At 41.9% G+C, this 144,179-nt stretch overlaps 1 protein-coding gene across 4 annotated transcripts; it reads left to right on the top strand.

The window, feature by feature from the left end:
• Positions 1-33,032: 33,032 nt before the first annotated feature.
• C1QTNF7 (C1q and TNF related 7) lies at positions 33,033-137,271 on the top strand. Of its 4 annotated transcripts, none has more exons than XM_058300785.2 (3): positions 33,033-33,241; positions 127,960-128,205; positions 133,661-137,271. In XM_058300785.2, exons 1-3 carry the CDS (start codon positions 33,229-33,231, stop codon positions 134,290-134,292), a joined length of 891 nt encoding a protein of 296 aa, XP_058156768.1. In that variant the 5' UTR covers positions 33,033-33,228; the 3' UTR covers positions 134,293-137,271. The 4 variants fall into 4 exon arrangements, with proteins under 4 accessions (XP_058156768.1, XP_071073313.1, XP_058156779.1 ...); XM_071217212.1 differs by lacking the exon at positions 33,033-33,241 and adding an exon at positions 68,806-69,018 and having other exon boundaries at positions 133,661-134,430; XM_058300796.2 differs by lacking the exon at positions 33,033-33,241 and adding an exon at positions 69,341-69,478 and having other exon boundaries at positions 133,661-134,430.
• The last annotated feature ends 6,908 nt before the right edge of the window (positions 137,272-144,179 follow it).

Here is a 144,179-nt window from a genome sequence, read left to right as displayed (position 1 = left end):
GTGGATGCCTGCCTTCCCAGCTCTGGGCAAATCTCTGCATCTCCAGGGAATCTCAGTGAAGGTTGACTGAATACATGAATAATAGTAATAATAATAGCTAATGTTTATTGCATGTTCATTATATGCCTGATCTTCTTTTCCTTCTTCATATAAAAATGGATGGATGGATAGACGGACAGAGAAAAATAGAGACAAACAGGAGAGATGGCTACGTGGATGGTTGAATGCTCAGACAGGAGAATATATCTTAATATCTACAGGACTTTTTCACAAAATACTGAACCTGGTTGCCATTTCTCTCTCTTTCTGTAATTGAAAGCACAATTCAGCTGAGCACAAAAGATGGAAATGCTCTCTGAATAGTCTTCATCCAGTCAGTCTGGGAATTACTTTCTTACTCAGTAAGTGCTTTAAAAAGTACAGTTACAAGGAAGTTTTGTGAAGAAAGAACTACAGAATTGCTGGAATATATCATAGTATATATTCTCTTTTATAGGAAGTTTTCATTTTTTTAGTTCAGCTTTTCAGTTTTTTTAAAAAAGTTTATTTTTAAGTTAACTGTTCTGCACAATAGCTTTAAGCAAGTAGATTATAAGGACAATATTTTGTGTATTTCTTTCTTTTTCCACAGTGAAAAATAATATCTGAAATCTTACAGATTCTTATGAAAGGTTGAATGAGTCTGAGCGATGTCAGAACACATATGAACATTAAAATTTTATGTATCTGTCATTTCAACAAATATTAGTTAAAAGCCTGCTGTCCCCAAATCCCTGCCTGGTCACCGTGAAGGACAAAAAATACTACTCTGGAGGCAGACACAACTTCACATTGGCTGCATGTGGGGAAACCATGAAAAAATGTTGGAAATATAGTTTTGTTCACTGAACAAATATCCGTTGGTCATCAACAACACGCCAGCATGTTGTTGCGACTTTGTGAAAAGCCTTGAATACCAGGCTAGGGATTTTAGATCTTATGCCAGTATTTTCTCCCACAAATGTTTAGCTATGTTTGTCTCTGTTGAGTTCTGTTTTGTTTTTTAAATCTCAGACATAAAAACCCTGTATAGTAATTCAGCATAGTGGGGGAGAATAGGAGCTTTAATGTCAAACTGGCCTGGTTTTCAGTCTTGGCTCTGCCTCTTAGTAGGAATATGATCTTGGACAAAAAAGGGTCTCTCTGGGCTTCAGTATCCATATCTGCAGAATGGGGGAAATAATAGAACCACTCGTATAGAATTCCCATGAGAATTAAACAAGGTAATAAATATAAAACACTTAGTTCAACTCTTGGCACATGGTAACCAGTCAATGAATACCAGGAAACCACAGTGTGGCCTATGTTGGGACAGACAGGGCTAGACCATTATTGTGCCCCTAATTTGAGGCAGGTGCTAGATGTTGAAGCCTGAATTTATCTGATAAGTAATTAGACCTCTATTGTGCACTGGGCACTATTCTAGGCGGTGGGAATACAGTGGTAAACAAATGAGACAAAAGTGCTTGCCCTCAGGGAACTTCCAGGCTAGTGACACTGTTTATTCTTCACCCTGTGCCTCAGTTTCTTCATCTATGAGATAAGTATGAGACTGGGTTGTAAGAGGGATTCAACTATTAAATGTAAAGTGCTATGTAAGCATTTGCTGTTAAAGTAATAGTTGTTTGTTGTTGTTGTTATTATTATGGTAGAGAGTATTCTTTTTCTTTTACAAAGGGATTGAGTAATTTTATTAAAATCACATATTTTGTAAAGGTAGAGCCAGCATTTAAGCAAAATCTGTCTCCACACTTGACCCTCTTACTGGCTGCAAACAATTCCCAGATCTCTTTCCACCTGTCCTGGAGAAAAATTTCTTTTATGTACACTAACTAGTATAAACAATTATATCATATGCTCCCTTTCCAAGAGTCATTTAAGTTCCTAATAAATGGGTTTTCCCTATTTTGCAGTGATGAATGAGAAAGAATTAGCAGTGCCTTTGGATTTTTTTACTCCCAGGCTGACCTCACTAGCCCTGTTTTATGCCAGAAAGGCCAGACAAGGTCCTTTTCTGTAAAACAAGGAAGGAAGGTCTTATAGGACAGGCAGCTTGCTTTGATTACCCATTTTTGGAGCATGGAGATCCGTCCAGTAGTGATTTTTACTAAATGTTTTATATGAACCAGTAAGACAACTTTCGAGTTGTGAAGTACAGTCAGGGATGTTTTTCTTTGAAAAGTAATTTTTGCAAATCTGCAAATCTGCTGTTCTTCCTTTCTTCCAGTAATGAATATTCTATACCTTTTCTCTAAAGACAATTTGAAATCCCCTTCAATCTACAGAGCAACACCTAATTGGAAGTTACAATTCTTTCTCTGATAAAGAAGGTGCATATAAGACAAAGATCAATCTTGTGTGTGGTTGTGTTTCCCAAAGAGTTAAATTCAAAGTTAAAGCTGAAAAGTTTAGGAGGAAAATATGCAAGATATAAGAGAGAAAAGTTGAAAGATAAAGAAGAAAAAAAAATGGATTAATAAAATCCAGGCCAGAGCAGGAAATCAACCTAGACATATTTTATTTAAAGCCTCCTGACTTTCTGTTTGGGTTGAATTTCAATGGCTTTGAACTTTTTTTTTTTAAACATCTAAAGGTATTTCTTCCAGAAGAAGGAAGCTTGGTGTGAATACAGGAATTCAGTGATATCCATTAATTATCTCAGCTACTGAAGTCCTTGTTAAAGTGCCTGGATTCTTCTAGTGAATTAGACTTGTCTGCTGCTTAGAATGCATTTGAAAAGCTTATTAAAACTATAGGTTCCTAGACCATTGCTGAACTCTACTGAATTAGAAGCCCAGGTAGGCGGGTGGGGGTGGGGAGGTACTCACATTTTTTAACAAGACTGTGGCAACTCTGGAGTAGTACAGGACACTGTATTCACTCTTTCCTTGCTGGCCTAGTAACCTACCAAGCCCTCCTCCCTCATGGTGTAGATGGGAAAACAAAACCAAAAAAGGGTAAGTAGCTTTCTCCTTAATTTTGATACTTGCCCATCTTGGACAAAATATCATCTTGGACATGATATTTGACTTAGAAATCTTTGTCCTCTCTTCCCCATCACAGGGTTGCCAGATTTAGCAAATAAATATATAGAAAGTCCAGTTAAATTTGAATTTCAGATAAACAACATACAAATTTAGAGTATATATCCTATGTAATATTTGAGACATACTTACATGAAAAATTATCCATTGTTTATCTGAAATTCAAATTCAACTGTATTTCATCAGCCCTACAGTTCTCATTCCCTAAAACCTTAAATAAAGAGAGTCCAGTCTACCTGGACTTTGAGTTGCCAGAATTTGTCTTTGAAACTTATGTTAATCAAGATGAATATAAAGTAAGCAAAAGCACAGCAATTGCCAGCAACGTTTTGCATACTTCTCTGATTCAAGAGCATTGTCTGGCACAGCTCATCCTCCCCTCATTCCTGCCATCTTCATCTACATTTTCTCAATGAAGAAACCACAGCACAAAAAGATCACATGGGTTTTTCAAGTTCACACAGATAGTAAAGGAAGAGGTGAGCCTCACATTCAAGACTCCCAAATTTCAAATTCATTAAAAAAATTTTTTTCTCTTTAAAGACTAGAAACAAGGTAGAAAAAATTGTAATTCCCTAAGTAATTTAAACACAGTAAATTATTTTTTATTAAGCAAATAACAGAATCTCAATCATTAGGCACATAATTATTGCCCCAAATGCTTCATGCAACTAACTGAGTCAAGGAAAGAAAACATCCTGATGTTTGGGTGATTTGGAGCTCAACAGTTGAGAGCTCCTTGGTACTGATTCCCTTCTCTCCTACTATGCTGTCCATTTCTTCAAGGCATTCATCACCACCTGGTATGTTTTCTTATTTATTTATTTATTTATTTATTTATTTATTCATCATATTTTGTCAAATCTAAAATTGCCTTGCTTATAAGATCCATCATTATGTTTCTCAAAATTTAAAAATGCTGCTAATTAAACTTTCACTCACCACCAATATGAAAATACCTCCCAATATCAAAGATGTGAAAAAAGTGCATCTAGCAACTTGCAGAGATATCAAAATGGCCTTTACACAAATGAAACAATGGCCAATTACACTGATAGCAAGAGACATGCAAGTGAAAACTACACTGAGATACTATTTCTCACCTATCACAATGACAAAAATTTCAAAGCCCGATAATACATTGTTGGCAAGACTGTGGGGAAATAGGCACTCTCATACATTGCTGGTGGGAATGCAAAATGATGCAACCCCTGTAGAGGGAGATTTGGGAATACCTAACAAAACAACCTAATGCATTTGTGGCAGATTAAGATTATTTTATAAATCCCAAGAAGATAAAGATTATGTTTGTACACTAATCTATTCCTCTGGATATGAAACCCTTTGACTGCATTAAATTCAGCTGAGCACACTTTGATTAGATTAGCTGTTACAATTGCTATAGGGCTTTTTATTGGACTACGTTAGTGAGGCAGACTCAGGTTGAGTTCCCACCCACTTGCTGGGGCAGATATAAATGGACTCATATAGGTGGACAGAAGGGAAAAAAGGGAACTGCCCTGTGAGAGAAGAGACTCCAGTTTTGCCCACAGCTGAGCTGCAAGGACAGAAGCCTTAAGGGACAAGCCCTGTGCCAGGAGAAAGGACTACAGGACTGCTTAAGCACGAAGATCCAGGAGGCTGGGCCCAAGGAGCAACTCAAAAGGAAACGGTGAGCTCCGAGGAGAAGCCTGAAACCTTGCAGAGATCTGTGGCCATCTTGCTTCACCATGTGGAACACACCAGGATCAACAGAAGCTGCCTTTGGTGAAGTGTGGATGTGCGCCCATCATAAGTAGGATCTTTTGTTAAGTAGGATCTTAAGTTAAGATGCAACCCACCTCATTCAGGATGGTTCTTCATCTTCTTACTGGACTCCTTTATAAGAGAATGAAAATCAGAGGAGAGAGAAAGCCATGGAAGGAGGAGGATGGAAGCAACTATACCTAGAAGAGAAGGGAGATGCCAGCATATGGCACCATGTAACTTGCCATGTGATAGGATCATTGCAGCTGGTCTTTAGGAAGAATATATAGTCTTGATGATGCCTTGCTTTGGACATTTTCAAGGCCTCAGAAATATAAACGTGTAAGCTAATAAATCCCCACTGTAAAATCCAACCCATTTCTGATATATTGCTTTTGGCAGCCTAGCAAACTAGAACAGTTATTCATAGCTTTATTTATCATTGAAACTGTTGGAATCTATTTACATGTCCAACATAGGTGTTGGGGATTAAATTATATCCCCCATAAAAGGCAAATTGAAAATCCCTGGTCCTGTGGGTGTGAACTCATTGGTAAATAGGACCTTGGGAAGATGTTTTTAGTTAAGGTGTGTCCAAACTGAATAAGGGCAGGCTTTAATCCAAGATTGTCAAAGTCTTTGTAGCAAAGGGCATTGGACACAGCAAGAAGCCACAGAGAACAGCCAGAAGCTGGAAGTCAAGGGAACCTGGAAAGGCAAGTAGTAGAGGCTGCGATATGCATTGCCATGTGACAGAAAAGCCAAGGAACCCCAAAGATTGCCAGCCTGCCCCCAGAATGCCACAGTCCCTGAGGGGAAAGCATCGCCCTGCTGCTGCCTGGATTATGGACTTCTCTTAGCCTTGGAACCATGAGCCAGGGCATCCTTAAGTGATAAAAGCAAAGCGTTAAACGGAATATATAGTACGTTAGCTGTTGTGTACAAAAAGAAGAGAAAGAACAAAAACAAATATATTTATCTGCCTATCTTCACTAAAGGAAAACACAGGCAGGAGAAAGAAGGAAACACTGAAGTTGGAGAAAGAAGGAAACACTGAAGTTGGGGGAGGGAGAGGAGGGAGAAAGGAATGCAGGAGTGAATGACACTTCTCCCAGTCTAACTTTTTGTATATTATAGATTTGACTTTTGGGAGTAGGTTTATGTTCCACATAATAAAAATTAAAACTAAATCCAGGGAAGCAGATTTGGCTCAATGGATAGAGTGTCTGCCTACCACATGGGAGGTCCAGGGTTCAAACCCAGGGCCTCCTGACCTGTGTGTGGCCCATGTGCAGTGCTGTTGAGTGCAAAGAGTGCCATGCCACGCAGGGGTGTGCCCCACATAGGGGAGCCCCACGCGCAAGGAGTGCATCCCCTAAGGGAAGCTGCCCAGCACAAAAAAAGTGCAGCCTGCCCAAGATGGCGCCATACACACACAGAGCTGACGCAGCAGGATGCCACAACAAAAAGAAACACAGATTCCTGGTGCCGCTGACAAGAATACAAGCGGACACAGAAGCACATACAGCGAATGGACACAGAAAGCAGACAACTGGCGGTGGGGGGCGGGGCAGGGGCAGGGAAGGGGAGAGAAATAAATAATTAAAAAATAATAAAAATGTTTTTAAAAAAAGCCCTAAATCCAAAGGATGAGAAGGTGAAAGAAAATATGAAACTGAAAACAAATACAAATAAACCCAAATACATTTAAAACAAAAACAAAAACCCCCCTGAGGAGAGGGGAGAACTCATCCCAGTATTTCATAATAGATGACTTGAGTGAGGATGAGGGGTCTTGAATGAGGCAGGGTGGGGAGGGGAGACCAAACTCCTTTGTTTGGTTTATTTTTGTAGATTTGCTTTTCATAGTGATACAGAGAAAGCAATTTTTAAAGTACTTTATATGGACAGATACAGAAAGATGAATTATTAGAGAAGAAGGGAAGGCTCTTGCTTAAAGGAGGGGGCTGCATGCTAACTAGTAAATGTGGAGAGCAGGCTCAAGTTGGGAAAATGTATTTTAGCAAACACCATAGATTGGTTGCAACAAGACTCACCAATGGATGCTGAATCCAGGGGGAACTATTAATAAGGAAAGGATATAATTGCAGGGTCTTGGAGAATCTCTGTATGGATTGCTTATTAATTACAGAGGATAAAATAGTAACTACACAGAAGAGAAATAAGACAATATCTTCACTCTGGTCAAAATTGGCATCCTCAGTAAGAGTTAGATGAACAAACATGTGCCTTCAGGTGTGAAACCACAAAGGATGAAACATTGCTTACGTTGCATACTAGCACTAAGAATGCATAACCTAAATCTAATCCTGAGAAGGCAATAGGAAAAAAGAGTTCTATTTTTTTGAAGGGCTATCGTCTTCAAAAATATCCATGTCATAAAAGACAAAGAAAGTCTGTGAATTATATTCCAGATTGAAGGAGACTAAAGAGTCTCCTTCATGTCTAAATGCAACCTGATCATAAATTCAATACTACAAGATGGGGAGGAAATGCTATCAAGGATGTTCTTGGGTCAGCTGGCAAAATTGAAATAGGGAAGATAAATCAGATAAGATAAAATATTGTATCAATGGTAAACGTACTGATATTGATCACTGTATTGGGTGATGTAAATGCTTATCTCCATTCTTAGTCAATTTACAGTCAAGTATTTTGGGATAAAGAGCCATGATATATGAACCTCACTCTCAAATATTTCAGGGGAAAAAAAAACGCACAAACATATAGGCTTTTGTATTATTCTTATTAGAGCAACTCTTCTGTAAGTTTGAAATTATTACCAAATAAATTTTAAAACTGCACATGCAAGAATTGGTGGACTGTGGTCTTTGTTTACGTCTCATTTATAGTCAACCTCTGCCCTCTGGAATGTCCCCCTCTGGAAGAGCAGATCCTTGTCTTTCGCATGCACCACTGCATCTAGTGCCTAGAATAGAGCCTGGCACGAGGTATTCAATAGCTACTTACCAAATGAAAGAACAGACAGAAGATGAAGACTCGTTCTCAATTCAAAGTTCAAAGGGGTCACTCATTTATTATAGTTTATGTCAGGATGCACCAACCAAAACTGCCAAACTTCTGGCCACATGCACTCATGATCAACATCTAGGCTGGGGGCTCCTCAAATCCCTCTCCATCATCACTGTTCAAGGGGCCGTGTTCATCACTGCCACATCCCAGAACAGCTCCTGGCATGTAGTAGCCCCTCTATTCATGAAAATGCCATTTCTTCCAGCAGTTCTTCTCAGAAAATGGACTTAAGCCTTGTCCCTTTTTCATCAGTACTCCAGGACCCCCATCAGCACTTACCTGTGCAACCAGCCTCCCTTAATCAACATCATTGTAGCTTCAGATTAATCAGAGGGAAGTTACTTTCAGAAAAAAAATAAGGGAGCTGAGATTGCACAAGAAAATGAGCACCTCTTTCCCACTCCAGAAGGTCCCAGGATCAGTTCCTGGCACCACCTAAAGAGAAGACAAGAAGACACAGAAGAACATAACAGCGAATCAACACAGAGGACAGACAACAAGAGGGGAAAAATAAATAAGTCTTTAAAAAAAATTTTTTAAAAATCAGGATGGAGGAATAAAATATGGATTAGAGTGGACTTACTGGTATTCTACTATAAAATTATTGTGACTCTAGCAATGGAAGAAATTATATCACTGATGTGGAGACAGTGGCCACAGGAGTTGCTGAAGGCAAGGAGAGGGAAAAAGAGGTATGATATGGGGGCATTTTCAGGACTAGACGTTGTCCTGAATGATATTGAGGGACAGATGCAGGACATTATATATCCTGCCATAACCCGCTGAATATACTGGGGAAGAGTGTAAACTACAATCCATGCAGCACAACAGGGCTCCAAGATGTATTCACCAAATGCAATGAAATTACCACACTAATGAAAGAAGTTGTTGATGTGGGGAAAGGGGGTGGTGTGGGGAATGGGGTGTATGGGAACCTTTTATGTTTTTTAATGTAACATTTTGTGTGATATATGTATCTTTTAAAAAAAAGAACTAAAAATGGAAAAAAAAAAAACAAGAAAAATAAATAAATATGTAATAAAGGTTGTAAACCCAAGTGTTCAAACCCAGTCAGTGATATCTTTGAAATCAAAGAGATTATTTATTGAAAAAAATAACAATTGGCCACAGGGCAAGCCCCCTTGGGAACTAGCCGGTGGGGAGCGGTGATCCAGGATGTCCACTCTGTGATGCTATGGCCCAGAGTCTGCTTAGGGATCCTGAGTTCAGCCTTTTCTGGATGTGGGTTCTATGTCAAACCTGCAGAACATGAAAGTCTATTCAATTCAAGCAAGTTCCCTCCCATTTCAGGATGGCTCTATCCTCCAGTTGGCTCCTGCTTTTTCCTTTTGCAAATCTTCAAAATCCCACATTCTTTCCCAGCAGCCTGAAGACATTGTCTACTGCCTAGAGCCTGAACGAGTTCCTTTTTGAGAGGGGTCCCAAACATCACATTCTTGAACACTGTCACTGCACTGGGAGAGGACTCTAGGGCCAAGAAAAGATGAGCATGGCCAATGTCCTTTGCAAGTTAACAACAGAGCTCCACCAGAGTGGGACCAGAGACACAAAGGAGCAGAAATAAGGTTGATTTTTCTGCTGTTTCTTAGCACAATCAGCCCAGCCTCTGTCTTTTCTGTCATGTGGGGATGTCACCAGCTGGTTCTAGGAAGGAGAGCGTTTAATAACACTATTGAGCACTGCTTAGAAGGTGTTACCAGTATTGACTTGTTTAATTCTCACAACAGCCCTATGCATTAGCCATGAATTATGCAAATATTTCCAGCACTCCACCTTTCAGGCTCTTCCTGGACCCCTGTAGTTGGACAGGGTCATGTGACTACTTCTGACCAATGAGTTGTAAAGTGATGGGATGTGCCATCCAGAGAGAGTTTTTGATGGTCAGTGAGATGCTCCAGAGCTCCCTTTTCCCTCAGCCAGAGGTGCCAGCGACGTTCAGATGCAGACTGCTCCATGAAGAAGCAGTTTCGCACACATCCTATCCTTGCGCAATCCTGCAAGACAGTCTTCATTTTTGTGATGAGGAAATAGGTTTGGAGAGACCAGGTGTGTTTCCCAAGGTTACATGGATGGTAGAAGTTAGAGCTTGGGTTCAATTCCATGTTTTGTTTTGCTTTGTTTGAACTTTACTGCATGTAAACTAGAGACAATTGTTACAGTAAACTTCCTGACAATGCAGAGAGAATCCCCAGTCAATAGCAATGAAGGCAGAGTGTGAGAAAAATATAAACCACAGCTTTGTTAACCTTTTAGGATTTCGGGGTTGTTTGTTACAGTGGCATAACCTGACTTCTCCTGACTCATTCAATGGGGCAGGTGCTATTATTGTCCTCCTTTTGCAGATGAGGAAACTGAAGCACAATGATATCAAGTAACTTGCCCAAAGCCATGCAGCTAGTAAGCCTGTAACTGAGGGATAAGAATTAACAAATAATTATGATTACTAAATCAATATATAGGTACCTTTATATCATAATGTAGCCAAAGGTTAATATCTGGAATGACTGAAACTAGCTAGACTTAGCTTAGACTTGTTACTGTGATGGTAATTCTAGATTCTTTGTTTGTGGTTATTGCAAAACCAGGCATACCCTTGTGTGTGCTGACTATCATGACGGTAACCACTCCACCCTCTTCTGTTTAATATCTGCATGAAAAACCTTGTAACTCACCTTTGTTCTCTGTACCCCTACCCCAGATCCTTGTGACCTACCCTGGTTCGGTACCCACCCGCATCCTGTTCAGCCCCTTAATGTTTATTAATGAAGAAACCTGTGCTCCATCATTAGCATCCTGATGTTATAAAACATCAGACCCAGGAGACAGTGTTTGGGGCCACAAGGTCCCTGACCGCCTTTGCTCACGCAAACCCCAGTGTCTCAGGAATTGGTCTTTAAAGCATATCAGGCAGGAAAGAACCCATATTTGCTCGGTATCAAGCCAGCATTGGAACCCAGATGGTTGGGGGGAAAGCATCTTACTGCTCTTTTGGCAGGTTTCTCAGCCAGCAGGTGCTGCTTCCTACCATCCAGGAGTCCCCAGAGAGGGGCTGCTGCCTGTGCTTTTGGTGGAGGACGACATGTTGAACACCTTCTTAGAACAAGGCCTCCACAGCTGAGTAACACTGGGCCAAGAAAGGTTGAAACTCCAAAACAGCTCATATAACCACTTCAGAATAATCCAGAGTGGGAGATCAGAGATGAGAGAGTAGCTAAATGGAGGGGAAGAAGAAAGAATGTGCTGCATCCTTGGCCCGGGCGAGCCACTTCACTCATTGGTATCACACAGCTGACCAAGACTGCCCTCCTTTCTCTTGACCAAGCTGCCAGCCTTACTCCTCGTGCACCCCTCCCTGCTCCCTTCTCCCTGCTGACTACCTTGGAACTGATCTTGCAACTGTGGGACTGCAGAGAAAGCAACTCAGACTGCAGGGAATAAAGGGAAAAAAGACGACTTCAGGCCCTAACTGTTCTAAATATCAATCTCACCTCCAGGTCCATCCCCACCGCTCCTAAGAGGCCCTACATGGGTAGTTCCTATCGTCCTCTCTCCCAGCCAGTACAGACTGCAGGTGGCCAGATTACCACAAAGGAAGACACTGAGAACCGAGGAGTCCTAACTGCAACCTCAATAAATCCCTCACCCATCCCAGTGAGCAACACCCTTTACTATCTTCCAGTGCTTCTCCCAGCCCTTCAAAGGTTGGTTGTCCTTTTGTTTCACTGGAGTTGAATTCTATTTTCTCTCCCCTGCTATAGCAGCCCCTTGTTTGATGTTGTCCCATGCAGTTTTTCCTTTAACACCGCCTAGAACTCGGTCCCCTTGGTCCTTTCTTGTGTTGGGCAAAATTTCTTAGCAGTGGGCAGCCACTCCAAGTCACAGGCTTGTCTCACTTTCCCACTCAAGGGGAAGAGCTGGCCTCCAGCTTCCAGTCTTCCAGTATCCCCAGTAAGAAAGACCATGAGCTGGTACCGAAAGGCTGGGGAGGAAATAGTGTCACTGGAGGATGTAAATGTTTCATCCTAGAGATAGTGATAGGAAACGAGTGACCTTAGGAACTCAGCCTATAGATGTGCTATTTGGCCAGACTCACCAGTTCTCCAAAGTAACCTTGATGCTCCACCCTCCTATACCCAGCCAACAAACTCATTTATCTTCTTTTCCTGGCCCCTAAAGACCTTGGCATTTGAGCCTCTCCCAGGATATATAAAATCAAACTCACCTCACTACCAAGAGAATTAATTTCTTTCTGAAAATTCTTGTCTGGTCTACATTAAAAATTCATATTCCTCCTCTTAACACAGCTGACCTCATTTCTTGATCACTAGTAATCTTCACCTTCTTATGCATTTACAGTCCCCATTCTCCTTGCCAACCCACCACTCTCTACTTCCTGCCCTGAGTCCTATTACAATGCCTCCCACAATAAAGGGACCCCCTGCCCTTTATCAGTAGATTTCTCCAATCATGGAAGGGAAGATCAAAGAAGAGTTTCAGTCACTCCTTGACACTAATGATTTTGGCAGCCTGCTGGAATGCACTGAGAGCATCATGAGATTTCCTCTATGATAGCATGGAGAAAAAGGATCTGTTCCTAAAACCAGACAGACCCAGACTCATTCTAGGCTCTGCATTCGGCTTGCTGAGTAAACATGCACAGAGAAACCCAAAGACTTGGTGTCTCGATGCCCTCAAATATAAAAGGGCATAGCAATGCTCTACTTGTAAGTTAGATGAGATAACGGAAGTGAAATCACTTCTTACACTGCAAGAACCAAAATACAAATACATTGCCACATAAATACATGAGATTGCTGCTATTTTCAATCCATTCACCTCCAGGGTCCTTCTGCATGAAGTGATTCTTCTGCATACATCCAGAACAACTGAACCAAGCCTGTGAAAGCTGCTGATAAGCCAATTGGAAGACAGATGTGGACGATTAGAGACAATGACTTCAAAGGGGGACACCAGCACTGTCATCATTGTGATGACTGATGCTGTTTCAGAAGAGTTACTTCCTTCCTGCCCATCCCAACAATTACTTTCAGACACCCTTCACAAAATGATTATAACTTGATCCCCAATTTGGCTGCCTATGTCAAAGATAATCATCTCCTTCATCTGTAATTATTGAAACTTGCTCAATCTCCATCCCCACCTCTTTGAATGAGGAGAAAATTAAGTACATATCTAGCAGATGTGACCAACTGAGTGGCTTAAAATACTGGAATCCTCAAGGAACTCTTTTTGTCATGTATTCCTTTATCTATTTTACTGTGTTGTGCAGAGATACTAATTGAAAATAGCAATGAACATTTATTAACAGTTCCAATGTACCATTATATCTTTTCATCTCTGTGAGGAATGCTTTAGGAGGCCCATTTGTGTAGAGGAACTAAGGCTCCTGGATATTAGATGGTTTATCCAAGGCCACATGGTTAGTGAAAAGAGGAGATAGACAATGTCTCCACATGTGGTTCCTGGACCAGCAGCAGCAGTCTCACCTGGGAGCTTGTTAAAAATGCAGACTCTCAGGCTCCACCATCGACCTTCTGAATCAAAGTCAGCCTTTCCACAAGATCCTCAAACGTATTCACTTTCTATTGCTGTTTAACAAATAACCATATGCTTAGCAATGGGAAACAACACCCATTTATTAGCTCAGAGTGCTGTAAGTCAGAAGTCCCAGACGGCTCACCTGGATTCTACTCTCAGAGTTACAAGCCCTGCATCAAGTTATTGGCCGGGCTGGGCTCTTGTCTAGAGGCCATGAAGAAGAATCTGCCTCAAGCTCATTCAGGTTGTTAGCAGAATTCATTCCTTGCGGTTGAAGGACTGAGGTCCATGTTTCCTTGCTGGCTATGAGATTCCTAGAGGCTGCCCACATTCCTTCTCAAGTGGCAAAGCAGCAATGGTATATCGAATCTTTCTCATGAATCTCTCTGACTTCCTCTTCTGCCATCAGAAGCCCTCTGCTTGTAAGGGCGCATGTGATCAGATCAGACCCACCCAGATAATCTCCATACCTCAGGGTCAGCCATGTCATATTACAAATCATTATCCCTGGAGTGATACCTTGTCACCATCTGGAGATTGGAGTGGGCCATCTTTGGGAAGTCATCTTCAAATTCTGTCTCCCACACTGGGTGATTGCCATGCACTTCGAAGCTTGAGAAGCACTTTTGGAAATTTAGAATAGGGATTCACACTGTCAGTTCTTAAAACGTACAGCACAAGAGACCTGCATGATTCAGTTAACAAGTATAGCTCATTTCAGACTGTACTTAGAAATGCATTCTCTCATTTCATTCTCCAGACAGCTTTAATGTGGTAGGGGATGCTTCTGCTCTAAGGATGCAGAAATGGAGATTCAGAGAGCCTCAGTGTCCTGTCCAAGGTTACATAGCCAGTACACAGAACAGCTGGTATTTGAAACTGAACTCCTACTTTAAAATCAGGCATGTTTCCCCCAAGTAACACTCCCATACCCTTACAGAGCCTGATTGAGATAGGTTATTAGAAAAGCAGCTGTCACATTGTTTATTTTTACTGAAGCACAAAAGGCAGATAGAACAACTAATAAATTAATTCATTAAGTACTTAGTGAGTAAGGCTGCTCCTGTATGATAGGCTTGTTCAGTAGTAGACAAAACCCACTCAATCCCTGTCTTCATTCTGGGCACTCGGGGAGTTAATTGCCAAGGATGAAGGTGAGGGTCATAACCTGGTCTAGAAGACTCCGGAAATGATTCCAGTGTTATTTTCAAATTACAGAATTAAACCCAAAGAAAAGGCATACAAATAGCATTTTCGAGGAGATAATTTTGGATCAGAGGACTTATCTCTGAAATTCATTAAATCACACCTTCGGGATGATAGAGGTACAATGCTGAATCTGTGTGAGGCACAGAGCATTTACCCTGGAGACAGGAAACATGAGCTCGAGACCTGGCATTGGTAGCCAGCGATACTTGGGTACATCACCCACTAGCTCTGAGACTCAGTTTTTTAAATACCACTGTTGAAGCAAAATATCTCTATGATCCTTCTGTTGCAGGGTGCTTCCCTAGAGACAGAGGTGAGGTGTAAGGGGAAACTTATCAGATGAGAGGCTAGATACATGGAAACCATCTCTTGGAAACCATCTCCGAAGCTTGACTATCAATCTACAGGTCTGGGTGAAAACTGGATCTAAGGACAAAGGCAAGGAAGCTGGTGGCATCAGAGTGGGCCAAGAAAAAGGGGCCTGGAGGGACTCTGTTGTTGGCAACTTTCTATGCCATCCCACTTCCAACTCTAAGGGCAGGCTGGGTTCAGTATCGACATGGACCCTTCCAGCTAGGGGACCTGTGTCCTGCTGAAAACACTACTCCAAATCCCTGAATGTCCACCATCAGCCACTTTCTCTTTTGACATTTTAGCAGCACAAATGGAAAACTCTCAGGCACCCCAGGTTCTGAATCATGGTGAGTCATGTCATCAAGTTAAATGATGCCACCTGCCTACTTTGTTTCATCTGGAAAGCTTTTAAAGTCTATCTTTTTAACAGGATCTGAACAGCTGGCCACCAGATGCCAGTCTCCACCCCTTGAATTGTGCTGGCAGCTTATAGGTGGGATAATTGAACTACCAATCCTTACTGAAGTTGGGGCTCAGTTACTTCCAGGCTGGGCTTTTACTGTTATGTGGCATTTAAGTCCAGGGCTATGGAAGGCTTAATGAAAAGAGAATCTCCAAAGACAGGGTGGCTAGGGCCAACAAAAGCTTTAGAATTTTTCATTTAGATCCTTGTAGCTAGAGAAAAGAACAAATTAAGATAAATATATAAAATAAAGCCAGCTTAGAGGTAGAAATTGTTTTAAAAACTCTCAAATCAAAATACATTTCAAGACTTTTTAACATTTATCAGACATATTTTTGTGGTACTATTGACTGAGGACAATACAACGTGTGTTTGGACATCAACAGCCATCATTTTTGCCCAATACCACAGCATTTAATCTTCTGAAGAGGGTATTTAAGCTGAAAGGAAGAGTCAAGATAATTGTAGAAAATATTTCCAAGAAATGGGTTTTTATTTCTTTCATTTCCTTTTAAGCCAACTTTATTTACAATTAGATATAATAAAATTTTAAAAATTTAATTGTATAGTTCAATGAGTTGTGACAAATGTCTACCATTGTAACCACCCCTGCAATCAATCAAGATATAGGACATTCCCATAATCCCCAAAATGTTGCCTGGAGCCCCTTCACTTTCAGGTCTCATTCCCATTTCCAGCCCCAGGATTTCTGACACTATAAGTTGGTTTTTCCATGTTCTAGAATTTCATAAATGGAATCATACAACACATTCTCACTTGTATCTGGTTCCTTCAGCTTAGTAAAATGTTTTTGAGATTTATCTATATTGTGACATATATCCAGCCATTCGTGCTTTTTAAACTTTGTTAGTTTTGGCTAAATAGTCTTCCATTGTATGGATTTACTACAATCTATTTATTATTCAACTATTGATGGGCAGACATTTGGGTTGTTTCCAGTTCTATTGCTGAGTAGTGTTCTATTGTATGGCTCTACCACCTATTGTTTATCCACTCACCAAGAGTTGGATATTTCTGTTGTTTCCAATTTGAGCCTGTTATGAATTGGGTGCTATGAATATTTTTGTACTAACTTTTTTTAAATATATATTTATTTATTTCTCTCCCCTTCCCCCTCCACTCCGGTTATCTGTTCTCTCTGTCTATTTGTTGCATCTTCTTTGTCCGCTTCTGTTGTTGACATGGGAATCTGTGTTTCTTTTTGTTGCGTCATCTTGTCGTGTCAGCTCTCTGTGTGTGCGGCGCCATTCCTGGGCAGGCTGCACATTCTTTCGCACTGGGTGGCTCTCCTTAGGAGGCGCACGCCTTGCACGTGGGGCTCCCCTACGCAGGGGACACCCCTGCATGGCAGGGCACTCCTTGCACGCTTCAGCACTGCACATGGGCCAGCTGCACGCGGGTCAAGGAGGCCCGGGGTTTGAACCACGGACCTCCCATGTGGCAGATGGATGCCCTAATTACTGGGCCAAGTCCACCGCCTGTACTAACTTTTTGTTAGTACATTTATCTTGGATAAATAACCTAGGAGTGGAATTGCTGGGTTTCATGGTAACAGTTTATTTAGCTTTATACAAAAGTGCCAAATGATTCTCTAAAGTGGTGTTCCATTTTATACTCTCACCATCACTGTGTGAGAATTCCAATTGCTCCACATACTTTACAACTCTCAACATTGTCAGTCTTTCAAATTTTAGCCATTATAATGGGTATGTAGTGGTATATTATTACATTTTTAACTTGTGTTTCTTTACTGGCATGAGTATGTAAGAGACTTTAAGGGAGGAAGAAAGAGAGGAGACCTGGACTCAGAGCAAAGAGGGAGGGCTAATGGGAAGAGCAAACATCTATTCCAGCGTGCCTGGGTTGGTCCTGCCTTACACCCAGTTTTCTGGTGTAATTATCAATAGTACCCCACTAATGGCAAATTTGGTCTAAGTTTTGCTGTTTAGTATGTGCTATAATTTTCTCCTTTATCTCACAAAACCTTTAGTAAATCCACATTTCTTGTCAATACATTTGGGGTTGAATTTGTGTTTGTAAGTCAGTTCTCAAAAGCAGAAGTTACCCAAAGAGACACCAATAAATTCATGCTACAATTATTATGAACTTGGATAACATCAGAACACACAGTATCATGTGTCTCAAATTATTGAATGCTAGCTTTCTTCCTAATCCTGCCTAGTATTTTAGTTTGAAGATTGAAGCTTTTACCATAAAGCATGCTGCAAATGTAAAGAACCACTATTTTCAATGAAAATATATTATTTCAAGTTTTGGCCAATTCTAAAATAAATTTGAAGATTTATCTCTAGCAGATTTGTATAACATTTCATTTTGACCTTTTGCTAATTGAAAGAATTACACTCCACATTCAGGTATAAGTTTATCCATGAAGGCAAAATAAAAGTTGAGCCAGGGATTCTGTATTTCCCTGAAACCAAATCCAAGCAAAAATGTTTTCCTGACTTCCTTCCCATTTTCCTCTTTCATTCTGGCAGGGAACTCAGGATCAGACTGAAATCATTTCTATTTCACATGGTCTATCTCTTTTCTTGTTAGGATTCACAATATGATAATATCCACTCCCAAGCTTTGTATCTGGTAGCACTCAATGACTTTGAAAAATGGGTGAAGGCATGCATGCATATGTTAAATTTGCTTCATAACTCTGAACACATTTTCACAACTTTACCTTTCAAATGGTTTCACCCTTATGTGGTTTCATTTGGCAATATATTTTAGTATGTACATAGACCTGAGTATTATATGAGGCACTATAGATAACAAAAAGTTACAAAAACATTTAAGACATGGTTTCAGCCCTTGAGAAATGTATACTCTCATTTGGGAGGAAAAAAGGCACACACATAAAGAACTAAGATATAAAACAGAAAGTGGTAAGTACCCTGTGGGTGAGATAAATGACTGCAGCCTCAAAGCATTGAGTATCCTTGTAGAAAGGGCTATACCTTGCCAAGAAAACTACATGTACAAGAATTAGTAGCCAAGTGAGGAATAATATGATGTTTTTACTTATAGCTGGGCAAATGCCCATTCATACCATGTTGGAGAGGAGAAAAGCTGCTCTTCCCTGATGCTTATTGTTGAAACACAAGGCTTAGACTTCTAAATTGACATGAACATTGCTACTCACAGCCCCTCCACTGCCAAATCTGCAAAGCCAATCCTGAATCCACTTTCTTGATGAACTCTATGGACCACAATTCGAAAATAGAGTAACAGAATGGTGGGCCCAACCTGTGGGGAGATGATTTGCCTATTCCTAAAAAGGAAAAAGAAATTGGAAATCACCCATGTCACCTGGGCACAGGAAATAAAAGAGTGGACCAGAGGACAATCCCTGTCTACTCTGAGAAGACAGATCATTTCAGGAATCAGAAAAGAGCTCAGCCAGAGAAGACACAAGCTTTAAACACTTTGTCCCCATTCATTAGTGAAATGCGTTCAGTCTCTGATTCAGTACATTACAACTTCTTTTCTGTTAGATAAAAACTATTAAGAAAAGAAGATGGTAGAAAGAAGAGACAGTAGTATTATCTCTTTCTCCCTTGTGGGTTGAAGATGAGAAGTAAGAAGAGGTACAAGAATTTGCTCCTTCTCCCTGTAAATGTCATTACCTTAGAACCACTCCCTGAATGTGTTTTGCATGATATTTGTGTCATAATGTGCTCCTCAAAATTTGCATTCTTTAAATCAAGTATTTCTTTGGAAAACATGGCAAAGTACATTAGTGGAAGATTGATTGCACGCATAGCACCAATTTTTCATGCCTTCCTATATCTATAAGTCTTTTAGTAAACTCTCACACTGACTCTGGGTTTGGCCATGTCACTTGTTGTGGAAAATGGGTGAGTAGCAAATTAATGCAAGTAAAGACTGGAGAAAGCATTTACATAGTTCCACTTCTCTTGGACTCTTGCAATCGCCTGAGGACATGTCCAGACAAGCCTGCTGGAGGGTGACACACACGGAGCAGAGTCAATTGTCCCAGCCAATGTCATCCTAGATCAGGGAAAAGCCAGGAGACCACCAGACATGTGAATGAGCCCCAACCAAGACCAGAAGAACTTTACAATCAAGATCAGCAGAATGGACCAGCCAACCTACACAGTCGTAAGGAATAATAAATAGTCGCTGTTTTAAGCCATTAAAATTTTTTGTTTTTAATATAGCAATAGCTAGGTGATGCACCCTTCCTGGAGATCCCCAAATATACTAGCATCACCCAAACTTATTTTACCATGCCACTCTTTTCTCTAGGACATATCAGAGTACTATTCCACAGACAGTCCACTAAGAAAATTGGGATAAATAAATGGTAATAAAAAAGGTGCCTAATGGAGGCCAGATTTTAGTGATATAATAAACAAACAGGACAACTGGGATTTGATGGTGGAAAGTTTTGGGGATGTAGAAGAGGTGGTTAAAAAAAATGGCATGTGCATCTGGGAGGATTGTGGTATTAGTGGCAGAATTAGGGAATTTAGGAAGAAGAATGGGTTTGAGGGAAAATAATTTTTCTTTAGAGGTAATAAACTGCTAGGGAAATTACCCTCTCTAGCAAGTGAGATCCAGCAGGCATTAAGAGAAAGGTTAAGATTGGCCCTATGGATTCTAAATGCTGATTGATCAAATCATGAAGGAGATCTTGCAGAGGGAGGAGAGTCAACTGCCATGTGTGGCCCCACAAAATACTGTGACAGAAACAGCCATGTAAACAGGGATCATGAGTGAGAAAATAACTTCAGGTCTGTCTTAGTTTGCTAAAAGCTGCCAAAAGCAATATATCAGAAATAGTTTGGCTTTTACAGTGGGGATTTATTAACTTAAAAGGCTTTGGTTCTGAGGACGTAGAAATGTCCAGATCAAGGCTTCATCAGGCTATGTCTTTCTTCCCGAGACTGGCTGCTGGCAATCCTGGACTCCTCTCTCACATGGCAAGGCATGTGGTCCCGTCTGCTGGAGCTCTCTCTCAGATTCCCACTTAGTGACTTTCTCTCTGCTTCTGTGTTCTGTTGATTTCAGCTCCTGGCTTCTGGGGCTTTCTTTCTCAGCCTTTGGGGGGTTTTCTCTGTGTCTCTCTTCATATTCATCCCATTTTTAAAGGACTCCAGTAGATTAAGCCCGACCCTTGGTCACACCCTACTGAAGTAATCTATCCAAAAGATCCTACCTGCAGTAGGTTCACACCCACAGAAATGGATTCGCTTAAAGGATATGATCTTTCCTGGGGTTCATAAAAGCCTCAGACTACTACATGGTCAATAGCAGAGCTGAAACTGTAACACAAACTGTTCATTTCTTGGTCACTGCACCACAATGCTCTTAAGTCATTTACCATTAATGAGACATTGAACCACTGGAAGTCAACCAAGATGGCAACCTCACTGAAATTATGTTGCATGAAGAACAGTTAAAAGAGTGAGAATATTTGAACTTGAATGAAGTTGTGGGGGGAAGGGAGGATGAAAGTGTCCTACCAATAGTTGAAAGGTTCTTAATTTGGAAAAGAGCAGCATTAACCACTATTGTTCAGAGAATTATTTTATGCCTTGTGAAGTCATGGTCCCCATTTCCCTGGGAGATAGTCAAACAGCAGTAGAGTAGCCACCTGCTAAGATGTGCAGAGGAAGCATGAATAGGGTGAAAGAATGAATTAGAACATTCTCAAGTCTTCCATCAAATCTTTGCTCCTATGGGCTATGAATAGATCGTCTCCTTTTCTAGCCTCGACCATCTGTAACAAGCTGATCTGCCAAGTGATATCTACCAAAAAAAATAAAAAGAAATCTTCAGGTTTGCTCACTGTAACCAAAAACTCTGCAAGGTGTGTCAGAGACTACAAACTCGAAGAAATGACTTCTGCCCCTTCTGTGTCTCCAATAAACAATAGCGAAGAGCACTCAGTAGGCACCCATGCATCATCTGATAATTTGGAGGAGGGTCAGCACCTTCTGAGTGGTTTTCCTTGAAGTCTGGAATGGATCATTTCCTACCACTGGCAATAAAGAACATTTCATTTGACCTCTAACCTTCAATCTTTAATAATGTCTTCCAAGAGGAAGATGAAGTTTTCCCAACAAGGTTCATTTCTCTTTTGGCCTCTTCCTCAATGTCTTCACATTTTTGATAGACCTCAGAAATGTTTTATTATAAATTCTGGATGAAGCCACCTGGGTTTCAGGGTATAATTTGAAACTTGGCTGCTGCTTGCAAGAAACGGAGAAGAAATAAAGTTAACTCTAAGAGCACAAAGTTTAATATATGAAAAATGTTCACATTTTATAATTATTCTCAGATAGGGAAGTGCATGCTTTCCAAGAATAACAACCTGCTGCCTCTAAGAATTTAGAGCAGCTTTCAGAAGTAATCTGCACTCATCATAAATACAACAGATGCCGGGAAATATGTGTTTTAAGCGTATTCTCCTCATTTGACATGGAGAATGTGTTTTAACCAGCATTTAAGAATTTGGGCTCTGGAACCAGACAGCCTACATTCAAATCCAGGCTACTCACTGACTGTGTGACCTTGAGTTAGTCACTTAACCTCTGTGTGCTTTAGGTTCTCTATGTCTACAATGGTGAAAATATTAGTATCTACCTCATAAGATTGTTGGGAGGATAAAAATGGGTTAAAACATTTATAGAGTGTATGGAACATTGCCTAGTTCATACTTAGGGCTCAATGAATTTTGTAATTATGGTCACTGTTGCTTTAAAATGGTAGACAAGAAAGACTGACCCCTTTACATGGGTTTGTAGAATAAAAGAAGTCATATTTCTAGTGGGAAGTGATACAAATAATTGAGGTAGAAACAAACATATGAACTGGGGCCTTCTGTCACTCTGTGAATAGCAGTTCAAAGTCAGTTCCGACATGTAGCCTGAGTGGAGGACAATTTTCAAAATGGTTCCTTCTTACCTGGGACATTAAACCCATTGCCATTGAGGAGCAGCCTGAAACAGTCAAAGGATGTTGGCTTTGTTCTGCACACAAATACTTGGGTAAGTGGAGTTTATAACAATCAAATACTAAGAATACTTAACTTGCAACTTGGAGTTTATAACTTACTTTGTCCCCTACTTTGAAGTTCGCTTATGAAACATCATGGTAATTCATTGAACTCTTTTGTTAATAAAGACCTATTTTTTTAACTGGGAGTGAATTTTGTTTTTAATATCTACTTCTCTTACTTATCTTTCCCAGAGGAAATGTACTCACATAGTCTACACTAATGAGTTTGCAGTTCATGTCAAGGCTTCTCTCTGAAATTCAGTGTCAATGTCTAGGAGAACATAATAAAATAATAATAACAACTAACAATGGCTTGGGGTCTTCTCTGACCAGGCACTATTCTAGGTAGTCTCTATTAATTCATTCAATCTCACAACTTCCCTGTATAAAGGGCAGTGTAGCACTCAGAGTTCTGCAGAGAAAGAACCAACAGAATGTTTGTGTATATGTGTGTGCGTGTAACACAAAAAGAGACTTACCTTAAAGAATTGGCTCACACAATTGTGGGAGCTGGCAAGTCCGAATTCTGCAGCACAGGCTGGAAATTTAGGAAGAGCTGATTGTGAAGACTTGAGCCTGAAAGTGATAGGGCAGACTGGTGGCCTGGACAGTCAGAAAAGTGTTGACGGTATATTTCTTGAGGCAGAATTTTCTCTTCCACAGGAAGCCTGTTTTATGCTTTTAAGGCCTTCAACTAACAGGATGAGACCCACCCTCATTATCAAGGGTAATCTCCTTTATTGAATATTAACCAATTGCAGATGCCAGTCTCATTTCCAAAATACCTCCACGGCAACATCTAGACTAGGGTTTGGCCAAACCAGACGCCATAATCCAGCCAAGTTGATACATAAAATCAGGCATCACACAAAAAATTGTTAAAAAAAAAAAAAGTGAACAAAATGAAAAAAATTTTCAACCATCATAGGTCAGCGTTCTTATTACCTTCATTTTATAGAGAGCAGGAATGTGAAACACGGGGAGGTGCATCATTTGCTCACAATCACTAAGCTAGGAGAGACGGAACTGGATTCAAATGCAGACAGTTCAACTTTAAGTTCACGCATTTAACCACTCTGTCACACTCTCTTCCCTTAATGCCAAGGGAAAACAAAACTTATCTTGCAGAGTGGCTATGAGAACTCAGTGAAATAGCTAATGAACACTCTTAGCACCTTGTCTGGGCTCAATAAATACTAACTATTATTGTTATCCATTGGACTAGATTGGTGCCATTTAATCTATAAAGAAGAAAAGATTCATCAAGGCAACAGAAGAAATTGTCTAAGCAATGGTATTTACCAAGCAATGCAGCCCTTTTCATTCATAGCTGGGGTGTTCACACTTAGATCCTGACAGTTGGTATGGTAAAATACATTTTTAGAGTACTTACAAAAGTTTCTTTAGAAACACATATATAATCTCAAACATTGCTTATGGTTTAGGGCTGGAACACAGCCTCAGCTGCCATTCATTCACCCAAACACCCATTCAATAACTGCTTCTTGGTGCCTGTTATGAAACACAGTATGGTAACCCCTAACAATACCATGGAATCATCTAAAATAAATTAAATTCATTCCCAGTCTGAGATGTGGGTAATGATATCTTCCCAGGCAATCCAACCAACCATGAACTCTTGTTCTTCAGCAGCTCTTAGATTATCGGGTCCTTCTGACCTCTTTGGTTTATTTTAATTCATTGTTAAAGATGTGAAAATGAAGACTTACAGTGGGGAATTTCAAAAATTAGGGGCAATTGATGTGTTGATAGAGGGGTGCTATATGGGAATTCTGCACATGTACATGATGTTTTGTACGTTTATAACTTCTGTCATAAAAATATATTTAAAAAATAATATAGGGTGGGTTGGGGGAAAATACACCAAATGTAAGACAAGGACTATAGTTAGTAGTAAGATTTTGACAATATTCTTTCATAATTTGTAACAAATATCTCACAACAATGCAAGATGTTGGTGGTGGGTTGATGTATGACACCCCTGTATGATGTTGTGCATGTTTACTTTGTAAGTTCACAACTTTTACTGTACACTTATTGTTTATGTATGTTCATGTATAAATGATATAGTAATAATAATAATAATAATGGGCTGGGTTGGGGGAAAAATACACCAAATGTAAGGCACTTTGGTTAGTAGTAATATTTTGAAGATGTTCTTTAATCATTAGTTAAAAATGTTTCACAACAATGCAAGTTATTGGTGGTAAGGTGAGGTATGAGAGTCCTGTATGATGTTATATATGTTTGTTTTGTAAGTTCGCAACTATTACTATACACTTATAGTTTATGTATGTTTATGTATAAGCGATATACTTCAATAAACTTTTTAAAACTTAGGGGCATTAATTAGTATGTAAGCATGTTTTCTAATATACTCAGCCCACTAGCATACAATTTATACACCTTAAATTTATACAAGTACAACTGGCGTTTAGCCAGACTAGCTTTACAAGCTCAAGAAAGAGGGGTTTAAGGTTAATATAAAAATAGATATCATCTATTGAGCACTTATTATTATGTCTGGCCCTGTTTTCATTCTTTAAATATATGATTTCACTTAATCTTCCAAGAATCTTTCAAGGTAGCTGTATTATTTAGGGTAACTGATGCTAGCCAACTTTGGCAAATAAATCCCAAACTCAGGAGAGAAGCACAATAAAAGTTCTTTTTTATTATACAATAGCATCTGACTCAGATCAGAAATCTCCTCTCAAAGAGATGCCTCTGGGTTTGGGGTTCCTCCTATTATGGGGCACCACCACCGCAGTCTTTTGCTTATTAACTCATGGACATGAGATAGAGAAAAAGCATGTAGTAGGTACACCAGCTCTTTCCTCCCTCATGTTACTTCTGCTCACATTCCTTTGATGAGAAATCAATCACAAGGTCAACCACCTGGGAAATACAAAGGAATATGTGGGCATCTTTAAGAACTAAAAGTATTTGCATTTGTCACCAACTATCTATATTCTTCCCTCTTTCCAAACACAACACACTCACCCCTCCCTAAAGGAAACAATCCCAAATCCTGTCTAGTCACTGCATCCAGCTCAAAGTCCAGGACCTCCGGGTTATGCGAAGTTTTCTTCAAAAGCCTGGATGAGATGTTTCTGATCCAGTAGCCTATGAACTAAAAAGTAAGTGGATCTATTAACCAAAAAGACCACGTCATCTGCCAGACATACACACACACACACACACACACACACACACACTATACAAATGGTTTAACAGTGATAGGATAACCACAAAAAAATTCCCATTCCAAAACTGGAAGAATGGTGACATACAGCAACCAATATATGCCTGGACAGGCAGACAGAGTGAAGGCCCCCCATCTTGAGACGGACGAGGTCCTTGGCGTGACCCTGATTCTGCTCACTAGGGGAAACTCTGTTGTCCATTATTCTCTATGGCCTCCAGTCCTTCCCTCTGAGAGGTTCCCCTTGCCTATTTTCCTCTTTGGCCATCTCTGAGGCGAGTTTTAGGGAAACAGGCCATTCATGCCTATCTACCACCTTCACCCTGCTGGTAGAAGACTGGGGGCCCAAGAAATGTTTCCCATCTTGAAAGACATTTTAGTATAGTTTCTTTAACAATATAATCTCCTCACATATTAGTAGGCATCTGCAATCCATCAAATGAATGTACTCTCCCTTTATTCCTTTTTAATTCTGCTTATAAACTAGCCATTTCTCTCCTGAGATTATCTCATTTTGAAACACCTTGCCAAATGTAGTCAACACACACAACTAATTTTTTCCCCAACCTCTTCCCCTACAGCTACAAGGCAAAGATTGACTTTTTTTTTTAATCTCTCCCCCCCACCCCAGTTGTCTGTTCTCTGTGTCTATTTGCTGCGTGTTCTTTGTGCGCTTCTGTTGTTGTCAGCAGCACGGGAGTCTGTGTTTTCTTTTTGTTGCATCATCTTGTTGTGTCAGCTCTCCATGTGTGCAGCATCATTCTTGGGCAGGCTGCACTTTCTTTCGCGCTGGGCGGCTCTCCTTACCAGGCACACTCCTTGCGTGTGGTGCTCCCCTACGCGGGGGGCACCCCTGCGTGGCATGCCCCTGCATGGCATGACACTCCTTGCGTGCATCAGCACTGCGCATGGGCCAGTTCCACACGGGTCAAGGAGGCCCAGGGTTTGAACCACGGACCTCCCATGTGGTAGACGGACGCCCTAACCACTGGGCCAAGTTCGCTTCCCAAGATTGCCTTTTAAGTTGTCATAGTTGTAGATTTCACCTTTTCAGTTCCTGGTATCAGTGCTCCCACTCCACCCCACCACCAAGTAGGGCTGTACCACTGAGTTTAGGTTGTTGTTAGAACAGCCTGCCATATCCATTATCAGTTTTGCTATTAGTCAGAAAAAGTAATGCTAGCTGCCATGACAAACATCCCTAAATTTCAGTGACTCATAAATAGTCTTTCTCAGTATCTGATACACAGTGTGGTACTGAATTAATATTTGTTGAATGGATGCAGACTATGTATATTCATGCAAATAACTTGTTTTGATATATTTGCATTTAGTCTTTCAGAGTTAAGGAAGCCAAAGTTTAAATAAATTAAATAACACATTCAAGGTTTTTTAACTGGTATATGGTGGGTTCAGAATCTGGGTCCAGGTGTATGACGCTATGTGTCAGAGCGAAAATCTATTCTACCTTTTTCTCTGCATTCATAGTCCTAAAACCTGATTATTTCCCTGTTTTTAGATCCTTTCTCTTTTTGCACCATTTAAATCAGAGGTATTAGCCTCTGTCCATTGCATAATAGTTACTTTAGGAGACTCAGAAAAGTACATGAAGAACAATTCATAGTTTAAATAATGAATGAGGTTTTTGTCATGAAAATTGTTTGCATAAGTTTACACACTGTGCATACTTAAAAGATTGTGTCTTTGTCATCATTTCTATTCTTCCCTGAAAGGTTTATTTATTCAACCAATGGTTTCTATATTCATTTAGGGGAATTTATTATATCATAACAATCCATTAACTCTGGGAAAGGCACACATTTTTTATAAGCATTGAGATGTTAACTATTTCTAATGGGAATATATATACACAAACCGAAAATGTCAAAACACTGGATTGGTCTGAACATATGCAATAGTTCATTCAGTAAGTATTTATTGAGCATTTACTCATTTCATGTACTGAGCAAGATCTGTTTTGAGATATATTATAAATATTTTTAAAATCACCATTTTCAATTGACCACAGTTTAAGTTGTTTCTGATTTGAATTCACAAATGCTCTTTGTGTATCTATATGTGTGTGTTTAATGGCAGTTGGTGAAGGGTAGTGGAAATAGTAAATTTTGTACCATTGGTTACAAATAAATGTCAAAAGATATATTCAACCATATAGATCTTGTAGAACAAACATCCTTCCTAGAGTTTATGATTCACACTCGGGGTGAAGATTAAAATAAAACCAGTGTAAATGAAATCATTTTAGGTATTTCCCCTTTATGAAAGCACAACGTATAATAATTTTAAATTTCAAACAAGTAAATTAAGGAAGAATTGTGTGCATGGAAATAACTCTTAGCAAATGTATGGTTTAAACACCATTTCTCTAATTGAGTTCTATAAATTAGGGCATAAACTTTCATGTGTGCTTTATTGTCTCTAGTGAAGTGCTATCATTTATTTATTTTTTTGTTTTGTTTTGTTTTTATTATCTAAGTTGTGGGTTTACGTAGAAATCATACACAAAATACAGGGTTCCCATATACCACCCTCTTATTAACACCTTGCATTCATGTGGTACATTTGTTACAACTGAAGAAAACACATTTTTATGACTGTACTACTATTGTCCAAGGTTTAACTTACAGTTCACTGGTTGCGCTGTGCAGTTCCGTGGATCACTTTAAAATTATTAAAATTTAACCACATTCAAATACACATCCAGCGCTATTAATTACATTCACCATGTTTTGCTACCATCACCACCATCTCTTACCAGAACTTCTTCCATTGTGCCAAATAGAAATTCTGTACCTTTTAATCCTTAACTTCCTATTCCCCACTACCATCCCATTCTCTGGAATCTCTAGATTCTCAGTCTATGAATTTGCTATACTAATTTTTTCATATCAGCGAGTTCATACAATATTTGTCCTTTTGTTTCTGGCTTACTTCAGTTAACATGATGTCTTCACGTTTCATTCATGTTGTGGCATGTATCAGAACTTCATTTCTTTTTTGTGGCTGAATAATATTCCATTGTGTGTATATACCACATTTTATTTATCCATATATCGGTTGATGGACCCTTAGGTTGTTTCCAACTTTTGGCAATTGTGAATCATGCCACTAAGAACATTGGTGTGCAAATGTCTGTTTAAGTCCCTGCTTTCAATTCTTTGGGGCATATATCTTGAAGAGGGATTGCCAGATAATATGGTATTTCTATACTTAACTTTATGAGGAACTGTCCAACTGCTTTCCAGAGAGGCTGCATCATTTTACATTCCCACCAGCAATGAATGAGTACTCTTATTTCTCTGCATCCTTTCCAACATTTGTATTTTCCATTTTTAAAATAGTAACCATTTCAGTGGATGTGAAATGGAATCTCATTGTGGTTTTGATTTGCATTTTCTTAATGGCAAATAATGATGTTGAGCATCTTTTCAAGTAATTTTTGACCATTGTATATCTTCTTTGGAAAAATGTCTGAGTCTTTTGCCCATTTTTAAATTGAGGTTTATTTTGTTGTTGTTGAATTGAAGAATATCTTTATATATTCTGGATATTAAACCCTTAATTGATATATGGCTTATAAATATTTCCTCACATTGCATAGGGAAAATTTTACTTTCATTGTAAAGTTTTTTGAAGCACAGGTTTTTGTGTATTTGTTTTATTTTGATAAAGTCCTATTTTGTTGTTGTTGCTTGTGCTTTAGATATAAAGTCTGAGAAACCATTGCCTAACACAAGATCATGAAGCTGTTTCCCTATACTTTCTTCTAGGAGTTTTACAGTTCTGTTTCATATATTTAGGCCTTTGATCCATTCTGAGTTGAATTTTATATACATTGTGAGATAGGCGGCCACTTTTTTCTTTTGCAAGTGGAGACCCAGTTATCCTAGCACCATTTGTTGAAGAGTCTATTTTCTCCCAATTGAGTAGTCTTTGTACCCCTGTCAAAATTAATTTGGCCATAAATGTAAGGGTTTATCTCTGAATTCTCAATTTAAGGCCCATGAAAGAGAAAACCCTATGCCTGGTTGCTCACAGCTGAGCTTCAAGAGAAGGTAGATTCTGGAGGGGAAGGCAGAGCCTTCTGCAGAGATTGGCCGCCATCTTGCTTCACCACATGGCAACAACACCAGGATCAACAGTAGCTGATTCTGGTGAGAAAGTATCCCTGCAAATGTTTCCATGGGACAGTTCATGGCTTTGGAACTGTAGGTTTTTGCCCCAAATAAATGTCCATTATAAAAGCCAACAGATTTCTGGTACTTTGTATTGGCAGCCTTTTGGGAAACTAAAATAGGTAGTACTGACATCTTAACAATATTTAGTCTTCCAATCCATGAAAATAGGATGTCCTTCCATTTATTTAGGTATTCTTTTATTTCATTTAGCAATATTTGTAGTTTTCTGTGTACAGGTCCTTTATATACTTAAATTTATTCCTAGACATTTGATTCATTTAGTTGCTATTGTAAATGGAATTTTTTTCCTGATTTCTTCTTCTGATTGCTCATTACTAGAGTATATAAACACTACTGATTTTCAGGTGTTGATCTTGTAACCTGCCACTTTGCTTAATTCATATATTAGTTCTAAGAGTTTTGTCATGGATTTTTCAGGATTTTTTGTATACAATATTTCTGTGTATAGGGAAAGTTTTACTTCTTCCTTTTCAATTTGGATGCCTTTTATTTCTTTCTCTTCCCTAATTCCTCTGGCTAGAATGTCCACTACAATTCTGAATAACAGTGATGACAATGGGCATCATTGTCTTGTTCCTGATCTTAGAAAGCTCTGTCTCTCAAAATTAAATTTGTTAGCGATAGGTTTTTCATATATATCCTTTATCATGTTGAGGAATATTCCTTCTAGTCCTAGTTTCCTAAATGTTTGTTTCAAGAAGCGGTGCTGGATTTTGACAAATGCCTTTTCTGCATCACTTGAGATGGTAGTGTGTTTTTTCTTCCTTCAGTCTGTGAATGTTGTATATTACATTAATTGGTTTTCTTATGTTGAACCACCCTTGAATACCTGGATTAAATCCCACTTGATCATGCTCTTGGATTTGGTTTGCTAGTATTTTGTTGAGGATTTTTGCATCTATATTCATAAGAGATATTGGCCCGTGGTTTTCTTTTCTTGTTGTATCTTTATCTGATTTTGGTATAAGGGTGATATTGACTTCACAGAATGAATCAGGGAGTGTTCTCTCCTCTTTTTTGGTAGAGTTTGAGCAGGATTTGGAAGAGTTAGAGCAGGATTCATGTCAATTCTTCCTAGGAAGTTTGATAAAATTCCCCTGTGAAGCCATCTGGTCCTGGTCTTTTCTTTCTTGAGAGGTTTTTGATTACGGATTCATTCTTGTTACTACTTATTCATTTGTTGAGATCTTCTATTTCTTCTTGAGAAGTACACAGATTGTGTGTTTCTTGGAATTTGTCCATTTCATCTAGGTTACCTAATTTGTTTGTATATAGTTGTTCATAGTATCCGTATCTACTCCTTTTATTTCAGGTTGGCACTAACGTCCCCTTTTTCATTTTTAATTTTAATTATTTGGGTCCTCTCTCTTTTTTTCTTCATGATTCTAGCTAAAGGTTTGTCAATTTTATTGATCTTTTCAAAGAACCAAACTTTTGGTTTTGTTAATTCTATGTTTTTTAAATTTCTATTTCATTTGCCTCCACTCAAATCTTTATTATTTCCCTCCTTCTGCTCACTTTGATTTAGTTTGCTTTTCTTTTACTATTTCTTCTAGTTTTGAGATTAGGTCTCTGTTTGAAATCTTTCTTCTTTTTTAATGTAAGTATTTAGAGCTATACATTTCCCTCTCAGCACTGCCTCTGCTGCATTCCATAAGTTTTAGTATATTGTATTTTATTTCATTTGCCTCAAGATATTTCCTAATTTCCCTTGTGATTTCTTCCATTACCCATTATTTAAGAGTAATTATATAATTTATATGTATTTTTAAATTTTCCATTTCTCCTTCAGTTATTGATTTCTAACTTCATTCCATTGTCAGAGAAGATATATTGCATGATTTCAATATTCTTCAAATATTTACAATATTTTAAAATTTGTTTTGTGATCTAAGATATGGTTAGTCCTGGAGAATGATCCATGTGCACTTGAGAAGAATGTGTATTCTGCTGCTTTGGGGTGAAATGTTCTCTATATGTCTGTTAGGTCTAGTTACTTTAGAGTATCATTTAAGTCTTGTATTTTCTTATTGATCTTCTTTCTAGATGTTATATCCATTATTGAAAGTGATTTATTTATAATCATGTATTTACCCCTTCAAATCTGTCAGTACTAGCTTCATGTATTTTGAAGCTCTGCTTTTAGGTGCATATTGTAAATCATTCATCTTCTTATTGTGTTGACCCATTTATCACTATATAATGGCCTTCTGTGTCCGTTGTAATTGTTTTGGACTCCAAGTTTATTTTATCTGATATTAGTGTAGTTATTCCAGCTCTCTTTCAATTACTACTTGCATGGCATATTTTTCCATCCTTTCACATTCAACCTACTTAGTCTTTGTATTTAAGGTGAGTCTCTTGTCAACATTTTTATCCATTCTGCCAATCTCTGCCTTTTGACTAGAGAGTTTAATCCATTTACATTTAAATCACTACTGATAATTAGTAGCTGTCAGTACTTTCTTCTGCCATTTTGCTCTTTGGCCTTTATAAGTCTCATACCTTTTTTGTCTCTTAATACTTCCAAGAATGCCTATTTTCATACTTATTTGATTTTTTTATATTGAACCTTAATGAATCTCTTCTCATTTCTACCTGGATATATTTTTCATATTTTTTCCTTGGGGTTACCGTGGAGTTAAAACTTAACATCCTAAATATATAATAATCATATTTGATTTGATACCAACTTGATTTCAATAGCACACACATAATACCTTTTGTTTTTAAGGCATCACTTTAAAAGGCAAAAGTAACTTGAAGTAACATGGTAAGAATGGCAATGGACTAAAGAGAGAAAAAGAACTGTTTAGATACCTGTGACCCTTGCTTTTGATATGCCTTAGTCTGGGTTTTGCAGAATATTACCCACCCTAACTCATTCCTAACTAGTGTATATATTAAGCTCTTTGAAATGTGAGTATTATGGGAAGGATCGCAGTTGCTTTAAATTATAGAAGTTGGCAAGTGCCTGGGAGAAGGAGTGGGAGGTTGTTTAAACTGAGAAAGACAGTTGCAAAACTTCGTACAACAGCATGAGCTCCAAGCTTCAAAAGCATTCTCATACTCAGACGAGTACTTTATTTTTCATCAAGTTATTTTTTGCATTGTTTTGAAGCAGCTTCAAATAATAAACACATATTTCTGCTTTAAATTTTAATGGTTTCTAAATTCATGGGACAACCAAAAGAAGAAAGCCTCATGTTTTGGAGAAAAGTTTGATTATCCGGAATGCCTGGAAAAGGTAAGTTACCATTTTCATTGTGGTTTTCTCTTTTTTCCTCCTGTTTGGATTTTGTCAAATACATTTATTGGAAGAAGTTAAGACAGCTACTTGTAAGGAAATGAGGAATTTGTAGAAAGTACGTCAACAAATGATAAATCAGAGGTTGAAAAGCTTCAGCAGTAGTGCTTTCTCCTACTTTCTATTCTGCTTGACGCATGAACCTCTGTGAAATATCTTTGACAATATGAAAAATGCAATTTTTCTTAGAAGATGTGTGTGGGGAGTGGGGAGGGATGCTTCTCAAAATATCCAACCTAATAAACCCAACACTTGCCAGTGTCCTGATTGGCTAATTTATTGTCAAGATCATAGTATTTACGTTTTCTTATCCCTTTGTATGTAATTCACCTTTTGGAGCTATGATCTCTCAACTCAGACATCTTTCCCATGGAAGATTTTAATACCATTCCAAAAATTCTCATAAGCGCTGTTACTATGACTTCTTATAAACTTGTTTTGCAGATTATGCTTTCGAATGTTAAATAAATCATTTGACTTTTCCTTTGTAACTATACTGGAGGATGTTATAGATACTATATATTCTCTAGGGGAAAAAAGGTTCAACTGAATGTTGTTAATTCAAGCAGCAATTGGTCAACAAGTTGTTCTCTAATTAAGGTGGGTTTGCATTCTCAGTTGTGCCTCGTAAACAGGTAGGAAGGAGAAGGCTAGGCTATTTCCTGGTTTTCTATGCATCAGTCATACAAGAGGTATCTTGTGGTTTTGGTGGAGAAGCATGGAAATATTTCCCTGAGAAAGTCCCTGTTATCAGCCTTCTCATCTTTCTGAGGCAGAATTCCAGGTGCAAAAAAAAAACAGATATCCGCAGAGATCTGCAAATTCTTCAGCAGGCTAGGATTTTCACAGTGCCCCACATTCATTTTTCCACGCACACATACGTACTCACAGCCAGAGGTTAAAAAACCTTGAGGGCTCAGTGGAGCCTCAGGGGTTTGGGACATCCTAGGTGACCTCAGCCTGCAAAACCCACGTGTACAGAAACAGGCGCAAATCAGCCCACTAGAGCTGGGGGAGAAGTGTGGGGCGCGGGAGAGGGAAGGCGGCTCCCAGGCCAACCAGGGCTCTACCTTCCTTGCTGTACCAGCTGTTTTTCTGCTTCCAGAATAATATTTCCTTCTGTTGTCAATTCTAGTAGCATAAAGTGGATCACAGCAGACGCCTCTGGCTTTTTTGCTCTTTGTGAAAGGGGAAGGATGAAGGTCAGAGGAAAGAGGTTGTTAGGGAAAAGCAAGGAGGCAGCTCCATCAGATCGTTGCAAGGTGGTGGAGAAAAACACAGCTGCCTTTCTCCATCCACAACTGTCAGGGGAAGAAGCGAGGGGCCCGTGACTGCCAATTCCTCGTCCTGCCCGTGTCTCCTCTTTTCTCCCTTTTGCCCTCCATTTCTAACGGCGCTGGCCCAGCGAACACAGAAGGAGAGGGTTGGACTGACAAAGTTTTTTCCATCCCCTCCTTCTTGTCCTCTCGCTGTCCCCAGGGCCGGTGGGGGAGCCCCCACCCTATCTGGAGGGGGGTCCTCCAGGGCCCCACCCCATGACCTCATCGCAGGCAGCCGGAGCAGGGGGGACGGCCAGTCGCATGGCGCCGGAGCGCGCCCTGGGGACGGGTGTGGCCGGGAAACGCGCCGCCGTGTGGCAGGACGTGATTGCTGGGGGCGGGGGCGGCCTTCCCGCCTCGGGCTGCCATGGAGGCTGGCGCCACCGCCGGTCGCCAGGCCCGGCCAGGCCCCTCCCCTGGGCCAGAGGAGGCCCCGAAGAGGACAAACACACGGAAAGGCAATCCGGGTTGCGAAGGAGGCCGCCAAGCCCGCTGACTCACCCGAGGCGCGGTCTCTCGGGGGGCTTGGCACTCGGACGCGACCCTGGAGAGGACAGGTCGGGGTTGACCCCGGAAGGACACCGATGGGAGGCCCAAAGGGACCAGATGGCGCCTCCTCACCTCGGAGAGGCTGACGGAGAGGCAGCATCTGCGGGGAGGGGAGAGGGAGAGTGTTAACTAATGAACTGCTGGCAAGGAGGGCAGCCTGGGGTGGGAGCCACTCAGAACCCAGGCTGTGGGGCACCCTAGCAGGCCCCGGCACGGTAGACCAGGATCTGAAAAGCCCCGGGTCAGGAATCGATGCCCTGAGGGCTGAATGAACAAAATACCACAGACCGGGGGGCTTCAAACCACAGAGATTTATTGTCTCACAGCTCTGGAGGCAGAAGTCTGAAGTCAAGGCGTCAGCCCGGCTAGCTCCCTCCCAAGGCTGGAGGGAAGAATTTGTCTTCTGTCTCCGGCCGTGGCTCCCAGGCAAGCCCAGCGGCCTCTCCTGCCACAGGGTGCTCTCCCCTGGTCTCTGTGTCCGGGTCTCCCGTTCCTAGGAGGACACCAGTCCTATTGAATTAGGGCCAGCCTAATCCAGTTTGACCTCCTCTGAACTAAGAATAGCTTCAGTGACCCTCTTTCCAAATAAGGCCACATTCACAGGACCAGGGGTGAGGACTGGAACCTGTCATTTTGGGGAACACGATTCCACCTAGCGCAGGAGGCTAGGAGAGAGATGTCATTGTCCCCTCTGCCCCCGTGTCTTTACTAAGACCCAAACCAGGGTCCTTGACATAGACAGACCAAACATAAACAAGCAAAATCTGCATAAATCACAGACCAAATATAAACGTCCGTGTAGAAAGGTTGGAGAAAAGGTAAGGAGGCACTTTGCAAAGCTGCCTGCTGAAATCAAAGCAAGCTTCCCAGGAGAGGTAACACTTGAGCCAGACCTTGGAAGACGAGTGGGGCATCAAGGGTACCCAGGCAGCAGTTGGTGAGCAAAGGTATGGAGGTGTGAAGAGCACAGCTGCTCACATAAACCGAGCAGCTTGGAGGTGCTAGGTTCTGTTTCCCATAGTGCATGCCAAGAAACACCAGTCTCATGGGGATATTAATAAGAGAATAATCAAGTTTCCCCTGGTTCAGACAAATTTGGGAATGTGAAAAGCTGGGCACCCCCGTGGACCATAGCTCAAGCTCTGTAGTCACAAACATCTGATGTCAAATTCCAGCTCCACCCTTTAACTGCTATGTGAATTTGTACCCATTTAAGCATCAGTTTCTTTGTCTGTTAAATAATGATTATGATTATATCCAATTTATGGGTTTCTCTTCTGAGGATTAAATTAGAAAATTCTTGTAAAAGGGCCTACTATTAAAGTGCCTGGCATATAAAAATGATAGTTAACATAGCCTGTGCATGAATTCAAACTTATCTAATTCTGTATCCAAATGTGCCTAGTTTCTAGACAGCCAATTAAGTGATATAGGCCCTATAGGCTTTAAATATTCAGAAAGGATGTAGACTGAATGTGTATTCAAAGTTACATCCAGAGGAATGTGGGTGATATGTTAATTCAAGTTTAACTGGAAAGTGGGCAATATGTTAATTCAAGCTTACCTGGAATGTAGCAATATGCTAATTCAAGCTTAGCTGGTATTCAAACAAATGGCTACACCCTAAAAAACTAACAAAGAAAGTCTTTTGACCCCTAAACCTCTCCTGGCCCCACCACGTTGTCTCTTGTATAAAAATAACCCAAAGCTCCTATTCCGGGCTCTACTTTTTGGACAGGAATCCACCAGGCTGGGCTGGTCGTAATAAATCTTCTTCTCAGAGAATTCCTGTGTCCTAGCCTTCAATACGTGATCACTGAATCCTCTTGCTTCCACTACACAGCGATTCTTATTAGCTGCTTAATGCTGGTTTCTTTATCACAGGACTTCTTTTAGTTTTTAGTTTAATTGCCCTATGACTTTACATGAGTGGGTCCTTAGATTCTGATGTTTCCCAAATTCATTTGACGGTGAAACACATTTTTCCCCAAGGAATATCAAACAAATCATGGAATGCTTGCTGCAAAATGGTGAGGTTGAGTTGGTCACATTGAGCTGAGGCCAAATGACCTTCAAGCACTAGAAGTTTCCCAAGATTTAATTGGAATTTCCCAGTTTCCACTGGCAACTTCACGAATTTTCTTCCATAGCCCAAAGAAACAGAAGCCCAACAACTGGGGTTCTCATATCTGAGAAAATTAACTTTTTTTTCTTTTAATTATTGTCTACTTTTAGAAAAAAAAGAGGAGAATGAAAACAGAGAAATTTCTTGTCAGTAATTTCACCCTTGAAAAGCCAGCCTTTCTTTTTTAAGATTTTTCTTTTTTTTTTTAAAGATTTTTCTTTTTTTTTTTTTATTTATTTCTCCCCTTCCCCCGCCATCTGCTCTCTGTGTCCATTTGCTGTGTGTTTTTCTGTGTCTACTTACATCTTTGTCAGCGGCCCCAGGCATCTGTGTCTCTTTTTGTTGTGTCATCTTGCTGTGTCAGTTCTCTGTGTGTGGCGCCACTTCTGGGCAGGCTGCACTTTTTTCGCATGGGGTGGCTCTCCTTGAGGGGTGCACTCCTTGTGCATGGGGACACCCCATGTGGCACAGCACTCCTTGTGCGCATCAGCATTGCATATGGGCCAGCTCACCACAAGGATCAGGAGGCTCTGGGTTTGAACCCTGAACCTCCTGTGTGGTAGATGAATGCTCTATCAGTTGAGCCAAATCCACTTCCTGAAAAGCCAGCCTTTGATTAATGTTTGAGGGCCCAATGTGTACCGGACAATGTAAAGGATATAAGCTAAATAAAACATGATCCTACTTTCCAAGAGTTTGTAATCTAATGGGGAAAACAAAACATGCATTCCAACAACTAAAATGCAAAGTTAGCTGTTACAAGGCAGAATATGAGAGAGGCTCAAATTGTTTCATAATTCAGAGATGAGGAGGACACAGGCATCTGTGCTAATCAGAGTACCAGGTACAAGGAACTGTGCCAAGTACTTTACAATATAGTCAATCCATTTGTTCCTAACAATCAAAGGACAAGGTGGATGTTGATTTACCCATTTCACAGATGAGAACACTGAGTCTCAGAAATTCAGTAACCTGCCTGGACCGTTACAAGAAGTGAGTGACAGAGGAGGAACTTGAACTCAGATGCATGGGATGCTCCCAATCCTTCACCCAGAGAACGCTCCACAGAGCAGATGCGGTGCCTTCTGTCCTTGCAGGGTGAATACAGATGGGTGGGCTTGACATTCCAGGCAGTGAGAAAAACATTAGAAAAGCTCAGCAGAAGAGACCAGTATGGGCAGCAGTGGTGAAGCCACGTTGGCAAAGCAAAGTGCATGCAGGCAAAGCAGGGGAAGATGAGCCCAAAACCCTTGGCTGGAATCAGATCATAGAAAGCCTTAAATACCAAACCACAAAGTTTGGATATTTGGTTTAATGGGGTAATCGTTAAAAGTTAGTAAACAAGAAAATAACATGATGAGGACAATGACTCAGGAAGATTCCTCAGTGCTCAGGAGGGTCAGAGATTAAACCTCCAGATAGGAAGCTAAATTTGTCCAGGCAACAGAGAACTGTTGCTCACACAACTGCTTCCACAGCAGAAAAGGGGTGGAGGTGCCCATTTAGCCCAGTCTCCTAAACCTGCTATACTGAGGACTTGACCAGCCCTGAGGTTTCCCAAATCCACCTTCGCCCCTGTAAAATGGGAAGGGGCAGGGAATGGGAGGGGCAAGGAGGTGTTTGTTAGCCTTGAGGATCCTCCCAGCTCTCACATTCCATGAAGATAAAAATGTAAGTATTTTTATGGAAATCATTTACTATACTGTTCCCTGTTGAGTCACCAGAATCCAGACCTCTCCTTTATATCAAGCAGGTTTATTTTTGAAAGAACTTCAGGGTCTATGAAAGTTTCCTGGGTTTACGAATACAGCAATTATATAATGGTGATACTGGCATGCAGACGTTGGGGAAGGGTGGATTTTAATACATCCCTTCAGGAGAAACAGCCATCCATCCTCCTGGCTATCTGCCTCTTGCAACATTCAGCCGTCTACCTCTTGCGACTGGGAATTCTTACTGCAGTGCGTATCACGCCAGGATTTCACGCTGCTTTCAGTGACGTTTATCTTTGTATGTGTCTTACATCCACCAGCCCTCCAAATAGGTGGCTAGCTTCTTGAAGACAGAGACCAGTTCATCTTTAGATTGCCCAATGTTTTACAACTACAGCAAGACTGAATTTTATTCTACAAACACAGTCTACAAGAAATATCAGGATGCTTTCTTTTCTTTAACTCAACTTGAATCTGACACTAGAATCCATGCTAGCAAGAACTTCAATTTCAGAAATTATTTGGGCTTCTACCCCACCACCTCTAATAGCTAGGTCAGGCGAAAATCCTGGAAGTTCTCCCTTCACATCACCTATGTTCACTCTCAGAAATGCCAGTTCCTTTGATGTCCGAGGATGCGGATTCCAAACACTGCCTGGGGGCTGCAAAACATTGTCACATCCATCTGGGAAGCTGCTGTTGGGCTGTACAAGGCAGCCTTCCCCTCCTAGGAGTGGCTACACCAACATCTAGTCCTTATGAAACCTGGAGAAATTTCTCCTTTCACCCCACTCTCCACCCTGGCATATGCTCTTACGCTTGGACTTATAGAAAAGAAAGGAAAAGGAGTTGTTTTTGAGAAAAATCAAGTATTTCTGCAAACTCTGAAATAAGGAAATACATTCTGCAAACAAGGTAACATTAATGGAATGATAAGCGGGGAAGGGGGGAGAACAACATATAAATTAATATTTCAGTAAATTATTCCATCACACACCCAATCAGCAATCAATAATTGTTGGTGAAATGCATGTCCCAGGAAATGATGATGTGGCTTCTCCAAAGTTACTCAGTATGCTACCAAAAGGAGATATGCATTATGATCAGATTAATAATACATCTTTGTTAAGTGCCTACTCTGCGCCAATACTTTTCAAATATTTTCTCCATGTCCCCCATTTTTATTTTATTTTATTTTTTTAAAGATTTATTTATTTATTTATTTCTCTCCCCTTCCCCCCTGCCCCAGTTGTCTGTTCTCTGTGTCTATTTGCTGCGTCTTCTTTGTACACTTCTGTTGTTGTCAGCGGCACGGGAATCTGTGTTTCTTTTTGTTGCATCATCTTGCTGTGTCAGCTCTCCGTGTGTGCGGCACCGTTCCTGGGCAGGCTGCACTTTCTTTCGTGCTGGGCGGCTCTCCTTACGGGGCGCACTTCTTGCACATGGGGCTCCCCTACACGGGGAACATCCCTGCATGGCAGGGCACTCCTTGCACGCATCAGCACTGCGCATGGACCAGCTCCACACAGGTCAAGGAGGCCCAGGGTTTGAACCACGGACCTCCCATGTGGTAGATGGATGCCCTAACCACTGGGCCAAGTCCACTGCCCTGTCCCCCATTTTTAGATAAGGAGAGGTGAGTACCTAAATTCTGCACATACCAAGAGATAAAGCAGTTACATAAAATCAAGTTGTGTCCAGGACCCATTTCCCTTCCACACTGACACCCAGAATAGATTCCTTGTTTTCTGTTTTGCAGGTCTGGAGCTCTGCTCTTGACTAAAACTTCTGTAACCACTTGTAATTAAAATGTATTTTAAATGGAGATTTTTTTTTCTACATCAACATAGTATGACTCTGTTTGATATAATAATAGTCCCACATGCCTACAGAATGCTTTGTCACCTCACCTCAGTCTCATCTGTGAGGAGACAGGGAGGCAGCTTTTATCCTTTATGAGAGATGAGAGCAAATTTAAGTGACTTTTCCAAGACAACGTAGCTAGAAGAGAGCTCGGATTCCAACACATTTGTCCGTCTTCGTCTCCAGGTTAAGGGGAAAGAATAAGTCCTAGTTAATGAAAGCCTAATTATAGATCAGTATTCAGTATTTCACGTTTTAGGGCCTTAGTGTACTATCAGTAACATAAAGCAACGGTTAATAACAGTTTCCTTAAAATGCATCCCACTAGATGTTCTCTGGCAATATTTAAGAGCTGTTAACACAGTAACTATTGGGTTTGCCGATTGTTAACATCTCCCAATTTATTCTCTTAAATTGGTGTGTGATTTTTAAAGTTTCTTCCTGGCACCATTAATTTATCTACAAAAGGCATTTTTATATAGTAATGTTTTCAATCCCATTTCTATCTAGTCTAATTCAACATCAAGTGTACACTCAATTGACAGATTCTTTGAACACAGCAAAATTACCAACCCATTTTATCATGGTGTCCATTATCAATTTCCAAAACCATTAGCATCTTCTCTTTTTCTTCACCATAAAGACCACAGGCCTTGGCATGACCTTAAAAGACCTCTGGGGAAACGGACTTGGCCCAGTGGTTAGGGCGTCCGTCTACCACATGGGAGGTCTGCGGTTCAAACCCCGGGCCTCCTTGACCCGTGTGGAGCTGGCCCATGCACAGTGCTGATGAGTGCAGGGAGTGCCGCGCCACTGCAGGGGTGTCCCCCGCGTGGGGGAGCCCCACGCGCAAGGAGTGCACCCATAAGGAGAGCCGCCCAGCGCGAAAGAAAGTGCAGCCTGCCCAGGAATGGCGCCGCCCACACTTCCGTGCCACTAGCGAGAACAGAAGCGGACAAAGAAACAAGACACAGCAAATAGACACAGAGAATAGACAACCGGGGGAGGGGGGGAATTAAATAAATAAATAAATCTTAAAAAAAAAAAAAAGACCTCTGACTTCCCAACCTATGCACATCACCACTGGTATTTCCTGCCATTCTCTGCTATGTACTTATACTTACACACAGTCAACTTTTCAATCTCCCAGGCAGCCCTCTTCTCTATGTAGCATAGACCTAAAGGATCCAAGTCCCTTCCCTTGTCTCTGAATGAATTACATCTAACCATATATTATTGCTGACATTCAACAATTTTTTTTATCTTCGAAAAAAATGGCAATTTGGTACAGTTCGATGGAGATTTAAAGAGAAATCCCATTTCTCAGGACAATTCATGGTCAGGCTCTTAAGTCTCAATGAAATGGAAGGAGTGTCCTCCAGTTTGTGCCTAGCGCTGAGATGGAATGGTATCCAGATTTTTAGAATTTATCCTCATACAGGTCTCACTGTTAGCTTCAATGCTGGTAGTAGCAAAAAATTCATACTTAAGACATTTCCTTCCAATAAAAAACGACTGGTCACCAGAAAATTCTTCAGTATGCCAAAATCTGTTCCTTTTAAAAGTCTTTCAATTGGTCCTTGTTACGCCTTTAAAAGTAGCAAGGACCAGTCCACCCCTTTCCCCTGGGCATTTTAAAGACTTGAAGGCTGTCATCAGTGTGGAAATGGGCCTCGAGGGTCTCCTGGGTCTCCTCGCACCTGAGGGAGAGCGTTCCCCTGGACACCTGGGGTTCATCTGTGATGTCCATTCCCCTCTTGAAGCAGACATCTGAGCATCAGATTCCAGATAAATTTCACATTTCAGGCCAACTCCATATCAACCTCCCAGGATTGGATAGCGACTGGCTGCGGTCCTGGATCAAGAAATACTAGTTGGAGGACAGCTGGAAGATAATATAGGGAATGTCTAACAGTGATTTTGGCTGTAGATGAGGATTGTGGTTAAAAATAGATATTCAGGAATGTTCTTCTACTACAAGGTGTTAAGAATATGGTGTTACATGGGAAATATATAACCAATATAAGTTATAGACTATAGTTAACAATAATAGTAATGGAAAAAAGACTCTAAACCCAACCTGGAGTTAACAGGAAAAAGGGTAGAATTCAATTAGTGATATCTAAGGGACAATCAGATTTTTGCCAGGCTACTGTCTGATAGTCCAAAGTAGAGAGAAACTATTGTTCCTTCTGATTTAAATATTCTATTTTCTTTAATGCTAAATTGGCATCAGCTTTGCTTATAAGCCCATCGTAAAAAGGGTAACTCAGATACTCACTATTTTTGATCCTTAATTACGGCCAAGTCAATTCTTACCCAGGCTATGCCTCTATTTTTCTTCAGAGTGAACTAAAAAGAACGAAGAATCTGGAGTTATGATCTCTCTGAGTGTCAGTTTCCACCCTAACTCTTCCCGGCTATGTGAATGTTATTTGAACTCTCTGAGCCTCTGTTGCCTCGTCACTGGAAATGTGAATAATAGATACCTTCTCTATTGGACTCATTTGATGTATTAAATGAGATAATATGTAAGAAAAGGTATGTAAACAAGAAGGCAAAATACAAATGCCAGTTGTTAGGAGCCTGGTACTGTTGGCCAGCTAATCTTTCTCTCAGCCTCTTTGTTTTGGGGAAATTGTGCTGTCTAGACAAACTGACACCCATTGGAGAATTAAAAACAAAAGTGAGAGCAGGAGGAATGAACAAGCACCAGCTGTTGAGTGAATGGACATGCATGTGAGGGTAAACATACATCAAGGGGGAGAATGTCAGCTGAGATGAGCGTGTTTCCTAGAAGCTGTCAAAGCAGAGTGACAAGCAAAATCCAGACGGGCTTTCCTTGGCTCACTGTGATTTTTTTAGGCCTGGAATATTTGGTCTGAGATGATTTGCCCTTGCCATTTGCTCATACAGTTGTGCATTGCTGCTCCCTCTGCCCTGAGCTGCAAAAGAAAATATACCCATTTCCCAAGGACAGCTGTCAGGCAAAACATTAGCATAGCTCTAGGTCATCTGGTAAATCAGAGGCCACAACTCTGTCTATAGGGGCCAAGCAGGAAATGCACATGAGTGAATAGGATCTCACCCCTCCATCTGAGGGCAGCAGGGGCCAGTGTGGCCCGATTTTGTCAGATCTTCAGATTTTTTTCAAGAAAATTCATATATGCTGATGTTTCTGCGAAATGTTCCTATTTCTAAAAATCACTTGTGGTTGTTTTTGCTTTTTTTTAACCTCTAGACAAAGAAATTTCATTTAGCTCAACCCAATATAATCTAGAAATACAAAAAGAGCTCCCATTTTCTTGCAGTGTGGGAAACCTCAAGAGGCTTTCCCATGCAACAAATATTTCCTGGAAAAAACATGCTTATACACACACATACTAATCGTAATAGCTAACAGCTCACTCAGCACCTGGCAGGTACAGTATAGGTAAGCCCTCACCTAATCCTCCCAACAACCCTGTGAGGTTGATGCTATTTTTAATCCTAGTTTACGTAAAGCCTCACCATCAGTAGAAGGGACACAAACATACATGTCTCCCACCTCTTCCTCCTTTTCTCCTCTTCCCACCCAGCCCACTTCCTGCAGCCATTTCCTCCTTCCACCCCACTCTTTGTGGGGTGCATTTCCTTCTTTTTCCACAGTCTCCCTTTTCTCACTTTCCACAATCCCCTCCTTTTCATCCCTCTTCTTTTTCTCCCTCTGCTATTTCTACCCACTTCTTTCATTCCCATCATCCCCTTCTCCAGAGTCCTTCCCTCTCTCTTCATTTTTTCTTGCCCTCTTCTCCACGCCTCCACCTCAAGTCTCATTTCTTTCTTGGTTTGTTTGTATTTATGCTTTATACCCTGCAGTATATATGCTCCCAGATAATTAAAACACCCTGTGCAGTGCCTGGTGCATGACATAGTCTTGGTTAATGTCAGTCTGCTCCTTCTACACAATTTAAAAGAAATGTGGAAAGTCAAGCCGTTTAAATGGAAATAGAAAACCGAAGCCACGAGAAGGAGGAGGAGGAAAACATGTGAACCACAAGGGCCAATCTCTGGTTACTGTGATTGAGCGTGAAATTTCGCTTCCTGGTGGCAAAGCCCAGAATCTGTTCAGACTTAGTGACCCCTGTCTTCTCCGGTGTGCTCTGGGTGAAGGGCCAGAGGAGAGGAAATTAATTCCCTTTCTTTGCCCTGACCCACATCCTGCCTGGAAACAATTGATCCCCCCCCCCCCACTCCCCCATCTCAGCTTTCTTTTGGCAATCCTTGCTCTCTCACTGGACAGCCAGAGCTGTACTGTGTTAAAATCTCACTCCCACCCTATTTAGATGTTGTTTTGTGTAGTAAGGAGGCAAGTCTTACGATGAAGGTAATTAGTAATTAGACTTGTTGTGAGGGTGTTGCGAGGGGATTTCTTCAATGCTTGGTTAACCAAAAAGCTTCTGAGGGTAGGTTCAAGCTACAGCTAGAGGGCTATGGAAGAATATTAGAAAAGAAAGATGATGGAAGGAAAGAAGGGAGGGAGGGAGAGAGGGATATTTTTCTGAATCTCCTATATTTTCCTAAATTCCTTATCTATCATCATCATCTTCCCTCTGAGTCCTAAAGATGAATCCATATCTCCCTTTCCAGCCACTCTCTTTAAAAGCTAGTCTTTTATATCCAGCACTATCTCGTGCACCTATAGAAATCTGTGTGCACAAATCTACTATTTCATTACTGACCAAACTGTCCTCCAAACACAAAGCAGTAACTTGGGGGTCCTTTAGACTGTCTGTGCTACATTGGCTGTGGACACCACATGTTAATAGTGCCATTGTGAACTGGACTAGAGAAGGCGCCAGTAATCAAGAGGTCAGAGGTTAAAAAAAAATCTTGAGAAGAACAATTGTGGGACATCAGTGTGGTGGCCCCAGAGAAGGGAAAGTTAACAGATTCCAAGACTGACTTTAGATATTTGCATAGCTCTCTCAAGTCAGACTTCTGAAATAATTCCCCAAGATTTGGTGTCAATTAATTAGGACACCTTCTAATTGAGATGGGCAGCAAAGTGTAGGCTGACTCTGAAGTCAGAATAAACCTGAATTCAAATCCAGCTCTGTCTTGGTCTAGGCTTGTGTTTGGGCAATGAACATCGCTCACCTCAATTTCCTTGCTGTAAAAAATGATAATAGTAGTTCCATCTCATTAAAGTTATTATGAAAAATATGTGAGCTAATATAGCACTCAAGCAATTGTAGCTAATACTAATATTCCAGTTTCTTCTATGGGAATGCAACAGAAGAGGAAGCTTCGATAAGCTGGACTATTGTATTGTTTGGATCACAAGGATCATAAGGTTTTCTTCATTCTTCTTCATTTTTCTTTAGTTCCTTCTTTTGTTCATTCATTCTTCCCCCTCTCTTATTCCCTCCCTTCTTCCCTTCTTCCTTCCCTCCTATGTTAGTCAGCCAAAGGGGTGCTGATGTAAAATACCAGAAATTAGTTGGTTTTTATAAAGGGTATTTATTTGGGGTAGGAGCTTATAGATACCAGGCCATAAAGCATACGTTACTTCCCTCATCAAAGTCTATTTTCATGTGGTGGAGCAAGATGGCTGCCGACAGCTGCAAGGGTTCAGGCTTCCTGGGTTCCTCCCTTCCAGGGTCTTACTTCTCTCTGGGTTCAATGTTCCTTTTCTCCCAGGGCTTGCTTCTCATTCCTCTGTGTACTTACTTCCTGGGGCTCCAGCTTAAGACTTTAGTATCAAACTCCAGCAGCAAAACTCCAATATTAAGAACCCTCAACTTGAGGAAATGGAAAGGACAAATGATTTTATATGGCTATGAGTCTCCAAAAAAGAGCCGAGAGTTCATCAGAGGGGTTGCCCTTACACACACCTCAGCAGAGTTCCAGAGACAGCTAAAGTAGATACAACCCCAGGTATTGGTTCTTCTGAGGACTACAGAGACCCCAGGTTCTATGGTCATGGCAGATGGACTTCAGTGCCATGTCAGTTGGCCCTACTTTGGAGTTTGTGGTCCTGAGTATGATGGATTTGGACTCAGGTGTGATCTTTGTTCACAAGCCTCTCCTGTCACTTTTACCGGACCTGTGGTTGGTGCTAGGGTTTAGTGTATACTCAGGAGACCTGAATCTCTGGACTCTCCATGTGATAGCCAGGCCCTGAGCGTCAACAGACTTGCAACTCCTACACTCTGGTTTATTGGACTTACCCTAGCCAGCTAACAGGGGCATGAAGAAGGTCAACCACCACACCAGGGAGCCAAGAGTGCCTACAATTGCAAACAGGAGAATTGAATCCATCATCCAAGTGGAATTGAAGCACCCTCTTGATACAGAAGTGGAGTGGACCTAACCATCCCAGGGTCCACAGAATGGAGAAATAGAGTATAGATTAGAGTGGACTTACTGATACTCTATTCTGGAACTAATGTGATTAGTAATGGAAGTAAATGTAGCACTGAGATAGAGAAAGTGGCCATGGTAGCTGCTGAGGGTAGGGAGTGGGAAGAAGAGATGTGATGTGGGGGCATTTTCAGGACTTGAAGGTATCCTGAATGGTACTGCAGGGACAGTTACTAGACATTGTATGTCCTCCCATGGCCCACTGGGTGGACTGGGGGAGAGTGTAAACTGTAATGTGGACCATTGATCATGTGGTGCAGCAGTGCTCAGAGATGTATTCACCAAGAGCAATGAATGTCCCATGATGATGGAGGAGGTTGTGGTTATGGGAAGAGTGGGGTGAGGGGTGAGGTGGGGTGGTATATGGGGACCTCATATTTTTTTAATGTAAGATAAAAAATTAATTAGTTAATTAATTTTTTAAATAAAGAACCCTCAACTCTGTCCTTTGCCACACCTTTTATCTGTGAGTCCCCACCCACCAAGAAGCGGGGACTCAACACCCTAATGAAGTGTCCCAATCAAAGCCCTAATTATAACTCAATCACGTCCAGGCACAGACCAGATTACAAACATAGTCCAAAATCTATTTTTGGAATTCATAACCATATCAAACTGCTACACTTCCTTCCTTTTCTGTTCCCCCATAACCATCCAGCTACAGCTTGAAACTGTATTCTGTAAACTTTCTAATTAACCAAGAGCTACAGATTTCCTTTAGCAACACATTAGCAACAGTTCCAAATTGCCTTCATTATAAGAGGTGCCTCCTTCCTTATTCAAAAATGAAAAAATTCTAAACAGGATTTGAATGAGATTCTGAAAGTGACTCAGAAGTGTTTGGGAAGGAGAAGAAAGGGTACTTTGCAATAGTATATGAAGAAAGGAGAGGGAAAGCACCAAGACTAATTATATCAGAATCTCTGAGGGTGGGACCAGATGGTAATAGTCATTAAAACGCCTCCAGGAGATTCCCATGTGCAGCCAAGGGGGAGAGTCACTGTTTTAGGAGAGGGACAATCAACGGGGTGGAAAGCTGCAGAGCTCATGAGGTTGCACGCTCTACTGCAGTGTGAGAATGTGGATAACTTTCTAGACTAGACAGTATAGAATGTGGATAGCTTTCTAGACAGCAAAGCTGTGGAAGTAGAGGTCAGGCTGTGAAATGAAGACATGTGTGGCTAGAAAGAGCCCACATGTGGGTGTGGCTTAACCCTTCAACAAATATGGTGGAACCTGGAATGGAAGAGTGGAGAGAACAGCTGAGAAGTGAGTCAAAGCAGTACAATTTCTTCTATTCTACTTTTTTGCTTCTGAAAACAAGTTTTATTTAAAGAAGAGTTGAAATGCATTACATCACATTAAAACTGAAGGATGAGGGGACCCAAAACCAGTTTTGGTACGTCACATGGCAGTGGGTAGCTATTCCTAAAAAATGCAAGCTCTACAGCTCACTATGGGACCAATTCATCAGTTTGAAATGTGCCCCCTTATCAAAAGTTTAACTCTGATAGAAGGTTGGCCTCACATTCTGGTGGCTCTTCATGTGGAGAAACTAACTAAAAGATTACGTCTGGTCAAAGGCCTTGGTGGCATCACCTCACTGGAGGGAAGGTGGCCTCTAAGCTCTGCTCACCTGCTCAGCTTCGAGATACCTGGGGCTCTCTCTTTTGCTACCCAAAGGCTTCCTTCTCTTGGTACCCCTGCTGTGCCTGCCTCACCCCATCTTTTCTCAGCTCCACCCAGGGCTGGTTAGGTGGTGACATTCTTTCAGGACAGGGAACTCTGCAGAGGGAGGGCCAAGGAGCCTCTGGCCAAACCTCGCCATCTGTGATTTTGAGGCTCTGGGTGTGATGGAAATATCACGTTATTGCTTTGTTTCAGGCTGGACACTGCCAGGCACCTGCTGCTTGAGCTCTGCTTAAATGAGGGACTTCAAGACTGGACAGCATGGCTGTCTTCAGTTTATTGCATGAAACTAGTCCAAGTTCAAAGCAGACCCCAAATGGGTACATTATATAAGCCGTGAGGTTTTGAAACTTGTGACAAGGGTGAGAAGGGAAATTTTCAACTGCTTGTAAGGAAGACCTCACTTAATCTTCAGGAGCCACAAGCTCTTAAAACCCATGAGCCTATAGCTGGTCGTTCTTAGCTAGCACAGTCTCTACGAGGAGCTGGCCAATGTGCCTTCACTTGATCACCTTGCTGCTGAATCATTTCTCCACATCCTTGATGCTCCAGTGCGATACCAGTGCAAGCTAATTTCTTCTTAAACGCCTTCACTTGTTTCTTGTTGTTGTCCTCATCAGCAATCCCTTGGGCACTGGTAAGGGTTTCCTGCCATTTCTTTGTGGAATTAAAAAATGGATTAATCCTCCATCCCAGCAAGAAGCAGGCATCACCCTTCCTTGCTTCAACAAAGGGGTCAAAAGAGAGGAGGTTCTGGAGAGCGACCTACCAAAAGATTCCTTTTTGGGAGCCAGGAAACATCAGGAAGCCAGAGGGCTCGAAGGGAAGGCTACTGAGTTGCTGGGGCCTATTAGAACATAGTTTATTTTTAGAATATGGGAGACAAGCATCTTTGAACCAAAAACAAATCCACCTTATCTTGTAAATTTGCCATTTAAATCATTGCAAACGATGACAAATGTTTATATTCATCCAGTAGATTTCCTCTTGGTGACTTCAGGCCCATCTGGTGATCTTACTACTAAAGATCCATCAAGATCTGCCTGATGATTTACTACTCATTTCATTTTCATTGCCATTTATCAAGTTTCCTGCTTGTGTGTCAAATAAGTCATTGAATGACCTACCTTAACCCTCACACAGACCCATAAAAGGGTTGCCTCCCATTTTAGAGATGAGGATGTTTTATGGGTTAGGAAATGAACTTCACAGAGATCCCATAGTTTGCCCAGGCTCACTAAGTGGTAAAGCCAGCATTCAAACGCGAGTCTGTAGAATTCCAAATCCCATGCTCTTTTCACACTGCCCCTGCTTCCAGGTAAAGCATAAATTAAATCCCTAAAGAGCTGCTAGCAGCCTTTGAAAGCTGCAAGATGACAAAACTGATGCCCTGAAAGTAATGGTATCCTGGCCTCTGGTATGGGCAAAATGAATGACAAAGAGAAACTATATCAGGGAAGCAGACTTGGCCCAGTGGATAGGGCATCCGTCTACCACATGGGAGGTTCGCGGTTCAAACCCCGGGCCTCCTTGACCCATGTGGAGCTGGCCCACATGCAGTGCTGATGCGCGCAAGGCGTGCCCTGCCACACAGGGGTGTCCCTCGCATAGGGGAGCCCCATGCACAAGGACTGTGCCCTGTAAGGAGAGCCGCCCAGCGCGAAAGAAAGTGCAGGCTCCCCAGGAATGGCACCACACACACAGAGAATTGACGCAGCAAGATGACGCAACAAAAAAAAACACAGATTCCTGTGCTGCTGACAACAACAGAAGTGGACAAAAAGAAGAACACACAGCAAATGAACACAGAGAACAGACAACTGGGTGGGGCAGAGAAATAAATAAAATAAATCTTTAAAAAAAAAAAAAGAAACTGTATCAGAGGCTGCAGCTTCTACTTCAGGTGGCAGAGGGGCTTGAGCAAGACACGAAGCGTTTCAGAGGGATGGCTTGGGGTCATTGCCCAGGAAGGTAGTAGAGAGAAAGCCAGAATCCAATTGCCCATAAGTGAGCAAATCTGAAAATGCAGCATAGCATTTTAAGCTGCAAGTGGTTGGGATTGGACAGGGTCGACCACTTTCAACACTTGTCCCTCTCCACTAGCTGCTTGCTCCTCTTTCCTTTCCTGGATGCCTGACCCTTGCTGACTTCTTCCTGCCAAATCATCTGACACGTGCCAGCTCATGTGGCCATCTTCTCTTGCTGCAACCAAATCTCCACCTTCCTGGATTAGTCCAGAAAACTAATTAGTGTCCATTTGCAAGCAATACTTTTCTCCTAGTATATCCAGATTTATTTATGATCCAGAGGGCTGCTTTAATTTTATTAGCTTAGAGGAGAATGGAATCTAATAAATACATAATATCAGTTTCAAATTGCAGCATAATCTATGCCAAAGAGATGATTTCCATTTGGCCTGAAGTCTGTGCTATTAGTATTTGTTATTAGTTATTACTTGCACTGAGATGGGGGAGTGAGCAAAATATTGCCCTCCCCTCCAATGGAAAGGCCTCACATCCTGGGACTTGCTGATGCAATGCCCACACAAAAAAGCTAGTGACATGTCATGTAGCCTTTAAAAAAATTATTATATTTTCAAAGAGACTGGCCAGAAAGGTCATCCCGGGACAAGTTTTAGATTCTTTGAGAATAAAGTTGGGTAAGACCAAAACAGAGACTGTTTAGCTTGGACAGACTAATTGCCAAAATGCCCATAAAAGGGTGGATCAGCTGAGCATTTTATTTTGGGCTCATATTTTCAGATTTTCTTCAAAAGTTAGTCTAACAGAAATTTGAGAAAAGCTGTGTGACACAATCCATAGAATAAAAATGCCACAAATAGAGCTTATGTCTCAGACCAAATTGGTCCAGGCAGTTTGTGAAGATATGGACATGTTGCTGTTTATGAGGTCCCTTATTTATCCCAAAAGTCAATGGGAGAAAGGTAGTGTAGGGCATTTGCTGAGTGCCCACTGTGTGCCTGGCCCTGTGTCCTAGATCCTAACTAAACATTATCTCATTCTCTCCTCTCAGCTTGTCATGAGTTTTATATTATTCCCATTTAACCAAGAAAGAAACAGAAATTGGGAGAAATGAAAGACCAGGAAATTGTGGCAAGTGCATGGGGAAGAAAGGATTTGGGAAAGGAGACTGAAACTAATATGTGGCCAATGAGTGTTTGAATTGATGGATAAATGAACCTTGGTCACCAGATAAGAAATGTATTATGCAGTGTATCTGTAGGCCCTGAATCCATTCCAACACCTGGAAATTGGATGCTTTTGGGAGACTAAAGTTTCAGTCAAGGCATAATACAATGTTCAGGGACCCCTGGGAAGAATCATCACCATCTCCTCCTCATCTCCTCTAGTCATTTCCTCTGAGCCTCCTCAGTGTAGGTTCTAGGTCTCAAGGAAGCAGAGAAGAAACCAAATGCCACAAGAACCAGGGGAGGCTTGTAATACTGCTAGGGTGGACTGGAGGCAGCCTCTTCTGTGGAAGGCTGGTTATGCGCACTAACTCCTCATTGGAACCCACTTTCCAGGTAGGGTAAATGAGACTCGGAGGTCTCAAATCTCAGAGGAGAGGACATTTGAAGAATTGCAAAGCCCCACATATCCATTCAAGAACAGGAAAGGAAAGACCTCCTTGAAGGCCAAGAAGACACATTTGGTCAGGGAAGAATGTTCTAGAAGGAGAATAGTAAGATGCAAGTTGGATGAGGATTGGATAAGAGTTCAAACTGTGAAGGACTTGAAATTCCAGGAGAGGTAATTTTGACTTTATTCTGAGGAGAGTGGGAACCCATCAAAGGTTTTTGAATGAGGGAGAGATCTGTGGGAAGCAGATCTTAGAAAGATTAAGCAGGCTGTGATGGTTTGAAGCTGTATGTACCCCAAAAAAACATGCTCTTAAATCTAATCCATTCCTGCAGGTGTAAACCCACTGTAAGTAGGACCTTTTGATGAGGCTACTTCAGTTAAGGTGTGACCCACTTCAGATGGGTCTTAATCCTGTTACTGGAGTTCTTTATATAAATGGAATGAATAAAGAGAGAGAGAGAGAGAAAGCCTCTGAGGCAAGAAGCTGAAATCAACAGAACCCAGAAGAGAAGGGAGAGACCAGCAGACTCAGCCAGGTGCCTTGCAATGTGACAGAGGAACCGAGGATCTGTGGCCTCCCGGCTGCAGGAAGAAAGCGTTGCCTTGATGATGCCTTGATTTGGGACTTTTCAGGCCTCAAAACCATAAGCTTGCAAGCTAATCAATTCCCATTGTTCAAGTGGAAACATTTCACAGTATCTGCTTTAAGCAGCCTAGGAAACTAAAACCCAGGTTATGGTATGCAGGGTGGGACTGGAAATGGGAAAGCCAGATGGGGGCTCTTCTCAGAAGAATTCCATGATCTCTGAAAGCCCTGGCTGTTCTGAGACTCTGTGTCACTTGAGCCTTGCTGCATTATGTCTTGGGTGACTGAAGCAGTCTTCCTAGGCTGCTTAAACTCAGTCTGAGGTAGCTTCACAATGACTGGACCAACCCTATGGCCTTGGATGGGAAATGTCATCCTGGCAGTGAGCAAATTCCAGAAACTCTTCCAGGAGAGAACACATGCTAAAAAAGGAGCCTGCACATTACACATGAGTTGACCTCAGGAAGCAGGGAGCTAGTGGTGAGGGGGGAAACCACAGAGGGAAAACAATGTGCTTACCTCTCAGAATTTTTTCCACTTCTGCAGGACATAAATTTAAACTATGGGCCCCCCAACAGAAACCTGAGAATATGAAGGGCTCACTTGAAATCGGTCAACACTTAAGCTTTTCCAGAGAAGTTGCCTGAGCCCCGCGCCTACTCACACATGCACTGCCTCCCCAGATTGCTTTAATCAGTGCAATCCAGGAATCAATACACCAGGAAAACCCTAGCCCAGCCCTTGCTTTTTTTTTTTTAAGATTTATTTATTTTATTTATTTCTCTCCCCTTCCCTCCTCCCAGCCCAGTCGTCTGTTCTCTGTGTCTATTTGCTGCGTGTTCTTCTTTGTCCACTTCTGTTGTTGTCAGCGGCACAGGAATCTGTGTTTCTTTTTGTTGCGTCATCTTGTTGTGTCAGCTCTCCATGTGGGTGGCGCCATTCCTGGGCAGGCTGCACTTTCTTTCACCCTGGGCGGCTCTCCTTACGGGGCGCACTCTTTGCACGTGGGGCTCCCCTACGCGGGGGACACCCCTGCATGGCACGGCACTCCTTGCGTGCATCAGCACTGTGCATGGGCCAGCTCCACATGGGTCAAGGAGGCCCAGGGTTTGAAGTGCGGACCTCCCATGTGGTAGACGGACGTCCTAACCCCTGGGCCAAGTCCACTTCCCCAGCCCTTGCTTTTTGAGGAGTGTGTACTCATCTTTTTACGAGAGGTTAAAAATCGAGATGTCAGTGTGGAGGGCAGTGCAGGAGAACTGGTTTGAATCTCAATTCTGCTACTAGCCCTGTAACCTTGGGCAAGCTCACTCAGCTGCAAAGCACTCATAAAAATATGAGGAACAGAGGAAATCCTGCCTCTGGTGGCATCTTCCACTGAGTAAGGAGCTGACACCCCTGTTGACCAGGGGTCATGGGTCAGTGCCTACAGGGCCAGGCAGGAGATGCCAGTGAGTAAAATGACTGAGAAGCCAGAAATAGGCAGATTTCAGTGAAATTTCCCAAGTTTTCAATAACAGCAACTAATTCAGATTGTGTTTAAACCCCAAACAAAGCAGTGGACCTCATGTGTCTGCCAGTGTGCAAGCAAGAACTGGCAATTTGTAAATTGTCCTAGATATTGAGCCATGGCAAAGTAAAGCCATCAGACCGACCTGGGTCCACATCCTGCATTTTTCCAACTACTAGTTGATGTCCTTGAGCAAGTTCCATGCCTTCTCTAAAGTTTGCTTTTCTAAGAGAAGAAATGTAGATAATAAGGACAGCCCATAAAGCCCTACTGAGGATTACCTGAGATCAAAAGGGCAGGGGCCCGGAGCAGTTGTAGCTCAGTGGTTGAACTCCTGCTTCCCATGTGCCAGGTCTTAGGTTCAATTGCCCCACTCCACTGCCTAAAAAAAAAAGGTGCAGAGGCCTGACCAGTCAGAATGAGCCTGCAGCAGTCTCCAGAAGCACCTGCTGGGCCAGACATTAACTCTTCAGTTGCTGGGCTGCAGGGAGGTCCTCTGGGGTTCCGGGAAGAGCTGGAGTATGGATGAGAGGCTGGTGCCACAGCTTTTACTGAAGCTCTTAGCCCAGCTCCCAGGCCCTGGGAATATTCCTATACCCTCTTCTTACCATCCAGAATGGGTTTTCTGCCACTTGGGACTGTGCTCTGTGTTAAGGGGGATAAAATACCAAGAAAGACTCGTCCTACTCTTAGGAGACATGTGGCATTTTTAAACGTCATCACGGGCCAAGGCACTGTGTAAGTGCCTCCTCCCAAGGGTGCAGAGGAGAGGAAGAGGACCAGGAATTGATGGACTGGAGGCCCCGGGCATCGAGACCGGGCAGAAGAGGGGCAGGCAGGACCACGACTCTGCAGCGCAGCAGCGTAGGGCCCCGGGCTCACCAGCGGCCCACACGTGGGGCTGAACGCCCATTGGTCGCCACCTTGAAATTCTCATTTTATCTTTGAATTTTTGTTTTGTAAATGAATTGTGAGGGGACCCCAGAGCCTGTGCTGGGACCTCCCGCTGCCTCCTCGGGACAGGTTCCTGCGCAGGGCCCCCTGCTGCCGGCCCCACGGGTCAGCACGTGCCTGTGAGTCGCATGGCAGTGCCCAGCGCCTGTCACTGCACTCACTGGCCCAATGAGGGGGCAAAAGAAGTGACAGAGGGAGAAAGAATGTGGAAGTACAAAAATCTGGAATTGAGAACCTCTCCACACCAGGGGGCCCTCTCTGGGAAAGCCCTGCTGGGATACACAACCCAGTGAGCAGCCCCTGGCCGCTCTTGTCAAGGACAGGCTGATTTCCAGTTCCAGGGGTGGATGAGTGCTTTCTCTTCTGAAAAATGGCTCATTCCCCAGATACTCAACTTCATGGCACATGCTAGCACTGATTCTTCCTCCTGGCCTCCCCAGACTCAGTGAGGAAGCAAAGGAGACACTCCACTCAGAGAAGGGTGACAGGCCCCGGCCCCTCCCCACCTCCAAACAGGCTTAGGCCCCAGGCTGGCAGTGGAAGCCGGGACGGGGAGGCATCCGTGCTCAGCCTGGGGGCCCCCACGTGAATAAACAGTGGACAGTCCTCTGAGCGTCCAGGCTTTGGGATGGGGAAGGGTGACTCCTACGGGTAAAAATAATCCACCAACAGCCTTAAAACACCATCTAAACATCAGTTGCACACACATCAATATCAAACCCAACAATTGTACTTACGCCTGGCCTGGCAGGGTTCCAATCAAGGCATTATCAGCTAGCTTTACACCTAAGACCTCCAAGTATTAACTAGCCTACAGGACACCCTGGAGTAAAAGGGAGAAAATGTCCCATTGTTAAGTTGGTGTTTTTCCTTAAAGTGGCAGTCTCCAAATAGGATTATCCCTGAGATATCTGTCCAAGAAAATAAATAATCCATTTGCATATTTTAGAGTTAAATTGATAGAAAGTTCTACCTATTGAGGCAGACTTTTCCTTTCTGTAGCTTCTATGAATTGATCCTAGTTCTGTTCTCGAGAACAAGGTCTACCCTCCTCCCACATGGTGGTCTTTCCAATACTTGGGACCCCACTTGTTCTCCCTTCCGAGATGGCCATGCCTCACATCCAGGAGCCACAGTCTCTCGACTGTTCCTCTCAACTTCCACAGCTCCACCATCTTTGTCTCCTTCTGGGCTTATTCTCCATCTGTCAGAAATTAACTGCCCTTCCCTGCTTTGACTCTACAACGAAACCATTACCCTCAAACCCTGCTGGTAGGAGAGCTAATTTACACAAACTTTCTGGGGAGGATTTTGGCAATACATATCAAATTCATTAAAATAAGCATATCTGTCCATGTCTTAGAATTTATCCTAAGGAAATAATCATGGATATGTGCAAAAAATTAGTTACAAGGATGTTCATTACAGGGGTCTTTATTATTCTAACATACAGAAACGATTTAAACATCCAATAATAGAACAATGTTAAATAAATTATGGTGTATTCACGTTAAATACTAAGCAACCACTAAAATGATAATTCAAGCACATCTATACAGACTTATATGAGCATTTTTAGAATCATGATGGAAAAGCAGATTATGAAAGAGTGGGTACAATCTGATTACATTTTTATTAAAACATCCATCTGCTATATATACAAACTTTCCCATGAGGTTATCTGTAGCTCTCTAGTGTTGATGCGATTGAAAGTGTTTCTCTTTCCTATCTAGTTTCTGCAATGGGCTATTCCATTTGTGATAAGGAAAAATAACTGTTGAAATGTTAGAAGGATTAAAATTAGAACAACTCTTCCGCAGTTGCCTTGTGCTATTAGGATAAGATCCAAATACCCGGGCTTGGAACACAAAACCTGTTGGACTTCAGTGTTTGATTTCTTGTAAGAGTCCTCACTATCACTGTCCATTTCAGCCAGAACCAGCCACCTAAAATTCCCCAAATTTATTTCCTTGCTTTCCATCTTACACCTTCTGCTTAAAACGTATTCTAGGTTTAGAAAATGGCTCAGGGAGCTTGCCCCAAATTACACGGCTAATAAAATGGCAAAGCCAGCCCACACTGTCCGTCTACAAAGCCCATGGTGACTTCCCAGCATCATAATGAAAATCTAAGAAGGTCAAGGTGATTGTTTTCTAATTCTCTCTGCGCTGTATATAATCTCAGCATAGGCAAGGTAATCACTTAAACTGTTTACAACATTATCTAGGGGTTGAGAAAAACCTGAAATATGGTCCTTTCCACTGCCATATATACAGAGCCAAAATGATTCAAAAAATATGCTCATCGCTTTAGAGAGGAATGGTTCAGGGCATTTGGAGCAATAATTTAGCTAGACGTTGAAGCCCAGTTTGCAAACACATGCCCTGTGTAGTCAAATTTCGCTAATGTGGTCTACTCTGACTTCTTTGTCTCTTTCATTAGAAGAATTTAATATTGAATTTCAAAACCCAAATGCCATAAATAAATTCCAGATGTCTTCCCAAATCTCAAAATCTCACATTAGTAAAAGGAGAGACATTGCTACATATGAAATCGATGGTTACATTTCAATTCACTGAAATGCCAGAAGAATCTTTGGACAGTTCTTCAGCCTTTTTCCTCCATGAAAATACACGAACTCTTTTGAGATTCTTCAGCATCTGGGTCCTAAAACTTTGCAAACCACATGTCTGACATATGCTCTTCTGCTTTCTTTCTCCCCACGAGGGACAAACAGCGTCGTGGTGAAATGCAACTCACCAGCAGCCAGGCTGCCTGGGTTCCCAGCAGGATGCAATGTCTTTGGACAAGTTACTTAACCTCTTTCTTCCTCATATATTTTTTTAATCTGTTAATTGGGGCTATCACAGTACCTCCTTCACAGGGTTGTTGCAGAGGTTAAATCTATTTAAAGTGTTTAGCATAGTGCCAGCCACACAATGAAAGATTCAATAAGTGGTCCAAAAAATGATTATTTATTTTCTCCCTTCTCCCACCCGCACTAAGGATTGGCAATTATGTTTGCAGGAAATACTTCATTTTAACCGTGAAAGGCCTTTATTGTTAACCCTTAGCCAAGCATTGGGGATCCATATATATTCCAGCATCTTAATTTCACACCCCCATGCCATGCACTGGGGCCAGTTGGCAACCAGACAAGCTTGACACTATTTCACACTTGGCTTATCTTTTCACCACCCAATGGTAACAAAAGCTTGCATCATATTTTATTTTTTACAAAGTCCATTCACATATGTCGCCTTACTTACCCTTCATGTCAACTCTGTAAGGAAGTATTATTATTATCGTGATTTGGCAGTGTGGGAAATGAAAGCCTAGACAGATGAAAAGACTTGCCCAAAATTATGCAGCTAGTAAGTGACTCAGCAGGGGTTTGAATCTAGAGTCCCTGCCTTGAAATTCCGTGTTTTTTTTCCTAGCAAACCACACTGCTAAGATTATAGGCTTAAAGGATAAAAACCTTAAAAGAAGTCTCATTAATTTTTTGATTGTCTCTCTTCCATTGGGTGTTACCGTTTATATTAAGTTTTAATTTTCCTGTTTTGTCTGAAGTTGCCATGGTTGGCAGGACTGAGCTCAGCAGTCAAGCTGCCAGATTGAAGCTGTTGCTATATGATTGTGTGTTGGGTGGTTAGTTTTCTTTTTTAAAAGATATGCATAATTGGTGTTTTCTTTGAAGCAGAATTTTATGTTACATTGTAGCCAACCGATGCCTCATCTAAAAAGAAAAATGAACTATTCCAGAAAATTTGTTTGAGAAGAAGCCACTTGGTTTGCAAAGAGGAAGTGTTACACTAATCTAAAGTCATCCCTAATGGAGGGAAATATGGAGCAGAGGTGTATCAGTTAAGGAATGTATCTGGCTTCATGACACAGACACCTAAGGTCAGTGGCCAGGCCAAACAGGGCCTCTCTTTTCTCACCTATAAAGATGCTTGGAGGCATGCAGTCCAGAGTAATGTGATGACATCACAATGTCATCGAGGACCTAAGTTCCTTCTAGTAATACCTTTCTGCTCCTCCATCTTAGTATGATAGTCTCTTTATCACCATCACAAGACGTCAACTCTACCTCAATGTCATGACTGCATTCTGACCAGGAGGAATGACAAGAGACAAAAATACAAAACTGATAAGTGACACCAATTGAGTCTTTCCTCTTTAGGAAACTTTCCTAGCAACCTCTTCCGTCAATCTCTGCTTATGTATCAAGGTCCCAACCGGGTGCGTCACATGTCCTTCCCAATAGAGTGACTTCCCTCTACTCGGCTTCCCTACAAGGGAATCTGGGAAGATGGGTACTATAGCTGGTCCCATTGCCTCCCCAGACAAATGAGGCTGTTAGTGAAGAAGGGTAAGATGGACATTGGGAAGCGATTGACAGAATCTGCCAGGAAAACTTGCACCTGTAAAGTACTAGGCCTAAAACTAAAACAATGCTTAAAACAGAAGAAAGAAAGAATAGTAACCTTGCATTAGCCAAAAAAAGTGATACCCAGAAAGATGTAAAATATGAAACAGGATGCACTTTCCTCAGAGGGTGGCAATGTAGATTTTTCACAGGTAACAATGCCTGGCTCAGAGTAGACACTCAAAAATAGCTTCCAAATGATTCCCTTCTCTTTGTCCTCGCCCTCAAATAAACTTTGATGCAACGAACATGGTGTTAGATGCAACACCAGTGGGAATGCCTTTATTTATATTTGTGTTGTCTAATTGATCTGATTGTGATGTGATTACAGCTACCGTTCTGGCCAGGGCTGGCCATATCTTCCCTGTCATCCCCTTCTCTTGACAAACTTAGCCACCCCTGCCTTTATCAGATGGTGTCAAATCCTTCCTGTTTATGTTCTCTCCTTTGGGTTGGCTCTTCAAAGCTGTGAAGATACTGTTTTCACCTTTAGCATCATCACCTAAGGCATAAATAGTCTTCAGCTGGGTGGGTTATTAGCCTCTTCTGGGGGCTGGGTACTGAAGAGAAGCCCAATCGTGTCTGTGGAATGAATGAATCCCAGCTTCATCATTTACCTGTGTGGTCTTGGGTAATTTTCATAACTTCTTAACTTCCTATGAGTGAGAAAAAGTAAATAAATGTTTGTGGTTGCAAGCCATTGAGATCTGGGAGTTGTTTATTATGTTGCAGCATGATGGCAGCAATAGCTGACAACTACAGCCTGCCTCCAGGTAGCTGGGGGAGGGAAGTTCCTGGAAAAAGGATGCTCAGTAGCTAATGCTAAAGGTATTTACTATAGAATGCTATCCAGGCTGTAACAAGATACATTGTTTCTCTAGCATTAGTTAAAGTTAACAATCTTGAATTTTAGTGACCTCACATGTAATAAAAGTTAGTAAATGACACATGAACTTCCATGTCTTGAACACCAACATGGAAAAGAAATATTTCTTAGGCAAGCATTATTCAGTTGCCTCAGTGGGCAAGCACATGGGATGCCGATGATAAAAGAAAACACCCAGAATGCTTATCTCACTGACACAGCTGCATAATAAATGTGTTGGGTTTGAGTTATGGGAGACAATTAAACCGCCTCTGTGCATAGAGAGTAGAACAGATGATTTTTGACTCCTTGTGAGGCAAAAATAGCATCCCTTGCTTGTCAGTGAAAACCAAAGCTGGAGTAAATTTGGAATTCTGAGGTGCAATCGCCCCAGCACTTTGCTTCTATTAAAATGGAAATACACATCAGAGCAGAACATGACTTTCCATCTTGTTAACATGCTCATGTATATGACTTCTCTTCATGAGACAGCCAGTGAAACAAGGATTTTGGAAGCAAGGAAACAGGTGTTTTTCACACATATGGTATGTTCAACATGTAGGGTGTAAGTCACAACATAGTGTCTTTTCAAGGCATTTGTCAAATAGGAAAGGATATCGTTCAAGAGATTTATTTTTTTCAGGCAGCATAAACAACTGGAAATAAACTTGTGTACCTTAGGCTCAGACCTGGGTTTAATTCCCAAATCTGCCATCTATTACCTGAACAACCTTGGACATATTATTTATCACTACTGAGTTTTTTTTTCATCAGCTGGAAAATGAGGAAATTGTTCCATTATTTTCAAATGGAAATAATATTACTTAAGTTGAACCAAAAGAAATTGCCATATTTGGAGGTTAACAGTAATTGAATATTGGCAATATTCTATGGTTCAACCTAAACCCATCTTATTGAACTGAGTCAAGAACAGAAGAGCTCTTATATGTCTATTAGTCATAACTCTTTTGGCTTCACATGACAGGCAACTCAAACTACCTTAAGAGAAAAAGAAATGCATTAACTCATGTAATTTGGTAAAAGTGAAATGGTGGGACCAAAGGGTTCAAACAGCATTCTAGATTCTCTCTCCCCTCCCCTCCACTTCCCTATCCATCTCTGATGCCCTACTTCCTTGTATGTGTTGACTTTGTCTCGCATGATGGAGAAGATGACCAATGATAACCTTCACTAGAAGAAAAAGGGACTTCTCTTTCTCAAAGGCTCTCTTTTTTGGGTTACATGCTTACACCTTGAATAATCACCGATTCCAGACTTGTCACATGGCCCAGCTCATTGTGTTTAGTCCAGGCTGTTTAGTTGCCCACCTCTGGGAAGGGGAGAGAAGTTAAGGGCAGTATAGATGATAGCCTCACTAGAGCCACATAAAATACAAAAGAAGTTCCCGAAGAATATAGGAGTGCTGGGAAGACAGAAAAAAGGTAGCTACCACAGTGTGTACAAAATTAACAGAGAAGCTGGCACATACAGTGCTCTGAAATTAACTAAAGAGTTTCTGACACACTATTCAAAGACTTTAGAGGTATGATTTACTGTTTCACCCAACTTGGTGCTCACTTTGTTCCAGTTTGCTTGGGACTTTCTTGGTTTTAAGATAGAAAGTCCCATGTCTTGGGAAACTCCTCAGGCGTAGGTAAACAAGGACAACTGGTCACCCTACCTACAGATGGCACTTGTAAGTGTAAATCTCAACTACATTTGAGGTCTTTGCTAAGTCAAGTTATTAGTTGCAAGCATCTGTGAAAGAATGGTATAGTATGGTACAAAGTCATGGATAATCCCATGGAAAAATGCAAAGATCATATCTATTTTATTTGGGTTTACAAGATCTATCCCTCTACTTTGCATTCCCCCTCTACTTTCTTTCATTTGATGTAACTTTCTTTCTCTTTCCTCCCCTTCTTTTCTTCCCCTCTTTTTCCTTCCTACTTCTTTTCCTTCCTTCCTTCTTTTCTTCCTTCTGTCCTTCCTTCTCTCCCTTATTTTCTTGTTTCTCTTTTACTTTTCTTTTTGGCAACATATTTATCTTTCAAATTACAGGTCATTTAGATTTAATTTGCAATCTCCAAAGGACCTGATACGTGTTATTTGACTAAAACAAGCTGGTCTCAATTAATACATTTATCCTGGATAATCTGCCAAGTGGAAAACTTCATTGTTGATAAAGATAAGAAGTCAATGTTTATATATTGTGGGTTTTCTAAGACAGCATGGTCATGATGCTGAGCATAAATAGTGGAAAATTTGGGGAAAAAACAGTAGATGGCAAAAAATATGAAATGAGGAAATTAGGTTGTAGAAGGGATTGAGGTTGGGTTTTTTTTTTAGGGATTTTTAAACTTGTTTCAACTGTTTACATAGGGGATACATATATTAATAATAGAAAGTACTGAGATTTGGGAGCTCTTTCTTCTTTTGAATCGATATTATCATTAATTAAACAATGTAAACTAGGACATGCTTCTTGGCTACAAACTATGCTTTGAAGCCAGGCCTGCATTTGAGTGTTTGCAATTAAAATCTTAAAATAAGATTAGAAAGAAGGCAATTTCCTGTCTTCAAAGGACAGCTTTTGTAGGGGAGACTCTTTGGAATTATGCTTTTGAGAGTGATATGATTTTGGAATTGAGTAAGGGCTTAGAGCCTCACCACCTAGTCCTTATCTTTGTTCTACTTCTTGGTAGCCATGAGATTTTGTGTAAGTGATTTAAATTTTCTACCCATACAGTTGTGAGAATTAACTTAATGCCTATAAAGAATCTTTGGACAGTGCTAGCACATAATAAACGTTAGCTGTGATTGTGTTCTTAGTTCCATTGGCCAAATGAGGGAAAACTTGAATGGTTCTTTAGAGTGGATGGTTTATTTTTTCTGGGGAAGCAAAATAAATGGCAGATGCAATGCAAACATCACCATTTGAGAGTGGAGATGTTGTTTCAAGTTGTTGCACTACCTCAGGAGGAATAATGTAAAAATTCTTTAAATTGGAACCAGAGGCCATTTATACAGACTAGGGTTCTTAGGGAGGAAATGCATCTTATCTAGGAAGGGGGAAAGGGAGTGGCATGGTGTTCATTTCTAACCCGACTTCCCCTTTATAAAGTTTTGATCATTTGTCATTACTGAGTCAGAGGTAAGAGCCAGAGAAAGGAAAAAAAAAAAATCTATGTTCCCAAGATATTATGTCTCTGCACAGGAGAAGAACTGATTAAAGGCCCAAGTGAGAAAACCCAGCTCAGAATTGGGGAGAGGTTAGTCTTTCCTTCTGCAGAGAAGCTAGCACCATTCTGTAATCCCAAGGATTTTAGATTTTTAACATTCTCTTTTCTATCTGATTATTTTTATTATATAGGAAGGCAATTTGGGGGTATTTATTTTGTATCTGGCAATCTTATTCAACTTATATTTTTTTCTAAGAGTCTTTTTTTTCTTAGGAGGTACTGGGGATTGGACCCAGGACCTCATACATGGGAAGCAGGTACTCAACCACTGTTCCCCATAATATCTTTTTAAATTTGCTTGCATTGGTTAGGTGTGCAATTTTATTCGCTGCTAATAACAATTATTTTGCCTCCTCCAATCCAATAATTATACCTCTTACTTTTGTTTCCTGCTTTATCATCTACAAATTATTTTACCATTATTTAGGCATTTTTGAGCCATGATGGTAAGGATCACTCTGAGAAAATAGCAGCGCAAATCCCAACAAGTAGCTAAAAATCCATTGCAGTAATTTAGATGTGATCTGATGATGCCATGTACAAAGATAATGGGTAAAGAAGTAGCTGAGAAGAGATATCAATGAACAATATTTTAGTCAAATAAATTAATGAATGTAATGAACTATAAACAACAAACTTGAATGCAAAACTTAAACTGTGAAGTAAAAGCAAGAAATTATTGATCTTATTATTCAGGACTAATTAAGAAGCAAGTTCTTCAACAGCAATTGAAACGACTGTAGAGAATCTATACATGAGATCAAATTGCATAGAACTATACAGGCGCACAACAGAATCCATGTAAAAACTGGTGAAACTGAGTAAGATCTGTACTTAATTAATATTAGTGTACCAATAGCAGTTTCTAGTTTTGATTTTGTATGGTGGTGATATGTCACCATTGAAGGGTGCTAAGTTTATTTGTTCATTTGTTTTTGCAACTTCCTGTGAATCTATAATTATTCAAAATAAAAAGGTTGGTTTGTTTTGTTTTTTATAGGGGGGTGGTGGAACCAACAGATGGTAGAGAAACTTGCTGTGTTACTGGCAACCCAGAAGTGCAGGATAGCTGGGAAGCCACTTTGGTGATTCCAGGAGCTCACCTAGAAGTTACTACAAATCTCCCATCAGCTACCCATCCTCAGTTTGTCTGCCATACCACCAGAGAATAATGGCCTCTCATTCTTTTCTAGCCTCTCACATCCCTTTAGTACCCTCATTGGTCAATTTAACCTGGAAATCTGCCTTCCAGGAATTCTGGGAAATGTAGCTCTGGGCTCCTACTTCCTGCTCTACAGGGGGGAGAATGGAAAGTTCCAGGGACGGTGCTAACTTGAAAACATATATTCCAGCTCACTCATATTTAACAGACACTGAAAACTTACAATTTAGTCTTTGCACAAGAGATTAAAAGGAAATTAATCAAAATTTTCAGTTTATAAATAAAAGAAATTCATAAATATTTTAATTTCCTGGCAGTCCCTTGGTCTAATATTCTAGCTATCTTCATCCAAAAGAATTTATAGTAAGCAAATTTTCATAAGAATTTTCCAGTTTATAAAACAATTCCACATGTACTCACTCACCGGCCCTCCACACAATGCTGAGAAAGAAATAATAATAAAAACATTTAATACTTACCTAGCACCTTTCTATTGTTGAAGTGCTTTCATTTATATTATCTCATTTGCTTGTGATCTGCCAACAAAAATGTGCTCCTTGTAGTTCTCTAAACACAACATTCTGTCTTTCCATGTCTTTGCATAAGTAGTTCTTTCAGCTAAGAATGTCTTTCCCTGTAGGAATTACATCTGGAAATCTCCTTTTCTTTTTCAAACCCTGTTCCATCAGGGTCCTGCTTCATCCCTTTCCTGAAAGAGAAGGAAGCTGGTGGAATATGAACAGGCTGCCCCTTCATTCAAAGGGCAAGGCTGTTACCCCTGCCTGATCCCAGGGGTTGACCAGCAGGCGTGGCCCAAGGTCCATTCCTCAGCAGCCTCTTCACTCCAAGAATTTCATTCTTGCTTAGCCAAACCTACTAAAATCATGCAGAACAGAAAGAATATGCAGGGTGTTACTCAAAAGAATTCCACAAAGGGGCCCTGTGAGACTCTGCTCTCAGCATATGTTTGCCAGTCCCATTGCTACAGGTGAATCTTGTAGAGCCGTCCAACTACTTTTTTTTTTTCCCCCTGATTCACCTTCCCTGCTCCTCCCTCCCATCCCTGCAGATTCTCATGTTAAGGTTAGGAAAGAGAGAGGCAAGATGTTCAGTTGACAGATTCATGCCTACTAATTTATTTAGCATTTCTTATCCAACCTACTACAAACCAGGAAATCAGGCACTCTTCTAAGGGCTATAGATAGCTAGTGAGCAAAATATCCTTATCATCAGGGAGCTTACAACCAGTGAGAGAGACAGACAGATATGCAAATTATCTTATAACTACCATTAGAACTGCTCACAGCTACGAACAACTTTTATAAAGTTTTGTAGAAAGGAGGAAAATCAATGAGAGAGAAGTTTAAGACACTATTGCAGGGTGGGTGAGGGGTCGATCAGAAAGGCTTCCGCAAAGAAGGAACACATGCCTTGAGTTTGAACCATGAGTAAAATCCATCAATATAAAGGAGACCGTCAGGGAAGCAGGAGAAGAGCAATTCTGGGCAGAGTCTCCACAACCATCCCCCGAAACTCAGCGGGAACCTGGGGGAACACACACAGCTTCCCTCTACCCCCCTCCTTCCCCCGAGTGACTCAGGTCAACTGAATTAGGAATTAGCAGGGAGGAGTATGGAGGGTCAAGGTCAGAGGCTGGGAGAAAAGAAGAGTTGGAGGCAGAATGCATTGTGGAGGCAGGGTTCTAATCATCAGAGTTTATATTCAGACACTGCCACTTACTAGCTTTGTGACCTTGAGAGAGTCACCACCGAACTTTCAAGATAGTGATGAGGATTCAGAGAAAAAAGAAATAAATAGGGCCTCATACCTGGCAAGGACTCAAAAAAACGTTAACTCTCTTTTCTCACGGTCTCCAGGCTCGATTAGAAAGTTGCTTTTACAGGTAGAATACAAATCATAACGGCAGTGACATTTAAAGAACGAATTTATGAAAGGGCAGAGGAAGCAAAAGAAATAATTAAAAATGGGTTGGATCAGGGCTTGGACATTTTGGAAGATGAGGCCGATCGCGATTCATTTGATGTTCAGTCATGCCTACTTCCACAGTGGATTTATTCACAATTCTGTGGAGACTGTCCTATTTGATTGGGCAAAATAGTCTCTCCTTGTTTTTCATTCTTACGGCTGCATTAGGAAAAAAGAACAACTTGAACTCTAAGAAAGAAAGCCAATAGTGGCAAGCATGGGGAATCAGGTACAGGGAGGTTGGGTCACAGGAGAAGAATGGTGAAATATGCTCCTTAAAAGGAGAAGGAAAGCAGCACAGGCAGCACTTGGGAGCCCTGCACTAAGTGGGGGTGGTGCTCCAATTCCGTGAAAGTGATGAGAAGTGGTAGTGGCATCAGCCCATCAACCAAGTTTTCTGTGCGAGATACCATTCCAGGTACTGGAAGATGCTACCTTACAATTTCAAAGCTTGTAGATGTTACAAAGCACTTTCTCAATCAATATTTCATTTGATCCTCACCACCACAAAAGGAGGCAAGCACAGCAGCCCAGAGGTTATTCCATCAGTGAGGAAACTGTGGCTTGGAACGTTGCAACCTCTACAGGTCTCCCTTGGCCAGTCAGTACTAGAGGCAGTTGCCAAACCATGATTTTGATTCCAGATCCTGCATTCTTTCTGTGGCAAATGTCAGGGCCCAATATACCCTTTCAACTGAGCATGATCTGGGTTCCCACGATCAAAAGTTTCCCCCATGTTCTACTCTACTTCCTGACCAATTTGCCATGCAAAATTCACTAGATGGCTTCTTCCAGCACAAAAATAACAGTGAGTCAGATATGAGAATGGAACGGAGAAGAGTAGCCTGCAGATGGGGCCAGCTTGACAATATTCCACAGTGGGTCATCCTTGCCTTTCTCCTTGACAAGCCACTTCTACAGCAAACACCAAACCAGTTGACCAAGCAAGGACCTGCTCTTAGGATTCCTGTTTTGCAGCTGTGGGTACCAAGACTTGGTGCATTAAAGGCCCCATCCCAGGACACATATCCTAAAGCTAAAGAGCCAGATAGCAGCCCCTGTGTCTGGCTCTACCTCCCTGTGGTGGGCAGAGCATGGGGTGGACAATCAGAAGGCTGTTTCCTTCCACTAACCTGCTGTGGGACTCTGACCAGGGCTCCTAAGCCCTCAGCTTCATTGCCTTTGACAGTAGACTGAAGGGGCAGGACAGCGCACCCTCTAAAACCATTCTCTAAAATGGCTGTTCAGAAAGCAAGCACAATATGCCCTGAAGACCAGTCAGAGGTGGCCTGAGCTCCTCCAGCAGGAGCAACCAGAAAGCGTTTAACTTAAAGTACTACACTTTCAGAACAAATATCGTCCAGACTCTGTGCCGTTGCCCAAATATGATTCAGAGAGTAAGCCAACAGATAGAGTAGGATATTTATTTTTGTTCGCAAGGTCGGCAAATACTTCTTTGGGGCTGGATCAAGCAAGCAGGAGGTTTGCGCAGACCGCAGCGTTACTGCATGTCGGGGGCCTAGCGTCCTCCCTCTTTCTCTGCCACTGCTTGAAGCCTGCGAGAACTCTTCTGAAAGCAAATCAGGAAATTACTTATCAGTCTGGAGCCCCAAAGAGTTATGAATACTCCGCACTGCCAAAGGGAAGGGGATTTCAAGCAGAAGCTCCACATCTGCACTTGCTAGAGTTCAGCTGTTAGAAGGTCTTGCGAGCAACGTAAGTAAACAGCCCTCCCTGCCTCGGCAAGCAGGCTTCTCCAGGCTTTCCTTCTCCTAGAGATGAGTCCTTTGGCTTATGCTGGTGTTCCTTCTTTTCCTTTCTTCTAAGATGTTTTGGGGGTGTTTGCTAACTGGAGCTTAATCAAATAAAATATCTCCTCTGGGGGATGCTTCTGCTGAACAGAAGGGGGAAAGCGAAAGTTGTCAGGCTTGACTTTGGGAAGGGCTAGTTTTGAAAACAACTCTTGTCTTGCCAATTAGGCCCCTTAATAGCTATAGATCTGTACAAGGACCGCGGGGTTGACAGACACTGGTGGAAGGAGGCAAGCAGAAGTGGTTCCTCAGCTTCCTCCTGAGAAACAGGATTGTCACTGAGTCTGTGCCTATGTAATTCAAGTTGAAGGTGCTTCCTTCATTTTGACAGACTGTAGGATGTAATTGGAGGGGAAAAGAAAACGGTAAGACATAAATACGTAAATTCCTTGTAATATCCTGCATTTCCGTTTATTTTTGGTTACGCATGCTAGTTTATTTACTGTTTATTTTATCAGACAAACTTGCTTGTCACCCTCTTGGGGGATAATGAAATCATTACAATATATGCACAGAAACATGCTGTGTTGGTGAAATTGTGGGGTTCGTGCTAATAATAATTATATGAATGGATTGTGTAATTTCATAAATAATGCATTGTACTAGGGCACATTCCTCTATAGATGTTTTAATCAGATAGTGGTTTAGGATCGGGAGGTAATCAGGGGAATAAAACTGATGTGAAAGAAATGGTTTTGTTTTGCTCAACCTTTCACTGCCTCTGTTCCAAGAGACCCTACAGCTTATCCAGGAACCCACGTAAACATTTCCTGGGTCCCTTGTCATAAGCCATATTGCTACACGATTAGAATAGGCCTAGGCTGTGCTCCTCTCATTCCCTTGAAAGCTCCAGAATAACGAGACTAATTGCACTTAACCCGGGTTGATATTTGACTTCCTTTCTTCTCCATCCTGTGATGCTAAGATCGATCTCTTTCCTAATGCATGAGTAACTGCCAGCACTCGCTTAGGGCGCTGTGAAGGTCGGGAGGTTCCAAGGGGGCTGGATTTTAGTTGTTGGGAATTTACAACAGTCTATTTCCTATACGGCCCTGATTAAGCAACGAGCAACTATTTGGAGGGTGAGTTGCTCTCTAACCTCTCCCCTTTCCTTAATGAATATATATTACATGTCTAATGCGCTGAAAGCAATGAAAACCAAACGCAAGGCAGTCCTCCCCTTCTCGTATTAATATAAACATGTTTGTTGTTTCTGTAGCCTGAGTACGCTTTCATTTTCATGGGCAACAGCTAGATAAAGGTGGACCCTGACTGTTTGCGATGTGTGGTATCATTGACCATAAAACAGAGCTATGTGCGTTTGGAGACGTGAAAGATTGTTATTTAAAGATCGTGAGATATTTGCTGAGCACTTACCACGTGCAGGTTCCTAGTGTTTTATGTATTCTTTGGAGGAGGGGGTGATTAGGAACAGAGACCCTGATTCCAGAGCAGCTGGGGACATGTTCCAAATTAGTTGCTGTGTGATCCCGGGTTGGTTACTTGACACCCCTGTGCCTCAGTTTCCTCACTACAAAATAAAGGTTATCATAGCAGGGTTTAGGTGAAGATTAATCGTTAATATAAATATTGTTTTTGTCTCTTTCCCACATGTGAGAAAATTGAGACCAGCAAGGTAAAGTAAGTGGCCACTGCCACACAGCTAATGGCTAGCAGAGCTGGGGTTTGAAAGTAAATTATCTAGCTCCTTCAACAGCCACATTTGCAACCACTGCCTCCTTTCCTTTCAATGTTGACTTCTTTCCCATATATTCTCTTATCCAGCCCTCACGAGGGTTTTGTAAGTAAATGTTATCAATCACGACGTTTCATTCAAGGAAACTGAAGTTCAAGGACATGAAGTAACTCACTCAAAGCCACGCACCCAGGAAAGAGCGGGGCTGGAGTCTGACCGCAGGTGTTCACGGTCCAAGCCCTGAGCCCTTTCCGCGACCCCACACTCTCTCCTTCTCTTGCTAATCTAAGACTAGCTCAGACCCATGCTTGCCCCAGGCGAGCGTGTACTGTAACTGAAAATCATGGCCACTGTCTATTAGACCCTTCCCTGCGCCAGGCTCAATGGCTCATTAATTAAAGCAGATACCTGGCCCCTTTATTAATAAAGTTCTGGTGATTCTGATGTGCACCAAAGTTTGACAATCAACTACCCTCAAGTCCAGTGTGAAAGAGAAAAATTCTGTTAGGGATGAGAGATTTGGCAGGTTCCCCCCTCACATTGGTGGCTTATCCTGTTGTCGCAGGATTTCTGGGTTACCAACTGTTCCTTTCATATCCCCAGCTTTCTTTTTCTTTTGGCACACATCACCTTCTAGCCCCTGTGACTGTCTGAATTTTGTGCCATCAGTCCCTCTGATTGTATCAGGTGTCAGTGATCAGCAGATGGGTAGATTTATTTAACTTTGTAGGCTTTTATTGCAAACTAGTGCAACTCTTTGGAATTCCTCAAGATCTTAGAATAAAGTGAGCTGTATTAGCTATAATATGAGAAACTTACTCCGTAAATGTTGCACAGAGAAACCAGCAACCTATGGTATTTACTGTACTGAATCAGGAAATATTTAGGTCAACTTCTCTGAAGACAAGTGTTGCATAGATAGATATAAGCCAAATAAGAGGAAGTCAAAAGGCATAATGGGAGCACTGGGAACTTAGATGCTTCTGGAAGAAGTTGTAGAGGGCAGGGGTGGAGTGTGAACCACTGAACTTAGGAAGTAATTTCCTGTGGTGACAAACATCAGGCTTAGAGTTCTGGTTTTACCACCTGCTAACTGTCAGACTCATGTAATAGACCTAAACAACTTAGCAAAAGCACCTGGCATAACAGATGCCCCACAGGCAGAACTTTCTTTTCTCTTACACCCTGGCTCATTCAATCAGCAAATACTTATTGAGCACCTATTTGCCAAGCATTCTTACAGATGCTGAGGATAAAGCCGTGAACAAGAGTCAAAGTCCCTGCCTTCCTGGAGCTTGCACTTTAGAGGAGGAGACAGACGATAGATTCATATACCAAAATATAACTTAGAGATATTTAGTGCTGTGAAGAGAATAAAACATGACTAGCAGGTGCCAGAGAGGAGGTCCTACTTCAGCCTCCTCATTAAGGAAGTGGCATTTGGGCACAGACTTTACCCCAAGAAACAAAGTGACACAAGTCATAGTTAAGCCTCTAACAAACCATATAACACTAGACAAGCCATCAAAAGTCTTTAGGCCTCAGATTCATCACCTATAAATTGCAAAGCTGAAATAAATCTACAAGACTTCTTTCAGCCCAGAAATTGTTCTGTTATTTTCTCTTTTTTAGTATCATATGCCATGAGTAATTGTAGGAAAAGAAATCTCCAAACCAAACCATTGTTCAACGGTTTTTTAATTCTATCATTCCATTTCCCAGATGTTTTCAAAATATTCTTCCACACCAAAGATTAATTAGTGACTCCTAAGTGAATGGAGATTAGTTGATGACTTTTTAAAAGCTCAAATCATCACAATTCCTAGGGATTACATTGCTGGAAGAAACAAGAACCACCACATGGTAAACTCTGAGGAATGGATTGAGCGGCTTCACAATTACTTAATGTGTGGCTTCAAGTCTGACATCGTACATATGTTTGTGGAGCCAACGTGCAAAGCTGCCAGAGCCAGCTGATCCAAAACTCTATTACCCAAGAGTCATATGTATGGCTTATAACAATAGTTCACGGTCTGAAACATTTCCTTTCTGACAATGGAGCAGCAGACCTCACTGGGGTCTGAGACAGTGTCTATCCAAAGTGAAGGTCATGATGCAGTTTACTAGTACAGAGGAGTCTTTGTCTTTCAATTAACCAAATGATTGTGGCAAGAATATTCTTGGCTGTCATTATCCAGATGATTGTCTCATTACTCCCTTTTGCCTTTGTGGCCATTATGAAACCTAAATTAGGGGTCCACAACCTAAAACAAGAATTATGAGTGCATGACCACACAGAAGAGGGAAAAATTGCTTATTATTCTGACTCAGTAGTAAATGTATAGGGGAATGTTTGCAATTCTTGACTACCAATATTTTTGCTTAATTTATAAAAAAACAATTTTTATTTTAAACATTATTTTGAAAACAACATCCAAAGTTAAGATTCAAGAACTGAAAAACAAGAGCAAAGAGGATCAGCTTGGGAAATTGGAATGAATTTACCCCTAGGAGAGAAAGGTACAGAGTAAATCCTCTAAGTGATTTCAACCAGAGCATGAAATGAGTTGCTCTCCAATTGGGAGAGGCAGGGGAAAGGGAAATGAGCACTTACTTTGTGACAAATAATATTCCCAGCTTTTTACATGCATCAGCAACTCACCGAGACCTTAGGGAATATAGCGTAGCTATTGCTCTGCTTATTTTACAGGCCAGAAACTAAGGCTCCATGAAGTTAAGTAACGTGGAAGCTCACCAGCTAGTTAGTGAGCAGAACTAAAACTAGCACCCAGGACCCATCCAACTCCACAGCCCACTAACGTCCCACTCTACCATGCTGCTTTAGGAAAATAAAGGGATTTCCTTTTTCCAAATACAATAAAGATTCTCTTTAAGCAGAAGACAAATTTCACTGCAAGCTTTAAATGTGGAAATGCACTCCTGAGGGAAGGAGGCTAAGGAATTGTCTTCATTGGAGGTCTATTAAAACCAGATCAGTTACCCTATATGTTTGGATGACTTCAGTGTGGTCCTTCCCCAGGAAGAGACAAAATGATTCCTCAAGTTCCTTTCTAGGATTTCTAGTCAAAGGTCAAGTCTATTCAGAAAGCAAAATGGTGGTGATGTTCCAAGTCCAGCCATCCTACTCTGTGCCGTCCCCCATGCCAATGGCCTGGGCTGAAGTGATTTCCAGAGTGTCTCAAAGGGCCACAGTAACTCTGATCACAAACTGTGATCCAACCAACACTGTTCCAGTTTGTACCCAACAGGATGTGCACCATTCCAATCAATCTATTGTCTCATTTGATGGCTGTACTTTCAAAAATTCATAACTAAAAACTGGGACAAAAATGGCATGAAAATGGAACAATGTTAAAACATAGGAATGTCTTTTTTTTTTTTAACTGGTATTTGGGATTGAACCCAAGGTTTGGTACATGAAAAGCAGGCACTCAAACCACTGAGCTACATCTGCTCCCCAGAAATGTCTTTTAAATTTCTGGCTGTTACACATTTTGTTTAGGGTTATATTTGTCTGTGAGAATCAGAAAACCCAGTTTCTTTATCAGGTAAGGGGTTTATTTTCCTCACATTACAAGAAGTTCAGAGGTAGGTAGTCCAGGGATGGTATAACTATTCAAGGATGCCATCAAGAAACTAGGCTCCTTCTAAATTCCTGCTCCACCATCATTTTATCCTCATGGTGGCAAGAAGTCTGCTGCATCTCCAGGTGTTGAGTTCATATTCCAAAGGTAGGGAAAAGTCTATACCTTGTCAAGCTTTGCCTTCTTGTCTGAACCTTACTGGCCCACACAGTTTGTGTTAGTTTGCCAGGACTGTTATAACAAGTGCCACAGACTGGATGGCTTTAACAACAGGAATTTCTTGTCTCACAGTTCTGGTGCCCAGAAGCCCAAAGTCACAGTATTGGTAAGCTATGCTTTCCCCAAAACATGGAGTGTTCTGTTGGTGTCCCAGTCTCTGCCTCTATCACATGGCGATCTGTCTCCTTTCATCTCTTCCTCTGGTTTCTACTTCTATGTCCAGATTTCCTTTGTTTAAAAGGACTCCAGTCATATCGGATTAAGGCCCACTCTAATTCTGTTCGGTCTCATCTTTGAAGATTCTATTTAAAAATATGTTCACACTCACCAGACCGGGGATTAAGACTTGAACACGTCTTGTAGGGGCATGATTTAATCCCCAACATTTGTCACATGGCCACCCCTAGCTGCAAGGAAATCTGGAAGTTTTCATAGGCCTGCATTCCAGTCTTTAATATAAAACATGGCAGATAGAAGTAGATTGGAATGGGTTTTGAGTATGTCAACCTTCAATACTTGTCATACTATGTTACAAATTGCAATAAATTTTCGATCTGATATACAAATAGTATTACATTACATAAATATTTGGTAAGTTCACCTTTTTTAATGTTAAACAATTATTGTGAACATGAAAACATTTTCACAGCAAGTAATGAGGGCAAGGTAAGGACAGCATTCTACCTGAAGCATTACAGAGTAGTGGAAAGAATATGGATTTGGGCATCAGATCAAGGTTTGAATTCCAACTCTTTACCTAAATAAGTGTCAGATATCTCAGGGCCTCAGTTACTTTATATCTAAAATGGAGGTAATAAAAGTTACCCATTGCTCTGTCTTAGAATTAAATAACTATACATTTTTATGTATAGGCGTGCAGGAAATGGCAGCGCTCTTCTCTTGTGATTCACACCTTTTATCCAGCAAATACCTAAACCTTTTTGAACCCAGCTCACCCAGGGCTGACAGTTGAAGAATCAACTCTTTGACTGCAAGAAATTAGAACAGATCCACTGAATGGTGTAGTCTTTATCAGTGTATGCCAAGATGCTTTCCTTTTGGGCTTCCTCACATTATCTTAGCAAACCAGACAAAAATGTCTAAGTGATTTTGTTTTCCAAACTGCATCATATGCTTCAAAGTGCCATCTGTTTGTGACTTGTTACAAAACTGAGTCAACAGAGCCATTTGGTGACATTTTAAAAAGTGATTTCAGTGTGTGTTACTGAGGGATATAATTCCTAGAATTTGTGCAATTTGTTCTGTGTTGTTAGGACATGAAATAAAGCCTTCATAAAGGCTCTCGGCTGTTTCAATATATTATCCTCATCTTAACCCATGAAGCCAGATTTTAAATTGGATTTCTTTCCATTTTAATTATCTCCCCATGTCACTCCAACCTTTCCAGTCAAAGATGGATGTTTAAAGCTTATCACCTCAAAGTCACTATTGCAAAATTGAAAAGAGGAAATAAAACGAACCAAAAAGAACCCATAGATTTGCACAGTCAAAATCTATTCATCAGCTAAAATTTCATTTCTGCACTATGGATTGTTCTTTTAAAAATGCTAGAACTCAACTCAAAGCCATGGCTTCTTGTTCCTGGATGAATTCTGTGACCTTTAGCATTTAACCTTTGTCCTGTTTCCTCACCTGGGAAAAAGGAATGAACATACCCACCCCATCTATCTCACCTGGTTGATATGGAAATCATTGAGATAATGTACTGAAAGTGCTATTCAAAAACAATGCATGATATACTCAAGCCTCTCTTTATTTTTTTAGGTACTAGGGCTGGGGTTCAATTCCCAAACCTTGCCTGTAGGAAGCTGGCACTCAACCACTGAATCACATTGGCTCCCCTGAGCTGGATTTTTTTTTTTATTTGTTTGTTTGCTTGTTGTTTATTTGTTTGTTTTTTAGAAGGCACGGGGGACCAAACCCAAGACTTCCCAGTGGGAAGCAGACACTCAACTGCTTAAGCCTCATCTGCTCTCCTCAGGCCTCTTTTGATATTTACTGTCTATTATAGTACAGTTGAACCATGTTGTAACACATAATGAATCCCATAACCTTCTCAAACGCCCATCTGAATTCTCACCTTATTTTTATAGCCAGAATTTCTTAAGAAGACATCATTTTTTTCCTTCTTCCACATATATACCCAGGACTCTCTCTCTGTCTTCCATGCTCCATGCTTCCATGCTCTATGGGTTTTTTTCCCCTGGGTTCTATTTAATTCCAGCTATGCAGAATAAATATCGCTCTCTGCAGGTTGACTGATTTTTCCTGGCCCAAATGCAGCTAAATTCATCTCATGTTCATTAGATATACATTTATCAGTTCCTACCAAATTAGGTGTGATCAAAACAGACAAAAATCCCTAACTCATACAGACTGCATTGTATCCCGCTGGCCTTGCCAGCATGAGCCTACTGCTAAAGACATATAAATGTCAACAATGTGCTCTCCCTGCTTGCTGAGGGCTCAGCCCTCACTGAGCTCCTTCCCCCAAGTGTTTCTTGGTGTCTGCTTGCTGTGCCCACATGTGATTATGAATTCCTATGCAACAGTCACTACATAAATCAGCATGGCCCCCTCTACCTCAAATGGTGTACATCTTGAGAACAGTAATATTCTTTGAAGATGGTTGCAATCACCCATCTTTCCCAAAGTTGGTAATCCTTGGATTGCTGTCAGATGTAGCTAAGTTCTAGGCAGATGTGGAGAGAAAACCACGTCCCCAAATTGAGTCACCTGGTCTCCAAGGCAGTTGAGCTTGTACCCAGAGATTCAAGTCTTTCCTAGAAATGTCTCTCTGAAAAGTTTTCCTGGAAACATTCCCTTCAGCATCTGACATTAGCATCTCTCTCCTTGATGCCTCAAAACCAGTTACTGGTCAAAGAACAGAAATAATTTATACCTCCATTGTCCTTATATATCCCTTTTCTCATTCAGGTACATATACATCCCCTATACCTCTCACACTTAATGGTCAGTCTCCAATTCCTAGTTAGTCTGAGGTGGAGCATCCTAGGAACAAACGAAATGTGGGAAATCTATCTTTATCCCCTCAAATTGCTATGGTTTGGATGTAGTCATTACCTCCTATTCCCAAGCACAGAAAAGCCAGGAATATCTAAATGTGTTTAGGTAGTCTTTGCTGGGTCATTGGAAAGAGCTGATTTGCTTTCTTTACTCCTTACTGGTCCTGTGAGTTGCCCTTAACCTCTCAGTTCCATCTTCCTTGGAAGGACAGAGGCTCATGGTAGTTGGAAGGAGGTCAAGGGAACCACTTCAAGACAAGGTCATTTCAGGATGGGAGAGACTTGAACATGTGTACAGATTAAAGGCAATCAGCCAGTGATAGAAGCTAAAGATGCCCGAAAATGAGAGCAGATGACCAGACCAGGTAACCTAGGAGAGGCTGGAGGAGGGCTAGACACAACCACCTGGGTAGAGGGCGTGGTCATGAACAAGCATGGGTCCTAATACATGTGTCCACTGAGAGATGAAGCAAGCAAGAGAGGATGGTGTAGAAGACAGTAGGGAAGTAGAGGGGCTCATGAAGATGCTCTCTTTTTTTTTTTTCTGTGAAGTTGGAGGTGGGACCATTGCTGGATGAGGACAGTGTGCTGAGAGCATCCAGCGCAGTGCTTCCTATTGAACAGGCAGTAGGACAGTTATATTCACTTCTTTGCCCATGACTGATTGAAATTTATAGCAAACGTTTGTCTCCAAAATACCTCGCATAAAAATAGCCACCGTGACACTACTGTATATTTTGTGTTTTAAGGGAAACACATGAGCTTTCCTGAAAATTTTATTTTAGACCCTGAACTATAATGACCTCTCTAAACTCATCTCCGTTTTGGAAACGACTTTGACCCAAGTGCATTTCATCAGAGAGTCCTCTGACCACACATATCTCTTTCCATGACCCACGAGCCTGGAGAATGTTCTGGAACCTTGCCAGCAAAGAGGTGTGTGCAGGAAGAAAACTAAACTCCAGAGCTTTTGGGTTCGGTGTTGTAAAAATGGTTCCAGACATGACAAATGGGAGGGAGGTAATCTAAAACATGGACCATTAGCCATGTTCTGCCTTTGAAGATTTTAATAAGTATCAACTTTCCTGGGCCAATTTTAGTTCTTGGCTTCCAAATGTTTCAGATTTACACTCTCTTCCTTTGATTATTTGAAATCAAAAAGGCTGGTTTGGGGAAGTTTCATGCTCAGCCTTGAGGGCAGCTGGCAGACAGACCATACTAGGTAATGGCCTTGCGGAGCGCTTGGGATTTTCATTCTCCTTGTCTTACCGCCTCTCGCCCTACCACCCCTGGCCTCCTCACCCTATCACTCCTCACCCTCCCACCTTTCACCCACACCAGTAGATGGAGGAGCACAAGTGGGATTGGACTGGGCTGATTCAGCAAGTGTTTCATTACTTAGAAGTAAACTTGTACTAGCAAGTACAAGGGTTAGGACCTTGGGATTCCTTGAGCCTTGGCTCATGCTTGCTCTCTCTCTCCCCCCCCCCCCCTTCCCTCCAACCTCTTATAAGTGAGTACTAGCCCCTTTGGCTTGTCTTTTAGGAATTCTGGTCACCCACGAAACTGGAGCAATAAGAGGGAGCCAGGATTAAGTGTTTACAAAGTGCCTGACACTATTCTAGCACGGGGGGTATGGCTGTGACCAAAGCAGACCAACCCCCTGCCCTCCTGGTCCTTATATTCCAGCTAGGGGTAGACAGACAAACAAGAAACAAAGACAAGAAGGACAGGGGGAGATGAGGTCCATGAAGAAGGATGGAGAGGGCAAGGCACCGCCTTACAGAGCGGGGTCAGAGAAGGCTCGAGAACATTGAAAGCCAACATTTTTTTGCAGAACCTGAAGGCAGAGAGGCAGGAGCCATAATAGAATACAGGAGAAGAGCTTTCTCTGCTGGGGAGTAACAAGCAGGAGAGAAGGCAGGCTCCGCTGTGCTTGGCACATTCCAGGAACAGCAAGGATGCCAGGGTGGCTGCAGTGGAGTGGGGGGAAGAGAGACATGAGGTCAGAAGGGAGCAGGGAGCCAGCTCAGCTAAAGCCGTTCAAGGGCTTTGGGCTTTACCCTGAGGAGACGGGACTCTGTGGCCAGGTATTGAGCAGGCGAGTGACTGGCAGCTTCTGACTTAGACTCTGGATGCAGCTTAGAACACGCACTGTTGACAGGCAAGGCAAGGTGGATTGTATCATTCTCTCTCTAGTCCCCAGCAGACTTGCCAAGAGATTTCGACAATAGCGAGCACGCTGGATAAAGAATGTCTCAGCTAAAATGAAATGGGCATCCATAAAAAGTTTGACGACAATCCTATGTTACAGTTTATATCTTACATTAGGTTGCTCTATTTGAGGTCGGACAAATCATACCGTGGCACAGTAATAAAAGGTAATTAATTTGACTAAGGACAGTCCTATTTGTGGCATTGTATTTCCCCAGCCAGAAAGCTCAAGTACCAGACTGCTCAGGTCAAAACCAGACCTGGAAGTCCTAAGAGAAAACTGTCAGTTTGCCCTTTTCCTTGGCCTCGCCTTTCCTGGCAATCACAGTGACAGCCCCCAGGAGCAGGGAGGATGGCTACGGTCCAGCCCGGCTCACCAGGCATTTGTAGCCAAAGCTCCAGCTGGGACAAGATGCTGCTTTGCCTGGCTTTGTCTCTTGTGCCTGGGGTTCAAGGGTCTGTGTGGAGAGGGGTTAATTCAGAAACTAGTGAACTGAAGGCTTAGGTGGGAGATGTCATGGATCCCAACCAAATGTCATCTCAGCGTATCTAGCAGTCAATCAATGATTTCATTCAAACAAATGCCTGTTCCTAAATGGACCAAACCCTGTTTAGACGCTCAGGATGAAGTCAGCAACAAAAAACGCAGACAAAAATACCTGCCCCCGTGGAGCTTTTTTTAAAGATTTATTTAGTTATTTACTTCTCTCCCCTCGCCCCCCAACCCCAGTTGTCTGTTCTCTATCTGCTGCATGTTCTTCTTTGTCCGCTTCTGTTGTTGTCAGTGGAATGCGAATCTGTGTTTCTTTTTGTTGCGTCATCTTGTGTCAGCTCTCTGTGTGGGTGGCACCATTCTTGGGCAGGCTGCACTTTCTTTCGCGCTGGGCGGCTCTCCTTATGGGGCACACTCCTTGTGCGTGGGGCTCCCCTACACGGGGGACACCCCTGCGTGGCATAGCACTCCTTGCGTGCATCAGCACTGCACATGGGCCAGCTCCACACAGGACAAGGAGGCCCGGGGTTTGAACTGTGGACCTCCCATGTGGTAGACGGACACCCTAACCACTGGGCCAAGTCCGTTTCCCCCATGGAGCTTTCAAGAGAAGAAAAACAATACTACAGTAAATAAGTAAAATATATAGATGTCAGATAATGGAGAAAAGAAAGCAGGGAAAGGGGTATCAGTGTGGTCAGAGTTGAAAGTTTAAGATGAGTGGTCAGAAAAGGGCTCAGGGAGAGAGTGAAATTTAAGGGCCAACCTGAAGGAGGTGACGGAGTGAGATGATGGTAGATGACAATGTCGATGATGTAGATGTTGCTATTACTAGATATGGACACAGGAGTAGGCAAAGATGCAGATTTCGATATAGAGACACACACATATGCATATCTGAGGAAAGAACTTTCTAGGCAGGAAGATCAGCATATGCAAGTGCCCTGTGCCAAGAACTTGCCTGGCATGCTGGAGGAGCAGCCGAGAGATGGCGTGATCGGAGTTAGTGAGCAAGAGAGAGACACGTAGAATATGAGGTAAGAAAAGCAACGTGGAGGAGCATGGCAGGCCAGGAAGGCCTGTGGCTCACTCTAAGCCTTTAGCTTTTTCTCTGACAAGAAGGGAAGCCCACAGGGGGTCCCAACAGGATGGCTGTGCCTGCCGGGCATCTCCTCTGGGGGAGGAGTGTGGAGACTTTTGCAATATTTCAGGCAGGAGATGATGCTGAAGGCAATTGAGGTGATAGCAGCAGAGATGGAAAAATAAGGTGAGATATTTGAAACCATGTTTAAAGGCTGTGGGAATGTGGGGTTCGAGGGAAAGGGGAGAATTTGGTCTGGGCATCTGAAAGAATCTGATGCCAGTCATTGAGATGAGGAAGGGTGTGGGCAACAGGTGGGCCCCACAAGATTAGTCCAGATTCACCGGCAGGCCTGAGCCAGTGTCAGGCTTGGACTGAGAGGGGCTGCTGGCAGTGCCCCCAAATGGGAGGGACAGGGCAGACATGGTCTGATGTAGCAGAGCACAACTCCATGGAGCAGGGACGGAGAGGTCCACTTGGAAGTCAAAAGGATTAGCATGATCATGCACTGACTCTTCTCCAAGCGCCCAGTGTTGATTGGGATCCTGGGAGGAGTTGAGTAGATCTCATAGATTCTGCCAGCTTTACTGAGCACCAATTATGTACACAACACAGAGTATCATACATACCTGCCCACCTAATGAAGGTCCACCCACAGCCAGGGAGTTTCATTAATAAAAGCCTATTAAAATCTCTCACTTGATGCTGGGGACTAAAGAGTTCTAGAATGCCCAAATCCTCCAAACAGCTTTTGAAGTTGCCAGAGCCCCCTGCCCACCTACAGAGCTCACCCTCAACCAGAAGAGCAGATGAGCTCTCCACAAACATGGGCCTTTTCGCTTTTGTCTCCACCTTAGCTACTACTGTTGATCTTATTCTTTCACTTACTCACTCACTCAGCCAACAATTTTATTGAGTGCTAGCTTTGGGTCAGCTGCTATGTTTGCATCCATCAATACAAACATGAATGAAACATGGCCCTAGGAGAGAAGAAACTCACTGGCCATAAGAGCTTCTAGTTTTATTCTTCCACATCCATCTGGTCATTTTTAAAGCATCTTGGGTTACTAAGAGTTCAAGTGAATACTAGCTAGAATCCATTTACCAAACTCTAAGGATAAAACTAATCCCATTAGTCTCATGTTTAACATCTATCATTGGCCTCTCACGCATCTGCAAGCTCCCCTATTCGACATCTAAATTTCATAACCCAACACCTGCTTAGTATTCAAACCTTGTCCTCCAACATAGACCCTCATGGCCCCTTTGCTTCCATCATGAAGTATTTGCAGTTTCCTTTGTACCTGTTTGGCATCCACCTGTGCACCTGATCAGGTCTCCTCCATCTAATAGGTCACCCCTGACTCAAACCTCAGGGCTGAGCTTAGGCACTCCCCTCTCCCTGAAATGTCTTCCTGGACCACCCATCCTGATGGAGCAGGCTGCTTGCAGCACCCATGGATGTCTCTAGAGGTGCCATGGATAGTGGTTAAGCACATGTGCTCTAAGTCATCCTGACTGCAGTGCCCAGTCCAGCTCTCCTGCTCTATGACCCTGGGCCAGTTCTTTCATATCTCTAAGCCTCGGTTTCCTCCTCTCTACAATGGGGATAATAATAATGGCACATAGGGTTGTTGTGTGGATCAAATGAGATGGCCCATGTCAATACCTAACCCTGTGCTTGATCACACAGTAAGCATGCAAATATTAACAATTATAATCTCAGAATTTGTATAACACTTTAATTGCTATCTTAAAACTATCACCTCCTTACCTATGTCTTCTGTAACTATAAATCCAGGGGTTCCACAGAGGACCTAGAAAGGTGTTGAACATGAATGAATGAACTGGTATGCTACTTATGAAAATCACAAGACGCTTTCAAATTATATGTAGCTAAAGCTTTCTTGGGACCAGGCACTGTGCCAGGGGCTTTCTCATATACCAGTTCACTTACCCTTCTTCTGTGGGATTAAACTGTTTACTGTTATGATAGCATTTTCACAGAGCAGAAAATAAGCTCAGAAAGTTTATGTGATTTTTTCAAGGCCTTGCCATTGGTAAAATGTCAAGGGAGGGCTTTAAACTTAGGTCTCCTGCTTCTGAAGAAAAGGCATCCAAGCCGGTTCTTACATGAATGCTTGAATTTAGGGAAATGAGACTGGAGCTAAGACATCTTCAATGGTCACTAGGTTTGCTTCAGCCCACCAACAATTCAGAGATGCAAACTTTGATTATTAGAAAATTTGGGGGGTTGTACACACATTTTTTAATTGTAGAGAGGAGAAATAACTTGATCGAAAAAAAGAAAAGGAAAAATGCTTATAGTCTCTAAGTTGCAACAAAACCTGAAGGCAGTGGCTCTCAGTGCTCTTTAAAGGATAAGTGATCAGTGTCACCTATCATAAATTAGCTGAGTTTGCTCAGATGTGGTAATTAATACTGTCAAAAGCACTCAATTTTGTGCATGAGAAGATATATTTGTATGGAAGGAAACAGAGAAACAGAAAAGGATTCGATTCCATTTTTTTGTTTTGTTTTTGTTTTTTTAGATTTATTTATTTATTTATTTCTCTCCCCTTCCCTCCCACCCCGGTTGTCTGTTCTCTGTGTCTATTTGCTGCGTTGTCTTCTTTGTCCGCTTCTGTTGTTGTCAGCGGCATGGGAATCTGTGTTTCTTTTTGTTACATCATCTTGTTGTATCAGCTCTCCATGTGTGCAGCACCATTCCTGGGCAGGCTGCACTTTCTTTCACGCTGGGTGTCTCTCCTTAGAGGGCACACTCCTTGTGCGTGGGGCTCCCCTACGCGGGGGACACCCCTGCATTGCACGGCACTCCTTGCGTGCATCAGCACTGTGCATGGGCCAGCTCCACATGGGTCAAGGAGGTCCAGGGTTTGAACCGCGGACCTCCCATGTGGTAGATGGATGCCCTAACCACTGGGCCAAGTCTGCCACATCCATTGTTTTATTTTCTGGTGAACACAAGAAATCTGGAAACCTCTCAAGAAATAAAACCTAACTTTGGAGATTCTACAAAATATCCCCACCAACCATTAAGGAAACATAGTCAGTTGTCATGGACAGACTATCGGTAGTCTGTTCTGATCTACTCCTTCCAGCAGCCTTTTGATGTCCAAGCTTCCTAATGTTTGGCACAGAAATTGTTGACTTCTCCTGACCTATGTTAGTCAGAAAGACTATAAAAGCCCAGCATGGGGTGACAGGGTCTCTGTTCATTGAGGGCACTCAGGGACCCACCCAACTTGACCATTTCTGATGCCCCCATCATCACACCAGGCTTCAGAACCCACCATGGGGAGGAAAGCGAGCACAGAAATGACCCATTACTTCCGTTCACATTTTACTACTCCAGCTGGCCATGCCTAGCTTCAGGATGTGAGGAAGGGTGATCACACCACGCGTCTCAGAAGAGGAGAGTACCATAATTACTAGTGGACACCAGTAACGCCTACCACAAGCCCCTCCCACACCACCTCTGTGAACCTCAAGGGCCCAGGCTGGAGTCAGACAGACCCTGTTAGAATTCTCACTGCTGGTTTTTGATCCTCCACTTAGTCATCTTCTATCTGGAAATGGGAGCAGTCTTCAAGTTGTCATGAGGGTTGACAGGTTAATGCATGTGGATGCACCTAGCAGCATATGAGGCACACAGTAGGTCTGTACTCAAAGGGATCCACTCTGGTAACAGAGTCGTGATGAGAGGAAAAGGCCAAAACTACGGGCAGGAAGGAAGACCTGTTGTGGGTTGGTGAGGGCCGATTTGGCCTGAAATGCAGTCCCTATCTTCTGGACCCCAGCAGAAAAAAGGTACTGATGAAAGGTTGAAGTAAGTGTAAGGAAAGAGGGGTAAATTTGGTGATGGGGGGATTGGACCTAAACTATGGAATCAAGGAAGGGCTGGAGGAACTGATTTAACTAGACAGTGGGGTGGGAGCGGGGCAAGGGAGGCAGAGGGGGGAGGCAGAGCAGATAGCACCTGCCAAGATCCAGAGCAGAGAGCACCTGTGAAGCGAGTGTAGCACATTCAAGAACCTGAAAGAAGGCTGCCTTGTTCATTTTCTGTTGGTGAGTCACAAGCAACCACAGTGTAGTAGCTTAAAGAGACACACATTTATTAACTCACAGTTCTGTGGGTCGGAAACCCGAGAGATTCAACTGGGTTCTCTGCGTAGGATCTCACAAGACTAATGACAAGGTGTTGGCCAGCCTGGGCTCGTCTCTGTTTCCAAGCCCATTAAGGCTGCCAGCCAAGTTCAGTTCCTTGTGGCTGTACAAGTGAGGTTCCCACTTCTTTGCTGGCTATCAATCAGGGGCCTCTCAATTTCGAAAGGCCACCTGCATTTCGTCTCACCTAACTTCCTTCGTCATTAAGGCAGCCACAGCATGTGGAATCCCCTAGTGCTTCTAATCTCTCTGACTTCCTCTTCTGTACCCAGCCTGCAGAAGATCTTGGCTTTTAAAGACTCACGTGATACCATTGATCTTACCTGGATAATCCATCACCTCCCTCAAGGTCAACTGTGCTGTACAAGGAACCAAAATCATGAGAGCGATATATTTGCAGGTTCCAGAGACTAGGGCAGAATACCTCTGGAGGGCTATATTAGAAATTCTGCCTATCACAGCTGTCATGGTTTACCTTGGAATTCTGCTGTCCGCCCTGAAGCTCTGTGTTCATTCAATCGCTCACCCTGTATTTATGAAGCCAATACAGTCATCATAGTTTCAGGCATTGGGTAAGATGTGGGCCTGGCCCTCAGAAAGCTGGCCCAGGAGTGGGAAAGTATATACAGCCAGGTGCAAGTCAGTACAGTTGGCGTCTAGTGAGTGGTGTGCAATGAGCTGTGGGAGAAGCGATGGTTAGTAAAAGAGAAATGAAGGTAAACTGACTTCGCTATCTTCCCTAAAACCCACACCAAAAAAAAAAAGTGATATTTTTAAGGAAGATTATAACCTTCATCTTCAAAGAAGCAAATGCACACTGATAGCTGAAAACCAGGAAATATAAACCAAACTATGGAAGAATGCTGAGAAGAGGTACAAACCCTCCTTGCCCTCGGCAGCTAGAGAATCATGTCTTGGTCCCAAAGGTTTACCCATCATCAGTCCTTGACTGTGCAAAGAGATCTGGGGAGCCTGAATGGGTTGTAGCAGAAGCCAGGAATATTCCCATACAAATCTCTTTTGGGGGAACAGATTTGGCTCAGTGGTTGAGTACCTGCTTCCCATGTACAAGGTCCTAGGGTCAAGCCCTGGTACCTCCTTTAAAAAAAAGTCTATTTTCTACATGGCAGATTAGTGGGGTGGGGGAGGGGCAAATGAATGAGAAATGGGGAGGAGCCGGGAAGAGACTCCATTCTTGTTGTTCAGGAAAAGCCTCGGCTTGGGGGCATCCCTGGGGTGACGATGGATGAAGAGGTGTGGGGAAGAGCAGTTCTCGAGTCACAGCATCAGCTGTACTTTCAGGAGCTTGGTTAGGAGCCACACTGACCTCCAAAACCTGGGAGAGATTTCACCAGGTGGGATGAGTAGGATGCAGGGGAGATGACCCTCCAACCTTGGACCAGGTCCTCCATGCCCCTTGGTGTACGATTCTTCCTCAAATGGCTGGATGCACAGTTTTCATTTGCAAAGAAAACCTAGCAAGAAAGCAGGCGAGGGGCCAGGCATGGGTGTGGCAAGAAGGGGAAACAGGAAGCGAAAAACAAATGCGAATGGCAGAAAGAAAAATAGACATCAAAAAGATAAAGCTGTGAACATGAAAGAAAAAATATAGACATCAAAAACACTCCACCCCAGAGAACAAAGTGTTTGGTTCCCTTAAATCTTAGATAAATTGACAACATTGTTTCTCAGAAAAGAAAGTTCAAAGAAGAAAAAGAAATGATCAAAACAATAAGAAGAAGAAGAAAATTGAGAAGCAAACCAGCAGAGCTCAGGAAATAAATGGAAGATAAAAGAAAGCAATTATAGAGATGAAAGTCAACTTAGAAGCAACAGAAAATAGATAAAGCTTATTGAAAGCAGAGGACAAGCATAAGGAAATCACAATAAATGGAAAAGGGAAGAACAATGAGATTAAAATGATTATATACAGCATGAAGCAAACTGAAGAAAATGGAGGCTGGCCTACACAAATTGATATTCTGCACAGAAAAAAAAAAGACTCAAAGACAATCAAAAAAGTTTCTTGAAGTAAAGAAAGTTAGAAAACTCTTATTGTAAAGGGCACCCTGCATCCCAGGAAAAATTAATAAAATTGGCACCATCAAGATATATAGTGTGGTGGGAGAGATAGAGAGCAGGACATATGGGAATCCCCTATATTTTGTATGTAACATTTATGTAATCTAAGTATCTTTTTAAAAAGAAAAAAAAATTATTAAAAAAAAAAAGAAAGATATATACTGTGAAGATAATTTGAGAGAAGACGTCTATATATGCTGAGGCAGAGAACAGAAATCAGAATGAGGGACTGGCAGTCTCACCTTGGCCTTCACTATAACAGTCAGCACTAGAAGATGAGAGCAACGACTCCCAAAGTCTAGGGAATGAAAGTGTGACCCATGAGTTTTCTACTCAACCAAGTTGTATTTGACTGTAAAAGAAACAAACAGGAATTCTTAAACCTGCAGGAGTTCAAGAATTATATTTAAAAAGTCCTTCCTGAAAAATATTTGCAGATCAAGTCCAGCATAGCAAGAGAGGAATCTAAAGGATACACCCAGTAATGAGAATCTACTATAAAAGGACTGCTGAATCCATTTAAACATAGAACCAAGGCTAAACAACAGTGGGGATTAGCTGACAGGACAGAATGTAAATGTTGTAATTCCAGGCCCTCCAAAAATTATAACACAACTAACAAAAATTGGGAAGCTGGGCATGAAAAGGAAGAGGACATGCCCAATAATTCTCTTCCATAACAGAAAGTCAATAAATATAATAGAGTTGAAATTTACATGGCTTTTTAAAAAACAAATTAGTAAATATAGTTTAAGTTGAATCATATCAGGTTTTTAAAAGTAAAATGATATAAAACCATTAATATTTTTTCATAAGTATCTTTTAACCATAGAAATCTCTTTCAGAGACTATTATCTCTTATCACGAACAAATATTTGTCTAAAGTTCAGCACTTCCTTCAAATCGACTCCAGTTTATTTTTCTTTGGGTAAATTCAAGTAGACTTACATTTACTAATTTTATAAAAATAGCATGCATAGTAAGAATCTGTTTCTGTAAAGTTATTTATATCTAACAAGCTTCTGACTAAATATATGCCTAAAGAGAAGTTGGGAAGGGTGGTCATCAAATGTTGGCAAAGTGGTTTCTGAGAGATGGAAGTTTTGTTTTGCTTTGCTCTTGTCTGAAGTCTGTGTAGTTTTTATAGTACACAGCTACCATTTTCACAAACATAAACTATTCTTTTAATGACCACAGTCTTACCCAACCAAGCACACTCCTACAGATGATATCACTTCCCTTGGTCCTTGAAAATCTGCCAATCCCTGAACTCCACGCTTCCCCCAAACGCTCTACAGAAAGAGCCTGAGCAACACAATGTTCCCTTCCTCTAGTAGGCAATAAATTCAGCTCTGGATTTCCCCATTCAAACAAAACTTTCATTTTCATCCTGTCTTAGCCTCTAAGACTAGTAATGTCATATTAGCAGCCTAGCACTGCCATGAACAATTATCACAAGCTTGGTGGCATGAAACAACAGAAACTCAATCTCTCACGGTTCTAGAGGCTGGAAGTCCAAAATCAAGGTGTTGACAGAGTGGATCCTTCTAGAGGCTCTCAGGCAAAGGATGCACTGTGGAAATCGTCCTTGGATTATGCGACCATGTAACATCATATCCTGGTAGCATCTGAGATGACCAGCTCGACTTCACAATACACAGTCTTCGTGAGTTGGGTTTGGTAGTTGTTTTTATTTTAATACCTAATTGAGATATTTGGAATTTCAGTGATTTGTACAATAGTCCATGGAATGACGTAATAGAGTCAGTTTTTTCTCTTTTTTTCATGATGAGAGTATCAGTTAAGAATGTTTTGGCTACAAAAAACAGAATACCTGAATAACTGTGGCTTAAACTAGTTAAGGATTTTTATTGTTACCCAACGAGAAGTCAGGGGGCCATCGGCATTGGTTCAGCTGCTCGGTAGAGCCATTAGGAACCAGCTGCTGCTTTCTCCCCATTATTTCATCCTGATATTATCTCTCGTCTTCATGGTTGTCGACAAGTGATAGCAAGATGGCACTGCTGCTTGAGACCTCACATCTGTGGTAGAAGCACAGAGAGGAGAAAGGGCTGTGCCTTTTCAACAGGAAAGCAGAAGCCTCTTCAGAATTACCACAGGACATCTGCTGATGCCTGAGGCTGGAATTGTGTCACAGAACCCCAACCCCACCTGCAAAGGAGGCTGAGAAGTGAGGATCTGGCAGGGTGTATTGCTACCACACACAATCAAAGGGCGAGGGGGAAATGGACACCTTCTCAGAGATCTAGAAAGTGCAGAAAACAAAATTGTAAATAAAACGCTGTAGCTTCCTCCTAGCCAAAGGATGGTGAAGGGTTATTACTCACTCTCCCCACTAAGGGCTTTATAATCTGGATAATTTCCTTTACAGGGTAAAATTTTCACCAAAGTGATCTTTTAAAGAAGTGAAAGCAGATCATGTCACTCACCTGCTTCCTTCAGGACCTTCCCATTTAACTTCTGATAAAATCTAAACTCCCTGTGGCCTTCAAGGCCCTGGATAATTAGTCCCTATCCTAGTTTGCTACAGGGCTGCCCATGCAAAGTACCAGAAATGGGGTGGCTATCGGGAATTTTATTTAGGGTAAAAGCCCACAGTTCCAAGGCTGTGCAATGTCCAAATCAAGGCACCATCAGAGATGCAGCTCACCAATGTCAGCTGCCTGTGACCCAGTGCCATATGGTAAATAGGAGATCTCTGCAGGGTCTCTGCCTTCCCCTCCCTTCTCACTCTTGCCTAAGCTTTGGCTGCTAGCGATCTTCGAGTCCTCTCTCAAACGTCAGGATCAAAAATGACAGAGCTCTCACTTCCTGTGGCTCTGTGTGTCTCTGTTTATGTAAGACCAGGCAAGAGGGTGGAGACCCAACCTGGGCCACGCCTCACTGACATAGGCCAATCAAAAGGGCCTCACACCCACAGGAATGGATTAGTTCAAGAACATAATCTTTCTCTTTTTGGATTCACCAAATTCAAACTGTCACACCCTCCATTACTCTCCTGCCCCCTCGCTCTCCCTCCTGCCTCCTGAACCAGCCCAGCTGCTTCCTGCTGCAATGCCCTCAGTTTCTTCTGCCTTTGCATCATCCCACCTTTACTGCCCCTCTTTTTCGTCATTCAGATCACTACTCACAGATGACTTGATGACTTTGAGAGAAATCGCCTCTGTTCTCTGCTAAACTAACCACCCTTTTCCACTCCAAGATTCCCCATCCTCCCTAACTGCTTTCTAACCAGGTAGCACTTAAGTCTATGTCGCTGCCTTTGTTCCCTTGTTTCATGTCCTCCTACCACTCTTTGATGTCCCTCCCTGAGGGCAGGACTCTTTTCTATTTACTGCTGCTTGCCTCATGCCTAGATCTGCCCTTTGTTCTCAAGAGCTGCTTGAAAGTTCTTTAATGAATGAGCGATGGTACTGACCAGAGTCAAGATCCAGATGTCAAATGTCCAAGCAGAACCAGCAACCGGGATTCAAGCTCAGGGTAAAGAGCTGAGGTTAGAAACACACTGAGGGGCCTCCCTAAGTAGTGGGGAGAAGTAAAGATGAATTACATGTGATCGCTGCCCTCAACAGAGCATAAAGTACACTGAGAAAGATACCAGACTCACGTACACAACACAAGGGTGTGAGAAATGGGAAGTGATACTGGGTGTGTGCTATGACAGCTACAAGCTTCAACTTTCAAAATGGAAAACTGCACCAAGATTTCACTGCAGAGATGCTTATTATGATGTTATTGGCAAAAGTAAAAATCAAAAACAATCAATCCATCCACCCATAGGGAATTAGTTAAGACAATTTCAATACAACCTTATAATGCAGCATTCTACACATATTTTTTAAAATGATGTGCCAGAGTTATATTTTATTATATGGAAATAAGATCACAATATAACCAGAGACAATAAGAAACTCAAAAAGTATTGCTTAGAATAGTGCAACTTTGAAAAGGGGAGAGAGAGCGATACAGAGACAGAAACAGAGAGAGAATATATATTCTTCCAGATGTTGATCCCAAAATGATAAGAGGGTTATTTCTGGGTGGTCCAACTGATGATTGTTTTCTTCCCTTTATTTATCCATTTATAGCCCAGCTTTTCCATAATTAACGTGTATTAATTGTGTAATCCTTTTCCAATCTGGAACAAATGAATTATGGTACATTTTTTAAATCCCATCTCAACAGTATGATCAAAATGCTAGATATCAGATGCTCTGCTGTGGAGTGGGAGAGCAGGCTGCTCTTAGCTACCATTCCAGGCCCACGCAAATGTTTCAGAGGCTGTGCTGGGCGCTGGACAAGAGAGCTGGGAGGGTGGACAGCACCAAGGGTATAGCCACAAGGCTGCCCTTATCCTGATGGGCAGTAGCCCTGTACAGACCTGGAAAACAACCACCAGAGCAGAAATACTGCCCAGAGTCTTGCCTACTGCCAAGACTTGTGCAGAAACGAACTCGCTTTATCTTCAGAACCTGCTAGTTAGGTATCACCCTGCCCCTTTTAGAGCTAAGAATCCTGAGGTCCAGCCAGGTCAAGTGACTTGTCCGAAACCCACTAGAGAGGAGGTTAGACCAGCCCAGCGTGTCTCCATCGACCTTGCTTCTTGCCGTGCTATGCAGCCAATCCTCTTCTGTACCATCAGCCTTGAGTCCAAATACGTTAGGTGGGAGACACTTAGCAAGCAGCTGGTCCAGTGACTATCGAGCAGTTTATATCGTTGTTGTTCCAGACTGGCTTGAATAAAATCTTAATTGGCAGCAAAAACTAAATGCAGCCTGTTATCCTGGATTGGATCCCGGAATAGACAAAAGAGCCTTCGTGGAAAACCGGGTAAAATTTGAACCAAGTCTGGAGTATAGTTAGGAGTTAGATAAACACACAAGTAAAAAAGTAAGTAAGAAGGAGCTGCTCTGTAGATGTGAGAGGGGGCGGGGTGGGGGCTGTTCCACTGAGCCAGAAACATGTCTGCTCAACCACTTCCATCTCAGCTGAGCTGGCCCAAGCCATTCAACTTAGAGTTGAGGAAACTAAAGTCCAAGAATGGAAGTAACTTGCCCTAAAACACTCAGCTGGTCACTGGCAGAGCAGACTCGGGGCGCCGGGTCTCCCCAAGGCCTGGGCTGATGGGGGGGGGAGTGGTGTGTATGGGAACCTCTTATGTTTTTTAATGTAACGTTTTGTGTGATCTATTAACTTTAAAAAAAGATATTAAAAAATAAAATATAAATAAATAAATAGAACATACTACCAATGAGTAAATAAATAGGGTGAATTTGCCAGTTTATGCTGCCGTCGGGCATCACTGCACTGCGGGAGGGAGGGTCCTCAACCTAGACCCTGCATCCAAATTAGCTGGGAAGCTTGTTAAAAACCCAGGTTCCCAGAGAGACCTAGGTTCTAATTCATGAGAACTTGGGCTGGCTCCAATGGTTCTGCATTTATTTAACATTCCACATTGATAATGGTTTTCTCAGGGAAGAGAAACTGGGGGGTGAGCAATCAACGTGTAAGGAAGACTTAGTTTCACTATAAATGCTTTCTACGGTGTGACTATTCTTAACATCTTCATGTACTGCCTGTTTGAAACTAAACGAAACTAAACTCCATGTACAGCTGTGGTAGAGAACTGCGAATCTAGTGAAACGCTGTTGGGTTGCCTAAGAACGGGGCACGATATCGAGTTAGCTGGAGGGTCCCAGGAGGGCCCAGTGTCCCGAGACAGCTGAGCTTACGAGCTGATCAGACCGCCTGGGGTTTCAACCTCTCCTGCCCCAGCAAGGCTGAGACCTGGTGCTGGTTTGTTGGCTTTTCCGAACCTCGCAACCTACCAAGTTGAGAAGATAGAATGAGATAGTCAAAGGTTAAAGCACTCAGCAGAGGGCAGGCATATAACAAGCCCCCCCAAAAAAACTAAATAATCTGTCATTGTTCCCCTTTCCCTCTGTAAACCCTGCACTGGAATGGAGGCTATGGAAATGGCCAGAATTAAATTATTTTGAGCAGCAAAACTCTTCTTTGTCTCCTGAAACCGAATGCATTTGGTTTAAAGCAAGAAGCTGTAGGTACTAAAATGGTCTCGGCAGAGCCTGGTAAGTGCTAATGACAAGCTCTTCCACTGGGGCCTCCTGCCATTCGCCCTGATCTAGGAAATTAGAGTTCCGGAGGCATTTTAATTTAGAGTTATAAATGTGCAAGATCATAATTTTCTTGAACATCGCTCCCAATTTTTTTTAATAACTACTGTCTTTTTTTTATTACCCCCCACCCCCCATTGCAGCTTGTTCCTTTTCTTTTGCTTTCTCTTCTCTGTGTCCATTCACTGCGCGTTTTTTCTGTATCTGCATGTCTCTCTTCTGTTGGGTCATCTTGCTGTGCCAGCTGTCCATGGCGCACGGGCCACCAGCTTTGCCTTCACAAGGAGGCCCTGGGACGCGAACCCAGGGCCTCCCATATGGGAAACAGGAGCCCGACTGATTGAGCCACAGCCACTTCCCTCTTTCACATGATTTTGAAGCTTTAGCTTATTGTTCATATTTTTTAGAAGCTAGATCTTTTTTCTTCTTCCTTGTAGTCCTAAATAACTATATTACTAAATATTTGGAAACTAGAGAGAAGGAACAATAATTCCTAATTCTACAAGCTTGGCACAATGGGTATTGTGCTATTTTGGTATAATTTCCTCTGGGGTCTTAATATGTGTATGTGTTTGTGTGTGCACGTGGGTGTGTTTATAGCACTGTAATCACATTGAAGAAAATAGTCTCCTGATTTTTTCACATACAGTATATTGCAAATATTTTTCATATTATGACAAAGTCATTAGAACCACATTTTCAACCAGCTGCATAATCCCCCATCAAAGCATGATACTATATTTAACAATTACCCATTGCCTAACATTTCCGTTTATTTATTTACTTTTTTTCGTTAATAATGCGGCAATGAACATCTTTGTACGTAGATGCTTTTGTTGTTATGAAGAGTTATTTCCTTAGGCTAGATTCGTACAAGTGGCGTCTTCTATTTTTTCGAACATAAAATTATATTAGAGAGCAGTATTGTTCTATCTGATAAACTTAGCAAAATCATAAAGATTTCCTGTGAATGTGCTTCTTCCCTGGTTTTCAGAGCTCTCAGGGGAGTCACTTTTTGCAAGGCCGAAACAAGGCATCTGTGATTTACCAGAAACAAACAGAATTACAAAAGGTCAAAGGGCACCACTTTATTTGGATGTTACAGCTTCAACATCAATTTTGAATTACAACCCAGAGACAAAGCAGAGTTTGGAAAAGTGTCAATGCCTGTCATCCAATTTGAATCTTTTGTTCCCCAGGCGAAGGCAAAGGCAACTCTTCAGGACCCACTGAAGGAAATTCTCTGTGGAAATGAACATGTATACTAACTTAAAAAAATCCTTCGATTCAATTCGACAACTCTCTCATGAGTTTCTACCTCCACTTTGACAGGCTCGGCCACTAACCCATTCACCATCCACTGTCCACTGTCCCAGGGAGTCGGCCGAGCTGCTTCAATAAGAGTTCATTTACAGCAACATAGCAATTCCCATTTCTTGAGCACTTGCCATGTACCACTGGCCTAATAGATGTCCTAAGTGGTTGTTCGTTTTCATCCCATTTTATAGAAGCTGCGCAGAGGCACAGAGAGACGCGAGATCACACACTTAGGAGGTGGGCTTCAGGTCAGGTGCACTAACTTCAACATCATTGTCTTAACCACTGCCTCTGCCAGCCCCTGCCCAGGAAGCACTGCTCTTTACAACATAGCACTGTGCTATGTTTCACAGCCTCATTTACTCCCCAGCTACTGCACCCTCTTAGTGACAGCGCCATTTCCAATCAGGAGGGAGGAACTGCTTTCAGCCAGAAAAGCGTCGCTCTCTGCTGCCCTGAAGAGCCACACACCAGGGCCCCTCTCCTCCCCCTTAGAGCTTGGTCCCAGACAGTAGCCCAAGAAACCGCCGCGCTCTCGTCATTGTCCGCAGCACCCGCAGGGGGTCCTGGCTTCGCATGTTATATTAGTGTCCTGTGGCTGCTGTAACAAGTGACCACAAACTTAGTGGCTTACACAACACAATTATTCTCCTACGGTTCTGGAGACCAGAAGTCTCAAATGGTACATGCTTTCTGGAGGCTCAAGACCATCCCAGGGTCCACAGGATGGAGGAATACAGTATGGATTAGAGTGAACTTCCTGATATTTTACTATGGAACTACTGTGATTAGTATTGGAAGAAATTGTAGCATTGATGTGGAGAAAGTGACCACGGTAGCTGCTGCGGGTAGGGAGAGGGAAGAAGAGATATGATGTGGGGGCATTTTCAGGACTTGGAGTTGTCCTGGGTGGTACTGCAGGGACAGTTGCTGGACATTGTGTGTCCTGCCACGGCCCACTGGGTGGACTGGGGGAGAGTGTAAACTACAATGTGAACCACTCTCTATGTGGTGCAGCAGTGCTCCAAAATGTATTCACCAAATGCAGTGAATGTGCCATGATGATGAAAGAGGTTGTTGATGTGGGAGGAGTGGGGTGAGGGGGGTGGGGGGTATATGGAGACCTCATATTTTTTTAATGTAACATTCAAAAAAAAAAAAAACAAAGAGAGAGAAAAAAAAGAGGGACATCCACTTCCTTGCCTTTTCTCTCCTTCTGCCTTCCAGAGGCTGCCTTCCCCACAGCAGAGCATCCTCTCTTGACTCTGCTTCTGGCCTCACATTGCCTTTCCTCTGTTTCTCTGACTTTGCCCCTCCTGCCTCCCTCACTAAAGGATCCTTGTAATTCTATCATTAGGTCCACCAGGATAATCCAGAATAATCTCCCCATCTCAAAATTTCTAACTGAATCACACCTGCAAAGTCCCTTGTGCCCTGTGAGGTCACATATTCACAGGTTCCAGGGTTTAGGACATGGACATCTTTGGGGGGTCATCATTCAGCTTAACGTACCTGGGAAGTAAACAAAGTGAAAAGACCATTTGGGAAGACCCAAGAGTCCCTGGAGATCTATAGTTCTGGAAATTCCAGCAATTCTAATAAAATCTGCAAAAGACTGAGCTAGAGGAAAAAGGAATCGTGTCAATCCCTCTGGTTTATGGAACGCTCGATACGGGCCACACGCTTCACTTACCTTAACTTATTCAATTGCCATGACAACCCCAGTACACATGTCTAGTGCCATTTCCATATTGACTTGTTTGTCTACGGGCTTATTATCAATCTCTCCTAAACCTTAGAGATTCATGTCTATTGCTGATTGCAGTTGCACTAGTCTTGAGTGCAGGCAAGGCACACAGAAGGAATTAAATAAATGTTTGTGTGATGAATGGATAACATCCCCCTGACCTTGAAATAATCTATGTGAGCAAGCTCAACGACTTCCAACACGGATGGGACCCTAAAGCTAACAAATGCTCAGAAAAGCCTTTCCAACAGCCAACATCAACAGCCCAAAGTCCAAGTTAATGCACTATCTCTTCAGAAAACTCCCTGGGGCCTAATTCAGAGACTGTTTCTTCTGTTAAAAAAAAAAAAAACAACGGTTAACCAATTTGCTGAGTTCTTTACCATTCCATTTCCTTCTTAAAGGGGCATCTTCCATTATAGTTTAAATTAAAGAAGAAAATTATCTATTTTCTGATACATGAGACATGATCAAAGGGACCAAGGGAAGGACAATGTCAATATCATAGAATTCAAGAGATATGTCAATAGAACTGAAGCCCACAAAGATGGAGACAAGGATTCAGAAAGACTGAGTCCTTATATTTCCCAAATTCACAAGTGGCAAAGTTCCCATCCTCTCACTTGTGTGCTGCTCAATCAGCCCCTTGAAAAATGAATTATTTCTGTTTTCAGGTCCCATCTTCACAAGCACACATGGAACTAGAGAGAAAATCTAGTGGCGAAAGAAGTGCTACTCTTTCATGTATGTAGGACATACTCATGATAGTGCTGTGCGTTTAATTAAAAACTTTTCAGTGTTGATTCCCTGCAGCCAAATAGAATGGCTATTGCCTTTTTGAATCACAGCTTGACCTCAAATATATCTCTATTCATTTCTTCTCTGCTTGCCTCTCTTTCCTAAAGTGCTATAAGCTTCTTAATGGCAGATCAGTGGTTGAATCATATTTGAATTTCTGAATATTCATTCAACCTGTGGGTTGAATGAATGAATGTTTTATTCTAAAATATAAGAAAGTAGAGAACAATAAACGTAGTTCCAGGAGCCTAACAAAATACAATTAGTAACATTTGGTTATATCTCTTTCTCATCTTTCTTTAAGTACAGTGTTCTTTATTCTTTTTTGTCCCCCCTTACAAAATCATACACACAAATTTTTGTGTCAGGGCTTTCTCACCAAATATTACATCATAAGCAGTGCTCCCATGCTACCTCACAGTCCTGAAGCTGACTGAAGCCAAAGAAAGTTCTGATGTGGTTTTTGGGGACACAAACAAATGTTATGACTTTGGGCTCATTATTGACTGCAGTCTGGCTTGATCAAAAGAGAATTTTGCCTGATCACAGCCATTGCAATAAATCAGGCTTCAGCCCCCCAAGTCTACCAGAAAATCTCTTTGTTTGGCCTCTGTTGCCATTTAGCATCTGTGACCTAACCAGAAAAGTCTTCATTTCTTCTCACCGTGATAAGCAGCAGCAGGGATTTAAATCTATCCCTAAACCCTACACCAAGAGTGCCTCGATAAAGAATCGTGTCATGCACCCTGATTCCAGTGTTGTTCTATTTATTTTCTATTAAAAAATGTTTTCATGAACTCGTGAAATCTGTTAGTCATAGCCATCATAGATTTCCAGTTGATGATTAAAAAACAAACTAGGTTTGGGATAAAATTCAAGATGCCTTCCATACTCCAAATTCGTTTCTAATCAACAGAAAACAGGGCTGAATGCCTTGAAACCAAACATATTTTTATGAAACCAAACATCATAAAACATGAGTGCGTTTACCCTGACATCACTCAGCCTGAGAAGATTAATAGACATGCTGAAAGCATTTGCTTTACACTTGCTCAACTGGACAAATACAGCTTTTTACAAAACCAGTCCAAAATCTTGGCCATTCCCAGATGTCTAAAGCCCAAGACTCTTTGCTTTCAAATTCCTCAATGAGAAGGCGTAGGAGAAGAAATGAATTTGGGACTTTAACCAAATTGTTTAAATCTTGGCACTAGGAGGTCAAAGAGCTAGCATTGTACATTGAAGAACTAAAGGAAAGGAAGAGGAAGATGAGAAAATACGCGAAGATAAATATCCAAAAAATAGTCTTTTATGATATCGATGTTTTATTTCTCTGAGAAAGAAGAAATTTCTTTTCATCCACACAGAATATTTTCTATTGGGTAGGTAGAGTGGGTTTGTTTTGTTTTTGTATAACATTTATTGGCCCTTTTTTTTAAGACCAAAAGGAGGGTGCTAATTGTCCCATACAGAAAACTTGGAAATAGAAATAAATTAACAGATACAAATCACTCATATCCCCTCCACACAGAGTCACAGCCACATTAATACTCTATCATTGGACTTCTCTTTAATTTGAAATGTTTTAAAATTAATTTTCCAAACTAGAGACACCTCCTAGCAGCCTACTCTTCTTCTAAGCCATATATTGTCAACATTTGCCTTTATCATGAAATTTCTTACAGAACATATATCTTAATGTCTGCTAAGTAGTCCTTTTGTAGATGGGCTGTTTATTTAACCAATCTCTAATTGCCAAACAAATCATTTATAGCAGCATTTTTACCAATGTTATAAATTGTTGTATATTTTAATGTGATCAATACCATTATACATCTCAGCTTTGCCCACTTTTTTATTGTTTTATTCAAATTAAATCCTAAGAGTGGAAGTGTTGGGACAAAAGGTCTGCAGAATCATCAGACTCTAAATATATATTTGTCAATATAAACTTTGCACTCCTAAAAGATGATACCAATTTACCTTGGCACCAACAATCTCTGAGCGTCCCCTGGCTGGTTTTTATTCTGTGCATCTTTACTATATATCCTGACCATTAAAAAATAATTTCATTTTGCTATATTGTTCCTTTATCCATTCAACAAGTATTTATCAAGCCCCTTCTATGTGTCAGGCTCTTCTCCGGGGCTGGAGGTCTTTCAGAGAGCACAGGCTTAGGCAGTGCTGGTAGGAATCGCAGCTCTGCTCTCACATCCTTTGTGACCTTGGGCAAGTTCCCTCACCTGAACCTGCATATCCTCAGCTAAAAGTGCACATAAACCAATTCCTCCTAAGAAGTGATTCTGATGGTTGACCACATTGACCAGGAGGGGCCAGGCAGCCTCTCAGTAAGTCTTGGTTCTGCATTCCACTTCCCCAAACCCCGGGCAGTTGCTCATGAGGGCTCCAGCTCTTTCCATGATGTTTGATTCTGTCCCAGTTGCAGGGACACAGCTACCCCACCACAAAGTGTTGGTGTTTTGAACAACTCCTTTTCCATCTGTTATAGTTTAAAGCTTTTTGGACCCCAGAAAAGTATGTTCTTAAAGCTAATTCATTCCTGTGGGTGTAAACCTATTTTATGTAGGGCCTTTTGATTAGGTTACTTCAGGTAAGGTGTGGCCCAGAGTGGGTCTTAATCTCTTACTGGAGTCCTGTATAAGAGAATGAAATTCAGAGAAAGGCAGGAGAAAGCCACAGGAGCAAGAAGCTGGAAGGGAAGGGAACAACTAGCAGATGCCCCCATGTGCCTTGCCACATGACAGAGGAGTCTAGGATCACCAGCAGCCAGTCCTCAGGAAGAAGGTATCATCTTGGACATTTTTCTCAGCCTTGAAACTGTAAGCTTGTAGCTAATAAATTCCCATCGGTAAATGCCAACCCATTTCTGGAATATTGCTTTCGGCAGTCTAGCAGACTAGAACACCATCTAAAACAAGAGAGATGAATGGTGGGGATGCAATTAGCCCTCACGGGGGCATTGACTCATTCTTCTACTGAAACTGTGGCTGCAACATACCAAACCCAGGGCTCGTGACTTTGAAGTCCCTCCTCTTACATTACAAGTCAGAGCTTGTAGTGGAAATAGAATTAGGCTTAAGGTTGGCCAACCCTGCCTTCGTGATCAACTGTTGTACTCTGTCTTAGCTCTGTTTCTCTATAAGAAAGAATTTCCTGCACAACCCCAACTAATGATGGATTCCGAGGGACCAGCACATCGAGCAAGCGCCTGATTAACTTGGTTAAGTTCCACACCCCTGGTGCTGGCTGCATTACACCAGAGCTTCTAATTCAGTGACCATCCCGAGCAAGGATTCTGCTTCCAAAGGCACAAGCCATGTGGGAAATGCAGGCACAAAGTGTAGCTGCGTGCTCGCAAGCACGGTCATTGTCAACAGCAAACCTGGGTTCCAGCCGCGGCCCTGGCACTTCATAGCTGCATGAGCAAGCATGAGAATGGTAATTGGCCTCTTGAAGCCTTCATTTCCTCCTGTGTAAAGTGGGGATAAGCATAGTAACCACCTCACATGGGGTTGCTGAGCCTAGTACATGAGATAATGCACATAAATACCTTAGCACAATGCCCAGCACTGCCATTAGTGATCAACAAATTTTAAAAGCATTTACTGAGCACCTACCAGGCATTATTCCAGGGCTGGGTGAACAGTCATGAGCAAAACAAGAAACAAAATGGATAGTTCACAGCCCAGAGAGGAAGCAGACACAATAAAATGGAAATTGTTGCCACTGGAGCAGAGAGGAGGCAGTCCTGAGCTAGCTGGCACTGACGAGCACTGTAGACACTTCCCACAGGCCCTAAGTCCAGCCTGTCAGGACTTCAACAAAAACACATTTGGGGAGCAGATGTAGCTTGAGTGGTTGAGCACCTACTTCCTATGAATGTGGTCCCAGGTTCAAACCCTGGATCCTCCTAAAAACAAAAACAAAACAAAACAAAAAAACCCACCTCTCATTGGGAAGCCACTGTAGCTTGGTGGTTGAGTGCCTGCTTCCCATGTACAAGGTCCTGGGTTCAATTCCTGGGTACTCCTTAAAAACAAAACAAAACAAAAATCCTGTTTAAAATGTCTCCTCTTCTCATCCCTGCCGCCGCAGTGGTCATCGGTGGTCATTTGCCCACACTGCCATGTGGCCCTCCTAACTGGTCTCCTGCCTCCCCTCCCAGCTCTCTCTACTCCTTCTCCCCACAACAGCCAGGGCATCATTTGAAGCAAAGGAAGGGCCATGGCCTCCACTGCTCTTAGGATCAAAACCAAACCCTTCAAGAGCCAAAAGGACATGCTTTGGCCCCACCTATGCCTGTGACCTCCTCTCAGGCCACCTTGCTGTCCAAGCTCCAACCCATGTCCTTTCACTTCCTGGAATCCCCAAAGCCTTCTCCCTCCCCGGAGCCTTCAAGCATGTGCTTCTCTCTTCCTGGAAGGCTCTTCCTCCTGGCTGCACCCGACTCTCTCATCCTCAGGTATCCTCTTAAATGTCCCTTTCTTAGAAATGTCCTTTCCAGACACCCTACACACACACATACACATGAAACTGTGCCTCTCTTTTTAATCTCTATCCACAGCCCTTCTTTGACTCTGTAACACTTGTGTCTCTGGCTTGTGTACTTATGGACCAAAGGTAGTAAAATACAGTGGTGAAGAGTCCTAAATCTGCTTATCTTGGGCAAGTTTCCTTCTTCTTGTGCCTCAGTTTTCCCACCTTTAAATAAAAATAATAGTACTGTGAAAGACAAACCAGAGTCAAGTTTGCAGACCACAGCATTTTATTTGGGACAAGTTTGCCACAGCAAAGGAAATCGGGATGAAAGTAGCACTGAGGTTCTAGGCATGGCAAACAATTTTTATAGACATAAAAAGGAAGTCCGCTTGACTTCTATTGACTGGAAAAAGGGTTTGTCCATACTATAAGGGCAGGTTTAGAGCAAGCAGCTTTATTTTGTATTGGGTCAAACGTAATGATCCTGAATTTGATTGGCTACCTGGGTCAGCTGCCTTGGTGGGATTTCAAATTTCAAAAGATAAAGAGGAAACTCAGGGGGAAATTCAAAGGGGAAATAGGACATGCTTTTTGTTTTTGGGGTTTTTCAATGCTCTGAGGGGTCACAAGAGCTTTCTCTATACAATTGTGTCAGTACTTACCGTCTGTGGTTGTAGGAGAAATACACGAGTCACGTGTTAGCGCGCTTGGCACAGTGCCTACCTACCATCGCAACCCTCGGTACAGTCTTGCCTGCTACCCAGTTCCCAGCCCCCCTGCAGGGACCTCGTTAGGGCCATTCGCTGGTATTGACCAACGCCTGGCACAGAGGTGAAGATCACCCAAGATTTCTTGAATGGGTGCGGGATTGAACCAGGTGAAGAAAGGAGAGAAAGTCTTTGCAGGTTGAAAGAGGCAGCACATGGAACCCCAATGCCTGTGTGTGAAGGAGAATTGGCCCATCTAACCTCCTCCCTCAGCACATGGCCAGGGGCAAGGATGAGATGATGTCAATAAATCTCAGAGGAAAGAACAAACTGCTGGAATTATCAAAACTGAGTTTCAGTTCGGCCTGGAGAAGTGGACGTTCTAGAAGGCTAAAGAGGAAGATAAGAGCAGACCACAAGGAAGGGCCAATGTGGAGGTCATGGGTGGGGCCAAGTCAGGGAAAAGCCTGAGGGGAGGGCTAGGGGAATTTGACACACTGGGTGAGGAAAAGCTTAGAAATGGTTTCTGCCTTTCTGGACACCTGACTCCTCCCTGGTCACATGACTCCCCACCATGATGAGCAAGGCAACCTGGGACACTTAACAGTGGCCAATACTTCAGAGACCCCATACAAGAGGAGCTCTGGGGGCTCTGTCCCCACCCAAAGCTGCCTCAGGTGACCTGCCAGAGCTGTCTCCCTGCAGGTTACACTGAGGGGATGACTCCCACCCAGGCACCCAGATAGCACAGTAGTATGGGCAATGCTGACGTCCACTGCCACCAAGGTTGATTGAGCACCTATTATATGCGGAACAAACCCCAGTTCTGTGAGAGCAAAAATGAACAAGGCTTTGCCCCTGGCAGGGCTTGGGTAGGGAATTTGGGGCATTTGTGCAAAATAGCTCTGAGATGCTCCCCCACCCAGAGACTGTACAGTTGCCAACACCGCTGTGGAACTGCTTTGTGTTCTCACCACAGAACACACGGCTGTGTCCGAGCATCCATGGCAGGTTAGCTTAGTGGACCTTTAGGGTGACTTCCAAGTCTGAGGCTCTGCCTTTGTTCCAGGGACAAAAGGTGGCTGATTGTTGAGGGACCTTAAATTCCACAGGGACAGGGTTTTATTTTCATATAGGAATGGGTCAGTGTAAATTCACATACGCCCTTTGGAAAGCAGTTTGGCAGCGTGTGCCAAGAAAGACATAAAACATCTAAACCTTTTGACCCAGTAATTCCATTTCTGGGAATCTATCCTCAGGACATAATCCTAAATAGGGATAAAGGCTTATGTAAAAAAACAACAACATTCAATGTAATCTGATTTATAGTAGAAAAAAATGGCAAGTGCTTAATTGTCTAACAATGGGGAAAGGGAGGGAGGATTAAGTAAATTCTGGTATGATTATGTGATGAATATTGTTTGGTTATTGATGATCTCAAAGAACAATGGGGAAATGCTCATGGTATAATATTAAGTTAAAGGAAAAGCAAGTGGCAACAGTAAATAGGTAATATTGTAAGTCTTTGAACAAAGTGTCTATGGACACACACATCCAGAGCAGCAACAACAACAAATGAGCAAAAACAGAACTAAAATTGTTAGAGTGGTTTTCTGGGAGACAGAATTATTAAAAGTTTTTCTATTTTGTTTTGTTTTTAATTTTACTTTCCTACCTTTCCTATTTTACAAATTTTCTTTAATGAGCATATTTTTAAAAATAAAATATAAATAGGTAGCCTATACATTTTGACCAAAAATAAATTAAGCTATAAATAGGAAAAAAATTTATATTAGAAGAAAATCACCATCCCTACTTACCCCCGCCTCTCCACCAAACAAAAAGAAAACAAACCAAACCTGTTACTGGTTATCTGAGAATCCTGTTATATTTGAATCATGGGATTGCAGGTGATTGGGTGGTTTTTCTTACCAGTCTGAACAAGGGTGTTGTCTATTGTTGCCACCTCATTCATTCTTGGCTTCCTCCAATCTCTGCTTCACACAGCAGACAAAGAAATCTTTTTCAAAATGCAAGTGTGGTCTCATCACTCCCCTACTTTTTTTTAAGATTTATTTTTTATTTCTCTCCCCTTCCCCCCCTGCCCCTTTATCTGCCCTCTTTGTCCATTCTCTGTGTGTTCTTCTGTGTCCGCTTGCATTCCTCTCAGCAGCACCAGGAATCTGTGTCTATTTTTGTTGCAACATCTTGCTGCGTTAGCTCTCCGTGTGTGCGGCGCCACTCCTGGGCAGGCTGCCCTCGTTTCATGTGGGGTGACTCTCCTTACGGAGCACACTCCTTGCGTGTGGGGCTCCCCTATGCGGGGGACACCCCTGCATGGCATGGCACTCCTTGTGTGCATCAACACTGTGCATGGCCCAGCTCATCACATGGGTCAGGAGGCCCTGGGTTTGAACCCTGGACCTCCTATGTGGTAAGCGGACACTCTATCCATTGAGCTAAATCCACTTGCCCCGTTCTTAGTATTTACTTACTTCTTATTACCTTTAATTTACAGTCCCAGACCCCCAAAAGACTTCCAAAGTTCCCGTCTTTGTTTTCCAAAGCTGCTATGACAAACACCATACAATGGGTTGGCTTAAATAATGGGAATTTATTGTCTCACCATTTCCAAGACTGGATGGCTTGTTTCCTCCCAGACATGGCAGCATCTGACTGGCTGACAATAATGAGGTTCCCTGACTTTCCTATCGCCCGGTGATGTCCTCTCCTTTCTCTTCCCAGTTCCACTGACTTCCTGGTTCTGTCGACCTCTGGCTTCCACCACCTCCCCATGGCTTTCTCTCCTATTTTTGAATTTCTTCCATTACAGAGAACCATAGTAATCTGGATTAAGACCTGACTTCATTCTGTTAGTCCGCACATTAACTGAAAACATCTTCAAGGGATCCTATTTTCAATGGTTCATACCACAAGACTGTGGAGGAAGAAGCTGTCTAAATTTAGGGTAAATAACTCAGGCCACCTTAGCGCCCATAATCAGACCTTGGCCTCAGCCTCCATCTTCATCTTTTGACATTCCTTGCTCACCCTCTCATGCCCCAGCCACACCTGCTTTCTCTCATTTTCCCCAAGGTGCCCTGTTCTCTCTCCATGCCAGGCTTGTACACATGCCATTAGCTCTGCCACGAAAACTTACTCTACTGCACTCTGACACCTGTTTTCCTAGACGCCTTTCTTCAACTTTCAGGTCTCAAGAAATTTCTTAAAAGTCATTTCCTCAGGGAAACTCCCTGATCATGTAGATAAGATGATCCTGAAAATGGAGGTTTCGAACCCAGAAAAAGTACCTCTGAAAATATGCATTTCCTAGCCCCTGCAGGATGGTAAATTCAAAACATTATTTAAAAAATAAGAATGCCTCTGACTTAGAGTTGCTTCTTTCCCCACCAACAAAAACCAACATTTCTTGATTAGCACCAATGAAATGACTTGCTTTGCTAAATCTTACTTGATTTGGGCATTTCTAAATTTTCAATCTATGGAAGAGCAAACTAAGTTTCCAAAAGTTATACAAATTGCCCAAGATCATGTGGCTGGGCAGTCATGACTTTGGCCTTCAAAGCTCGCTGTCTTATTGCCCAAGCTGTCACAAAGAGAGGCCGGGGGAAGAGAGAAGATGAGCAAAGCCCTGCTAATTTAGTCTTATGGTAACATTCCACTGTTCTTTTTTTCCCAAATTTGCTATGCTCAGTGTTCTTCCCCAAAACACCGTGAGTCATTGTTGGGTTCCCCACCCTGCCCTCCACTGTGAGAGGGTCTGCTGGGGAAGTTGTTTTGACTGGAAAGGGTCGTGTCTCTGCCTTTGTTTGGTCTATTGTAGCTCTTCAACCTGAACTGAGGTCTACAGGTGCCTCCCCAGAATGGTCACAGTGTTTTTGGCAAGAAACGAAGCAGAGAACATGGGGCCTGCATTGTCCAGGTAGACTATCAGAAACACCAAAAAGTTACATAGGCATGAAATGCCCGAGAAGAAGTGAGTTTAGGTTTCTTCTTAGTAAGTGTCCAATAAAAGTAAGCGATTATCATCACTATTTTGTACGCCTAAGTAATGTGGCACAGACATTCTCCAAAATTCTAGTGATCGTGAATTTTGTATCATTGAATGACAATGTCAAGTGTAGGCCTCTGTCCTCCCTGCAATCAGCAATGGGCCTCTGGATGGTATTCAGGGGCAAAACAAGCTGAATAAAGAGAACACGGAACAGAGAAGGCATTCATCAATTCACCAAAGAACAGCAGCCAAAGGTGCAGTAGCAAGAGCAGCGGCCACAATGACTGCACTGTTAACCTCACCTAATATTTACTCTTACAGAATGCATACTATGTGCTAGGCGTTGTGGCACTGGTTTTCTATGGATTATTTAAATTAATCTTTACAACTACCCTATGAGCCAAGAACTAGTACCGTCTTCATTTTAAACTAAGGGTTTGTTTTGAGGGTCAGGGAATCTGGGTTTGAATGACCCATCCATCACTTAGTAGTGGCATGACCTTTGCCACATTCTCTAATTTTGGAGCCTCGGTCTCTATCACTGTAATTAGAAGATAATAATACCTACTTTGATGGGAGGCCAAGATCCGCTATGGCTAGTACATAGTGGCACTTAGACAGGGATGCCTCCCCAGTGTTGACTATTGGCCTCTTAGAGCACTTCTTCTTGGTGGCCAGCTGCAATCCTTCTGGTAGACCCCTTGTGCTGATCCACTGATGGATGTCCTGGGAGACCGGACACATGCATCTCAGTGACCAAGACTGTCCAGCAGAGGAGGAGCAGCTCTGTAGCCAGCTGGAGGGACAGTAGATGTTTTTGGCAGCTGGGGGACTCTGGGAATCCAAGAGCAAGGTGGGTCTCATCGTTCCAACAAACACTGCCCCATGTCCTGGCAAATAATCCCTCTTTCCACTTGCACCTTCTATGATTTTCCCTTGTATTTTTCCCCTGGCCAAGTTCTGAGTAATGGGATGCCTTGGAGCTAATTCTTTTCCTAACAAACTGAAGGTTATTGCTAGCTGGCAGCCAAAACTGCCTACTTCCTCTCTCAGCAAGATCAGATTGTAATTTTCTTATTCCTTCTCTCTTTCCCTTCATGTGGGGGCCCTATGAGAACTTCTCCCAGAACAAGGGACATCACCCAAATGTGCCCCTCTAGTAACTAGAAGCTATCTGCAGGCCTGAGAGTCTCCCTGCCTTACTTCCTCTGTACCTGACCTCATATCAGCCCAGTGGACCCCAGCCAGAATAAAACTCTCGGCAGGATTTGTTGGCTCCTCATGTGCCACCCACAGTCTAGCTGAACATTTTAGGAGAAGCAATTATTGTGGAACCTTGGGATTTTAGAAAGGGCTGCTTAAAGCCAAACAATTCACATCTTTGCTCCATCGATTTCCAGCTGTGTGACTTGGGACAAGTACCTCGCCCTCCTGAAGCTATAGTTTATGTGGATATACAGTGTGCATAATAATATTCATTCAACGGTTATTCGTTGGGGCCCCCTATGATCCATGCACTCTTCTGGTGATGAACAAGGCAAAGTGCTTGTTCTCACGGAACTTAAGACTTAGTGAGCTACTGATAAATGAAGTACGAAATCAATTCATAAATATTTATGTGTCAGGTGCCTGGCAAATAGCAGATTCTCAACACATGTTTATCAACTGTGCATTTTTTTGTTGTAGATTTATTTTTGCTTTGGGTCAAATAAAATCACAGCATGGATTTAATTATTGGAATGACTTTAAATAGGGGAGTGATATTGTTTGTTCATTTGGCAAGTATTTATCAAATGCCCACTATGTGGCTCACTTTAGCAGCACAGTAGAAGTTGGGCATGAGGGCAGAAAATGACAAGAAGAGAGAGAGGAGTTCAGGCTTTTGCAAGACTCCAGGTGAGAGACAATGAGTCCTAAATCAAGGCAATGGCTCTCAGGAGGAGCGGAGTTACTTACTCATCCAGTGATTGCCTCTAGAACCCAGTCAGCATTGACGATTACTTCCCTTGTTCATATTTTGGCATCTCATTAGAAATTAGTCATTAAATCTATTGAGAGTTTCTAGATTCCAGACCTTGGCTACATGCAAGTGACAATGATAAGTAAGACAGGACTCTTGCCCCCAGAGGAACTCATTGGAAGGTGCTCATTCTGGTACCTGGATCTGTATCAAGTGTAGCCCATGAATAGAAATCAGGCTTTCCCTAATAGAATTAAAGTAGGAATCAGCTTTCCCACATTTACTAGGGAACCCAATAAATAGTACCTCTCTTCACTGCCAGAGATTTATACAAATAGCAAAATAAAACAATAAGACATTCATATGCAAAAAAAAAAAAAAATGGATCTCTATCCTTACCTCAACCCATATACAAAAATGACTTGAAATGGATTATAGACCTTAATGTAAAACCTGAATCTATAAAATTCCTAGAAGAAAACATAGGAGAAAGCATTTATGATCTTGAGTTAGGCAAAGATTTCTTAGATAGGACACAACAATGCTAACTATAAAAAAGTGGATAGATTGTACTTGCTCAATTTAAATACTTCTTCCCTTCAAAAGACCCTGTTAGGAAAATAAAATATTTGCAAAATGCATAGCTGATAAAGAATTGTATCAAAAATATATAAAGAATTCTTGCAAATAAAAACCGAAGAATGCAAAATGAGCAAAAATTCTGAATCAATACCTCACCAAAGAAGATAGATGGGTGCAAATTAGCACATGAAGAGATGCTCAATGTCATTAGATAAATACACATCTCAACCATAATGAGTTACCACCATGTACCAACTGGAATGGCTAAAATTTAAAGGCAAAACTAATGCTGATAAGGATGTAGAGCAACCAGAACTTTCAAACACTGCTGGTGAAAACTCAGAATGATATAGCCACTTTGGAAATCAATTTGGCAGCTTTCTCTAAAGTCAAGCATAAATTTAATATACTACCCAGCAATCCCACTTCTAGGTATTTGCTCAAGAGAAACAAAAACATATGTCCACAAAAAGATTTGTACATGAATGCTTACAGCAGCTTTAATTCACAATAGCCAAAAACTGGAAATAAACAATGTCAATCAGCTGGTAAGTGGATAAACAAATTGTAGTACATGCATACAATGGAATACTAATCAGCAAAAGAAACATAGAACATAAATAACTCTCAGATGCATTATACAAAGTGAAAGAAGACAGATGGAAAAGGCCATAGTTTGATTCCATTTATATGACATTCTGGAAAAGGCAAAATTATAGAAAAAATAAATAAGATCAGCAGCTACCAGTGGTTGGGGTGGGACATGAGTGAACACTTCGGAGGTGATGGAAAAACCCTGTATCTAGACATGGTGGCAATAGTTGCACAATTGTATATATTGGTCAAAACTCATCAAACTTTTGTATAAAAAGGGTGAATTTTACTCTTTGTAAATTATACCTCAAAAAACCTGCATTTTACAAAATTTTACAAAAGATGTCTCTTAGATGTGATGGTCAAAGAACTTCTTAATCCAAATTCCCCAATTTTGGGTAGATTTTCTTCCTCAGTCAATTAAGTTGAGCGTAGCTAGTTGTTCTGCCCAAATTTACCTATCTGCGAATTCACCCCACAGTCCCTGGAAAAGAATAAAGGAGTGGGGGAGGACAGCAGTGGCTTAGGAACCATCCCCACCCCAAAGATGGATAGTCAAGGAAAAGGCATTCTTCTCTAACACAATCCCCTGTCCACTCATTGCTAACTCTCTGAATAGCGCATTTTAATTGAAGTTCTCCATTCTCATCTCTGTTTGATGTCATGAAGATAAACTCCCAAGCCAAATTTTAAAATAGTCCTTGGATTTCATGCATGTGGATAAGGTGGTCAATTGTTATGAGTTGAATTATGTCCCCCACAAAGACAGGTTTGAGTCCTAACCCCCAGTCCTGTGGTTGTGAACCTTTTTTTATTTCAAGATGTCATTAAAGTGAGGACAAACTGACTCGGGGTGAACCTTAATCCAATATGACTGAAGGCCCTGTAAGCAGAGGAAACTTAGAGTACGAGACAGAGGAGTCAGATCAAAATTTGACAGAGGTAGAGCATGCCAGCAAGGCCCCACCAGAATGCTACAGATGTCACAGAAAGCATGATCCTAAAACCTTCAAAACTGTGAGATAATAAATTCCTGTTCTTTAAGCCAACCAGTCTGTGTTGTTATCACTACCCTGGCAAATTAAGACAGTCTTTGGTACTAGAAGTGGTTTTTTTTCCTCTTTTTTTAATGTTACATTAAAAAAATATGAGGTCCCCATATACCACCCACCCCCCTCACCCCACTCCTCCGCCCAAAACAACAACCTCCTCCATCATCATGAGACATTCATTGCATTTGGTGACTACATCTCTGAGCACTGCTGCACCTCATGGTCAATGGTCCACACCATAGCCCACACTCTCCCACAGTCCACCCAGTGGGCCATGGGAGGACATACAATGTCCAGTAACTGTCCCCCAGCACCACCCAGGACAACTCCAACCCCCAAAAATGCCCCACATCACATCTCTTCCTCCCACTCCCTACCCCCAGCAGCCACCATGACCACTTTCTCCACACCAGTGCCACATTTTCTTCGATTACTAATCACAATAGTTCATGAATAGAATATCAGTAAGTCCACTCTAATCCAATCTCTATTCTTCTATCCTGTGGACCCTAGAATGACCGTGTCCACTCCACATCTATATCAAGAGGGGGCTTAGATTCCACATGGATGCTGGATGCAATTCTCCTGCTTTCAGTTGTAGGCACTCTTGGCTCCCTGGTGTGGTGGTTGACCTTCTTCACCTCCATGTTAGCTGAGTGGGGTAAGTCCAATAAACCAGAGTGTAGGAGCTGCAAGTCTGTTGAGGCCCAGGGCCTGGCTATCGCATGGTCAGTCCAGAGAGTCAGGTCCCCTGGGTATACATTAAACCCCAGTACCAACTACAGTTCCAGTAAAAGTAACAGGAGAGGCTTGTGGACAAAGATCACATCTGAGTCCAGCTCCATCACACAGAAACACAAACTCCAAAGTAGGACCAACTGACATGGCACTGAAGTCCATCTGCCATGACCATAGAACCTGTGGGTCTCTGCTGCCCTCAGAAGAACCGATACCTGGGGTTGCATCTACTTTTATCTGTCTCTGGGACTCTGCTCAGGTGTGCATAAGGGCAACGCCTCTGATAACCTCCCGGCTCTTTTTGGAGACTCATAGCCATATAAACTCATTTGTCCTTTCCATTTCCCCCTTTTATTCAGGTCAAAAATCATTTTTAACTCCTGGTATTATATGTAGACTGAGATATTCTGCTGGTCCAAGTTGATCCTTTTATTCAAGGTCATTTTCTAGTTACATCATCAGCTGGTACTTGGTAGTGATCCCTCAGCGCCAGAGAGGCTCATCCCCTAGAAGTGGGATTTTGTTTACCAAATACCTAAAAATGTTTAAGTGGCTTGGGAATCAGGTAATGGGTAGAGACTGGAAGAATTTTGTTTCACTTGAAAGTAAAAGCCTGGAAGGAACTATTCATAAGAATATGGATGTTAAAGATGATTCTAGTGAGCCCTTAGAAGGAAATGATGACTGTGTTATTGGAAACTGAAGGAAAGGTAATGGAAAATTGAAGGGAAAGAGAGGGTTTGAAACTTTGTCCTCTTCTAGTTGCATCAATCTGTCTCTAACCAAGTCCCCTCACCTATCATGAACTCATGGTAAAGAATTTTTAAAATGCATGTAAATCACTTAGAACAATGCCTTACCATTAAAAAAACTCTCAATAAATGATAACTTTTAAATTTCCTATCATTTGAAGCTTTATCGGCATCTCTCAAATGCCAACTCTTCTCCAGGAACACATGGAATGAAGGAATGACAATCAGGAGGCATAGAGGAAGAGAATCAAACATAACAGAAATTTTCATCCTGTGGTCTGTCTTCTTGGTTGTTATTCCGCAGAAGTTTTGGCCTTGTTTTCTATGTCTGTCCAAAAGTGTTTTTGTGTGCAGCAATGACCAACCTGGTTAAGATCTGCTTCGGACTGACATGCCCATTTCCATGCTTGTCGACTCTCAAGTTCCTAAGGCAAATCAGAATACCCCATTAGCCTCTGCTTTCCAAAACTCTAGGAATTCCCAATGTTATAAAAATAGCTCCAGTTCTCTAGTGTTTCCTGAACAATCTGAGGAGAGTATGACAGCATTACCCATTCTCGAAATTCTGCAGAATTGAAGTCTAGCTGTACACCATATTCTTTCCCAGATCCATGAGCACAGAGACAGGCTTTTCACAATCCCAGATCTTTCTGGAATTTCTATAACAAGTCATTGGAGGACTCACTCCACACTGTAAAATGTTGACAGCCGCATAAAATTACATTTCAGAATTTTCAGTACACCAACTTGCTGAATGTTTAAGACATTTTCTGAATTATACTTAGGCCAGTTTTGTACTTAAAAGGCCTCAAGAGCCGATGGAGCTACATGGTGTCATTTACTCTGTTATTTTCCAAGATGATAAAAAAATTTCTAGGTTTTACAGAAATAGTCATGGACCAAATGATACGATGTCTAGAATTTGCTTCAAAAAATAAAAAATGCAGCAGTGCGGGAAAATGTGTACGGGGGAGTAAGGGAATGGAAGTATCGATAAGACAAGATTGCCCTTGAATAGGTAACTGTTAAAGCTGGGTGGTGTGTACATTATTTACTTGAGCTCTCCTTTTGCACACGTTTGAAATTTTTTTACAACTTTGAAAAATTTCTTTTGCTTCAAAACATGAGAAGTAATGTTTTGGACATAAGGCAGAGGATCAAATGCAATTATCTAGGATAACGCTACATTGTTAATTCTCAATTATCCACAATAATGAATACTTAGATATATAAAAACTCCTGAAGGGTCTTCTACCTGTGAAGTTAGGAATCAGGACTTGGTGAGAAGCTGTGCTACATAGAGGAGAGAGTCTTGGGCATTCTCAGGGGACCCAAGGTCCAGTCTGACTTTTTCTCTATATAAACATGGCCTTTCAGAAAGTCAGTCTTCCACATGGAACCTCTGTTTTCTCATCCATCAAATGGGAAAATCAGGCTTTTTGTTCTCTCAGGGCCCTTCCTCCTCTAAGATGATGAAATCCCCACTGGAACACAAGCTCCTGAAGCATGGGAATCCTGCCTTCCTATTTTAAGGTCCTGGGGGTGTGCCTGGCACAGAGCAGGGATCAGTGATGTTAATTCCTTCCATGAGGGGTAAATTGCATTTCTTTCAACTATGCAAATTCCTTTTCTTATGAGAACCCACCTCTTTTCCTAAAATGAAAGCAAATTCGGTTCAGAAACCGAACTGAGTCGATTTAACATATTGAAGTCACCTTGAAAAGCCAGGAAAGAAGCAACTTGAACCACCTCCACCTACGTGATCCTTGTGGTTGTAACATGGGTTATACCAGCCTGACCCATAAAATTCTGCTCACAAGCCTTCAGGGGGTGCTACCACCCCAGGATAAAGACCACTTCGTTCCCTGGCCAGCAGACCCCTGTCTGGTCCACAAATGTCCTTCTTCCAGGCTCACTCTTTTCTTTACTCCTTCTCAGTATCCTTCTTTCAAAATCATTCTCTTCTACCTCAGGGCCTTTGCACATTCTGTTTCCTCAGCCTGGAAGTGTTTTCTAGCCCCTCCATCTGGTCATATTTTAGGTCAGATGTCTTTTAGGCAAGCCCTCCCTGACCCCTAGACTCAATTAGGCTACCCTGCTAAATGCACCCATAACACTTTACTTTTCCTTCAGAGCACTTTCCAGGGTTTACTGGGTTTATCAAATGATCTGATCTGTCTTTAATCTGATATAAATAAGAAACGAGTAGTCTACCATTGTTTCTTCTGGTCAAATTCTGTTGGATCTTCCCTCCCCTTTGCTGACATCTCAGGCAAACTTTTTAGTTTTCTGGCCACTTTCAGTTACATGAACAATCTCATTAGTCAATTGTGACTCATTATCTGGTATTAAAAAGACACAGCTAAATCAAAATTTCAATTTGACATGCAACCCAAAGCTTCTTCCTCTCTGTTTCTTTAGCATGTTTCATGGCTCGGGATATGCTATGAGCTATTTTCCCCATCTCCTAACCATTCTGTCCTGGTTTGAGTCTTTTGTGGACCCCAGAAAATCCTGTTCTTGAAGTGAATCCATCCTGATTACTTTTCATTAAATCACTTCAGTTGAGAGCCTTTGATTCGATTGTAAGACTCTTTGATTGGATTGAAATTACTTGGGGGCCTTTGATTGGAGTACTTCAGTGAATCATGACCCAGGGTGGGTCTCAGTCCTCTTGCTGGAGCCCTTTATAATTGGAAGAAACATGCAGAGACATGGAGAAAAAGAGAGCTGCCATTTTACCCTGCCATGTGAGAGAGGACTCCAGAATCCCCTGCAGCCATAGAAAGATGGAGAAAGCCTGAGAGGCTGAGAGTGAGGCTAGAGGATGGAATCAGCAGAGTAGCTGAAGCTGAAGCAATGACGCTCAGAGGAGAATGTCAAGAGATGAGCCATCTGCCTGATCACCCACAGCTGACCTTGGGGAGAAAGTAGAGCTGGAGAGGAAGGCAGAGACCACCCACCATTTTGCCATGCCACGTAGCAGGAGTCCAGGACAGCCAGCAGCTGACCATTGGTGACAAAATATCTCTGATGATGCTTTGATTTGGACATTGTTACAACCCCAGGACTGTAAGATTTTAACCTAATAAACTCCCATTATAAAAGCCAACCCATTTTTGGTATTTTGTTTTGACAGCTATTAGCAAACGAAAACACAGTCCCTCCACTTTGGGCACTTCTAGAATCAGGTCAGATGGAAGAGAAATTAGAAAAAAAGCAGTCAAAGTATTTTTGCTTAACAGGTGCTGCTTGTATGGTTTTCTGTGGTGTCTTCCCCACCAGACTTTATCTCTATAAGAGCTCTATTTTTGCTCTCCTTTGAATACCATATTTTAGCATTTAGGCTCTATCATATAGAAGTCATTCAGTAAATATGTGATGGGGTAATGAATAAAAGAACAAGATGATAGGGGGAGAAACCCAGATTTGTATCCCTGAAATGCTGTGGGTTGGAAGGACCAACATAAAGTATATTTGAGTAAAAGTAGATAGGGCAAAGGTTCCCAAAGCCTAGTTACCCATCAGAATCGCCCAAGGAGCTAGACCTAATGCCCTGGTATGTTGATTCAGTAGATCCGGTTGAAAGCCAGTGTGCCTAAGAGAGCCCAAATGACGTGATAGGCAGGTTCCAGTGAAGGTAAGTTTGTACCTGGTTGAGACTATCAGGGAGTCTTTCTGGAGAGAATAATGAGTAGGGAGGGCAAATGAGAACAGAAGGAGAAAGGGGCATAAGGAGATGGTTGGCAGGGATTTGCAGACCACAGAAGGTGATATAATCAAGGCACTGAGGCTAGAAAGGAAAGACTATGTTCCCAACAGAACCCAGTGCACCTATGAGGAGGAGAAGACAGCAAATGTGCATTCCACCTGACTGCATCTGTTTGAATGCAGGAACCTGGTCTTGTAAAGTTAGCAACACCTTAGGCAGAAAGTGGTATAGTGGCCAGGTGTGCCAGCTGTGGACCAGACTGCTGACATTGCTCATCTATAAAAGGGGGATAATACTAAAGAAGGTTCTGGTGGGAATTAAGAGATGTGATACTTGTAACATCTTAGCACATAAATACTCATTATTTATCACCTAGAACTTAGAAAAATTTAATAATCTCAGTACCTAGCAGCATACATACATACATACATACATACATACATATAATCAGTGGTGTGTGCTAAGCCGAGTAGACCAGCAAGCAAGAGACAATTCTGCACATTTCTTCCCAATTTTGCACTCATTGAAGGTCAGGTTGGTAGCTAGAAATTGGCCATGATGGGAATACTTACACCAAGGAAATTGACAAGCACTACCACTACAGACCTGGGTTTTGTTTGTTTGCTTGTAGTTGTTTTGAGAACTGGTTTACACTGTTAGATACTTTGTGAACATTGACTGGATTGGGTTGAAATGGACTGTATGCAATTGAGAAGTGAGTTAAGGCTATAGGAAAACAAAAGCACAAGCTGAAAGGAAAAATTCTCTGCCTAGGAAAGACAGAATAAGACTGGCTGTGGGATGAGTGCCAGGTGAAAACAGAATCTGACTTTATGCTCTCTAAGTCGATACTCCCTTCAGCCTATTTTTCTACCCATCACTTTTCACCACTCTCTCTAAGAGAAGTGTGACAATAACTGCGTGAAATAGACACTAACAAGCTTTAGTCACATCTGAGGTCTGATTCTTCAAGGGGAAAACTCCAAAGGTTCGTTCTCTCTGGGAATAAGAGTGGGTCCAAGAAGATATCGATTATAATAAATTATCTAAGATGAAAAATAATAAAGCAAGTAAACTATCAAATATTGAAAATGGAAAAATACTGTGATACTTTAATCTAGCAATACAGGGCCATTTGTTTTTAAAATGCAGCAAAAAATATTAACGGAAATTAGGGAAGCTTTTAATGCCACAGAAAAGCCAATATGACTACCCATAAACTATATCAACACCCAGACAAGCTAAGGCAGGAAAAATAGGAGCACATCTATCTCTTTAGGAGGTCAAAAAAATCCATCCATTTCTAAGCTCTTTGGTAGGGAGTGTGTTATTTCAAAGAAGAGTAAAAGAGAAAAGTCCATTAAGAAGAAGCCATCACTTGGAAACAAATAATGAACATATTAAAAGTCTGGAACAACTAAAATTGAGCTTGCGAGGGCTAGTTTTCTATTTCAGTGTGGAGTGGGGGAGGGTCTTTTACTGTTCCTCTATTACCCATGACAAAGGGTTTCTCTGTGATCTGGTAGGAGTGAACTAATGAAAACATTAACTTTTATGACCTGCTTCATTAGCTCAAGTGCAAACACAGTCACTCCATTTTTATCCTTTCGAATTAATTTCTTAGGATTCCTTTTGCTTTTATTAGCAGGTAGGCTGGTCAGGGTCTGATTCCTCCTCTCCATGAAAGACCTCAAAACTCTAGTGGCTTACTTGATTGAAAAGGGTCATTCCCTCTTCCAGATCCCAGGAGAAAAGCGAAGCCTTTGATTATGCATTCACCTTGTTGCTTTAGCTGCCGTCATATGATCCCTCTGCTGAACCCTTGTCATGAACCATCCAGTCGATGCTTGTCCCTTTTTAGGGATGCTGCTGCTGACACTAGCATGTCCCCCTTTCTAGATTCCAATATAATGCCCCTCATAATCCAGCCTTGTGCTTTTCAACCACTGTTGCCCCAAAGAATATCTGCTATGTCAGAATGACTGACTGCAGGCAAACTTTCAGCCTCATTCTCTTTCACCATACCAGACACAGCCACCCCAAAAAGCTTTTACACTTTTTTGCCCAGACATCTACTTACCTCCTTTTCAATTCTGCTCTGTGGTCTACAGTGTCTTTTCTGGAAAGCAGGCTTTGGACCAGACCAATTCTGTAGTCCATGACTAGTTTCCCTAACTTTGCATCATGACAAGAAGTTAGACTCCTGAGTCCATCCTTTCCAGAAGGCTTTGGATGCTTTAAGGGAAAAAACAACAACACCTCATCCCCTCTCTATCCAAGGGTGGCTGGGAGAAAAATCCCTCATTCAGCTTTGATTGAGTGCCATCTTATATGTGTAGTACTAAAAGGGTCACTTGAGTGAAGTTATTTCTCTCATCAATAATGAGGGCTTCGAGATGACTTCTGTCTCTACCTATATGTATGGAAGTGACTGACATCAATTTTTAAATGTTACCTCATCAGGCACCAGCAGTCCTAGAGAATTTTAAGAACTATGAGAAACCTTAAAAATAATCCCAAACAACCATTTTATCTTGAGGTTGAGAAAACAATGATGTTATCTGTTAGAGGTTTGCAATAATTAACAAGCAGTACCTCAGTTTCCCCTGATATGCATTGGGAAAAAGGTAACCCCCCCCCCCTGTGGCACTTTCCCACAGGTTAAACAAAGGAACCCCTAGAGACAGGAGTAAAGGGAGATATAGATCTTCACCATCTGCCTATCAGAGGGAGATGGAGATCTTTACTACTTCTGCCTGCATATCAGGGAGACTAGACAGAAAACTTCACTATTTACAAACCCTTTAAAACCTTACAGATCAAAAGAAACATCTGCTCCTGCAGCATTCCAAGAAGCCATAGACTCGCTCAACCCCCTCCCACTACCTCATTCAGACCCTCAACCCCCTCCCACTAACGCTCATTTCCCCACCTAGGAAAATTCTGCATAAATTCAAGTCCTGCCCTTCCAGGAGTGGGCTGAAGTCTCTCTTCAAACCCCCACCATGCTGGTGGGGGGTGAAGTCTGTTCTTCCGACCCCCTCCATTGAGAGAGCTTCTCAATAAATAAATTCTTTGCTTATGGTCAGTCAGTCTTCGTGTCCCAGTAAGAGCCATATTTTCTCCAACACTATCTAATTAAGGTCCTACTCTAAGTTAGCATAAAATTGTGACTAGCTCCTATGCTCTAGGCATTGTTTCTGCTGCCCCCATGATGTCATTCAGATTTTAGACCACCTACCAAATCAAAAGACAATTTCCTCCGGATTGGAGGGTATATAATTAAGGCAAAATGAGGCTTATCAGAATAGGGTCCCCCTAATCTTTTGGAAAAATTGTGGTCAATGTTCATTTCCCTAACTCTGGAAACAATTCTTTCCATTACAGTTAATTGCTTGAAAAGAATTAGCTGGGAGGGAGGAAAGCAAGATAAAAACAAGATTTTTCAGTCAATTTCCATTAAAGACGTCATGAATTATATATTGCTGTTGCTAAGGAGATGTAAGAAATATGTATCAGAAGGAAACAAAGAAATTGATTGCATCAAAGATGACAAGTCATAGGCTTTGTGGAACTATTCTGCCTTTTCAGTTGTTGTGATCAGGTACCTATAGGAACAAAGACACATTGATCTTCTAAAAACACCCAATCATTTACCCATTCAGCAGAGGACAAAGAAAACATCAGCACAGTGTTCATAACACTCTCTCTTTTTGCAGCACATAAAATGAGGGACAATTTTCCTGCCATATTTACCAAGAATTAGGGACATCTCTCCTTCTTATTCCATGAGACACCACCATAAGTCCAGAATCTAAAGGTTCTACTTTGAAAATTCTCAACTAGGCAATGACTCTTTTCTCTAAGTGAACAACAAATTTCCAGTTGGTGAGTAATTTTTTTCCTGTAACCTCCACTCAATGGAAAACAAATGAAGAGGAAAAAGATTAAGTAAACAAATCTGAAAGAGAGGCCACAACACACGGAGACTGAGGAGCTTCTAAACGTAATGATCAAGGAAAGCAGGAACTTGCCGAGGTTTATCCCAAATACAACCATAATTTTAACTGGCCCTTGAGTTAAGTCTCACCCGATGAATGACTTCCAGGGCCTCTGGCTCTTTGGGACCAAAGGAGAAAATTATTTTTAGCACAACTATTTGGAAATCTTTGAGAACTTGGATCTGTTATTCTGTGTGATACCCAAGCAAGTTTTTCGTTGAGCGCCCATGAAAGAGCCTCAGTCTCTTGTGGATTTAGAATCTTTCAGCAACCCACCATCCCAGAGCAAGGTATGGAATTTAATCTTTTCAGTATTTTGGCAAATGTAGAAATGGCCTGATTTCATTACTCTAGATGTTAAGCTTATTAAACAGGTGGCACTGTGGGAAAAATCCAGGAAACCAAAAACCCTGGTTCAAAGCTCTGGTCTGATACTAGCTTTGTGACCACAGACAAGTTACATGACTTCTTTGGGCCTCAGGTGCCTGGCCAACCTACCACTAAAGGTCTTTGAGAGGATGACATGGACGTAAAGTTGCTCTGGTGACGATAAAATTGTCGGCAAGTGTCATCTCTTAATACTGTTGTTCCATAACAGCATAATTCCGACAAAGCTTTTTGAATCATGAATCCTTGACAACAATAAGTATTTTTCCTTTACTCAACCTTTTTTGAGCCTCTACTGTAGACCAGGCTCTGTCCTAGATGTTGTGATATGGAGTGACATTTTGGTGGAGAAAGACACAAGTAAACAGGTAGCCATCACACATGTGATTGTGTAGTCTTACAGACAGTGGGGCCAGGAGGAGAAGGGAAGGGAACTCAGAGCAAGCAGGAGAAGCAGTTCTGAAAAAGAGAATTGGAGCCCCAAAGGCAAGGCTGGGGACCACAACCCAGAAGGACTGAGAACCCCGAAAATGCCATCCTTTCTGCTCAGGGTATCACTGTTAGAAAAGGACAAAGCCTGATGTTATGAAATCTCTACCTCTGCAGGCCAAGGAAATGTCTTGTTTTGGCAGACCTGGGTTCCCGGTCCGCTTCCTAATGATTTCCAGGCAAAGCACATTTTCAACTTGAATTAGTAATCAAGCCCAGCCTTTGGTCATGAAGTAATATGCTATAGTTTACCTCACATGATGCGAGGGGAAATGCAGGCATGGAGACTGAAAGACCCCAGCTGTGCCATTTTGCGACTGTGTGGACTTGAGCTCTCAGTGTCCCAATTCTCTTATTGGTAAAGTGAGGCTAATCATACCTACTTCATAAAAAGTGTTATGGGATTAAGTAAATGATGACTTTAAAACACCTAACACAGTAACAAAAATACAAGTATGCTCTCTCTTCATCTTAATTCATCTTTTCTTTAAAAAAAAAATGCTTATTGCAAAGGGACCTCAATCTTTAAGTCCATTTGCTGGATGTTCTGTCTTCAAACTGATTTAATCAGTATCTCTCCAAGTGTTTTCCATGACTAGTTTAGCAAGAACAAAGGGTTCTGTAACTAATAACTTTACAAAATATGATATACTGCATTCCTGCTTTGAAGATTCAAAATGCACATTAGTATGATGGCTCTATATGAATTTGCATAGTTCAAGTCAATGCTTTAAAACATTGTACAGGTTTCTTTTTTGGGTGATGAATTTATACTTCAAATCAATGAATGTCATGGTATGTAATTCTATCTCAATAAAGCCATTAAAAAATATTGTAATGTTTATCAATCAGTGACCCACGTGCTCAAACAACCAAGTTCAACGCAAAGCAGTGGGGGTAGGGGCGAAGAATGGATTATTCAATACAAGGCATTGCAAATCTAAAGTTGGGTCCCTACCCTTCCTCATAAAAATTCTAATGGATCAAATTTTTAAGTGTGAAAAAAAAAAATGAAACAATATAAAAACATTTAAAAAGTAGGAGCATTGTTTTTATTATCTTGAAGCAGGGAAGGCCTTGTAATTATAATCAATTGGACCTAAATACATACATAAATGTATGAGCAAAGTGAAAAAGACAAACTGGGAAAAACTACTTGCTGTTCATATAGTAAAATTTGTGCAAAGATCATTTATTAGGTGTATGTGTGTGTATCTTATATATGGATATCCATTTGCACTGTTGTTTGTACTGGCAAAAGGAATGAAAATATCCTAAATGTCCATCAATAGAAGACTATGCCAAAGCTATTATGATACATCCATATGATGGATATCCTTTAGCCACTTAAAAGAATGAGGCAGAGAAGGATAGACAGACAGATATATGATAGAGTAAATAGATGTTGGATGATAGATTAGATAGATGATAGATAGATAGATAGATAGATAGACAGACAGACAGACAGACAGACAGATATAGATAGATATGGAAAGATCTTCAGGCTAAATGACAAAAGAAAGTACCTGAACACTGCCTATGATGTGCTAGCATAGGGAGAGAGGACACAAAACGAACTGGCAGTGGTGCTTGCCTCTAGGGCATGAAAACTGTATGACTAGAAAATGGGAGGGAAAGGAGATTTACTTTTTTATTACTTATGCTTTGTTTCTTCTGAATGTTATGAAATGTGCACATAATATCTATACAAAAATAAATTTTAAAAATAATTTTAATGCTCTAGACCATGCAAAATCAAAACCACTCAAGTCCTTTATTTGTCTTTCTCAAGCACCATGAAAGGGTCACATAGACCCCAGGAATATTTTTTTTAATTTCTTCTTTTTTTTAATATAATAAATTTTATTTTCAAAGAGGTTTTAGATTACAGAAAAGTTATGTTGAAAGTGTAAGGGATTCCCATATACCCTACCGCCCCCCCCCTACATCTTCCCTTACTAACAACATCTTACAATTGTGTGGTACATTTGCTACAATTAATGAATAAATATTGAAGCATTGCTACTAAGCAAGGTCTATAGTTTACATTGTGGTTTATACTTAATTCCGAAGCCCCTATGTTCCACCTATTACTCTTTCCTCTTTCTCTTGTAATAATCTCATATCCCATATTTCCTTTCTAGTTTCGTTCCTCAAAACTCACACCAGAAAAATCGTCTCCTCTGCACCCAGATTGAGTTTTTTGTGTCAAGCACTGTTCTGGGTGGCTGGAGATGTCCATGGGTGAAACGCAGATGGCAGCCCTCGTGAAGCCTAGGTTCTATCAGACGGAGATTTACAAAATGAAACAAGCGTAATAAACCTAGGAAAAACCTAGTGAGTTAGAGGGGGATAAGTGCTATGGAGAATAGAAATAAGCTAGAGCAGAATTGGGGGAGGGTCACAGGGAAGGAGAAGGTGATTGCAGAGTTAAATAAGAGGACAGGGGGAGGGAGAGGTCTGGAGCTTGGTGGACACCCAGATGCTTGAGGAGGTTGGAACCAAGAAAATGGCCATTGGTCAAGCATGTGGAAAGGGTGGGTCCCCATGAGGCCCAAGAAGAAACCATCATCTTAAGAATGAATCTTAGGCTTTGAAATAGAATAGAGGATGCCTTGCAGGTCTACTGAACTGCAGAGACACTGTAACTCATGTTTCCCTCAAAATTTCTCCTTATTGTAATGAAAAGGTTTATCCTTTTTCTATCCATTTCTGTATTGGAAACAGATTAATTGTTTTGTAAGTTTCAGAGGTCTATAGCAGGGCTTTGCCCCAAGACAAACTGTATTTCTTTAAATTGATTATGACATGATTTAGTACTTGCATTGTAACTGATTTAAAGGTTTTTTGAATATTGTGATGACTTTTTGGAATTCAGAGGGTGGAGTGCAGCAGTTTGATATAACTGGTGAATTCCAAAAAGAAATATTGGATTATGTTTGTAATCTGGTCTGTACCTGGGCATGATTGAGTTATGATTAGGGCATTGAGTGCAGGCCCCTTGGTGGGTGGGGACTCACAGATAAAAGGCATGACAAAGGACAGAGTGTGGGGATTTCTGATGTCAGTTTGATGCTGAAGACCCGGGAAGTTAGCACACAGAGGAGAGAGAAGCCAGCCCCAGGAAGAAAGGAACCTTGAACCCAGAGAAAAGCAAGCCCCAGGAATGTAGGAACCCAGGAAGCCTGAACCCTTGCAGATGCCGGCAGCCATCTTGCTCCAATGAGAAAATAGACTTTGGTGAGGGAAGTAATTTATGCTTTATGGCCTGGTAACTGTAAGCTCCTCCCCAAATAAATGCTCTTTATAAAAGCCAAAAAAAAAAAGAGGACAGGGGGTGGCTTCAACGAGAGGGTAGCATCTGAGCAAAGACTTGAAGGTGAGCAAATGGATTATGTGGACATCTTGGGGAAAGAACATCTTGGGACATCTTCTAGATAGAAGAAGAGACAACAAAAAAGTTTCTAAGGCAGAACACCCCTGGTGTCTTTGAGGAATGGCCCAGAATCCAATGTGGAGTCAAGAAAGTGGTAAAGTGAGTAATAGAAAATGAAATTAGGAAACTAAGGAGCAGCGGGTGCCAAACAGGCAGAGCCTTGGAGACCACGTAGCATGAGGCTTTTGGCTTTTGAGTGAGTGGGGAGCTATGATGGGGTGGCTTTCCATTGCAATCCATGCTGCCTGACCAGAAACCTAAATCTAACTCAAATCCCAGGACTCAATTGACCATTCACACCCCAGTCTGAACGTGCCATCCTCCTGCATCAGGCACTAGAGCACATTATTCTGCAATTCTGATGAGGGTTGTAAATGGATACTCCCTCTTAGGGCCTTTGGGAAAAAATTCTAATTGGGTACCCTTCCAGCATTTACACACTCACAAACAATCTTCCAGTGCATTTTTCAATAAAAGTCAATCCGTTCAATGAATAACTGATTGTTTTGGTCACTTCAGTTTATTTCCTCTTTGAACTCTTTTTACCTGGCTCCTGGCAAAGATGTCTGCTTCGTCTACCATCGTCAACCAGACCTTCTTCACAGACCCCCCTGACTCCCCGCACATGTGTGCTCTCTGTACCTCCCTCAGAGTGTCTAGGAGATGCCATTGCCCAAAGCGCCTTCTCTCCAGATACTTTCAAGTCCCTCTTAGAACCAACTCCGGACTTCAATCTACAGCATCACATCCTATATCTGGGCTAAAAGCGTCAATGAGCATATTCTCCTTCAAATTCCTTCTCAAAGCCTTCTCTAATCAGCATTTCAGAAGGGAGAGGAACTGGCAATTTAAACATCGTGTCTTTATTTTTTTAACAATTTTTTTAATTGAAGTATATCATTCATACATGAACACACATAAACAATAAGTGTATAGTAAAGATTGTGAACTTACAAAATAAACATACATAACATCACACAGGAGTCTCATACATCACCCCTCCACCAACTCTTTGCATTGTTGCGAAACATTTGTTACAAACTATGCAAGAGCATCGTAAAAATATTACTACCAACTATAGTCCTTATTTTACATTTGGTGTATTTTTCCCCAAAATATGTTTTTAAAATATGTTTTTGTTACAGATATTGTGAATTTGCAAAACAATCACACAGATGTGTAGATTTCCCATACAACTCCACACCCTGGTGGAACATTTGTTACAGATTATTGGACAATATCATCAGACTATTACCACCAATCGAGGTCCCTAGCATACATCTGGCACATTTTTTCCATACATTTCAGAAGGGAGAGGAACTGGCTATTTAACCATTGCATCTTTTTTTAACTGTGGATAAAATGTTCTTTTCAGTTTCTTTCATTTGCAGCTCCTGTGGAAAGTCTGGTGTCTTTATCAGAACCTCTGAGCCTGTCAGAAAGTGCCTTAATCCCAGTTGAGCAATAGGATCTGTGATTTGGGTTTGTGCTGTATGACAAGTCAGGCAGACTGAGCATGGCAAAGATGTTCTCCTTTATTTTCTTTTTTGTTATGTGTGGTTTTTGTCTGGTTTCGGGTTTGGGTTTTTTTTTACTCATAACGCTGAAATTTGGCCAAGGATACAGAGCCTATATTTGGATATATTGCTTCGGTTTTTCACTTCTAAGATTTCTGGGGATTAGGCTTATTTTAAATTCATAGGTTTGTACTCTGTTCTCAGTTGGTCATTACTAGGTTCTGGCAAATTTCTAGGCCTGATTCCAGGATGTTGTAATTTCCCCATGGGCACCACAAAAAAAGGTACAGTGTGCTTGGTTAATTCTCTGATATGCCTGACAAAACAGAAATGCAATTGCATCAATGTGCTTTTCCAATACTTTTATGATTTCCTTTGGGGGAGTTTTGCCAGGTCAATCAGTGTACAGATTTCTTATGAAAGCACAGTTTCCACCATCCAAAAACCACATATTTACCTGTATATGTTCTCCCCTATCCAAGAAAATCAAGTGTGCCCCCCTACACCCCCTCCCCACGGGCTTATATGCCAGGATTTCATGCTAATAACTGATCCATCATTCTCAGCCCCCAGGCTTGGTGAAGGGAGAATCCAAGTCCTGTTAGATCAGAGCTGAAGCAACTCGCCACCTGCTGCTTTCGGAGCTCATGGCAAGATGCTTGGTTTCATTTCACTCAGCTCTTTAATTGAGCCCCGGTGCGAACAGCTTAATGGGACACCATGGTATTATTTCCTGCAGATTTTAAATTAAAGCTTGAGGCCCTCTCAAGACATGCAGAGCACTCCAATTAACACTAATTGGCATTGCACATGATTATCAAGTGAAAAACATGGTCTTCCTGAAAATGCCACTTCCTGTCTCTGACTTTCAAAAACCCATAAATTCTAAGAAAATGACCATGGATGCATGCAAAAATTAGTTATGAGGCTGTCTAGCATGGTGCTGATAATGGCAGAAAACTGGCAACTATTAAATGCCTACAATGGTGGGTTATGTACATAAAGGACTGTAGAGCCAAATGTAATAATTTTTTAATGTTATGAATAATTTGTGACACCAGGAGATGTTCAGGATATATTGTCCAGTGAGAAAAGGTGAAGAATTGTAGGAATGATGTGATACCACTTTTCTCCATAACCTAGGAGGGAAAGGTATATATAAATGCAGTACAGGGAACGGAACCAATGTGGCTCGAGCTGTTGAGCACCTGCTTCGCGAATGGGAGGTCTGGGTTCTGTCTGTCCCCAGTGCCTCCTAAAAAAGACAAACAAGCAAGCAGACACCAACTCAAGGGAGCCAATAGGTCTCAGCAGTTAAGCACCAGCTTCACACAAACGAGGGCCAGGGCCCAATCCCTGGGCCTGATAACTCGAAAGAAAAAAAAATGCAGAGGGTGGTGAAAATACTGTTATTTATCTGATTCCTTTGCATCCCTAATTTCCTTTTAAAAGTGTATCACTTTTGCAAAAAAAAAAAAAAAGCTATTTTTCAAAGTCTATGGATCTTCAGAATAAATGCAATGTAATTTATGTGGACATTTTAAAAATCAATCCTTCATCAGCACCAAATCCCTGCTTAGAGTGCTGAGAACTTTTTAACCGTGTTGTGCCATTTCCAATGAAATGAAGAATGTAAACAGGATCCTTAGAAGTGTGTGGGGAGGCAAGCACTGGGGTAAATTGTTGAAAAGAGTCATTCGAATAATCCTACCAAAAGCTCCACCTGAGAGGGTGCATTTATGTCCATGTGTTTCTCTTCCAGAGCCAAAGATGTTTGTCTTGCTCTATGTGACAAGTTTTGCCGTTTGTGCAAGTGGACAACCTCGGGGTAATCAGTTCAAAGGAGAGACCTACTCCCCAAGATATATCTGTAGCATTCCTGGCTTACCTGGACCTCCAGGCCCCCCAGGAGCAAATGGGTCCCCCGGGCCCCATGGTCGGATCGGCCTTCCGGGAAGAGATGGTCGAGACGGCAGGAAAGGAGAGAAAGGTGAAAAGGGGACAGCAGGTAATACATGCTACCATAAAGCACCTCTCCTTCTCTCCTGCCTTAAAACTCCTCCCTTTCTGTGTTGCTTTTTCTAATGGCAATCACTCCTTCACTCTCTCCTCTACGTCACCTTCCTTAATCAACAAGAATTGAACGGCCCTGCGATGCTTCAAATGCAGCTCTCTGACCTCCCTGCCCACGTTCTCATTTCATTGTAACTACAACTCTTTCAGGTGGATGGTATCCCATTTTGTAGATGAGAAAACACGAGCCATGGCATGATAAAATGAATTGCTGACGATGGAGGCACACTGCTAGTGATTGCAGAACTGGATTCAGACATCTGATGCCTGCGGCACAGGGCTGTTCCAGCTACCAGGCGATGGTTGGATGTGTGATGCATGGAAGGATAGATGGACAGGTGGACAGGCAGGGAGATGGAAAGACTAAGTAGAGACAGAACCCAGGAGCCAGAAGCACAGGTGCCATCCCTGCCTCTGCACCAACAACCTGAGTGAAAACACATAAAGGGTTCCTGGATTCTATTTTTATAGATGGAATTAAAATAGAACTGCGTAGCTTCTCTTTCTTGCGGTATCATTTCCCCATCCGTCCTGCTGCTGCTGAAACGTAGATTTCTCACAGCTCTTTACAATTGTCCCCTAGTCCTTCAGTAATTTTCACTTCTTTTTCCCCCGCAAAAAAAGTTGGTTGGGAAGCTTGCAGAGTCGGTGATCCTTCAAGGTAAACTAAATTGAAATTCTAGAGAGGTTGTGTTAACTCCGAAGGAAGAAGTGGTTCGGAATCAATCTTTGAAAACAACCGGCCGAGTGCAAAAATTGGGGGATAAGCTCAGAAGAAAAATCAATAGATCTGAGAAATATGTCTCCAATCATTGCACCTGATTTACCAGTGTTCTACAAAACAATATCACAATATATATTCAAATTATTGTAATAATATGTATAACAGATTAGTATAATAATTCATTTCTGAATTCACCATGCAGAAAATATTTCACAAATCAGCAGCTACCAAATCTATGAACATTTTCAACATTTGATAGGGAATCTTTTGATAAAGTTTCAACATCAGGTAGAGTGTTCACTGGTGAACACCAGTTATTGCTGTTTCATTGTCATTAATATCCTTGAAATCCTATAATAACACCAGGATTTATTACCCTTTTTATTATATATTGCTGACCATTTTCATTTACTGTGTGTGGAGGCAAGAATGGAGTGATTACACAAACATGCTTTAGTGTCAGAAAAACAGAATCACATCTTAGCTCCTTCAATTACTGAGTATCCTTGGGCAAATAACCCTTTTGAGCCTTAGTGATCTCATTTGTAAATTGGGGATAATGAGGACAATTATGACGCTTAAAGGCGATAATACGTAGAAAGCATTCTGCAGAATAGATGTGCTCTGCAGAATATATCATTTAGTTCATGAATATTCAAAGCCATGAGATAAACTAGAAGTGAGTGATCTGTTCAAAAAGGTAGTTCTAGTGATATTTGGAGATATTTATATGGATATCCATTTCAAATTAAATATGCATAATTGCTACAACTTTCACTATATATAAGGCCAGCTGCACCCCCATATGAGTCAATCCATTCATCCATTCACCCATGCATTATTCATTCAACAAATGTTTTTGAGCATCTACTAGTATAAAGTGTTATTCTAAACCAGGATTTCTTAGCCTTGGCATGAATGACATTTTCGGCCAGATAGTTGTGGGGTCAGTCCTATGCACAGTAGGAGGTTTAGCAGCTTTTCTGGCCTCTAACCACTAGATGTCAGTGGCATCCCTCCACCCCCAAAAATGTCTTCAGATGTAGCCAATGTCCCCTGGCTGAAGACAAAATTGCCTGTGGTAGAGAAGCCACTGGGAACCCAAACATGAATAAGACATTGTCCTCGCGTAGTAAGCAAACACTCCAGGAGGAGAGCCAATGCATAAATATATAGTGACAATATGTCATAGTAATGATAATACACATTTATTAAACACCTGCTATGTCAAGTACTTTACATTTAGTATTTAATGTCCACCATAATCCTATTAGCAATAATAGACCCAGCTTACAGGTGAAGAAATTGGGAATCAAAAATAAATGACTTTCCCATCTGAATCATTTAAATCCAATATGATATGTAAATACTTAAATCTAATATACATATATACACACCTAAAGACATATGACAGCTAAGGAACAGGGGGTAAGAATGCCTTTATAGTCAATGGAAGGGAGCACATCTTGCTGACAAACAAGAGGAATAGATCCCTTGGGCTTTGGGGATATGTCCTTAATGTGGTTTGAACTAGGAATGACACAGCTGGGAGCTTCTGCTCCCTGTTCCTCTTGTAATGACACAAATGTCTTCTCGTCTATGTACCCTTGGTAAACATCCTCACCATCTTCACCTCAGTCAAACCCAGGCTGAATCAAGCGCATGTTTGTCCAGTTTCCCTGCCCTGAATTAACATACAGAGTTTATTATACCCAATTACAACATTTCTATAAAAAATGTGTCTCCCTGGTCTATAAGAAACTTGACATTATAAAAATGTCCCACTCAGCCCTAGCACAGGGCCTGGCATGCAGTGGATACTCAGTCAATATCAGACGGTGTGAATGGATGGAGGGATGGATGGATGGGTGGATACATGCATTCATAGATCCTTGGACAAATGGATGGACAGATGGCCAGACAGAGAGATGGATGGATAGAAGAAGTGGCAGTGAAGAAGCAATCTCTGTAAGCTCATTTCATGGAATACTAAGTAGAAATCCTTTCCCTCCAATCATCTTATACCTAGGCATAGACTAACGTTTACTCCATAATTCCCCCCTCTACCCAAGCACATGTCTGACTGAATAGAGAGAGGGAGAATGATTCATCCCTTCTTTCTATTCTTCATGCATTGACCCTTAACACAAGGGCAAATTCTTCATGCAATCAGGGAGAATTAGTATAAATTATTACAGCTAGTCTATGGTTATCTATCATCCAACAGTTTAGCATATCAAATAAATATAACTATAGAAAATCCAAATGTTGAAGCTGTGAAGACCTTTTCATGGCTAGCAGTTGCACTCCAGGTTTTATGATTTTTGTCCCAAAGAATTTTCAAGATAGAGACCTCAAGCAATCTAGTCCAACACCTTCATTTCATAGACTGAAACTAAAGCCAGAAGTACCAATTCCCTTTTCAAGTTCATCTAAGTACTCAATGGCTGAACTGGGATTTTACACCAAGTCTTCTGAGTCATTTTTGACTGCTTTTTCTACTAACCCACAAGGTAAAGTCCCCAAAACATTGATAGCTCCCTCAACCCCAAAATTAATGGGTTTAGATTCAATTTCTTCATATTACAAATGGGGTATTTGAAACCCAGAAAGGTGAAGAGATTTGACCAAAGTCACAGAGGTAGGAGAATTTGAGTACATAAAGAGGTTTAACCAAACCTCTTTATGGTTACCCATTTGAGACCAAAATGGTGTCTAATAATGTATGAAAAGTAAAAATAATCAAAGTTTTGTTCCTAATGAAGATAAAATAATTTAGAAGTTGTAGTTTTTGACTCAAAATTAACTTAACAGCATAAATAGTATTTGTATTTCATTTCTACCAAAAAGAAGCAAACATTGAAAAATCAGACATTATGGTCTTATTTCATAAGTAGAATTATTTCATAATTCTACTGGCTAGGGCCAGTAGAATTTCAACCCAACAACAAAAGCCATTTATAGCTAGAAGATGGCTCCATGATCAGTCATAACTCTGTCCCTGAGTCATCAGGAGAGGGTCATATTTATCTTAGCGTCTTCTGTGTATCGTAAAATGATATTCCAAAACTCAAAACAAAAAAAATTGAGATTTTAAGGGTAAAGCTTTAATTCTCTCCCACATTTAAATAATGGACCAGACTTCATGCTAACATTGCCAAATAACAGAGAATTGATCAAATTACCAAACTCATGCATTGGTGTCAGTGTAATATTCAAATAAATAATATCAAAGCATTATCAGGATAAAAGTTTCTGTGACCAAATACATAGTGAAGAAACTAAACAGTACATAAACAATATATTTTCCCTGACTCAAAAGTGTTTTACAGATTACTGGCAATTTTGATACCTTTTAAGAAAGGATCATTACATTATCATTACTTATCAAGTAGATTTGGTCATAAAATGGAATGATTTTTCATGCTATTAAGACATTGCTATTACATATATGGTTCTAAATTAAATAGGTATTACTCACCATTTACAGTCCAGGTTCATAATTTCTTTGCATTTAGTCTGTTATTGATAAACTATAGGTATAAAGATTCAGACACACATATTTTCCTATAAGGTGATTTTACATTTATTGAAATCTTTTCATGGCTTTTATTTCTTTTCCTTATATAAGGAGACCCAGAGAAATTAAAAACTTGCCCAAAATGACACAACCATTTAGTGGCAGAGCCACTAAAAATTTATGATTCCTGATTCCAGCCCCAAGGGCGAGAGGAATTTTGAAGGGGAAACATCATTAGTCTAAGAAAACTTGGATTCTAGTCCTAGCCTAACTACAGAAGAAAATTAGTTACCTCTTTGAGACTCAGTTCTCTTCTCCAAAAAGGAACTACCACGTGATGGTGGCATCCTTGTGGAGCACTTGCTAAGAGCCAGGGGCACATTCCACTTGACACTCTGGTCCCTGCCTCCAGGGAGTGCCCAGGCAAAGTCACGCTGTCATAGGTGCAGATCCCAGCTCCATCTCTCCCTCACTCTCTTCCCTTGAGCAAGAGACCTAATAAAAGTTTGTGAGACTGTTGTGAGACCTAAGTCTGTGACTTAGTTTCCTCATCTGTAGTGGAAGTAATAGTAAATCCCAGTTCATAGAGTTGTTGCAAGGCTTAAATAAGTTAATGCATGTAAATAAAATATTAACGCAGTCCTGGTTCATAGTAAATGCTAGATTAAAATGAGCTGATCTAATTTTAATTAATGATTTTATTATTAATACTAATAGAAGTAGAATGTGGGGTGAATATAAACAGCCCCTAAGGATTTGTCTGGTTCTCTCTACATCCAAAATCACCCTCTGGGGGAAAATATCATCATCACACTCATTGAAATTCCTCCTGCAATCATGAGGACTTGTATGTGGATAATTAGGTGGCAGATGATCCGTCACCAAAATAATATTTAATCATTTTAAATTAGGATTTAAATGATATCTCACATACTCAGGAAAATTCACTTGAGATTCTGATGAAAAAAAAATTTGTTTCCTCTTCTAGTGCTTCCATGGTTTTTTTTTAACGATTCATAAATTGGTATAATACTATTGAACGTTCACTGAACAGGCAATTTTAGGGTATCCTGGGACTGCATGAGTATTCTGTTTATGATTCTATATTTGAGGAACTATTAATTAAATTGTAAACTTTTTTTGAAGGTCTGAGAGGTAAGACAGGCCCTCTGGGCCTTGCTGGAGAGAAAGGAGACCAAGGAGAAACTGGGAAGAAAGGACCCATGGGCCCAGAGGGAGAGAAAGGAGAAGTGGGGCTAGTTGGGCCTCCTGGACCAAAGGGAGACAGAGGGGAGCAAGGGGACCCAGGGCTGCCTGGAGTCTGCCGATGTGGAAGCATCGTGCTCAAATCTGCCTTTTCTGTTGGCATCACAACAAGCTACCCAGAAGAAAGACTACCTATTATATTTAACAAGATCCTCTTCAACGAGGGAGAGCACTACAACCCTGCAACTGGGAAGTTCATATGTGCTTTCCCAGGGATCTATTACTTTTCCTATGACATCACACTGGCTAATAAGCATCTGGCAATTGGGCTGGTACACAACGGGCGGTACCGGATAAGGACCTTTGATGCCAACACCGGGAACCATGACGTGGCTTCGGGGTCCACAGTCATCCATCTTCAGCCAGAAGATGAAGTCTGGCTAGAGATCTTTTTCACTGACCAGAATGGCCTCTTCTCAGACCCAGGTTGGGCAGACAGCTTGTTCTCCGGATTTCTCCTCTATGTTGACACAGATTACTTAGATTCCATATCGGAAGATGATGAACTGTGATTAGACTGCTGAGCTGAACATTCCACGTCCTTGTTGCAGAGACTTGATCTAATCTGGGGTCCTAGAAGGTGGAACCACAGAAATGGAATCTGAAGAAACTCCCACTCAGACCCCAGTGCATTTACAGAGTGTTCTAGCAGAATCTTGTAAATCAGGATGAGCTACCCAACAGTTGGGACCATGCCAAAACAAACTACTTAAAAACAATAACCCTGGACATGAATTCTCTCAAATGCAAGGTTCGTAAATATTTAAACAATTAAAGACTATGTTAACACGTTTTCTATTAAATGAGTAGTAAAAACAGATGGCAATGGTATTGTCCAATTAAATCTTCAAAAAAATTACAATTTTGTCTGTTATTTAAGAAAATCATAACATCCCAGACAAGGTCTTTGATAATTTGCCAAAGACTATAGTGTCAAAAACTGAAGGTAAGAGATACTGAGTAGTTTCAAGCAAGCTAAAGTACAGTGAAAGTTTCTTTTTATTTTATTAGTCATTCCTCATGTTTGTGTATATTCATTCAACAGCTCTTTAATGAGCTTATAAGAACCAGGCACCATGGCTGGTGCTGGGACAGATTTAATAATAAGTTAAGAAAAAATTCCTACCTTTAAAGAACTCCCTGTCCCAAAGTGTGATGAAAACAGTCTCATGATTCAGTGTGACGAGCACCACAACCAGAGAAATTTCCACAGATAAGAAGATACCAGACATAAAGGTGTGTGTGCAGTGGGGAAGGGGAACAAGGAATTCAGTGGTTGCCCTCTCCCCATCCCACTGGCAAAGTATTGTTGGTATTTTCAATTACAAAGAGGTGAAAGACCTAGAGGTGTAGTAGAATGTAATGTGATAGAATAGAAGAGGTGTAATAGACTTGAAAATGGCAAAGAAGAGAAACAAGCTACTGTGACCAATCCTTCCCCTAGCTCCTCGTAATAATAGTCTCCCAGGACAAATATTTGTCATAATATTAAACCAAAATAAAGCAAAACAGATGTCCACTGATTAATAAGTTGGTTAATGGGAGGAACAAACAGGAGGGATGGGAAGGGAGACCAAATGTCTGGAGGACCAGATGTCCCTTCCAAGTCTCACACCCCTTTCGTCGCATTCTCTCTTCAGTGTCAGCCTCTCCTCCCCTCCACCATTCCACTGAACTCTACTTTCTCAGCTAATTTCATCCATTTTTCTCTCTCTAATCTACCTCTCCCCTGGCTTATAAGAATAGTATTCTGGTAGCTTTTTATGTGCCATCCTCCTTCTATGTATATTTACGTTCATTCATTCATCTAATAAACATTTTTAATAGCCCCTATGTACGAATCACTGTGCTGGCTTCTCTGATGGTAGAGGAACACTAAGATGAATATGGCACAGCCCCTGCCATTAAATGTCTAAGGATCCAAGAAAGGACATCACATGCACACACATGTACAAAATACCTGTCAATCTGGCATGCTAAAATGTGCACAACGCTAAACTGGAGACTGAGACAAAATGCTGTGGGAGATGAGAAAACGTTTACCTCCAAATTTAGGGGTGAGAGAGGATGGTTAGAGAAATCTCTGCCTGGTGGTCCAGAAGGGGTAGTTAGGACTCAGAGATGTCAAAGGAGGGGAAAGGGCTCTTCAGTGAGAGGGAATGATGGAAGAAAGTGTGAAAGTGAGAGCAGAGAACAGGAAAAGGGATCAATGGACCATATTTCCAAGAGCCTCAAATGCCAGTCTGAGACTTGGAGACTTACCCCGTGAGGAAGTGTGGAGGCCCTGTGTGTTTCAGAGGTGAAGTGTAGAAGGACCAAGCCGCTGTAAAAGCAAGGCTTGCTTCTCCTTCTCTCAGGCCCGCCTTGCTTACATAGTCTTCTGCTTGCCGTGCTTCATCCACTTCTTTCCTCCTTTCTTAGTCAGGAGATGGGTGTGGGAAACCAAAGGCCATGAGGAGAAGATAAAGCAGAAGGCAAAAGGGGCTTGAGGTGGTCACCTGCCATAGATGACAACCGACCCTGAAATTCCAGCTTATAAAAGGTAAAAAAGCAGCCAACCCGAGAAACCAATCGGGGGCACAGGAAAATATAGTACCTTCTGAGGACTATAGGCTCTGCTGGAGAACTGGGAAATGGAGAAGTTATTGCGGACCTAATGTCCCACAAGATTATTGTATAATTTAAGTTTTCTTCTGACCATGATCCATAATTGCATTCACTTCTTTGGACATTTTTTATTTACTTATCTTTTAAGTGTTGCTTTTATTACAAAGCTTATTTTGAGTAGCTTTTTCAACTACAGTTTCTTGTTAGCTGGTGCTAGGCCCAGAGAGGAACTTCATTTTGAAATTTCCATGCGGCAGTAATGGGGAAACAGAGAGCCGAAGTGGGGGAGTGAAGGCTGTTTTGGTATTTGAAAGTTTGAACATTTAAGCTTTAAGCAAATGCAGATTCCTTTATTCCTAAAAGAAAAAGAAAAAAAGACAAATACGTTTTATCCACTTTCATGGTTACTTGTATAAAGAAAATAGGAGAACAATTTTGGTTTTAAAAATTCCAAGTCATGGACCAATCTTTGTTTGTAAAGGCTGACTTGCAATGCATGTATATTCAGAAATATTTATCAACTGTATCACACCTTGTTCCAGGAAGGGTATAGGGCCACTTACAAAGACACATAAAATACAGAAAGAGATCATCAGTAAGAAAAGTAGGTGAGAAGAAAAGGGTAAAACACGCAAACAGAAAAGGTAAGAGTGAGGCTAATGCAGCCCTGTTTGTACGTGAACATGTGTGTGCCTTTGTTACACATTTACAGGGCGTGTGTGCTTTCTTGCATCCATGCTTGACAAGGGCATTCCCAGATCAGCAGTCCTTGTGAATGATGTTGCTTATGGTGAAAAAAAAGATTCTGTGAGATCTGAATGTGCTGTTTTTCTCTGCTACTCTGTGAAAAAGGCCATGGCCGTAAATAAATTTTAGGTATTAGCTATCTGTATTCGCACACCTTCTTCTCTCTCTCCGTCTACATCCCCACCTTCAGTAAATGGCATCACTACCCACCCTGTCACCCAAGCCAAAAACCAAGGGCAAATTCTAGACATCTTCCTTCCCTTCTCTGTTGATCTTTGTTCAGCGCAAAATCCTTATGGTTCTGGCTCCTCAGTGTACATCTCTGGTTCTTTGCCCCAGTGCCAAGGTTTAGTTCCTAAACTCTTCATCAATTCCCTGGACAAATAAAACACTTTTTAACTGACTCTTTGCTTCCAGCTACACCCTGCGATCCATCCTCCTTCTGCAGCACAAACCTGGGCATGCCAATGCCCAGTTTAATAAACAGCAACAGTCCTCTAACCCCTAATATGAAGGTTGTCTCGAGCTTCTATGGAGCTTGCTGTCTGGCATGAACTCCATATTCTTTTTCTAGTATCTATACCCCAATTTCCCTCCAAGGGAACACCCTTCTATACATTCTAAGTCGACCAGTTTCCATTGGGAATTGCTTTTCCAGTATGTAAATCTCAGGTCTGGCCAATTAGAGCATAGTACCCAACTTGCCAAAATAAATGGCTCAGGAGACTCAATCAGAGCCATTGAGATTTTGCTGGAACCTTTACAGAAGAGAATCTCATTCTTTCCCATTGGACTTGAGCCAGGAGATTTTGACAGCCCTCTCACCATCACAAAGCACAAACCACTTGTGAAGGAGCCATCCATAGATGAAGCAGAGAGAGAAAGATCAAGGAAAATGGCCCTGGCAGTCATCATTTGATCTAGATATGTCTGTTGGCAAGTCTTCCCTTGGACATCTCAGTTGTGGGAACCATTAAATGCCATTTTTGCTTAAGCCCTTTTGAGGTAGAAGTTTGGTCACTTACAAATATGGTATCCTACCTAATATTAATGCAACACCCTTTATACTCCAGTCCCTTTGGGATTTAGCTTCTGCTTACTTTTATATTAATCTCTCCAAAATGCACGCACATGCAACCTATCATCCAGAGAAATGCAGATAACTTTAGGTCTAGGATGCCTTGTTCTTGCATGCCTCAGGACCCTTGCACATACTGTTTTATTTGTCCTTAATGCCTTTGCTGACCTTGTCTGCCTGACTAGCTCACCTTTCAAGGCTGCACTCAGAGTTTGTTTCCTTTTCTCTAGTCCTCCCCTTTCCCAGTGTCCAAAGGAAATCACAGGTGACCTCTTGCGTCTTCTTTAGCACCTGGGAAGCAGGCATGGTTATGGTAGCAATAGCAAACACTTACTGAGCACGGTTTTAAGTGCTTTACCTGTATTAGCTCAACTGGCCCTGACAACACTTCCTCTCCACATTTTATAGAAAAAGAAACAGAGAAGTTAGCACTGCATTAAGTGACTGGTAAGTGGCACAGTAGACCAGGCAGCCATCCACCCTCTTAACGGCCATGCTGTGCCTTTATCCTCTTTCACGTTCATTTCATCATAGTGCCACCATAATACTGTTCATGTATTCTTACGTATGTTTATCTATGGCAGACTGTAAGCACGTAGGGCGTAAAAACTTGGTCCTATTTTTCATCTTTATATCCCAGGACTGTGCACGCTGCCTGCCATATGTGTGTTCAATAAAAACATGATGCATTAATCCATGATCAGTTCTTTTCAGTCATGATTTCAACATGTGGAGGGAGAGAGAAGGAGGGGTATGAAGAGGGAAAGTGAGAGAAAGGGGGAAGCGAGGGAGGGAGATGGAAAAGATCCCCCCACAAAAGCCCTAAAATCAGCTCACACATTAATCAAGACTCTTCAGATCACAACTGCCAAAAGTCCAGCTCAAATTGGCTCAAATACATAACCACATTATACAGTTGAATGTGGTTAAAAGGGGAAATATTAGATTATAGATATGTTACTAGAATTTATTTTTTTAATCTTGGAACTGCACAACAGAAACAATGACTCCTAAATAAAACCATAGACTATAGTTAATAGTACAATTGTAAAACTGTGCTTTCATCGTTGTAACAAACGTATCACACCAGGTGGTATATTATGTATTTTATGCATGGTTTTTCTATAAACTTCTCTAAGAAAAAAACGAGGGAAAAAAGAAAAAGGACAGGAAGAGAGAACTCTCTGGAATGAAAGACCAGTGGAGAGCCAGCTCTGGGCGCTCATTCATTGTCAGGAGGATGCAGTCTCTCCCACACTTCAGCTCACATCCCTCAGTTCTGGCTTCACTCTCCAGGCAGGCTCTTCCTTTTGTGGCAATGCTGGCCACCAGCAGCTCCACGTTTGCAGTTTGCAGCCCCAGCAGGAAAAAAAACACAAATATTTCTCTTTTTCAATAGTCCCAACAAAAGACCTGGGGATGACACCCTTTTGGCTCTAATTGGTCCTGCCTGAGTGAGGAGGCTACGCCTCAGTCGATGACTGGCCAAGGGGACGTGCTGTTCCCATTGGCCAAGCCTCCCCCCGTGCCCACCCTGCGAGCTGGAACCAGGGTCAGCTCCATCTAAATCACAGGGGCTGAGAGTGGGGAAGAGGTCATTTCCCAACAGAAAATAAAGGTGCCAGGTCTAGAAAAAAGGGGGATTGCTTGTTGGGCAGTCAAAAGCACTAGGTGACCTCTGTAGTCTGTTTCCCAATAAAATGAAAACCACATTTGTTTTGCTTGCACGATGAAAAATAAATGTATTACTAGAATCATTTTTTCGCAGAGGTGATCTCATTTCTAGTAATATTTGGTGAAATGACTCCATGTTTTCCTAGTATATGAGCCTGGCATCTTGCAGATTTCATCTGTGTGTGGTCGTGATGCCAGTTCCTGATCTACACTTTCAATGAGAGAACATATTACTTCCTTTCCCCCACAAACCCAGGCAGTTTTGACATCAGTACCACAGAGTATGCAAAAATCCATGCCATTATCACTAATAATTATGAAAGGAAGGGAAACGTCCTTGGAGATTTGTGTCCTTATGGGATCAAAAATGGGCAAGTACCACATGCAGTGCTGATATGCGCAAGGAGTGCCCTGCACACAGGGTTGTCCCCCGCATAGGGGAGCCCCACGCGCAAGGATTGCGCCCCGTAAGGAGAGCCACCCAGTGCGAGAAAAGTGCAGCCTGCCCAGGGGTGGCGCCACACACATGTAGAGCTGACACAGCAAGATGACTCAACAAAAAGAGACACAGATTACCAGTGCTGCTGACAAGAATATAAATGTACACGGAAGAAGACACAGTGAATGGACACAGAGAGCAGCCAACTGGGGGAGGGAAGGGCAGGGAAGGGGAGAGAAATAAATTTTAAAAAATCTTTTTAAAAAAAATGGGCAAGTAGGGAGCAGATGTAGCACAAGTGGCTGAGTGCCTGCCACCCATGTATGTAGTCCTGGGTTTGATCCCCAGTACCTCCTAAAAACAAACGAACAAACAGAAAAACCCAGTTCTCATTGGGAAGCAGATGTAGCTCAAGTGGTTTAGCACCTGCTACCCATGTATGAAGACCTGATTTCAATTCCAGGGACCTCCTAAAAACAGACAGACAAAAATGAAAAAAACACCTGTCACTGGGGAGCTGATGGAGCTCAGTGGTTGAACACCTGCTTCCCATGTACAAGGTCCTGGGTTGAATCCCCAGTACCTCCTTAGAAAAAGGCAAGTAAGTCCAAGTCATTTGTCAGTCAACATCAGGGAGACTAAAAGCCATAGTAGGCCATCGACTACATTGCTGTCCTCATGGGTTTTATTTGCTTTTCATTTTGTTTTTTGTTTGGTTTTTTTTTAGTTTTTTTATTGTGGCATGTCCCCATGTTTTCCTTCTTGTTTCTTAAGAGATAATATATCTGGGATGTGGATTTGGCCCAATGGATAGGGCGTCCGCCTACCACATGGGAGGTCTGCAGTTCAAACCCAGGGCCTCCTTGACCTGCGTGGAGCTGGCCCGTGCACAGTGCTCATGCGTACAAGGAGTGCCATGCCACGCAGAGGTGTCCCTCGTGTAGGGGAGCACCACACACAAGGAGGGTGCCCCGTAAGGAGAGGTGCCCAGTGGGAAAGAAAGTGCAGCCTGCCCAAGAATGGGGCTGCACACATGGAGAATTGACACAACAACAAGATGACACAACAAAAAGAAACACAGATTCCCAGTGCTGCTGATAAGGATAGAAGTGGTCACAGCACACAGCAAATGGGCACAGAGAGTAGACAACCGGTGGGGGAAGGGGGGAAAGGGAGAGAAATAAAAAATCTTAAAAAAAAAAGATACCGCTTTCCAAAAAAAAAAAAAGAGAGAGATCATATATCCATGTGTCCTAATGATACTCTGTGCCTCCTACACAGCCAGCTGGGCCCTTTTAGCATCCTATTTTATTTCATCCTCAGGAAAAACCCATGTTAGTGACACATTCTGCCCCCAAGAAGGAATCCATGGAGGCGGACTTGGCTCAATGGATAGAGCATCTGCCTACCACATGGGAGGTCCAGAGTTCAAACCCAGGGCCTCCTGACCCATGTGCTGAGCTGGCTCACACAGCGCTAATGCACGCAAGGAGTGCCATGCCACGCAGGGGTGTCCCCCACGTAGGGGAGCCCTATGTGCAAGGAGTGCGCCCCGTAAAGGAAGCCGCCCAGTGCGAAAGAAAATTCAGCCTGCCCAAGAATGGCACAGCACATGCGGAGAGCTGACACAAGATGACACAACAGAAAGAGACACAGATTCCCATGCTGCTGACAAGAATATAAGCGGACACAGAAGAACACACAGTGAATGGACACAGAGAGCAGACAACTGGGGCAGGGGCGGGAGGGAAAAGGAGAGAAATTTTAAAAAAAAAAGGGAATCCATCCACATCACTCCCTCTAGGAGGAGGGACATTGGCATAAACGTGTCAGGAGCCCAAAGCTGGGCGGTGCTTCAGAGGACAAGGGAGCAAGCAGGAGGATCTTGAGGCCATATGCCGAAGTCTTTTGGATTCTTCTATCTTGAGCACATTCCACTCAGGGTACAAGCAGGAAGCATCATGGCAACTCAAAGGATTTCACTAAGGAGAGTTGCATGAAAAACTGTGTTCTGAGGTGAACACAGGATTGACAGAACCAAGTGAGGATGTTGAGGTATCCGAGGACTAACAATACCAGTAATGGGTGATGCACAGAGATGGGCTTCCCAGCAGAGAAGGAAGAAGGATGGGGGTGGGAGCAAATGGAAAATAACCAGCGTGGGGCTTCTCTCTTAAATCATTTCCTCTCGAAATTTTCTCTGAAATACTATGCAGCAGGTGATATAAAATGGATCTTGAGAAGGCAGAAGGGACACCTTCCTGAGCTGCATACACCTACCTGCAAGTTATACAAAGTGGAGCACTTGGGTCTGAGAAGTGGTCCAACTCCACTTACAGAAAAATTATGTGGCATTTGGGGCCAAGGCCATGCAGCGATGAGCTGATGGTTTTGGCAGAGTGTTCTCTCCATAAGGCCCTGTCCTAAACTTGCAACAGTGACAGGCAGCTGGTGGGATTTTCAGAAGTTCAAGATTCTGGCCAAATAACTTTCCAGATCGTTATGAACTAAATATTACCAGTACCACAGCAGTGAGAATACCAAGCTCAGAGCAATTGAGCCATTTCCCCAATATCAAGCCCTAACAAATGTGGGGTTGAACTTCTCACTGTTTCCCTCCAAACCCCAGATTCTGGCACCAGCACTGCACCACTGCATTCCGCTGCCACTCAAGGCCACTTCCTCAAGGCACAATTTCAAAGGCAGATGGTCACACTAAGGAAAAAATGCTTCCTTCCTCATCCTCTTCCTTCAGTCCAGGTAAATGCATTTTCCCTCTTACTTTAGCTGATAGCTAAGCCATCACCATCAGGACTATATCAGGCATGATCAAAATACCCAGAGTTGTGTGGTTGGATCACAGGGTTTTGCAAACGTTAAGGAACTAAAAGTGCCCTTACCATACACAAGATATAAAGACTGACCCCAAGGGGTCAGGTCGAGTCTTTCTGTCTGGCTCAGACGGCCAAGGAGAACCTAGGCAATCTTTTTGCATCAGAATCATTACGTTTCACGGCAACCTGAATTCCTCTGTTTTCCTCACAAGACTGTCCCTTATGGTAAACAAACACACACACACACACACATAAAAACAAGCACACACATACCTTCTTTCCAGGATTAATCCTAAAAGGAGCCAGGATCCTGTATCCCCCAAAGTGGTTTGTTGATCAGGTCAAGACAGGCCAAACGTGTTGGGTAACTGAAGAGTCCTTGGGGGAAAAAATCCTACACCATGTGCATGAGGATGGTTTAAGGCTATACCATGGTTTCCGAGGGGCACAGCAACACCTTTTCATCTTCACTCTACAACGGGGTTTCTTAGCCTTGGCATTATTAACAATTTGGGCCAGATAATTCTTTGTTGTAGGAGGCTTCCTGGGCATCGTAGGATGTTGAGCAGTATCCCTGATCTCTACCCACTAGATGCCCCCAAGCCCTGTCTCCAGATACTGCCAAATATCCCATGGGGACATATCCCCTCTGGTGGAGAACTACTGCTCTATGGCTTTGAATGGAGACACACTACCTGATATCCCCAACCTATCTTTCTGCCAACAACCATCTTTCAGTTATTTTTTTCACAGACTTAACTGTCTGGCTGGTCATCATTTAAGGTAAAATATTTGTTTCCTTGTGAGAACCCCTAGTTGAACAGTACCCCATCTATAAAACTGTGTCTTCACCCCAATTTCTTCTTCTTATAGCCCAACTATTTCATTTTTGTTTTATTTAAGATTCAAAAGTCAAAGTCTCCAATTTCTAAGTATGTACCCCAGGAAAATAATTAATATTGTGAGCAAAGATTTAATTACAGCAAGAGCCTTGCAGCAGAGTGTGATATGGAAAATTTA

This window comes from Dasypus novemcinctus, chromosome 1 (genome assembly GCF_030445035.2).
Source record: "Dasypus novemcinctus isolate mDasNov1 chromosome 1, mDasNov1.1.hap2, whole genome shotgun sequence".
Classification (NCBI taxonomy): domain Eukaryota; kingdom Metazoa; phylum Chordata; class Mammalia; order Cingulata; family Dasypodidae; genus Dasypus; species Dasypus novemcinctus.
This window is presented reverse-complemented; position numbering and strand designations above follow the sequence as displayed.

Bases quoted from the DNA above. Each gene is read 5' to 3' on its own strand.
- C1QTNF7 (XM_058300785.2), top strand. The intron at 128,206-133,660 runs GTAATACATGCT...CTTTTTTTGAAG, and splicing joins AGGTGAAAAGGGGACAGCAG to GTCTGAGAGGTAAGACAGGC.